Source organism: Arachis hypogaea, chromosome 3 (genome assembly GCF_003086295.3).
Source record: "Arachis hypogaea cultivar Tifrunner chromosome 3, arahy.Tifrunner.gnm2.J5K5, whole genome shotgun sequence".
NCBI classification, from domain to species: domain Eukaryota; kingdom Viridiplantae; phylum Streptophyta; class Magnoliopsida; order Fabales; family Fabaceae; genus Arachis; species Arachis hypogaea.
The window spans coordinates 10,847,909-10,992,087 of record NC_092038.1 but is presented as its reverse complement, the minus strand read 5'-3'; the positions used below and the strand labels follow the sequence as shown (position 1 = coordinate 10,992,087).

Here is a 144,179-nt window from a genome sequence, read left to right as displayed (position 1 = left end):
CTCCAGTAACAGTACCGCAATGCGGACTATAACTCGAACAATCTCAACCTTCTAACAGAGTTCAACTCCCAAATTAATGTATAAAATTGGCCTAAAGGTGCATTTTAGCTAATCTCACAAGTTAAAATACGGTGATGTTTTATTCTTTCATTAATAAAACATCTTTACTCTTCTATTTTTAATTTTTTCTATTAATTTCATTTATCACTATCCTTAATTGATCTATTAGCCATCCAATATGATCAAATCAAAACCGAACTATACTCTGATTTTCAGACGCACAAGATACCAAGTTATTTATCATGTTCTATTGTTCCTAATGATCGACCATAAAGATCAGATACTCAAGCTCGAGTACAACTCACACAAGTGATACTTTGATACAATCATTCAACTTCAAAATCAATCGATCAAATCAAGAATAAATTCGGGTATCAATCACTCCAAGAATAAACTCAGCTATCAATCAATCCGAAAATAAATCTTGGCTTTCTATCAATTCGAGAACAAACTCAGTTATCAATTAGTTTGTGAACAATTATATGCTCTACTAATCATTATCTTTCTATATTTTATAATTTTCATGAGACCATGACTAATAATCCTCTATTCTGTTATTGCTATATCGATTCTTAAAAGCAAATAGAACTTTTATCTCAGAGAAACTACGACAAACCAATATTAATGTTTACATACAAAAATAAACCGACATTATAAGTCAGTATCAATCTAACAAACCGCAACTATAAGTCAGAACCAATCCAAACAAATTGGCGATTATAAGTCCGAATCACTCCAAACAAACCGACACCTATAAGTTAGAATCATTTTAAACAAATCGATAATTATAAGTTCGAATCACTCCAAACAAACTGACACCTATAAGTCAGAATCATTTTAAACAAATCGACAGTTATAAACTAGCATCAATCCAAACAAACGGAACCACTCCATACAAAACAACATTTATAAGTCGGAACCAGTCAAAGCAAAACGACACATCTAAGTCGGAATCAATCCAACAAACAATCAACTATGAGTTCATTCGAAAGGACATTAATGCAAGCAACACCAAATCTCATTCTCAAGATTATCAAGTTAATCTTCGGGCTAATCCTTATCTCATTATTTAACCATTATTCCTAATCATTCTCAAATTTATTTTATTTTACTATTCACCATAAGCTATTCCCAAGCATGACTATCATTTTTCAACATACAACAAGTTGAGTTTGGGGCTACTACTATTATTATCACTATTTCGAACTATTATTACTATCACCATTCCAATTCATAGGTCCACAAAAAACCGAGAAGCTCAACCCGTCGTATTGAAAATACCACAGATCAAGCTTGGGGGCTATAATCCGATGGTTATAATTCGGTCCAACTATGTCTATAAGTCAAAATTCAAATACAATAATAAATGTGGCTTATCTTCAATTAGAGAGAATTTCACTGAGAACAACCCACTCAGAAACACACTAAGGTGGTTATCAAAAGATCAGGCAAATATCTCAACCCCTCTCCAGAGGATTACACCTATAAATACCAAACCCTACTTATGTAAAAGGGATGCTACTCGATCACTTTGAGTATAAGTGTCGAAGTGTCTTTGTAAGTGTCCACCGCCGCCGTTTTTCTTAAGCCGACGTATACCTCTCCCACTTAGGCGAAGGAGAGCTCAATCCTTGAACAGAACAAGTTATACCTCAAGCTCGGCTTACTACGCAGGAACACTAACTAACTTAGGCAACTCGAGGCAGCACAAACTGTTCAAGCCTAACCCTCAAAGTCTAACTAACTAGCTTAAATTTTATCCCTACTAATTAGATTATTTGTCTATATATATAAAAAATTAAATTTTAAAAACTTAAAATTTATTATAGGGTAAAGTACTAAATTGGTCTCTTACGTTTAGGTGCAATTCTGTTTTGGTCCTTAAGGTTTAAAGTGATCTATTTGAATCCAAAAAAGTTTCATTTAGCTTCAATTTAGTCCCACCGGAAGTCAAAAATAAATAATTAACAAAATGTTCTACATAACAGCAATACAACAACAAGGTCGATAATCTATAGAGTAAGTACAAGCTCCAGAGGCACAAAATCAACCGTGGATGCATCAATACATTTAATTATCATTTTTTTATAATTAAAATAAAATATTTTCTATAAAACTCTATAATCCTCCTAATATAATCATACTAAGATAATCCACACACACACACACACATATATATATATATATATATATATATATATATATATATATATATATATATATATATATACTCACACACACCCGTGTTTTGAGATTCAAAGATGCGGACAAAATCTCGTAATCAGTCAAGAACAGATGAGAATATTCACTGTTATTGTATAGTAGTAGTGCATGTGTATATAGAGACCTCACAAAAGAATCCAAAATTTGATATATACCTAGCGTCGGTTGCTGATCATGTCGGACACATGACTACGTTAATTAGTTTGATTTTTTGTGTTGAATGTGAGATTATCAAGTTGACAACTCGAAACTACTTAACATGCATTTGTAATTGTAACTGGTAACTGCAACTAACATGGTCCCAGTGATGATGAGCCATATATATCTAGAATGAGAATGCTAAATACACCTCCCCAAGTTGAGAAAGAAAACAGAATAAAGATGACCACATACATAACATGACAAACATGATGATTATTAGGTTCCAATCATTATTATTTTAACTTGCTCAAATTGCTATCTATCCTCATTCTCTTCCTCTATTATTAGTTCTATAGATTACGTCTAATAATTTGAGAGTTGTTCTAAGCCAAGTCCCTGTGGGGAGCTTTAGATCACAAGACAAAATTTCAAAAAGAAATCAAGTGAGATAACATAAGATGAGAATATACTACATCTAACTCAAAAACTTAAAATGTCAAGTTAATGGGTCTCTTATCTTATAAATTCCTCACTCTTTCTTACTTTATTTGCTGTGAGACTAACTTTAACACTCCTCACAATTGCAATACTAACAGTCCCTAACTTCACCTTCTGCTTTAAATTTTTCATCTTTTATTATAACATTTTTCAATATACAATTTATGTAATTACATAATTGAGTATACTGCAAATGATCATGTTTTATTTGATTATTTATTTACATCTATATTACCCAAACAACAATTATTGAACGAGGGAATAGGTGTATGTACAAGTACAAAATATGAATCACTCATTTATTTGTACATAATTCACCACAAAAGAATTAGGGAGCAATTCAGATAAAAATGTTTAAAACATCTTTTTTAAAGATATTTTTTAGTAATTAAAATTTAATATATATAATCGATTAAATCGTGTTATTTTTGTTAAAATTAGACCAAACAAATTAATTTGACTAAAAAAATAGTGAATCAAATCTTAAACTGATCTAAACTAATACTATTTTTTTATAAAAATGACTACAATACTCTTATTAAAAAAAGATTAAAATACTTCTATTATATATATTAATTTTGAGAATCCTAAATTATTCTCCTTTACTTTTTTGTCGTCATAAAATTAAGATTTAGAGTTTTCAAATATATATATATATATATATATATATATATATATAAAATAGGGATATTTTAGTTATTTTTTATAATAGAGATAGATATTGTAGTTACTTTTTACAAAAAAATATTAATTTAGACCGATCCAAACTTTAATTTATTAATTTTTTGGCTAAACTAATTTGTCTGGTTAAATTTTAATAAAAATAATATAGTTTAATCGATTATATGTGTTAAATTTTAATTATTAAAAAACATCTTTAAAAAAAGATATTTTAAATATTTTTATGTAAGTGGCTCCCAAAGAATTAACACATAAAAAATATTCAAAAATAAAAATGTTTAGTAGCTAAATTTAAAAAAACAAAGAAAATCATAACTTGTCTTTTTAATTTTTTATTTGTACTCAATAACTATCACTGAAATAAATTTATAATTGTACAAGATGTCTCTGGTACGGGTTGAGAGATGGATCGAGAACTTGCGGGTTGAGGCAGATGCCGAATCACTTGACTGGAGCAATGGGGGAGGTACCTGCAAAGACACTCCGACGCTCAAGTCAAAATGGATCTAAGAGGTATAAGGTGTGGGGAATGAATGAATACCTGGAGGGACCTGGGTCCTCTATTTATAGGTGATGGTGAATATCTTATCTTATCTTATCTGTTTAAGATAAGGGAGACGTTTGAATTCGAAAGTTGGTTATGGCCGGTTTTTGGGCCTTCCGGATGGGGCGCGGGTTGAACCCGGGAATCTGGGTAAGAGGCTGTTCTGGGTTTAGGATCCGTGGCCCGGATCCGTAACAGTTGCCCCCGCAGCGGGAGAGCGAGCAAGGTCGGTTTGTCGCTGGGAGATACTGTTTTTATCGTGGGACTTTCCGTTTTTCTCGGGTAGCCGCTTGATTCTTTCGGGATGAGGTCGGTGTCTCGGTTTTCGTGTCGTGGAAGATTCGTCTGACCGCTTAGGTCTGACGTGACCCTTCCGTGTCTGCTCTATCCGTTGCATTCTTCGAGGCATGATTTATTAGTTACCTTTTTTCGAGGGGGACATTTATTGCTAGGGAGCGTTTCCCTCTTTTGTCCCTGTGTTTGTGTTGCTTTTCGGGGGTGTTTGTGTCATTTTTTGTTTTTCAAAACCATTTTGGTTCTCCTTCAGTTCCCTCGTTTGCTTCATTTCTCTATTGCTTTCTTCTCCAAAAGAGCATTTTCCTGCTTTCCTTTCGTATTCTGTGGTTTCTGTTGATCTTCTGCCGTGGCACTTTCTTTCCTTGGACTTTATTTTCTCCGAATCGTCAGGTTAGTATTCCTCTTGTTTCTTTTTGCTTCTTTTGTTTCATCTTCCGCTGCATTTTGTGTTGTTTTTGCTAAGTATAGATTTAGAATAGTTTTTAGGGTGTATGATGGTATTGTATGGTGGTGGATAGTCCTGTTGGGCCCCATAAGGGGGGGGGGGGGCGAGCGCCACCGTTTGTTTTTGGCGGTTGGTGGTGATGTTTGTTTTTGGTTTCATCCGTCGTTTTTCTGCCGTGGGGTTTTGGCTGACGGTGGTGCTCGTCGATATTTTAGGTATGGCTTGTCGAAGGGCGGAGGGTGTGAGGGCTCCGGTGGCCCCGGCGGGGGGTGTCCCCGGTCTTTTCTCTTGGGTCACTAGTGATGTCTGGGGGACGCCGTCGCGGATGACGGAGGCGGACCTCCAACGGCTCCGTGATGAAGGGGCTGTTTGTGGGGGTGGTGATATTGAGCGCCACTATGAGCTTTCCCTTCCTGGGGCTGACGAGAGGGTTTGCTACACCAATCTCGACTCCCCGACTATGCCGGATTGGATGTGGGTGTACGAGGCGATGTTTACCCGTCTCGGCGTTCGGCTTCCCTTTTCCCCTTTTGTCCAGCAGTTATTGAACCGGTGCTCCGTTGCGCCGTCCCAGTTACACCTGAACAGCTGGGCGGCGATACGGTCTTTTGAGCTTGTCTATGACTTTTTGGAGCTTCCTGCCTCAATAAACGTTTTCCTTTTCCTCTTCTTGTGTACCCTTTCGACTAAGGAGGGGAAGCATAAGAAGGGGTATGTCTCTTTTAGAGCTCAGCCTCACCGTCGGGTCTTCGGGTTGTACGAAGATTCTTTTCATGGTTTTAAGAGTGGATATTTTAAAGTTCGCCCCGCGAGGGGGCATCATCCTTTCTGGTTGACACTGGAGGGTGAGCGGCGGTTTCCAACCTATTGGAATTTTAAGGCGGGGCCGTCGGTTTTTACTCGGGTTTCGCAAGAATTCCTGACTTCGGAGGAACGGGATATCGCCCTTGTCCTGTGGCAGTTGTTTGGGGAGCATCCTCTTAATCCCCGGGATGTGATGGGTGATCCAGTTGCTTGCCGGTCATATGTTGGTGTGTGTCTGCCTTTTTCTTGGTTTTTATTTTTGTTTTTCTGTTTTCGTAACTTGGAATTTTTTGTTTTCTTTCAGTTGAGATGGCTGGTGGTTTGACTTTGTTGGCACGACTGAAGGCAGCGATGGCCCGGGAGGAGGGGTCCTCGTCTCCGGCTACTCCTGCTTCGCATCCCGCCGTGGATTCTCAGGCCGTTTCACAGGAGGTGGTATCTTCAGGTGCGCGGGCCGATGCTCAGGTTTCTCCTGGGCCTGTGAACTCGCCTGAAGTTGTTGTGGTGACGGCTGCTGAGGCTTCTCAGAAAAGAAAGAGGTCCGCGGAGCCGAGTAGTGAGACTTTCGAGGAGGAGGGCGTGGTGCCGAGTGTGATGGACCGACGTTTCGATGCTTCTGGGTTTATTGATCAGCATTTGATGCCTGGGACGGAGCCGTTTTTTGATGACTGTGATGTTTCGTTCCGGGCTAAATCGGTGTATCGCGCCCTCCTTCGGTCTCTTGTTGTTGTTCGGAAGGCCGAACCTATGATGGCTCAGGTCGGCTTGTTGGACAAAAAACTCCGTCTTTCTCAGGCTGAGGTGGTCGAGTTGAAGGAGAAGCTTGAGGCTGTTGAGGCTGCGAGGGAGAAAGCGGTGAAGTCTTCCGAGGAAGCCGGGGCGAAGATTCTCCGTCTTTCTGAGGTTGAGAGTTCACTTCTTTCTCAGTTGTCAGGGGAGTGAAAGCGGGCTTCTGATGCAAGTTCTCAAGCGGCTGTGCTTCTCAGTGAGTTGGAGACTTTGAAGGCCGAGGTCGCTACCTTGAAGAAGGAGAAGATGGAGCTGTTGAGTGATGCTAAGGGTGCTATTGCTGCTACCGAGGAGATGATGAGGGCTCAGGCTTTGGTGTTGGCTCCGGGAGTGGATGTGTCTGTGATGGAAGCCTTCAAGACTGTCCGTGATGGCCAGATCGTCGACCTCGAGTAGCTTCTATTTTGTCTTTTTTGTATTTTGAGCTGTTTTTTCCTTTGAGTATTTTGGCTGGCCAAGGGCCGTGTAATTGAGACTTCGTAACATCGTACTTCTGCTTAATGGTATTTGTCGGCCGTCCGGGCCTTTTGTATATTCCGTTTTTGTGGTGTTTTTGGCCGTCCGGGCCTTTTGTATGTTCCGCTTTAAGCTATTCCGTGTGTTTTATTTGTTCCCTCGGACTGCCGTTTGGTCGGGGTTTTCGTGGATATCCGATTACAGCCTTGATTCTATATGGTCCCTCCCAGTTGGGAGTGAGTTTCCCTTCTCCTGGGGTCGGAGGACCGATATCGTTTCGTCATAGGACGAGGTCGTCGGTCTCAAACTCTCGTCGAATGACTTCGTGGTTGTATCTTAGGCTGATTTTCTATTTTAGAGCTAGCTCTCTAAGATGGGCTATGCTTCTTATTTCGTCGGTGAGGTCCCGTTCTGCTTCTTCGTCGTTACCCCCGATCGTTCTACGTGGACTTGAGTCTCCGATTTCAACTGGGATAATAGCTTCTGTGCCGTAGGTTAACCGGAAGGGGGTTTCCCCGGTGGCTGTCTGGGGGGTCGTGCGGTACGACCATAAGACCGACCCGAGTTCATTGGCCCACAGTCCTTTGGCTTCGTCGAGCCGTTTTTTGAGTCCTTTGATGATTATTTTGTTTGCGGATTCCACCTGCCCATTTGTTTGGGGGTGTTCCACCGAGCTGAAGCGATGGGATATGTGTAGCCCTTCTAAAAATTCTCTAAACTTTTTGTCGGTAAACTGGGTTCCGTTGTCCGAGATAACGATCTCGGGGATTCCGAACCGGGTGATTATCTGTCGCCAGAGGAATTTTCGACACTGGGTTGCCGTGATAGAGGCCAGTGGCTCGGCCTCGATCCACTTAGTGAAGTAGTCTATGGCGACAATGAGATGACGGAGCTGGCCAGGTGCCGTGGGAAAAGGTCCGACAAGGTCGATCCCCCAAGTACCGAATGGCCGTTCTGCTGATATAATACTGAGCTGGTGTGGAGCGGTTTGGTGGATGTTGGCGTGCCTTTGGCATTTGTCGCAACTTTTTACTAATTGCATGGAATCCCGTATAATCGTGGGCCAGAAGTAGCCGGCACGGATGACTTTTTGGGCAAGGGTCATACCTCCGACGTGGTGGCCGCAACAGCCTTCGTGGATTTCGCGGAGTATGTATTTCGTGTTTTCGGGCTCGACGCATTTGAGCAGGGGTTGCGAGAATCCACGTTCGTATAGTTGTCCCGCGACAATCGTGTAGCTGGTGGCTTCCCTTTTTGTTCGTCTCTCCTGTTTGGGGTCTTTGGGCAGTGTTCCATTGAGGAGGTACTGTAGGATGGGGTAGGTCCATGATTCGTGGTGGGAGAGTGTCAGGTGGGCGTCAACCGTTAGGGATATGGATGGCGTTTTGACGATCTCCTGAATTAGCGACTTGTTGCCGTGTCCCGGTTTATTGCTGGCTAGTTTAGAGAGGAGGTCGGCCCTGGCGTTTCGTTCCCTGGGGACGTGCCGTATGGTTACCTGGTCGAATTCTTCTTTTAGTTTGTTAACTTTGGCGAGGTATTGTTGTAGCAGGGGATCTCGCGTTTGGTAGTCTCCGTTAATTTGGGAACTGACCACTTGCGAGTCCGTGTTTATTTCTAGGATTTTCGCCCCGACTTCTTTGGCTAGGGTTAAGCCTGCCAGGAGGGCCTCATATTCTGCTTGGTTATTTGAGACCGGGAATTTGTATTGCCCCGACTGTTCAATCGTGACGCCGTTTTGACTTTCGAGAATGACTCCGGCGCCTCCGGAAGTTACATTCGAAGCGTCGTCGACGTGTAATCTCCATGTCTCGGGAGGGGGTTTCCTGGGGTCATTTCGGCGATGAAGTCAGCCATGGCCTGTGCTTTAATTGCGTATCGGGGTTTGAACTTGATGTCAAATTGGGATAGTTCGATGGACCATGCTAGCATTCTTCCCGCTAGGTCGGGTTTCTGTAGGACCTGCTTGACCGCCTGGTCGGTTCATACTGTCACAGGATGAGCTTGGAAGTATTGTCGTAGTCGCCGGGAGGCTGTAAGGAGTGCGAAAGCTAGCTTTTCTAAGCGTGAGTAGCGGGCTTCCGCGTCTTGTAAGACTTTGCTTATGAAATATATGGGTTTTTGTTCTTTCTTCTCAGTTTCTCGGATGAGCGCCGCCGTGAGTGTTTCTTCCGTTATGGAAAGGTATAAGTATAGAGTTTCCCCTGTTTGGGGTTTGGCGAGGATTGGTGGTTCCGCCAGGACTTTCTTGAAATGTTGGAAAGCCGCTTCGCATTCAGTTTCCCATTTGAAAGGGGTTCCTTTTTTCATCAGCTTGAAGAAGGGGATCGCTTTTTGAGCCGATGCCCCGAGGAAGCGTGATAACGCCGTTAATCGGCCGGTGAGCTTTTGGATGTCTTTAAGATTTTTTGGGCTTGTCATCTCGAGGACGGCGCAACATTTTTCTAGGTTTGCTTCGACTCCGCGTTGCGTGATCATGAAGCCAAGGAATTTCCCTGCCTCCATTCCGAAGGCACATTTTGTTGGGTTGAGTCGCATCTGGTGTTTCCGTAGGGTGCTCATTATGAGGTTGAGGTCGCTGACGAGTTGTTCGCCTGACTCAGTTTTGACGAGCATGTCATCTATGTATACTTCTAGTTTGCTTCCTGATAGATCCTGGAACATTTTGTTGACGAGTCTTTGGTAAGTGGCTCCGGCGTTTTTTAGGCCGAAGGGCATTACCGTGTAACAATATGTTCCTTCAGGGGTGATGAATGCTGTTTTTTCTTCGTCAGGCCGATGCATCGGAATCTGGTTGTAGCCGGAGTATGCGTCCATGAAGCTGAGGTATCGATGTCCGGACGCGGCGTCTACTAATCCGTCAATGCTTGGTAGAGAAAAGGCGTCTTTTGGACAGGCTTTATTGAGGTCCGTGTAATCGACGCACATTCGCCATTTTCCGTTAGATTTCTTCACCAGTACGACGTTGGCTAACCAGGTCGTGTACGGGAGTTCCCTGACGAAGTTGGCTTCGAGGAGGGCTTTGACTTGCTTCTTGACTTCGGCAGCTCGGTCTGGTGACATTTTTCGTCTTCTCTGTGCTATTGGTTTAGCTTTGGGGTCCACGGCTAATCGGTGGGACATTAAGTCAGGGTTTATTCCTGGCATGTCGGCTGGTGTGAATGCGAATAGGTCTTTGTTCTGCTTCAGGAGCGGGAGAGATCCTCTTTAAGGTCGTATGGGAGGTTCCTGTTGATGAAGGTGTACTCTTCTTTGGTTGGCCCTATTTGTACTTTTTCCATGTCGCCTTCTGGTTCTGGCCTGGGTTGGCCGTCTTGTCGGGCGTCTAGGTCGGCTAGGAATATTCCGGCCGCATCTCGGGATTTCTTCCGTAGGGCTAGGCTGGTATTGTCGCACTCTGCTGCGACTTCTCGGTCTCCGTGGATAGTGCCTATGGAGCCGTCGTCGGTTGTGAACTTCATGAGGAGGTATTTGGTAAAGATGACAGTGGAGAAGTCATTGATTGTTTTTCTTCCGAGAATGACGTTGTAGGCGGTGGAGTCTTTGAGGACCACGAATTCGGATAGAATTGTCTTCCTTTGGTTACCTGTTCCTATGGTGATGGGGAGGGTGATTGAGCCGTCTGGTTTAAGGAAGTTATCTCCGAGTCCCGTTACGCCGTTGCGGTGTGTTTGGAGGTTGCCGTTGTGTAGTCTGAGCTTGTCAAAGGCTCCTCGAAAAAGGATGTTTGAGTCTGCCCCGGTGTTCACTAGTATCCTTCGTACTAGTCCTGTTCCAATCCTTGCAGAGATGACAAAGGGGGCGTCTTCAGTTGAGGTGTCGTGCTGATAATCCTCGGGTAGGATGGTTATCGTGTTGTCGGCCGAAGTGGTAGGGGCTTGGCTTCTAACAGCCATGACCTTGAGATCTTTTTTCAGTGTTGATTTTGACTTGCCTGATATGTCTTTTCCCGTGATGACGTTTACTATGATGGTTGGGTCTTCTTCTGGGTTTTTCCTAGGGGGTTGTTTTTGTGCTCTTGGGTTGCGTCTTTCTCTTTCCGGCGACATGTCTCTCTCTGTAACACGTTTCAGTTCTCTGATGATTTTGGCAAACTCTTGGAGCTTGCCGTCTCGTATGGCTTGTTCGAGAGCGTCCTTGAGGTCGAAACAATCTTGTGTTCTGTGACCGTAACCTCGGTGGTAGTCGCAGTAGAGGGTTTTGTTGCCCCCCGTCCTTTCTTTGAGTTGCCGGGCTTTTGGTATGATGCCTCGATCTGCGATTTGGTGGTATATCTTGGTAATTGGTGCGGTTAGAGGTGTGTAATTAGAGAACTTGCCGATTCTAGGTGGTCGGCTTGTATTTGTTGGTCTGGGATGGTCCCTTTGATTTTCTCTAGGTGGTGGGTTATGGCGAGGAGCCGAATTGCCGTGTTGGATGTTGCCGTGCTACCGTTTATTGGCGGCGACGACCTGGCTGACTTCTTCGTCGTTGATGTAATCTTTCGCAACGTTCTGGATCTCGTGCATGGTACATACTGGTTTGGTGGTGAGGTGTTTGCGAAAATCTTCGTTCATGAGTCCGTTGGTTAAGCAAAGGCTCGCGACGGAATCCGTGAGTCCGTCGACCGTTAGGCATTCTTCGTTGAAGTGGTCGAGGTATTTTCGTGTGGATTCTTCTTGCTTTTGCGTGACCCCTAGTAAGCTGATGGGGTGTTTGGCTTTGGTGATTCTAGTTGTGAACTGGGCCATGAACTTTCGTGTTATGTCGTGAAAGCTGGTTATGGATCCGTTTGGGAGGGCGTTGAACCATTTGATCGCCGGTCCGGCAAGGGTTACTAGGAAAGCTCTGCATTGGACTGCGTCGGCCGCTCCTCTAGGTTCATTCTGGCCTCGAAGGCCGTCAGATGTTCCTGGGGGTCTTTGGTCCCATCGTACTTCATGTCGGTAGGTTTGTCGAAACCTTTTGGGAGCTTCGCTCTTAATATTCTTTCTGTGAAGGGTGTAGCTCCCATTATCGTGTGGTCATTCCTTGTGCGCTTGGTGTTCCGGTATCTCCGATCCTCGTCTGAGTCGTGTTGACGACTTAGATCTCGAGAAGCGCTGCGCTTGTGTTTCTTGTTGTATTGCCGTTCCGGCGATCTCTCGTGACCATGGTCGCGTGAGGCGCTGCGGCCGCTTCTTTTATTGTGTCGTTGGGTTGGCGTCCTACCACGGCGAGATCTTGATCTGGAAGTTGCGTGGCTTCCGCGTTCGTTGTGTTTTTCTCTGGTTAGTTTGTCTTCGAGTTCCTAGACCCGGAGGCAGAGATCCTGGATGATCTGTGCCGCTTTGTCGCTAGCTTTTTCGGGATGTCGATGATCCGTGACGACGCGGTCGTTCACATGGTGGACAGCACTTGTTATTTTTGTTTGATTTGCGATTTCTTGGTGTTCTGGGTTTGGATGAGGTGATCGGGAATAATCCTGACTTGAAGGGGTTTCCTCCAGAACGTCCCCCATCTGGCTCGGCCTGGCGCAAGTCCCCACAGACGGCGCCAATGTACAAGATGTCTCTGGTACGGGTTGAGAGATGGATCGAGAACTTGCGGGTTGAGGCAGATGCCGGATCACTTGACTGGAGTAATGGGGGGAGGTACCTGCAAAGACACTCCGACGCTCAAGTCAGAATGGATCTGAGAGGTATAAGGTGTGGGAAATGAATGAATACCTGGAGGGACCTGGGTCCTCTATTTATAGGTGATGGTGAATATCTTATCTTATCTTATCTGTTTAAGATAAGGGAGACGTTTGAATTCGAAAGTTGGTTATGGCCGGTTTTTGAGCCTTTCGAATGGGGCGTGGGTTGAATCCCGGAATCCGGGTAAGAGGCCGTTCCGGGTTTAGGATCCGTGACCCGAATCCATAACAATAATATTAAATATAATATATATATATATATATATATATATATATATATATATATATATATATATATATATAACTAAATGACATAACTTTAAATTATTATTTCCTAAATATTATTCATTCAAAAAATTCTCTGCCTCAATAAATTAAACTAGCATTATTCATTCAAAACTTCTCCGCCTCAATAAAATAAACTAATTAAAAATGGAATAAATAAGAGTAATGCATTATTGTCGTCTACTTTGAAGGACAGAGAATTAGATATTAAAGGTGTTCTACCGACAAAAAATCAATTCCTACTAGTAGTATAGGACCCGAGTCTCATTGGATAAGATCTAAGTTTATGAAAACCGTTTTCATACAAGTTGGTTTATAGTATTTATTCACTCAATTATCTAAAAATGTGTTTCATTTTGTTTGTCTTCATAGCTGGTCTGTATTTAAGTTATATAGCAGGCTATAAACTACGACAATTATTCTTCACATATAAGTTATTTTTTCATATAAATCTATATAAGTTTTTATTTAAATTTTGAGTATTATAATTTTAATTGAAAAAAAAGAACAGTTTGCATTATTCAAAAATTAAGGAAGTGCATATTTATACGCAATCTAAACTGAAGATCATTTTTATTGAGTTTAGACTAATTTATATAAATTTGTATACCAACAAAATTTATATGCATAACAAACCTTTAACTATATCTTTTCTTTTGCTTTCACTCCATTTGTTTTCTTAAAAGAGAAAAGAATAATCTAAAACGAAAAAACAAAAATATACATAAAAAAAGTTAAAATAAATAAAAATATATTAAAGTTTGTAAATATTAAAATATACTCAAAAAATTAATTTTAATAAATAAAAATATATTTAAATTTTAGAAATTTATTAACTGTATAATATTTTTATTCACCAAAAATAAATTTTTTTGATATATTTTGATATTTATTATCTTTTATATGTATTTTTGTTTATCCCAAATTTTTTATGTGTATTTTGGTCTATTATTAGTCAAAATTTAATTAACCCAAGTAGCTGCTATTGACTGACATTACAGTTTGGTAACTTGTATAGCAACTTTTCTTGTTGAAAAGCTAAGCACATTAAACTATGTGAAATCGATAAAAAGAAGTATTTTTTTTAATAGAGTTAAGAATAAATCATAATGAAACAGTAATTTTAAACTAAAAAATAATTTGTAATTGAAAATAATATTTTAAAACTTATTATTATAAATATTTTTTTATTTTAATGATTTTATCATTTTAACTTTAGTTATAAAATACTAAATAATAATATAAATAATTATTATATACCTATTTTTGTAATCATACTGCTTAAGATAACTTTCTTTTTTATATATTTTAAAATCATACTTTTAAGTTAAAATATTCAAACATAAATTAATTATCACATGATTAATTATTAGAATAAATTATATTTTTTATCTTTAATATTTATAATTTTTTTAATTACTATTTAATTATATTTAATTTTGTCCCTGATTTTTTAATTTCTATCAAAATTATTCTTAAACGTTGATTTCATCTAAAGCTTTTAGGGTGAAAATAAAAAATATCTAGGAATAATTTGACACAAATCAATAACGTTAAGAATAAAATTAAATAAAATTAAACTTCAGAAATATTTAAAAAAAAAATCGCAAACACAGAACAAATACAAATCTTATTCAAATAATTATTAAAATAAATTTAATTTACAAGTATTTTCATAAACAACTTAGATTGACTCACCCAATCTCGCAGGCCAAAGCAAATTAATGACCTAAGAAAAAAGACATAAAAAATTATTTTACTTATCACCATTCATATTTATCATATATGAGTATCAGCGTTGTAATTAGTAGATAATTAACTTAAAGAAAAACAAATGAACTACCTAATTAAGCAGCTTCAACTTTGTGAGAAAAAAGAAAGTAAAATTAGAATTATTGACTACATACGTATTAGATAAAAAATAAATACTCACCTAAATTTTTTTCTTTGCCAAATAATTGAACATTGCTTACATTCTAACAACGTAGAGTTGGACTTAAGCGATGAGGTGGAGCCCAAAATTGGTGACAAATTAATAAATTATTAAGTTGAAAATTATATAATAGTTTTTCCTGAACAGAGAGCAATCATATATGTATATTAGATTTTATACATAAAGATATTATTGTTAATATGATTAGAATTTTAGTTGTGAGTTATAAGTCTCAATTGTGTTATTAAAATTTTAAAAGACCCATTAACTAATCCATTGTTACAAATTTCTAGATTACATTAATATGTGGTATCCAACCAACTATTGTATGTGGTTTTTCACTATTCAAGAATTGACGATTTGACGTATAATTCTCATATTCCTGGTCACCACAAAACAAAACAAAACAAGTCTAGAAGTTAGGATGCAGTAGTCCCTTATTGATCAGCAAAAGAGAACATATTAGGAATTACTTTCTAAAGAAGATGACCAACAAAATTTAATTTGTGCGTACTTTGCAAATACAATACATTATGTAGGAGTAGGGCACCATTAATTGAATTGTAATTAATTTAGCGGGTATAATAACAAACCAGCCAGAAGAAGCTTTACTAAAATAAGCCACAAGTCCATAACGCCAACGAAAGATAAGCATTAATTGATATACGTGGTAGACTCTAATTAGAGAATATTAGAAGAGGAGTGCTACGAGACAACGGAATTTATAATGTATAATCGTCAATTAATCATCAATTGATATTTTTAATGATATTTTTAATGATGTGAAATGACATTTAATGTTATAGAATTACTTATTTTTTTTTTGGAAAGTTAAGTGCTGATCAAATTCCAATAAAAATGTTAGTCCCTTCTGGGGTGTTTAAATTCAAACCAATTTAAATTAAAGCGCTCATCCAATCCAATCCAATCCAAACCGAAACTGATTAAAACAACAATAATTCGGATTTAATTGGATTCTATTTTTTACAAACCACTAGATCGGATCGGATTTCGGATTTACTTTTCACAACCGATCCTTATTTAATAAATATTTTATGTTCAAAATATTATTTATTTGTTTATTTTAACAAACCTATAATTTTATTTCTATTGTTCTGTTATCGTTGGATTTTTAAGATATTGTTGAGACTTGTTACGTTATTGTTAATTATTTAAAATTTGATGTTGAGACTTGTTATATGTATTATTTTTTTTAATTTACAAAACCGCAAATCCAATCCAATCCAAACCACTTGAAATTGGATCAGATCGGATCGGATTTTTTTTAAATACCATCCAATCCAAATCGCACCGCAAGTAAATTAATGTTCGCATCGAATAAATTTTTGATTCAAAACCAATCCAAACCACACCGCAAACACCTCTAGTCCCTTCGACTTTCTCATATTAGAATTTAAAATATGAATCAAGTCACCTATTTGTTAAGATGGTGTGGCTAAGTGAAAATTTAAGATAAGTTATTATATAAAATTAATAATTAAAAATTGTTAAATTATTTAACATATTTGATTAAATTATCGTTTAACAATTTTTAACATGCATGTGAGTCTACTGCATACTTCTACCCTTGAAAACACGCAATGTGTTGTGGGTGTGAATCTGCTAAAGCCATTGTTGAGCCTCCATATATGGTGTATATTCTCTTAGAAGTTGGCTCCATACCCCACCATGTGTATGACATCCCTATCGGATTCTCTCATAATATGTAATCCATCTATAACAATTAAACATTACTTAATTTAATGAATTTCCATACATATGCACATAGATACCTACCTGGGTTTTTACCAGATAATGATGAGAGTGTATAGTGGAGAATCCGGGACAAGATTTCCTCCAATAGGGCAACACATAAATTGCGTGTATAAACCACGCAGTACAAAAAAAGAGAATGCTATCACATGTGGTAAGTTGCTTGATCCAGGTTTAAATAAAAGCTCACCCAATAGGCACCATCAATACCTAGCTATATTGTGGAGGTGGTTCAAGGGAGTGGGGTGGTTGTTGTCATTGTCATTGAGAGTGGTCGTGGCGAGGGATCACGGTGGAACGACAGATGTTGGAGAAGGTGTGGGTGGTGGCAGCCGCGGCAGTTGTTTTTCAAGACAGGGAAAGGAGACTGATGATTAAGCACCAAATTTAAAATAAAATATATAACTAAAAAATTTACTTTATTTAGATTCATTCTCGATCTCGTTACGTTATCAACAGTATTTTTGCTAACTTTTGTCAATTCTTATTTATAATTATTTTTAATGAAAGTATCTTTATGAATGTGTCCAATAAAAATATCTTTTTTATAACTGTATTTAATAAAAATGTCTTTGTAGATATATTTTTTAGATGTATTTCTTTATATATGTATTTAAAATATAATAATTAATTATTATTGACAATAAAATAGTAGTACCTTATACTTTTCCATTCTTTAAATTCCAAACTCTCATCTAAGTTCTTTAAATTTCAAACTCTGATATTTGCCTTCAAATTCTAAAACTCAAAACTTAATCCTAGTTTTCAGTTATAAATTCTAAATCCTAAAATTTAGTCTAAAACTCTTAATTTCTACATTTTAATTCTAAATTCAAACCCTAGCTCTTATTACTTACTCTCAAACTTTAAGCACCAAAATTTAAATTCTAAACTCTAATCATCAATCTTAAATCCAAATTCAAACTCTAAACTTTAATATTTAACCTTTAACTTCAAATCATAAATCCTCACTTTTAATATTAAATCTAACCTTAAGTTTAATCCTAAATCAAAGGTACATAAATTTTAAAATCTAACGATAAATACTTATATTTAAATTTTAAACCCTTAACCACGACAATATTTATTATTTATGATCATATTTTAAAATTGTGGCTATATATCAATGGTCATCATTTCTACTTTAGGTCATATTTTTCTACCATAAGCTAATCCAGTATAACCATAGCTCTATCATCACTTTTTTTTATCTAAGGTGAGAATTTTTTTATTTCAGCTGTTATTTTTTTATCATATACTTTAGGTTATGATCTTAAACCAGTATATACTTTTTTTTTAGGTTATGAATTTTGGATGTGACCGATAAACTTTTCTTTTGTCAATAATCTATACTTAGAATTTTTAACTGTATTTTTATGTTTACAATTTAATAATTTGATAAATTTTTATGTTTGTATTATTTTAGTTAATAAATAAAAATAAATAACTTTTTATATATAAATAAAATAATTTTTTTATTCACTAGTATACATCATTTTTGCTTGGAATACTTATGAATTTAAATTTTAAAAACATTGTGAGTACAAGATAATTATGTATATATTTCAGATGAAAAAAATTTAAATGCATTGATTTCACTGAATCTTAGAAATGAAAAATTTTGTATAATTATTAACTTGATTTTTTTCATTTAATCTAGTATTTTTAAATAATTTAAAATTATAAAATTTTTAACTTAAAATTTAATTTGATATAATTTAAATTAAAAAATTATTTAATCCAATAAAAAATGTACTCATATTATTGTACTCATATGATTAATTATGTTTATTTAGTTCTAAAAAAATTAACAATTTAATTTTTTAAATTAATTTTTTTATAATTTTAAATATGAATATTGTCAATTTAAATTTAGTTTAATTGACTCCATCCTTATTGAATCAATTAAACTGAATTTAAAATAGCTTGTTATTCATATTTAAAATTTTAAAATTATGAAGTGATTCATGGATATTAAACATTAATTATTCTTTGTAAAGTTTGATTATTTCATTCACTGTTTACATATATGGTTTTTCTCATACTCATAATCATAATCGACTCAAGAAACTTATTGGCCGAAATTGAGATTTATTTTTGTGAAAAAGAAAAATTATTTTGGCAGTGCCACTTAAAGATTGATAAAATTTTTTATTGGAAAAAGAATATCCTACAATAATTAATATATTCATAGAATGATGAATTATATTATATATTTATCTAAAAAAGATTTAGATGGACTAAATATATAATTAATCAAAATTATTTTTTATATACCAAAATTATACTTTTTTTTTCTAATAATGTAACAGTAATCATATGCATATACATAATAATAATAATAAAAATCATTAATAAATAAATTATAAGGTAATATATATATATATATATTGAATTTTCATCTAATATTTTTCCACTGTGTTTAAGCAAATTAAGCTAACAGCGACTAAACTAAATTATGGGACTTTTTCATGCCAATTTCAAACACTTTTTATAAATTTAGTTATTTTACTTGATAATTATATACTCCTTTTGGAAAAGGATTTTATTTTAGTTCTTAAATAAAATTAAAACTATTTTTAAATAAAAGAAAAATTATGTTGACATTAAATTTTCTAAGTTTTTTTCAAATTTTTATGTCTGAAACAGAAAATATTTTAGAATTTTTTGATAGAAACAAATAAGTTTTTATGTTCATGTGTACGTTACTTCATTTTAACCCTCTTATTTAAAAGAGAATTTCTACAGAGATCTCTTACTTTAAATTTCTAGGATTTTTTTAGATTTAATTCCATTCTTTGTGAACTTAAAAGAAAGACAAAAGAAATGTATTTTGTTGGAATTTAGTGTTTGTGATGAATTTTTTTTGTGACAAATGTGAGAATTTTGGTTTAAATTAGTATCAACTTGTTTAAGTCCGAATAGATTTTTATTTTTTTTGAATTATTTTTGTTTTTGGTACTAATGGATATAATTTTTTGCTCAGATTAAAACCTGTTTTGTATCTTTTTTTTATTATTAGATTAGACTGTTTTTGAATAAAAATTGAATTTGTTCTACTTCTATATTTTAGATTTTTTTTTATATAAAATTCTTTCTCATTCTAGATTTTTAATTATAAATTATAAATTTTAAAATTTAGATTAAAATTTTTAATTTTTATATTTTAATTCTAAATTTCAAATTTTAAATTTATAATCTCTTCGTCTTCAATTATAAATCCAAACTCTAATTACTTGCTCTGGAACCTTTATAAACAAAATTTAAATCTTAATACAAGACATACTATTTCTTATAAAAAAATATATGGAATATTACACTATATAATGTTTTATTTATAAAATATATTAAATAATAATATAAGATTTATTAAGAGTACGTAACATAACATGTACAAATAGGTGTGATTCATTTTTTTTCATGCACATCTATTTTTAATTAAAAAATATAAATATAAAAAATATAATACATATTTTATTTTTAAATAATTTTTTTTTATGTTATAATACAATATTACAGTATACCAATTCAAATTAATATTATTCAAAAGTTGATGCAATATTACTATATCAATTAAAATTAAAATTATTAAAAAATTTATGTACTACTTCTTATTAATAGATAATTCACGAAAAACATAAACAATACACTTTCAATTATTAACTTTTAATATAGACTAGTATTTATTTATGTAGGCCAATGACTGAGAAAATTAAAGCAGCAGTCTTCTTCGTCACCCCTTTTTCGGTTGGCTTCGAAAGATGATGGATTCAAGCATAATTTTTTTCATTCTTTTGGAGCACAATAGAAGAATATGATAGTAGCTAGTAGAAATTTTTTTACGGAGATAAAATTTTAAGAGTCTTTAACAATACTCACATATATTTTATGTCTAAGGTGTCAGCCACTAATTTTATGAAACAAGTTAGTTAGACAAATTAATCTTAACTCTATTTTCTATAAGATTATATCTAAAATTTGGGTGGATAGACTTCAATCAGTTATAAATAAACTAATTAGTGACTCTTAAAGTACTTTTATAAAGGACAGATTAATTAATAATAATGTCCTAGTTGCACACAAATTCATGATTTTTTTAAAAATGAAAAACATGGAGATTAAGATCTGGCATTAAAGCTGGATATGAGTAAGGTTTATGATGGGGTAGAATGAAATTTTGTTTAGAAGCTTAAGTTAGGTTTATTGATCGATGGATGAGGTGGAATGAAAAACTTGTGACGACGGTATCTTATTCTGTTATTTTGAATGGACAACCTCATGGTTATTTTAAACCATGTAGAGGATTACGACAAGGTGATACTCTGTCTCCCTACCTATTTTTATTTTGTGCAGAGAGACTCTTCCATATGCTCCACAGAGAAGAACGATCAATCATCTTTTTTTCACAGACGATTCAATTATTTTTAGCAAAGTTTCAGGAGTAAAGTGCCAGAAATTGCTATAGATTCTACAGACTTACGAAGAAATTAGTAGCCAAAAGGTAAACTTGGACAAATCATCAATCTTCTTTAGTAAGAACGTACCAGTCCGAGACCATTTAGCAGAGATTCTCCTTGTCCCTCGTGTTGGCAATCAAACAAATATTTGAATTTACGGGCAGTGATTCAAAGATTAAAGAAAGCGACATTTAACTACGTTAAAGATAGCGTGTGTCAGAAGTTAAGTTACTGGAAGATGACTCTATTATCTTCTAGTGGACGCTAATTGCTTATTAAGGCGGTGGTAACCACGATACCCATGTACACACTAAGTTGCTTTAAGTTACTAGATACACTAATGGAAGAGATTCAGAGAGCCACACTCCAATTTTAGTAGGGGTAGAAAAGATAAAAAAAGAACAGGATACAATTGATCGAATGGATGATTTCTTGGAATGCGTTTGTTTAGGACAGAACATAATATTGAGACAGAGACAATAGAATGGAGACACTAAAAATTATTCTTTGTATATTGCGTTTGGATACGATGTACACACTAATGTAATGTCCAATAGTATGTTTGGATACAAATAGACAAAACTAAAATATTATATGAAATTACTAAAATAGTCATATAATTCTAAATTTTCTGTATCAAATACAAACTAATTTAATAAAGATGAGAGTACGTAAGAATACAGACAGTGGCAATCGAAACTTAAAAAAAAGTTTGAAGGGGCCAAAAATTTTAATAAAAAAATTATATAATAGTAATTATATTAAAATAAAATTTACAAATATAATTATTTTATTTTTAAATTTATTATTAATATGTAGGAATATATATGATTTAAGATTAAAAAAAATAAATCTGAACGAAATTTTTTATTAATCAAACTCAGATTTATTTTTAATAAGTCAAATTAATTTTAAATAAAAAATTAATTTAAAAAAATCCATTTTACATGAAAAAAATTAGCTTTGCACATAAAAATTTATTTTTATTTAGAATATTAATTTTTTATCTAAAAACTAATTTTTCTTTAAATTATATAAAATCCATTACAACTTATAAATTATTTTTTAACATTTTAAAAGATTAATTTTACCTTTCATAATATTTATCTTTCAAAAATTTCAAGACTAATTATTTTTTTATTATTTTTGTTGCAAATCAAATAATATAATACAAGGTTAAAATGATATTGAAGCAAGAACGATAAGAAGAAATTACCCGATCTAATAAAAAATTCTAAAAAAAGAGAGAATACCTGAAAAAAAGAAGAACGAGAACGCATAGATAGAGAAAGAGCAGGAGAACAAAGTACCTCTTTGAGAACAACGCAAATTAGGAAAAATAAGAAGGGGTAATAGTGGAATAATAAAAAAATATCTATGAACAAAAAGAAAAAAATCATAAAAAAGTCGGTGTTCACTCTTTCAAATTCTGTGTTTATCATTGTTCTTCGTAAAAGAGTGGACACAAAAGTATAAAAAATTGTCTCTGAGACAATGGGTTCAATATTCATGTCTCTGCTTCCAAATACTTTTGAAACATGTGTTGTCCATGTCTCTGTGTTCTGTCTCCAAAAACAAATGCTACCTTGCAGACCAAAAATACAAGGGCGACTAAACTTTAAAGATTTGAAAGCTTTTAATCTTGTCATACTCGCAAAAGTAAGGTTGAAGGTTAATTTTCAGACCTAATTCTCTCATTAGTAAAGTGTTACAGAGCAAATATTATAGATATTCAAGCTTCCTAAGAGCAGAGATTGATAATAAACCATCATAAAGTTGGAGGAGTATTATCCAGGGCTGAAAGGTGTTAGAAAAAAGTATACTATGAGAACTAGGAAGGAGATTTAACATTAGAATCCAAAAAGACTCATGAATGAAGGATTATATTTTAATTACTCCTATTACTGTCACTGCAATGACTGCTAATCTAGAATGAGTTTCACAATTACAACATTCAAAGAGAACATGGAACCAGAACTTAATTCAGTCCAGTTTCAATCCAGAAATAGCTACAACAATAATCAACACTTCAATTCATGAGAAAGAGGATAGAGTTACTTGGATGCTGGAGAAAGGGGACGGCTTCACTGTTGCTTCAGGATACAAAAGAATAATGCAAAAGAAAAGACTTATGAAGGAGCATATCAAAAATTAATTATCAACAGATTATAAAAAAATTGTTCTGAAAACTGATGCATGAAGGACTCTCTGTAAAAGAAATGTTGAACGCCCGAACACAATCCATCGAACCCTGGTGCCCAAAATGTCGATCATAAGAAAGTATTTTTCATTATTTCTGAAAATGCCCAGATGTGATTGAAGCTTGGAAATGCTCAAATCTGCCATGGCCGATTCAAGCTTGAGAACCATGGAAGTGGTGGATTCAGCTGGAAGAAGAACTGAGAATGAAGAAAAATCCCAACGAAAAAAGAGTAGTAGCAGCAAACCTCTTATGACAAATCTAGTTAGCAAGAAACGTCTGGAGATGACTAGGAGAAGTGTGCGTGAGAGAATATGAGATCCTTGAGCTTTTACTTTACTTTTTTAGTTTTCTTATATTTAAGTCATTTTATTAAAGTTAAAACTTTCTATTCTCTTCATTATAATTCCTACCTGTAGTCCAAATTGGACCAATTTTCAATAATAAAATTGCATAACTTTGACAAAAAAAGAAAGAAAGATTTTGCAAACATGGCTAAATTATTTGTTCAAATTATACATTAAAAATTAGCCAAAACACTGGTCAATGACTATGAAAAACCAAAGATTTTACTATTTTCAAATTGCATTGAAGGCTCTAATTAGTCAAGTTAAATTAAATAAATATCACCTTATTAGTATTTATTTTATGACTTAATTAATCACTTGAATGAATTGGAGGAATGGAGGTAGGAGGTGTTACAGACATTGTCCAAAAATACTAAACATGAAGCTTTTAGGAATTAGCATCAAAATCATGTAAATTCTGATGAGGACTCTAATGGGGCTCCAACACCTCGATACAAAAGTCACGATAACAATATCAATGCTATTAAAATGCAAATACCACCTTTCAAATGGAGAAATGATCCTAAAGTTTATTTGGAGTGTGAACATATGGTAGAAAGAATTTTTGCTTGTCATAATTACTTAGAGAAAAAGAAGGTTTGCTTGGCAGTAGTTGCATTTTTTATTATGTCTTGTTTTAGTGGGGTGGACTAGTGAAGATAAGACGGCAGAATGACAGTCACTCTATAGAGACTTGGAATCATATAAAGTGCCTCATGAAGAAGAGATTTGTGCCTTTGTACTACTACAGAAAAGTACATTAGAAGTTATATAAGTTGACTCAAAACTCCAAGTCCGTGGAAGACTGCCATAAAAAAATGGAGATTTATGATCACTTCTAACATAGAAGAGGATACTGAAGTTACTATGACACAATTTATAAGTGGTTTGAATAGGGTGATTGATGATGTGGTGGAGTTACATCATTATTTGAAGATGGAGGATTTAGTCAATATGGCAATGAAAGTTGAGAGGCAATAACAAAGAATAACATCAAAGGAATTGTCTTATGCTAATCCAAAGTGGGTTCACACAGAGTCTTGTAATGATGACGCAACAAAGCCTAAATGTGTCGAATCCAAGGAGAATTTATTTGATGCTACAAAGAAAAAAGGTAATTCTAACTCTTCTTCATCTGCTATCTCTAGGCATAGTGATATTAAATGTTCAAGTATCATGATTTAAGTCATTATGCTAGTGATTATCCGAACAGGAGAATGGTGGTTATTAGAGGAGGTGATATTGTGTCTAATTTTGATCAAGGTGATAACTATAATCATGATAGTATGTCACTTTTGGGAGATTGTTCTGATACTGATGTTGAGTATGCAGTCCATGGTGAATTTTTTGTTGTTAGATGTGCTTTGAATTTGCAGGTGAAAGAAAATCGATAGTTTAGAGCAATGTCAAATTTTTTTTACACTAGATGTTTGGTGGGTGAAAAGGTGTGTAGTTTGATTATTGATGAAACCTGAAGGGAATTAGACTAATGTGGCCAATATATTTATGGTGGAGAAATTGAGTTTGACATATGTTGCCATCATAAACCTTATACATTGCAGTGATCAGGGACGGATGTACATACATAGTTGTGGGGGCAAGCGCTCCCACTACAATTTGAAATTTTTTTGAATAGTATATGACAATAATATTTATTCGTCCCCACTAAATTATTAAATTTGAGCCCACAATAATTTTTTATTCAATTTTTGGTACTTCATAATCAATTTAAAAATTTTATATTAGATGTCATCAGAATGATCAATTCTCAATTTAAATAAAATTTGTGTTTTCTTTTAGAAATCGACTTGAAAGAGTATTATTTATCTTTTTTGTTATTAGTTTTAATTTTTTTCGTAACAACTACATTAATTGAAAGAACTTTCTCAACTATGAATCTCAATAAGAGTTGGCTTCTAATTGTATGAAAAATAAATTTTTAAATAAGTTTTTACTGATATATATATATATATATATATATATATATATATATATATATATATATATATATATATATATATATATATATATATATATAAGAGTAATACTACACATTCAAGGCTTTTTATGAACTAAGTCTAACCAAGTTAAATAATAAGGCTTAGAATAATGCTAGTCATAACTGATTTTTGTTATTTTAGATTAATTTGGTTGGGCTTATTTAACAAAAAAAACCTTAAATGTGTAGCATTATTCTATATAAAAAGAGAGATATTTCGATTGTATTGTTAAAAAAAAGATTACTTAATTTTTTAAAAATATAAAATAAATAATAAAATTCTAAATTATTTGTTATTATTTAAATTATTATTTAGTGTTTTAATTTGTAAATTAGATATTTTAAAGACTAATCATGTTATATGTACATAAAAAATAACCACTTATATAATATTGAACTGAAAGATATACATTAAAAATAAATTAAACAATACATATAATGATTAATGAATATTTTAACAACTGATTTTTATGTATATATAATATTTTTATTATAAAAATTATTATTATATTATATATTTTGCCCCCACTATCAAAATTTTCTAGATCCTTCACTGTCAGTGATTGAATGACAATCGTGAAATAAAGGTTTACAAGCAGGTAACAGTTGCGTTCTCTGTGAAAAAGTATGTTGATGAGGTACTGCGTGGTGTGGTGCCAATACAAGCTTGTCATTTATTATTGAGGAGACCTTTGCAGTTCGATCGTCGAGCAATCAATGATGGTTACACTAGGTTCTCTTTTGATTTTAATGGTTGCAAGCATAATTCTGAAAATCGAACCGAATCGACCGGTTCAACCAAAAACTGATCATCCGACCGGTTCGGTTGAGCCTAAAAATTTCTTGGCAAAAACCGGTCTGTAAATCAGCCAAACCGACGGTTAATCGGTGAACTGCCGAAACCGGCCGGGTTTTTTTAAAATTACCGGTTTGGTGATAGCCTTCCAAAAAGGCACTATTTTGGGTTTTAAAGAAAAAAAAAACTAAAAAAGCCCAATGGGCAATGCCAAATACGCAGCCATCCCGCCCTTTTCTTTCTCTCTGAATAATGAAGAACCTTAATCTCCATCCTACCCCTCTCTTTCTCTGTTCTTTCTGAATTCTGAACTTACTATAAAGAAGAGACTATTAAGGAACCCTAATCCCCAAACCTCAGCCCGCAGCCACCAATCCATCCCTCTTCAAGGTCATCGCTAAAATTTTCTCCTCCAGGATAGACCGTGGGTGCCGCGTAAAGTGTGGAAGCTCTGTTCGGCGGTCCATCCCTCTTCTCATTGTTCCACCTCTCATCGCCGTCGCAGAAAGGTGTCCTTTCGTCTCTTCTCCTCTCATCGTTCTTCGGTTGTCGTCTCTTCGATCTCTCTCTCTCTCTCTGTGTGTCTTTGTCCGAACTTGACGTCCCTTTTTGAGTTCTCTCTCTCGATCTCTGTCTGAGCTCGTCTCTGTCCGAGCTCCTCCTTGCCGGCTGTTCCCATTCCTCCATCGCCGTCAGTTCCCTTCCTTTAAACGGAATTTTGGTTATATGGTATAGTGATGTACTACATTGTTTATACTGGAATCTCTGATTCTGAGTTGTTTATGCAATGATTTTGATTCTGGGTTGTTTATGGTGATTTTTTCTGATTTTGGGTTGTTGATTCTGTTTGCTGGGTTTTTGATTCTGAATTGTTGATGGTGCTATGGTGCATGCTTCATTGCATTGTGCTTGACTGCTGGAATTTTCTAGTTTTGAGATGTTTAGGCTTCATTGCTATGTTTATATTTATATTTAGTTGTTGATTATTTGTGAAATTTGAATCATACTTCAAAAAAATTATAAAATTTTAAAATTTATCTGCTTAAAAATTATTAAATTTAAATCTTTAAAATTATATTAATTTTTTAATAATTTTTTCATATATTTAATTATTCCGGTTGAACTTCTAAACCATTAAACCAGTCACTTCATCGGTTTATTGACCGGTTCGATTCTCGCAACCTTGGTTGTAAGATCACTCTTGCTCTATTATTACCTAAAGAGGTTTACCTTGATCAATCGAAACTTCAACAGAATACTAAAGAAAAAATGGGATGCGAGGTAAAAGAAAAATCTAAGTAAAAAGAGGTCATGTGAAAAAAGAATTTACCAAAAGGCCCAAAAGTGAGTGGAAAAAAAGAAGAGTGCATGTCATGAGAACAATGTGCATACAGAGAGAGGTTTAAAGAGTGTTTTAGTAGGTAAGAGAGCTATGATTTTAGTTCGATTTCCAGCCACTTTATTATCTGACACTAAATTTAACCTAAAATAGGCAAATAGTTTTGTTTATTTGTTGCAGAAATTTACAGATGTCTTTCCTACTAACGCGCCAAGTGCACTATGAGGGATTGAATACCAAATTAATTTTATTCCTGGAGCTAGTATTTCTAATAGACCAGTCTATAGTAGTGACTCTGACGAGACAAAGAAGCTTCAAAGGCAAATGGAGGAATTACAAGCCAAAGATCACATCCGGAAAAGTATGAGCATTTCTCAAGAAGGATGGTATTTGGAGGATGTGTATGGATTGTCATACAGTCAATAAGATTATGGTAAAGTATTGTTATCCTATTCTTAGTTTAGATGACTGATACGGATTTTACAATCCAAATTACTGGCAAGTGTATTGGGTCGTATCAAGTAATAAATTCACAGTGAGTGAGTATTGATCCTACGAGAATTAATGGACAAAGCAAGTAACGGTTAACCAATTATTCTAGTTAAACAAGTGAAATTAAGAGTTTTGAATATCAAATAGTATAAAAGAAAATGAATTAAAGAATGCAAACAATAAACGGGTGAAAAAATAAATAACATAATAAGCAAATTTTATAATTTTTTTTATAAAAGTTGCATTTTCTTATAATATATGCTGTCAATAAATAAATAAAATTAAAGGAACCAAGTAATAATACACCGAATGAAATAATTACATTATTCTATAACTTTCTATTGGCAGAAGTGCTATATACAATCTACCATAATTGTAGCTAGTTACATTTACATTCTTAATACAATAATCCTATGTATGCTTATAGGAAAAAATTTAATTTGGTTTTGAGGATGAATGTGATTTGAAATATGCCAAAGCACCAACAAAAGGTGCATTTATATAGGTTGTAGGTTCTGAGTGCACAAAATCGGATCGAGAATCAGCATATTGATCATTGATATCAGGTCCCCCAACTAGAGCTCCAAGAAGGACATTGGGATTAGGGTTCTGGCTTTGAAAATAAGAGGATCCTCCTTTGCAATCGATGTGGCCACGCTGCATATCTATGGAAGGTAATGAAGATGCACGGTGATGTATTCTTTTTGGATACTTTTCTCCGTACCCTACCATGTATGACATCTTCAATGGGTTGCTTCCTAATATGTAATCCACCTATATATGCATTTCCACCATCACTTCAACTTATTACCAATATCTTTTTTTTTTTTTTTTTCCCATTGTTAGGGTTGTTTAGTTAGTAAAAAATTGAATTCTTACAAATTCCTATAATGATTATTGCTTTTTGATATATTAATCAAATTTATCTAGAAAAAATGCAAAATAAAGAAAAAGAAATAGAATGAGTAGTATCAACTATGTTAAGTGAATATTAAAATCAGCTATTAAACTTAATTATTAATATAAAATACACATTAAAAATGAATTAAATTATATATTTTATACATAAATATATAATAATTAATTTTGATGTGCAAATAATATTTTTAGAGTAGTATATACACTCTCTCTTCTCTTTGTGCTATTAATACTTGTACGTTTTACATGTTTCTTAAATTTTAAAATATTTATCACATTTCTAGTATTTAGGTAATAAACATTAAGTATTTAGGTAATTCTTTTGATAAACATTACTTCTAATAATAATATACATTTTAAAAATTAAGTAAATATATCATTAATTTTATTAATTGAAATCTATCTTTTTATGTAAAAATAATTTTGTGATACTTTTTTACTATTATTTAAATATTTACTTTTATGTTTTTAATCTGCATAATTTTTTTTTAATACAGTTATTGTAAAGCAAATGAAGAAAAAAGAATGAAATAAGTTCAAAAACTAATAGAATTTATTTTTTTTATTATTATTTTAATTATTAATTTAATTTTTTTAATCTAGCAATTTAAATAATATTTTTTATTTTATATTTTTAAACATTACTAATTAATAAAAATAAATAAATTCTTCTGACCTTTTATCATTTTTCATAAAAAATAGCTAATAATTAATAGTGAAAGGCTATTTGTTTTAACTAATATTAATTTAATATGAAAAATTTATGCCATTAATTAAGTATACCTGGCTTCTGGCAAATTGTATAAGTCGCGTTGGGGATATTGTAGAAGCTTTACCCCCACAGTCAACTTGTCTGTTAACTTTGTTCAAATAATCAGCATAAACCAGGAAAAGAAATGAAAATGCCGTTGCATGCTGCAAGTTACTCCCTCCTTGTTTGAACATAAGTCCTCCTACTCTCAAAAACACCATATATTAATTAACTTAATTAACCCACAATATATATTACTTGGTTTATTAATTAATTTGATTACCTGGAGAGTATGAAACTGATAGGGAAGGTGATTCAGGTAGCACAGAACAGATAAACTTGTCCGCATTAGAGTTACTACTATTATTAATCATAAGCTGTGGTTAATAATAAACAAAAACATATTAATTAAATAATATTTAGAATAATTAAAGGAAGATTAAGACTTAGTTAATTATTATATACTGCAGTACCGTAGAAAGAAGCACATTGATGCCAGCATCCTTGGAGTCCCATCCAAATTCAGCGAAGGTTTTGAGATTGTGAATGTTTTCGTCAATGTATTTCCGGTAATAAGAGTTTTTAGTAGCCTTAAACAACCATGCTGCTCCCCACACCAATTCATCCTGTATAGATTTCAAATATTATAATGAATATAAATGAAGCTGGAATAATATACGGAAAAAGTCTAGGGTCAGCAACTTTATTAAATTATGATCAGCATGTAACTAGCAAAAGAAAAGTGAGTAATTTCACGTCATTAGATAAAATCTCACACCATTAAAAACATTATTAATGGCTACTTCATAGCTACAAATCACAAAAATTGCTGCCCCTAACACTCCTCTAATATACTCTCATAATATGGATGTAAAATTACACACCTGGTAGCCACTATAATCACAATAGAATGGGCATACCCAGTGTCCAAGGCCGTCATTGTAAGATCCTCTATACTTATCTGCAAACTCAAACACCTAAATTGCAAATTAATTAGACAAAGAATAACAAAAAATCAGCTATATATACAGTATATTGGAATAATTGATGTTCAAATACCATTCTAGCTCTTCGGAGAAGCCTAGCAGAATAAGCAAGTTGATATCGTTTAAAGACAATGGAAGAGGCTGCAAGCGCAGCTGCAATCTCCGCGGAAACCTCAGAACCAGGGTACTCCTTGCTAACCGCATAGAAGGTTCTAGAAGTGTCCATGTCTTCAGGCCTCTGCCAACAATTGTGGTCACTGTACGGATCACCAACCTGTACAACCACATAGCCAGGGACGCTAGTTGCTTTCATCAAGTACTCCGCGCCCCAACGAATAGCCTCTAAAGCGTGCTTTCGTTCTGCTCCCATGGAACTCCCGAACTGTATCACACTCCATGCTAGCATGCTTGTTGAGAATGCCATTGGAAAGTTGAACTTCACGTTGTCGCCGGCGTCGTAGTAACCGCCAACCAAGTCAACTTTGCGGTACAAGTGGGACACGCCTTCCTGAAATTGATCGCCGTCGTGGACGGCGGAATCCTTCCTCCAAGTAACCCTCTGTGTTGGTGGCAACTTCCCTGACCTCTGAGCTTCAAAGAACAATATACTCTTCGATAATGCATCTCCATAATCGTGACCCCTGCTTCTCTCTGTCACCGTTAATAACATTAATGCACCAACCACTATCATAATCAAATCCATTATTCTCAGATCTCCCAGTTTCAACTTTAATTTCTGCTATTACTTTTATTCTTCGAACATATATATAACGAAAAGGTATAAGAAATTTAATTGTTATGGTTGTCTTAAGAAGCTAAGCAAGGATTATTTATACGCAAGAGAAAGAAGTTACATACATAAAAACGCGCGCATGCGTATCAAGTTAGTGAACTAGTAATGTTTGTTCCAAATAAAGCATTAATACGGATACTAATCATTATATTATCAAACACACTCATATGGCGGATTCTACTACTAGTACATATATTTCTTTTTTTTTAATCTTTTTTTTAAGTATTTTTTATTTAATTATTTAATAATTAAAATAATATTAGTTGTCAATAATTCTTCTAATCATCCTAATTTATATCGCTATTATATTAATTTAACGATTAAATGTCAACTCTCATCCATTCATTAAATCATTTTCACACAAATATATAAAATAGGTTTTTAATATATATTTTTAATGATTAAATCATGACTAAAATAGACAATTTTAGTAATTATTATAATTTATTTTGTATTTTCATTAATCAATAATTCTAATATAGATGTTATTTTTAGAAAAAATTATGTATTAAATAATTATATTTGTTAATATTTAAATAAAAAAATAATTAGGTGATATAATTTAAATATAATAAATTAATAAAAAATCAAAATTATTCATAATGAGATTTAATATATTATTTTATTTAGAAAAAATTAATCACATGATATAAAATAAAAATATAATAAATTAGAGATTTTATTCATAAAAAAGAATCAATTATGGAAATAACTAGGATATAATAGAGTATTAATATTAGATATAGAGAATTTAATAGGTGGAATTAAAAAAGAGTCTTAATAACATCAGTTATCTCTATACATCTATTTAAAGAAAGAATAATTTATGATATATAATTGAAAAGTTTTAATATAATCAATTTGTTTGATATAATTTAAAAATTAGAATATAATAAATTAAAGATTTTATTTATAAAAAAATCAATTAAAAAATATACTACATAAATATAGTTTGAATAAATCAATCATAAGTATAGATATTTGAATCTGTAAATTGAGTGAAAATTTGATGTTGAGGTGTGCTCTCGTGTGAGTATTTGAATCACTTTTCCCCTACACATAATCAATCATAAAATAAAATTAGAAAAATGAGAATGTAACCAATTAGAGATTTTAATTATAAGAAAAAAAATCAGTTAAGAGATGTAACCAATATATAATAGGAATCAAATTGTCGACATGAATGTTTGACTAGAAAAAAATAAGTCTAAATTTGGTGATATTGCACATATATTTTATTTGATTTATGTTTTTGAATTAATTTCCTTCTATATATCCTTTAGAGGAAAAACCAATCCTTATTCTTGGATATGTAATAAAAAAATAAAAAAATAATAAATTAGATTTTTTATAGAAAAAACAATTAAAAAAATATAATAAGATATAATATAATTATATGAATAAGATTAGGTGTGAAATATGATAATATAACATATTATGATGAGTGTTTAATTTTTAAAATACTTGATTTTAAAATAAATATTGGTGGATGAATATACATAAAGGAAAGAGAATTGATGTTGAAACAGTACTACGAAAATAATTTGAGTAAAGAAGAAAAATTTCAAATGGTGAAAAGGAAACAAAAATAAAAAAGTCAATATAAACTAGATCAATTAGTAATTATTATGGAATTTGATGCTAGTTGAGAAGAAATTAATGTAAAAAGTGGATATATAAAATAATTAAGAAGAAAATTTAATCGAAATATAATGAAAATTGAATAATGATAATTGAGATTTTCAATAATAATAATATATAGGGTTGAAAAAGAATTTAATTCGATGGTGATTTCGAATTAATTTTTTTATATTTATCCATTTAAAGAAATAATAATATAGATATCTATCTTATTTACTTTATAATATCTCTATTTTAGACATTTCGTTTATAATTATACTGTTGCATTGTAATATGTTAATTTTTATTTATCATACATGAATATGTAACATAAATTTATATTTTTTAGTAATTATTGAACAATATTTAGACAAAAAAATATAAGAATAATAAAATATGAATAATAATTAGATTATTAGAAGGTCTAATAATTTATCCTCCTAATACTTAAATGAGTAAAAATACAAAAATTTATCTATTTATAAATTAAGAAAATAGTTAAAAAATAAGTTAAGACTCTTAATCATTTTTATATAAATTAATAAAAATAAACTTAAATAATAATAATAATAATATAAATTAAATAGATATTTTTCGTATATTTCAAAGGTACCTACGCTAACAAGTATTGATACTCGTTGTACTTGTGTTGCACTTCATTCCTTGCATTTGACCAATACAAAAAGGTGGTAAAATACTTGACATCAACGAAGGCATCCTATATTCGATGTTTGTCTTTTATTCAAGGGACGGCTTCTCAAAAAATAATAAAGAAAAAACAACGTCCAAAACCAACTAACAAATAATGTTCTACTTTCCTTTAGCTTTCTTATTTAATATTTTAATAATATTGTTCCTTTGATTCCACTAACAGCTCTTGTAATTAGAGGAGTTTGGGTAAAAATTACATTATATGTGATTGCGCTACTCATAACAAATTAATCAATATTTTCTGGTCAAATAAAAGTTCAATCAATATCGATTTTCGGTAAATTTCACCTTCATAGTTAGTTGCATGTAATATTTTATTTTGTAAAGGCCTAATAGTGATTTTGTAACCCTCTACATTTTTTTGCTTTAGAAACGGATTTAGGGATTTAATATCAACAACTTTAATTTATAATTGAAGTAATTAGTAGGCTTTGAACCTTACCTAAATAATGTGGATTTAAATATACATTTTTTCTTGTTTTCGACATGTGGGTCAAATTAGTTTTTAAAAAATAATTCGTTCTTTAAATCTGTCTTTAAAAATTTTATTAATAATAATAATCAAATTTATCTTTAAAAAATATTATAAATTAATTATTTTTATTATTTTATCATTCTATTAATAATTTTTGTCAATAATTAATAATATAAAATATTAATTAATAATATACATTATATCTAATATATCTAATTAGATGTTGAATAAATATATTTATAAAAATTTATCAATTTAGTCACTAAATTATATTGGAATTAAGATTTATATAATTAAAAAAAAGAGTCAAATTGATAAATTTTCATTAATATATTTGACTAACGTCTAATTAAATATGCTAGATATTATATATATTGTTAGTTAATATTTCAATATTATTTCATATCATCAACTATTGATGAAAATCATTAATAGAATGATAAAAAGACGAAAATGATTAATTTGTAGTCTTTGAAGGATTATTTTGATTTATACATTTTGTCATCAGCAAATTTAAAAAATAATCCATTTTTACGAGATTAATTTGATAATTAATTTTTAGTTAATTATTTTGTTAGTTATTGTAGTTTTATCAAATTTTTAATTAGGCTTTTATATATTTTTTTAATTAAATCGTTAGACTATTTTTAATTTTGTAATTAAGTTTTTTTCATATTAAAAACGTTAAAATTAATTGAATATTTTTTTTTAAAAATATGTTGGCAAAGATATAATTAAATTCTTAATCGTAGATACCTTCGATTTATAAAAAAATATTTAATAAATTTTAATATTTTTTATATTAAAAAATTTTAATTACAAAATTAAAAATAATATAAAAATTTAATTAAAAATAATATAAAAATTTAATTAAAAAATATTAAAATTTAATTATAAATTTAATAAAAATATATAAGTCTAACAGAATAATTAAATTTTAATTTTTTATAAAAAAAAAAATTTTTTGGACTTGGACCTGGACCTTACAGGCTTTTGGTTGAAATGGATTGGATATAGTAGGCTCAAATAGAAATACATTTTCAAAGTCAAAGTAGTTCTTCCAGTGTTTTCGATCAATCTAAATATCTGTGAACGGAGCTTGCCATGCCCAATTTTTTTTGTAATACTTGTAATAATATAATAGACCAACCAAGTGTGTGTTTAGAAAGGATATTACCGGACCCGGAAAAGACATATACTAAAGGGAACATTTAGGGTCAATACCAAAAAAAAATAAAACATTTAGCATAAAATATATTTTTTTTATCTCTAAGATTTAAATTTATTTTAAAAAATATTCTTAATTTTTTGTTATATTCAGTTTTATTTCTAACGTTTTTAATTTATTTAATTTTATTTCAAATATTTTTTATTTATAATAAAATTATCTTTAAATATTTGTCTTTAACATATTAGATAGAATTAATATTTAGAGATAATTTTAATATAAATTAAAAATATGAGAGACACAATTAAATAAAATTAAATATTTAAAATATTTAAAAAAATTATAAATATTAAAAATAAAAATATATTTTATCTGATTATATATTTATAGCAAAATAAAGATATATAAATAATTATATATATGATATGCTCAAATAATATGATTGTGTATAGATTTATTTTTGTCTTATATAAAAATATTTTAAGGACAACAAGAAATGAACTCCAGGCATTTTTGCTCATTAAAAGTTTAGTGGTTTTTTTTTTCGTCAATACTTGTTTCGAAAACTTATTACCTAAATGATATTATTTCAAACTATTTACTCAGACAAATTATGTGAGCAATTTGATTTCACTAAAAGGGATTAGATTTGGATTAGAGTTCGAGAAAGAAGGCACTTTTTCACTGAATAAATAGTTTAAAAATTATGCCATTTTGATAATAAAATTTTCAAACCGTAACATTGTGGTAATAAAGTTTTCAAATCGTAATGTGTGTGTGAAAATGTTTCATTTTTTTGGATAGTCGGCTTCAAGGTATACTCATTCTGCTCACAGTGCTGAACTCGTTTTTTTTTTACTAGATGAGGTATACGTCAGTTCCTTTGAAAACGACGGCAGTGAACACCTGTAAAAGTACTTCACTGCTCAAGTTAGAGAGAGAATGGAATGAATACAATGCAATTCAAAGTGAATGAAGAGCATATCTTTTCTTCCTTTCTATCCGTTTGTTTATAAAGCTATTATACTTATAAGGCGGTTATGTTGTTGACCTAGGATCTTACTTATCCACGTTCAATTATTTTTCGAGATAATTCTGTTTTAGTTCAAATTTTGTGCGGTTTGTTGTACACGTTTATTGCAGTTCTGATTTATAGGTAGGCTCAGTTCAGATTTTGTCTAGGTTTTTGTCCATTATTTTGCAATCTGAAGGATTGAACGTTATTTATGGGTCATTCGTGTTGGTGGTTGAGGTTGGCTTGGAGCTAATTACCGACATCATGATCGTATAGGACCTCTTCCTGGCCAAGCTTTAACATCATCTACCTGCGAAATCACCGGAAAAATACAATTAAAAATGCCGCGAGATTAGTTAGGATTTTCATTTACTTTTTTTTTCTTTGTCTTTATGATTGTCCTTTGATTTAGAATGTTGACCGAGATCCTCTGTATTTCGTCTTTGTCCTTGGTTGTCAATATACTTGTCAATATACTTCCGGGTTGAGGTTAGGTATCTCCGTGGTTGTCTTGGCAAACCTCGCCATATAGTCTTTAAGACTTTCATGTTGTTCTTACTTTATGGTGCTGAGATAGTCTGAATCGTGCACATAAATTTTTGATGCCGAAAAATTGTTGATGAAGAGATAGACTAGTTTGTCAAAACTTGATATAGAACCTGCAGGTAAATTAGAAAACCAGATCAAGGCAGCACCATCTAAAAAGGCAGAAAATGTACGATAGAGTATTAGATTGTATGCACCGTTCATGAACATCATTGTGTAAAACTTGATGACATGTATGTTGGGATCGCCATTCATGAGGTTTCAGTGTTGTTGGTAAGGTGAAGTTTTTGGGCATTTGAAAGTTCATGATGTCTTTTGAAAATGGATTAGTCCTCTTCACCTGTTATCTTTGTGGAGGTTGTTATTATAGGCTTAGCTTCTAATGTGTGTTCGTCTTGATCATCTTTGTTCTCAGTGTTTTTGTGCTCCTCTCCCTTACTTTGGTTGTTTTGCTTCTGACGTAATAGGTCGGCCATTCGTTGATTTTTCCCTCGTAGAGACCCGTGGATGGCCAATAGTTCAACTTGAGTGGGGGGAGGAAGGGGGTTGCTAGGCTCGTCCGCCATGGATTATGACCTACAAAAAAGTGGCGACAATAGGATAGGAGAGATGAAGGTAAGGTTAGTTTAGAACTTGGACCTCACGATGGGCATCAAATGTTCCTGTGTGGATGGCCGGCTTTAAGGTAAAGTGTAAGGTACCACATCGGTTGGGGAGGGGAACGAAACATGCCTTATAAGGGTGAGGATACCTCTCCCTACATGACGCGTTTTGACGAGTGAGTGTGGGGGGCTTCGACTAGCATCCCTATCGTCAAAGGCAAAACAGTGAGGTCTTGTGTGCCAAAGTGGACAATATCGTGCTAGCGGGTGGTCTGGGCTGTTACATATGGTATCAGAGCTGGAGCCCGAATTGATGTGCCAGCGAGGGCGTTGGGCTCCCTTAGGAGGGTGGATTATAAGGTACCACATCGATTGGGGAGGGGAACGAAGCATGCTTTATAAGGGTGTGGATACATTTCCCTAGCATGACGCGTTTTGACGAGTGAATGTGGGGGGGGGGGGGGGGGCTTCGACTAGCATCCCTATCATCAAAGGTAAAACCGTGAGGCCTTGTGTGCCAAAGCGGACAATATCGTGTTAGCGGGTGGTTTGGGCTGTTACATAAAGCTCGTCCTGCTCAATGCTGAACTCGTTTTTTCCTGAGTTGGATGAGGTATACGTCGGCTCCTTTAAGAACGGCGACATTAGACACCTACAAAGGTACTCTAACGCTCAAAATAGAGAAAGATAATAAAATGAATGCAATGCAATTAAGTGAAGAGCGTACCTCCTCTTCCTTTCCATCCGTTTATTTTTTATAAAATTATTATGCTTATAAGGTTGTTATGTTATTGATCTGGGATCTTGTTTTTTTATGTTCAACTATTTTTGAAAATAATTCCATTTTAGTTCAAATTTCGTGCAGTTTGTTGTGCACGTTTATTGTAGTTTTGATTTATAGGTAGGCTCAGTTTAAATTTATAAGTAACGGATCATGTTTAATTTATATAAATTGATTCAGAGCAAAAATGGCATTATAAATTGATTTTATCTGCTCTCGTAAATAATCTAGCTGCTCCAACTTCTTTGTTAGGTCCGAGTTGATGGCAACGACTCCTTCCACACATGTAAAAAGTCTGTTCTACCTCCGTTTAGACTGCTCTGCTTGTTGGTGAAGCTCCGGTATCAGCTTCTGCACCTCCTCCCTCAACACTACAACAAAAGCGACACTTAGCGGCAGTTGCTGGAGTCATTTAGCGGCAATTTTGAACCGTCGCAAAATATTTCGCGGCGGTTTAATGAAACGACGGAAGATGGGGCGCTGCTAAATGGATAGCGGCGGTTTTAGTTAACCACTGGAATAACTGCCGTTAAACGTCTATAAATTTTGCGGCGGTTCTAAACCGCCGCCAAATTTTAGTATTTTTGTTCATAGTTATTAGAATTGTACCAGACCGTCCGGTGGTCCAACCGACTCAATCGTTAAACCCGCGCTTCCACCATTAGACCCACAACGTGTGGATCACTATAGAATATCAGTTATGTAAAGCCTTCCACAAACGAAGAAGGCAGGGCTCGAACCTGCTGGAAGAAGGAAAAGCTTTAACAATGTCATGTTACCACCAAGCCAAATGTCTCTTCTAAACCGCCGCCAAATTTTAGTATTTCCGTTCATAGTTATTAGAATCAGACCGGACCGTTCGGTGGTCCATCCGACTGGGCTTGAACCTGGAACCTGGAAGAAGGAAAAAGTTTAACAATATCATGTTACCACCAAGCCAAAGGTGTCTTCTAAACCGCCGCCAAATTTTGGTATTTCTGTTCATAGTTATTAGAACCGGACCGGACCGTCCGGTGGTCTAACCGACTCAATCGTTAAACCTGTGCTTCCATCATTAGACCCACAATGTGTGGATCACTATATAATATCAGTTATGTAAAGCCTTCCACAAACGAAGAAGGTAGGGCTCGAACTTGGAACCTTGAAGAAGGAAAAGCTTTAACAATGTCATGTTACGACCAAGCCAAATGTCTCTTCGATGTATATAGCGCTAATAATTATATATATCATATGAACACATTTGATTTCCACACAGATTTTTGTTGTATACTTTATAGATCTGATCATAGTTATTATAAGCACCTTATATATTGAGTAAAATGCATAATTAAATCAAATGTAGGACCAAATTACATAATTCTACCAAATTGAAAAACATTACCAAGATCTCCCAAAAGCACATTCTTATGTAATTCGAATCAATCTCATTTGAATTAATAGTAATGCTTGTAATTCGAATTTGTCCAATTTAAATTATGCTTGCATGTAGTCTTAGGGTAGTTCAAATCAGGGTGATTCGAATTATGCAGCTAGGACGTCCCTAGTAATTCAAATGGGTCTGCTTCAAATTAATTTTGGACCATAGTAGATCGAATTAATTTACATCTATTTATATATGATCCAAGCGTATATAAAGAGTACAATAAAGAGTACATATAATAATATCCATAATGAATTCAATAAAGAATATAATCAATCATAAATAAAAAATAATAATTATAAATATTTTTTATAAATTATTAAAAATCAAATATTTTCTAAAATATTTATTAAGATTTAGAATTTATTCTTTAATATTTAAAATTAGTGAAATATTTGCCAAAAGCATTATATTTTGTTGGTCAATTAGCATTATTGAATCTATTTAACCGCGATAATATGCAGATGATTGATTGATTTTCATATGAAAATATTTTTATTCTATTTAGTATTTTATTTTGATAAAACATTAATTAATTTTGAATTTAGTTATTATGAATTCTTATATCTAAAAATACAAGTTAAGATTGTTATTAAAAAAATTTAAATTTTTTATTTTAATAAATGCTTAACAAATCATTAAAATAAAAAAAATTATAATTTAAAATTATAATTTTGGTAAAATTATAACGTTTTGAATTAATGACTTGTAGAAAATATTTTTAATTATTACTTTTAATATTTTATAGAAAATATTTATAATTATTATTTTTAAAAAATATTTGATTTTTAATTAGTTCAGAGTATGATTTTATTTTCTTCTTTTACATCCATGTTTGAATATAAATTTAAATGGCAATAAAGTAAACAAGAAAATCTTATTGGTAAATTTGTTCACCAGAGTTAACATATATAGCTTATTTAACTTGTGAATTTTTTTACGTAAAACGAATGTAGAAAGTGTTATGCGTTTAAGTAACAATGATTTAAACATATGTAGCTTAAGATAGTAGTGTTTACTTAACTAAATTATACTCAGATGATCATTACTATAGAAAACATTGCAATATGTGATAATACGCATTTTGCGGCGGTTTAAACAAAACCGCCGCAAAATGTGAAACAATAACTCACCCGACGGTACATATAACGGCGGTTTTCAAAAAGACACCGCTAAATGCAAGCCTGATTGAAATATAGCGGCGGTTCGTGAAAAACCGCCGCTCAATATGGTCCTGATTGCAACCCCAACCAATAATCGCCACTATATGTGCCGCGGGTTGCTGTTTTGCGGTGGTTTTATAAAATCGCCGCAAAATTTCCGCCGCTATCTGCCAGAATTATTGTAGTGCTAGTCGATAACTTCTTGGGAATCGGCAGGGCTGGTGGCAGAGGCAGAGGAAGCCATCAACGCGGAGGAGTTGAGGCCACTGGTAAAGAACGATCCCAATCCAAAGCAATGATTCTTGTGGGGTTCAAAGGCGGTCATGCCAAACCTATCAGGATCTATCACTGAGGTCTCGGAGCCTGTTTCGTCCTTTTTACTAGGTGGTTGAGACGGTTAGGTCACGGTCTCCAACCTCTGCGTGTAATCTTCCTATGTCACACACGTTGTGATTAAGATAAAAGTTAATCAAATTTAAAAGCAAATAAATTTGAAACTTAGGATTAATTTAAACTCACAGACCCCTCGTCAACAAATCTCTCCTTGTTAGCTTTCAAAGTATGGGTATACTATTTGAAGGTCTCTGCTAGTGTCGCCTCACGATCCAACGACTTAGACTACAATTATATCAACCAATAAAATAAATCAACAAATAAACAACTAATTCAAGTAACTACTAAAAACTTAAATATTACCAAACTACTTACCAGTTTGCTCTTCGTCTTCATGAAAGTTGCCGATCCACCTGTATACTTCGATGACCTGAGCAAAGCCCTGTTGGCAACGTTCATCAGACAGCGACGCTTGAACCCCTCATCATTTCTAAAATGGGACTCCAATTCCTTCTTGATGGATGGATGGATCTATCTCGTTAGGTGGTCGCGCCCCTGACGAATGCTGCTCATCATCTGCTGAATCCGTTTAGCTGTCCGGTGATCGTAAAACTTTCTGATCATGAGATTATGTTCTACATCCCATATGAATTTCAACTACACAAAGTGATTCAACAATATTATTTAGTCGGGATAAAATACAGTTCAAATACTGTTAATTAATTTAATGTTATTGGGTTCTTACCACCCACTTCTGAAACCACCGCTCTCTGGTCTCAGCCGAAATCGTCGTGTACCTTGGTCATGGATAGTCATACATTGACTTAATAACCTCGTAGATTTCCTGTGTGCAAGTATTATTGTTTGGTACAAACCTATTAGAGAAAAAAAATCTAACATTAACAAGCACATAAAGACATAAACTTAAGATAAACAAATATAAAATTTAAAAAGTATATGTACTTACGCCTGCATGGCATCGGGCCAAATCCTCGGTCGAATGACAGGCAGTGATGGAGGAGCATCCTGCTGGGAGCACTGGAGGAATCATCCACCACGGTATCCATTGCTGGATCTGTAGGGGGAGTAGGCGCGTAGGAGAGGGAGGCACGTAATTCGGATTTGGGACCATGATAAACTGCTGGTCCACTGGACCCGCCTGTGACATCACAGAAGTCGACGGGATAGTCGGGGTAGTGGAAGATTATTGAATAGTCCCTGGGAATTTGGTGGAAACCCTCCCTCTACCACGATCACAAGACCCACTCGATTTACCTCTGCTACCAATCGTCATGTCTGCAAATAAAATATATTATTAACATATATATATATATATATATATATATATATATATATATATATATATATATATGCTACACAAATCATTCAAAATTTAGATTATTTCAAAAACAATTTGGCATAATCTCTCCTAAAATTTGACATATATTCACCTTTACAGTTTTCATAAATCCAACAAATCTCAATCCATAGCATCATCAGTGAAAACACAATTAAATTCATAATATTTCTAGCAGAATATTTTAACTTTTTTCATACTTGAATTCAAATTATATACACTACAAGAAAAACGTTGAGTATCGTCGAAAACAATCGAACGGTATAAATCTCGCTGGTAAATGTTTATCTTCAGATTTATTCCGTTCGACGGTAATTACTGTCTGATTCTCCAGCAAATTACTTGCTCAAAAAACCACTGGTTTTCGACGGATTTTTCTGACGGTAATGTTGGCACCAAAAAATATTGTTTTGCGCCATATTACCGTCGGATTATTCCAACGGTAATGTCAATTTTTTTAAAACTTGAAATAAATTGTCAGTTTTAATTTCAAATTTAATTTTTTCACACAATTAGTGATCAATTCATAAATAATGAAGAATTTTTCTTTAAAATAAATAATACAATGTTCAAATAAATTAAAAATCAAGTGCATTAAATAAATACAATGAAACAATAAAACAAAAAACTACAGATCCAGGTAGTCGTCGTCGTCGTCAATCTCATGGCCCTGAGTTGGCGGCATAGAAGGCGGTGATGGAATTATGTGAGCAATTTGATTTCACTAGAAGGGATAGATTTGGGTTGAGGTTTGTGGAAAAAGGTGCTTTCTCACTGAATAATAAATGGTTTGAAAATTATGCTATTTTGGTAATAAATTTTTAAAACCGTAACGTATTGAGAAAAAAAACATAATATATATATATACACACTGTATGTATGAAAAATGTTTGATTTATATGAATTGATTGAGAGCAAAAATGGCATTATAATATGGATGGATGGCATAGGCTATAGTCGTGCAGATTGGTGGGAACATGAACTGCTATATATATGGGACGAGTTTAATTAGTAAATTATAGGGGAACCAATTCTTGGAGGGAATTAAAAACAACTATTTGTTAGAGTGGACTTCATCCAGGTGATAAAGTCAGACTCTAGATCTTGTATTTTATTTCCTTTTCTTCCTAATACCAAAAATAATTAAGAGCTCTCTGGCATATTAATAAATCAAAAACTCTTGTCATTAGCTTACTTGACTAATATACAGATAAAAAAAAGTTCACGAAAAGAATGAGATCAGATGCATAACTGTGTTTATACAGTTGTAATCCTAAAATGTTTTTGTTTTGATGAAACAAGAAACTATAGCAAGTTATTCATTGTATGTATGTGTAAGGATATATGGATCATAAAGTTAAAATCGATTACCGAATCACACGTTGGACTCAAACATTTTTTTACTACAATATAACCATTGATTGATACGAGAAAACAAAAGGAAGGATTCTAGAACACATTTCTATCTTGGACTATAACAATGTATACATTATTTAATTCTTTTTTCACGGACCAAGTTATAAATTGACTTAGTTTTAAACTTGTATGATGAGAAACATTTTTTTTTTAACATGTAGAGCAGACATTCAGGGATTGCTTCGAAGTTCTCAAGTAGACCAAGGTAGTAACAACTAAAACCAAATCTTCATCTTAAAAAGAAATGATAGCAGCGATATAATCGCGTTGGTGAATGATGGTTGTGTTAGAAGATGTTGAAAATATAGTAATATAGTTGTTCACTTACTCCACAAACAAGAGCACATGGAAGGTTACCCTGCCTTACGCATCCCAGTGAAAATTTCATTCATTCATTCTAACACCCTTTTAAAAAACTGTTGCTTCCCACATACTCCAACACAAAGTCTTATTATTCACTCAATCAAAAGTGTACATACAAATATAATTTTCATACCTGCGTCCATGTGTACGGAACAAGTATAACAACCTCAATCATCATCTTCCTCGAATCCTCGTGAGGTGTTTCTTTAAATAAATATTCTAATAATCATATCTCTCATCCAATACGTTGACAAATTACAGCAAGCTTAATTTATTTAGATTTAATTATTATTAATTATTACTTAGCTGACCGTGCCAACATGACAAGATACTTTTGTTTTGTTCTTCAATCTGCAATTAGCAGAGTTGATCCGCTGCCTCTGCCGATAAGCAAGCACCGCACACATGCTAATTCAAGCAAATATTTCCCACCTCATTCTTATTATTTTAGTTTATACATAGTTCTTTCTCAGAAAGCCTCTATTATATATTCACTAAATAAATAGACTAAGTAAGATAAAATGTTATATATTATATATGTATAGACTAATTCATTCACTACACTAGTTAATATGTAAGTTTTACAACCCATATTAGATATATAATAAAATTAATCATCAAAATTAGTTATTATTATAAAATACATATTAAAATATAAAATATATATTAAAAATAAATTAAAATTATACATATATTTATATATAAATATATATACTAATTAATTTTAGTGTATGAATAATATTTTAAAAATTTTTATATTAAATTTTTCATAATTATATAAAAACATTGTTATATGCTCCGAGAATAAGTGCTATCAATTAATTGTTTTCTGCATTAGTATTATAAATTCACTATTATTTTAAAATTCTAAATCTTAAATTTTAAAATTTTAAAATAAAAATTAACATTAAACTGACAAAATAAATTATACAGAGCAGGAATATTCATTTACTCGCATACCATGTAAGACATTTTAGAGTAATTCCAATATTAACTTTTATTTTAATTTTATTTAAATTTTATTTTTAAAAAAATATTAAAAAATTATTAAAATTTATTTTTTTTGTCATTATTTAATTATTAGTTTAATTTTTTTAGTCTAATTTTTTTAGTTTAATAATACAATAATATATTTTATTCTATATTTTTAAACATTGATGATTAACTAATAGTAAAAAATAATAAATTATAATGATTCTCTAATTTTTTTTATAAAATGCTATATTTATATTTGTGAAATCATGTTATAAATAGTAATTTGAGATTAAATATAAAATTTATTATTTTAATATTTAATTTTAATTTATTTTAACTTTTATATTATTTTTAATTATTCTATCAAGATAATTATATAAGTGACAAGATTTGGTTCAGTTTACCATAATATTGTTTCATCCATTTGAGTTGGTCTTAAAAATATAGGGAGAGGATGAGAATACTAATTAAACAATATGAACAACAGAATAAAAAAAGAAATTAAAATTAAAATAATAAATCTGATTATGAGTTAATTATTTTTAATTTCGAATTTTGAAATTTAAAAAATAAAAATTTGCAATTAAACCAAATCACAATTAGCACGGTTACTCCTAGTATCACGCTAACCTCCCATTCTTCATTTGCGATTTCTGGTCCGCAGAGTCACTCTGACGCCGCTGCACTTTCCCACTATTCGGTCCGACATCGCCCATCCTCCTGCTGACGCCGCCCAGCCTTTCCGCGTTCTGCTTGCGCGCTGTAGCAACTGGAGATCGCGCCGCAAAAGTCCTGTGCGTCCTTGTTACCTCTGTCCATCCACCGCCAGCCGTGCAGGTCCCACCGCCGCCTCCCGTCACGCTATTCGAGACGCACGTTATTTCCGTCGTCTCTCCTTCCCATTGCGCCGTTGTTACTGCTCTGCTGCACTTCATCGACGCCGCCCTTCCTCCCACCGATTCAACCCTTCTTCCTTTTCTATCTCTGGCCGCTGTGTGTTTGGGTTCAAAGTCCACGGAGCAGATTCGCAACCTTCCCTAGCCTTCATGTATCGTCGTCGACTCTCTCCACCCCCGCAAATATGTTGGATGTTCAATTCACTAGGTATGTAAATGGTTATTTAAATTCTTAATTGGATGGTTATTTTGTTCGATTTAGTTTAATTATATACTATTAACAAATAATGGATGGTCATTTCATTAGGTAGTCAGATGATTATTTTAATAACTATATGGATAGTTATTTGATGATGATCCCACGACGGTAATTAAAGAAAAGTGCTACAGGGATGGACGATGATGACTGGTGAAAAAATTTCTAGTGCCGGAGAAGTGAAATAATTGATAAAGGTGGAATAGTGACAGACGATTTAGAGAAAAGGTGTTTGAAAGAATTCTTTTAGTAAATTAAGGTTGAAATGATTAATTTTTTAAAATAACTGTTTAAATTTTATGATTTAAGTTGAGAGTTTTCTTTTTTTTTTTTTCCCTTGTATTTAGTTATATTAGGAATCCATTATTCACATTGTTTAAATTCCTCCTCATCTCCCTGAGACAATTGTTTTAAAAAATAATATATTGCTGCCTAACGGATTCCATAGCCATGCAGGTATATATAGAATGGAGTAATAATAACCATTCCCTGAATTACATGAGCAGAGGTACAAGCAAAGGCAGAACCTTGAAATTGCATTCACATATAATGTAATATAATATTTGCGTAAATTCATCATTTTTCTTTTTGAATAATTGCCGACAACTCAATATAATTCAGATATCCTTAGCTTTCATTTGCCACACTCATATTCCTGGATTCCATGTAGGAAACTCCCACTCTAAGCTAGTTAATAATAACCGTTTCATTGGGAGTATATAATAACTGCCACACCACCCAAACCCAAGAAGAAAAAGAAAACAATAACAACAGCACACAAAATGATGAATATGAGGAAAATATTCTTGACACTATTATTGCTATCATCAATCTTCACAATTGCAGCATCAAGTAAGAGATCATCATCTCATCAAAAATCAAACGTGGATTGGTGGTGCAACCGAACACCACACCCTGCACCATGCAAGTACTACATGAGGCAAAGCCACTACAACCATTATCACAGGTTCAAGCACAGAACCGAGTTCCGTTCCGTTCTACTCAACGTGGCTCTAGACAAAGCACTCTTCATGCAAAAACAAGCACACTCTTTGCCAATCCAGAACACCACTATGAAGCAGAAAACCGTGTTCGGCGATTGCTTGAAGCTCTACGACAACACCGTCTTCCACCTCAACCGCACCATTCAAGGCCTCAAATACCATCAAACAAGAAACTGTACGGCTTTCGATGCACAAACATGGCTCAGCACTGCACTCACCAACATCGAAACCTGCAAGAAATGGGCCAATGCAATGAAGATCTCGGCCCTCACTGATCCGAGTTCATGCCCCAGCATCAACGTGTCTGAGATTATAAGCAACACTCTGGCTGTGAATTCAGTGTTCTTGAAATATCAGAGAGATCATTTAACGGAGGACTACACGGAGGACGCGTTTCCGAGTTGGTTTTCGGTGACGGACAGAAGGCTGCTGCAGGATTCAGGCGTGAAGGCTAACCTTGTGGTGGCCAAAGACGGTTCGGGACACTTTAGGAGCGTGCAGGCGGCGATTGATGCGGCTGCGAAGAGGAGGTTGAAGACGAGGTTCGTGATTCACGTGAAGAGAGGGGTTTATAGAGAGAATATTGAGGTTGATAAGACGAACGATAATATCATGCTGGTTGGTGATGGCACGAGAAATACCATTATTGCCAGTGGAAGAAGCGTTCAACAAGGCTATACCACCTATAGCTCCGCCACTGCAGGTAACTAATTAATTACTGTCATGTCAAAATTCAGTAACATTTCCTATCTAATTAATTGCATTCATCTTCATTATGCATTATCTGCAAAAATGATATTCAAATAACTCATCATTACTAGATCCAGCTAGTTGACTTCATTTTACAACAAGATCTAGTTTAGGAGGGAATTAAAGGAAGTGCTATGCACTTTCGGACACTTAATTAAATCGTTAGAGTTGCCTTAGATTATTGAATAAGCAAGGCCACGTCATCAAATCAAACTTAAAAATGATTGGCAAAAGATGCCAAACTGGCTAGCTAGCTTGCATGAATATACAAGAGTAATGCCATCATTGATGCTTGCAATTTGTGTATACTTGATAAAAATAATTGGCTAACTTCCCGGGGACATAAAGAAACCATAGTCATGATTATTAACTCATTAATTTTCTTGACTAGGAATTGATGGACTTCACTTCATTGCACGTGACATCACCTTCATGAACACGGCGGGCCCACTCAAGGGTCAAGCCGTGGCGCTCCGATCCGCCTCCGATCTCTCCGTCTTCTACCGCTGCTCCATAATTGGATACCAAGACACCCTCATGGCTCACGCCCAGCGACAATTCTACCGAGCTTGTTACATCTACGGCACAGTTGACTTCATCTTTGGCAACGCCGCCGTTGTTTTCCAAAACTGCGTCATCCTCGCAAGAAAGCCCAATAATGGCCAGGCCAACATGATCACGGCCCAAGGTCGCGGTGACCCATTCCAAAACACAGGTATCTCATTCCACAATTGTCAGATACGGGCCGCACCCGACCTCAAGCCCCTTGTCAACCAATATAAGACATTCTTGGGCCGGCCCTGGCAGCAATACTCAAGAGTTGTCGTTATGAAAAGTTACATAGATAGCTTGGTAAGCCCAACGGGCTGGTCTCCATGGGGCAACACTAATTTTGCTCAGAGTACGTTGTTCTACGGAGAATATAAGAATTTTGGGCCTGGATCTTCTACAAAGAACAGGGTTCGGTGGCCTGGTTATCATGTTTTGACAAGCCCGGCCCAGGCTTCACCCTTTACGGTTAATAGCCTCCTTGCTGGCGGCACGTGGTTACCGGCTACTGGCGTGCCATTTACGTCTGGCCTTTGATTCATTTTTAGTCATATGATACGATTTCATGTTATTATATCACATTGTTTCGAATTAATTAAGTTGTAACACAATATTCTTTTGTACATTATTCCATGAGCAAAAAATAATGAATAATAAGTTATTTGTGTTTGATCGAAACTAAACTAAACTATATATATAGTTCTATACTCATGTATACCTTGCTTAAATTTTAAAGAAACTAAGTACTTACACATATGCAACACGTTTGTCGCTTAAATCAAAGAGAGGAGGAACCATTGTCAACATTCTGAGATGATAATAATTTCAGGAAATTAACTTGATAGTAATTAGGGTTAATGGTCAAATTAATTAGTTTTTAAAAAATAATTATTTTTTAAATTTATTTTTAAAAAAATTTATCAATTAAATTAGTCTTTTAAAGATTACAAATGAATTATTTTTGTTATTCTACTACTTAATTAATAGTTTTTGTCAATAATTAATGATATAAAATATTAATTAATAATATATATGACACATAATATATTCAATTGGATGTTAACCCATGAGTTGACCCATAGGGTTTTTTCTGTGCTCTGCTAGGGTTTTTGGGAAGTAATCCTAATTTCACAATTGGACGTGTTCAACTATCAAGTGTGTCACATAAGATCACAATCATGGCAGCGAATGCTACTTTCTCAGATTCAGGTCAACGCACAAAACAGGATGATGAAGACTCAATCATAGTCATCGAGAAGAAAGATATTCAAGTAGGGGTAGAGAGATGTTCCAGAAGCTTGGTGGGGAGACTTTGGGCAGACAAGCAGTTTTCAGTAGGAACAATAGAACCAGCAATGCAAGCAATTTGGCGACAACCAGAAGGATTCAAGGTAATTGATCATGGCGGGAATGTGTTTCAATTCTTCTTTCAAGATGAAAGAGATGTCATAAGGATCGAACGGGGTGCACCATGGCTCTTCAAGAATTATATTTTAAACTTAAAATGGTGGAAGGAGGACGAACATATTGGAGATCTAGATTTCACCCAAGTCCCGATGTGGATTCAATTTTGGGGGCTGCCAGAGCACTACAAAACAAAGGACTTAGGATGGAAGCTCGGATGCTCTTTTGGGGATGTTCTAGATGTGGATATCTTCCAAGTTCGAGGCAAAGAACACAGCATAGTTAAGGTACAAGTCAGTTTAGCTATCACTAGACCGATTAAAAGATCCCTGCGTATAGTCGGCCCAAATAACAAGGTGCTGGAAGTTGGTTTGAAGTATGAACGGATAGGGAACTTTTGCAACTATTGTGGCTATGTGGGACATGAGGCAAGGATGTGCAGTTTTTAACTTGATGATTCTTTAAAAGGAGAGGTTAAAGAAGAAAGATGGGGCGAATGGCTGAAATCAAATCAATCCGGTAAAAGAGAGAATCACACAGAAGACAATTTTGACTCTAAGGTGCCGATAAATAAGAAGAGCAGACAGAACAAGATTACAAAGCCTATTCCAGTAAATCTGATAAGGAGTTTGGCTAGCTTGTCAATGCTGTCACAGCAACAATAGAAGGAAAACGAAGGAGAAGAAGTAATGAGTAAAGACCGAACTTTGCAAAATGAACACATACCAAAACTCCAACTATTCCAAGGGATGCAGGCAACGAAAGAAAAACAAATGTTGGAAAACTACGGAGAAGAATGTGGAGACTTGGGAATGGGGAGAGAAGAGGAAGGGTTTGTGTTCGGAAGCACCACGAATGGGGAGAAGGGACAAAATCTGAAACAACTAGCCCGAAGAAAATTCTTGAAGGTGACCGGAAGCAAAAGAGGGCCCCAGGGAGAAAGCATGACTGCCAGAAAAAAGAAGATATTCTCAGCAGAGGATGAAGCTAGCATTGCTGAAGAGGGAGAGGGTGCTACCCTACAGTTGGCACCCAAGGATCCATGAAGATGATGACGTGGAACTGTCGGGGTATGGGGAATCCCGTGACAGTTCACAACATACAAGGGATCTGTAGATCCCATTCTCCCGAGTTAGTGTTTTTATGCGAAACAAAAAATATTACCCTAAATGTAAATAGCCATTGTAACAAAGTTGGATATCCGCAGGTTTATTGTGTCGATCCAAGAGGAGGTTCTGGAGGTTTGGCACTAGCTTGGAAGGAGGATAGTAGAATTTCAGTACGATCCAGTGAGGACTTTTTCATCCACTTCGAATGGATAGACATTGCCAATAAAAAACGATGGGAAATAATGGCAGTTCACTTACATTGTGACGAGAGCATTCGTTCAACCCAGTATCAAGGAATCCTGGATATTAAGAGATCAGCAAGCCCCTATTTTCTTGTGATAGGAGATTTTAATGCCATATTCGCTTCTCATGAAAAAGAAGGGGGACGCAGGAAATCAGCTGCATCAATTGAAGCATTTAATAATTTTATTAATGATGGGGAGTTAGTGGATTTGGGATATGAAGGAAGGAAGTTCACCTGGAGTAATCGACAATACGGAGAAAATCTTATCCAGGAAAGGATAGACAGATGCCTTTCTTCTCTCCAGTTTCGAACAGATTATTCGAGAGCAGCAATTCTTCACTTAGAAGACTCGGGTTCTGACCACCGTCTGCTTTTATTAATGGCAGATAGAGAGGTACATAAAACTAAGAGAAGGTTTCGGTTCCAAGAAAGGTGGTGTGATAGTGAAGAGGTTCGGCATATGATGCGTGAGCATCTTATCTATCTTTTTCTAGTGAATTTGCATCTAAATTGTTGAGTTTAATTGAGAATTAATTATATTTTAGCCACTATGGATGCTATTTTTAGTTTTGTGCAATTTTATTTATTTTAGGTAGCATTCGGATGGATTTTATGAAATTTCTGCAGAAAAGAAGAACAAACCAAAGAGATGCCCAGCGAAGACCGATGCGGACGCATGGCCTACGCGACCGCGCGGAATGGAGAAATTGCAATGACGCGATCGCGTGCCTGACGCAAACACGTGGACTGGAATCTGCACAAATGACGCGAACGCGTGGATGACGCGGACGCGTCACATGCGCGATCTGAAAAAATACAAATGACGCTGGGGGCAAATTCTGGGCTGTTTTAACCCAGTTTCCAACCCAGAAAATACAGATTAAAAGCTGCAGAATGGACAAATCAAGTGGTCCCCACCCATCAATTGAAGATCTGTTAATTAATTCAAATTTAAATTCAAATCTTATCTTTTAGGAAAAGATATTATTTTTATTTTTAGATAATTAGATTTTAAATTAATTAGGATTAGTTATAAAAAGGGGAGACTTCTCTTCTATTAGGACAACAGATTAGATTAGAGGGATTCCAATAGGAAATTCTATACAAATTTACATTCTACATCCATGAGCAACTAAACCTCCATTGTTAAGGTTAGGAGCTCTGTCTATTTGTATGGATTGATTTTATTACTTTTTCTATTTTAATTTATGTTTTGGATTTATATTTAAGAATTGTTTTTGTTCTTTATCTTATGAATTTGGGTGGAACGGAAGTATGATCCTCTTTCTATTTGAGTTCTTGTATAACTTGGAAAAGCTCTATACTTGAACAACAGCTTGAAAACATATTCTCCTAAATTCTAATTATCTGAATTTAACGGGATACGTGATATATAATCCTTTTATTCTTTGGGTAATTAGAGTTTTTGTGGCATGCAAACTGGAATTTGATCATGTACCCTTTAATTGGAATTAATTGACCAAGGAATTGGCAGTTAATGAATTTTAAAGGAGACTAGGAAGGTCTAAGGAATTAGGGTCTAGTTACATATAGTTTTTCATAAATTAAATCCTACATAATTAAAATAGTTAGTAAGAAAAAGTTAATCCGGAAAAATCGATAACTCTGAAGCCTTAACTGTTTATCCATATTTTATTCCCAATTTATTTAATTGTCTATACTTTTGATATTTTGAATTCAAACTTAAACCTTTTAAACATCTCAAAACCAATTTTTGCTTGCCTAACTAAGCCAATCAATCAATTATTGTTGCTTGATCTATCAATCCTCGTGGGATCGACCCTTACTCACATAAGGTATTACTTGGTACGACCCGGTGCACTTGCCGGTTAGTAAGTGTGGGTTAAAAATACCGCACCAGCATATTGTGGAAGAAGCTTGGCACTCACAATTTGAAGGCTCTCCAATGTTCAAGTTCTTTTCCAAACTGAAGAAATGTAGACATGGACTAGTGGAATGGCAAAAATCAAGTTCAAACAACTCTCAAAAGGAAATTTCAGAATTAAGAATCAAAATAGAACAAGAAAAACTCAAAGGCACAGGAGCAGACAGAATAAAGATTCTTCAATTAGAGGAGGAGTTATCCGAGGCCTATTTAAAAGAGGAGAGATATTGGAGAGAAAAATCCAGAATTCAATGGTTGAAATGAGGTGATCAAAATACCAAATTTTTTCATGCCAAGGCTCAAACTCGGAACCGAAAAAATAAAATTTATAGGCTGCAAGACGGTAATGGAAATTTCAGATCAAACACGGCGGGTATAGCTCAAATTGCTACTGAGTACTTCCAGAAATTGTTCACATCTTCAAACCCCAGACCAGCCACGGGCGAACTAGAGGACTTGGAGGCTAAGGTGGATGAAGAAACAAATCAAAGACTTACTAGACGAGTAATAGATGAAGAAATAAAAAAAGCAACATTTTCTATCAATGCATTCTCCGCCCCAGGTGATGATGGATTCACTGTTAAATTTTACCAACACTTCTAGGAGATAATTAAAGAGGATCTAAATGCTGCCATAAGGAGTTTTTTTGCAGGGGGAAGGATGCTGCGAGCAATGAATCATACTCATATATGTCTAATCCCAAAGGTGCCAAATACAGAATCCATGACCCAGGTTCGTCCGATTAGCCTTAGCAGTGTCTTCTACAAGATTATTTCCAAGATTTTTGTTTATAGAATGCAGGGTCTGTTGGATAAAATTATTAGTAATAATCAGAGTGCCTTTATTAAAGGGCGCCTGATTAGTGATAACATCCTAATTGCACATGAATTTATGCATTTTCTGAAAAACAAAAATTATGGAGACTATGAGATGGCAGCAAAACTCGATATGAGTAAGGCTTACGACAGAGTTGAATGGTCTTTTGTTTGGGAGATTATGAAGAAGCTTGGTTTTTGCAATAAATGGATGGACTGGATTAAGGAGTGTGTTACCACAGTGTCCTACTCTGTTACTGTGGATGGACAACCACATGGTTTTTTCAAACCATGTAGGGGATTGCGACAAGGTGATCCCCTCTCCCCCTACCTTTTTCTACTTTGTGCAGAAGGACTTTCCCATCTGCTCCACAGAGGAGAATAGAGGAGAGAAATCTCAAGTTTAAGACTCAACGGTAGATGCCCTATAGTCAGCCACCTATTCTTTGCAGATGATTCCATTCTCTTTTGCAAGGCAAACGAGGTAGAATGCAACAAGCTGACGGAGATACTGGAGTGCTATGGTGATATTAGTGGGCAGACAATTAATTTTTCTAAGTCATCTATTTTCTATAGCAAGAACACCCCTAGTTCGAACAGAGAACTCTTATCTCAACTACTTCAGATTCCACACGTAGGCAGACAAAATAAGTATTTGGGACTGTCGGCAGTGATTAATAGATCAAAAACTCAAACCTTTAACTTTATTAAGAAGAAAGTTGATAAGAAACTACAGGCTTGGAAGCGATCATTATTGTCGGTCAGTGGGAGAGAGGTTTTAATTAAAGCAGTAGCTACGACTGTTCCGACCTACACTTTGAGTTGTTTCAAGCTCCCGGACATATTATTAGACGAGATTCAGAGAAAGATGATAAATTTTTTGTGGGGGCAAAGGGGGTCGGAAAGAAGATTACAATGGATCAGGTGGGATATAATTTGCAGAGAAAAGAAGTATGGAGGATTAGGCTTTAAAGGCCTGAAAGCGTTTAATCTAGCCATGTTGGCTAAACAAGGCTGGAGAATCATCACGAAACCTAATTCTCTAATCAGCAGAATTTACAAAAGCAAATATTTTAAATTTTCTTCTTTCTTACGGGCGGATACAGGGCGAAATCCTTCTTGGGCCTGGAGAAGCTTACTAGAAGGAAGAAAAATTATCAAACAAGGTACTCGTTGGCAAGTGGGACGAGGCAGTCAGATTAGAATTATGGAGGATTGGTGGCTTAAAAATGTAAAGTCAATATCCGAACAACAGCAAACAGTTACAGACCCTAATTTAATTTGGGTTAATCAACTTATTCATAATAGACAGTGGAAGGAGGATATAATCAGGAATAATTTCAATCTAGAAATTGCATCAGAAATCTTACAAACTTCTATTATGGAAGTTGGAGAAGATCGGATTACCTGGGAAAATGAGAGGGACGACAGGTTCACATTGGCTTCAGGCTATAATACAGCTTTTCAAATGGTGCATTCTCCAATCAGCCAATTACTCGATTTGTGCAGGAAAAAGAGACTGTGGAATTCATTGTGGGAACTTCAATGTCCGCCAAAGATTAAGGTATTCCTGTGAAAAGCCCTGCATGACGGCATCCTAGTTCGTACTCGACTTCACAAAAGGATACCAACAGTCCCAGAAATCTGCCCTAGATGCAACAATTTGGGGGAAAATATAAATCACTACTTAATTGATTGCCCAAGGTCACAAGAAGTTTGGCAGAAGTCAGATTTAGGAGCTTACCTGATGCAAAACAGTTCAGGAAAATTTTGGGAGCGATGGAGCCAGTTTATGGAAGGAGCAAGACGAAGACACCATTGGAGGAATAACTCAGCACTGGCAGCCGTGATTCTATGGAAGATTTGGATTGCGAGAAACCTTTTGGTCTTTGAAAATAAAAGCACTTCACCAGATTCAATTGTCACTTCAGCGCATGAAGCCATGGAGGAGATGCAGAAGACAAATGAGTCATAATATGTGGTCTTAGTTGTGTTTAGTCATGCTTTAGTTAAAGAAATGTTAATTACTTGGAATTCCTCTATTACATTGCTATATGGTTGTCCAAGGTGAACCCATATCTCTTATTTATTTTATTTTAATAAATAAAATATCACGTTACCTTTGAAAAAAATGGATGTTAAACAAATATATTTACGAAAATATATTAATTTAGTCTATTTTTTTAATTATATATACCTAAACCTAATATAATCTAACAACACTAAAAACAAATTTAAAAAATAATTTTTTTAGGAATTAATTTGACTATTAACTTATAGTAGTTATATTGTTGAACAAACTAAAAAGAATGTAAGCTTTATATTTTTTTAAGGTGGTTGAGCCTTGTGCTGCATATTGAGAATGACAATGTTTAATTATTATTGCCACCAGATTGTAATTGACAATACTGAGTGATAATTGGCTGGTCAGAACTCAGAACTTGCTGAGTAAGGAACAAGAAGCTAAGCATATGGATATTTCATACTTCTATGCTTGCTTAATTAAATCATGCCATAATTTGTTCCAAATCTCACTAATATGTGTTTTACCTAGTTATGGAGGAATTCCTTTATATATCTAGAAATCTGCTATTTCTAGACATGGTAATAATAATAACTACACAAACTATAGTATATCATTGTTACATATTATTCATACCTTGGGTCAAGCTGTCCGACCCGGGACGTTCTATAGACAAAGCGACCGACCTCTTCAGGTCAGGACAACCTGACCTCTTCTCAAAGAGTTCGGCCAAGTCACAGGAAGGCCCAAAAGGGCCCAAACAGAGGAACACATCCCTAATCCAAGGGCAGCCCAAGCCCGTAGAGATAAAGGCGGTTCCCTTAAAAGATAAGAGGACCCCAGTCAAAGATAAGATAAGATAAGATAACTAACTTATCTCATCCAAAGAGGTCACTCTACACCATTATAAATACACTGGAGCACCTAGGTATAACTCATACTCTGATTCTACTCAATACTTGCTTAATACCCTTGCTAACTTAAGCATCGGAGTCCCTTGTAGGTACCTCCCACCCTCCGGGGATGAAGGATCAGCACCACCATCAAGTCCAACAAAGTCGGACACAACAGCTCCGACCAGCACAGAAGATCTCGTCCGAGATCGACCTACAGTTTCAGGTAACCCTCGGAACATTGGCGCCTTTGCTGGGGACCTGGAAGTCATCCCATTACCATGGCGGACGACCATGACAACGATCATACCTCAGATCTAGAAGAAAGAACGCCGCACAAAAATGTGGGCACAACACCAAAGGATATTCCTCAAGTCAATGATAAAAACTCCCCAAACGAGGGAGCCCTGGAGGCATTCCAAAGTCGGTTAAAACAACTCGAGGAAGACGCTCTACGTCAACGAGAGGCCGAAAAGGATCTACAAAGAGAAATAAGATGACGCCGGAAATTGGAGAACAAACTCCTAAAACTTGAAGCCGATGTCAAGACCAAAGCCAGCCAACCCACCCCCGAAGATAGCACCCGCAAGGAACCAAATCCATTCACCAGGAAAATCATGAAAACAAGAATCCCAAAAGACTTCAAACTCCCAGACATGACCTTGTACGACGGCACAACGGATTCCAGCCATCATCTCAGCAACTTCAGAAGCAGAATGTACCTCACCGATGCCTCAGATGCTATTCATTGCAAAGCCTTTCCAACCACTTTAACAAAAACAGCAATTAGATGGTTCGACAGTCTCCTTCCTGGGTCCATCTCAAGTTTCGACGACTTGGCTAAAAAATTCCTGGCCAAATTCTCCATCCAAAAGGACAAAGCAAAACATGCTCCGAGCTTACTAGGGATCAGACAAGGGGAGCGGGAAACCCTGCGAAACTACATGGAGAAATTCAACAAAACATGCATGGATATACAAAACCTTCCAACAGAAGCTGCCATCATGGGTCTCATTAACGGTCTGCGAGAAGGGCCTTTTAGTCATCCATATCAAAGAAGTATCCTACATCTCTGAACGAGGTGCAGGAGCGAGCAGAAAAATACATCAACATGGAGGAAAACTCTCGATTAGGAGAGACTTCAAAACCAGGATTCACCCCTTGAGATAAAGACAAAGATTCCAGAAAAAAGGAAGATCGACATGGAGAAAAAATAAAAAAGTACCACAATTACACCCCTCTTCGGGTGTCTCTTGTGGATGTCTACAGAGAAGTTTGCAACACAGAAAAAATACCACCAGCTCGACCACCTAAAGGCAAAAAAGGAGGAGGAAACCGGGCTGAATACTGTGAATATCATCGGATCCGCGGACACTCCACCAATGAGTGTTTTGACTTAAAAAACGTCATAGAAAAGCTCGTACGAGAAGGAAGGTTAGATCGATACCTGGCCACCCACGAAGATGAACAAAGAAAAAGAAAAAGAGCAAAAGATGTCGGACCAACTATGCGGTCATCCCAGACACCAGAAAGACACGTCCACATGATATCCCGGCAATCACTTTTACCAAAGAAGACGCATCCGGCATCACATCAGGATATGACGATCCCATGGTCATCACAATCATATTGGCAAACGCGAATCTCCATCGCACACTGATAGACCAGGGGAGCTCTGCCGATATCTTATTCAAAATCGTCTTCGACAAACTCAGCTTAGAAGAAAAGGAACTCAGAGCATATCCGGACAGCCTGTTCGGGTTAGGAGATACCCCGGTTTAACCAATGGGATACATTCCGCTCCACACAACTTTTGGAAAGGAAAGTCAGTCAAGAACACACAAAATAGACTACATCGTCGTTGACTTAAGTTCAGCCTACAATGTTCTAATAGGTCGAACAACGTTAAATCAACTCGGAGCAATAGTCTCGACTCCGCATCTATGCATGAAATTCCCAACCGCAGAAGGAATAGCCACAGTAAAGGCAGACCAGAAAATGGCACGCCGCTGTTATAACGAAAGTCTAAACCTCAGAGGCAGAGGTGAAGAATTCCGCACAATCGAGCTTGGTGGAGCTCGGAGGCGAGAGGAGCTTCGCCCACAACCTGAAGGAGAAATAGAGAAAATCCAAATCGGGAACACCCCGGACCAAATAACCAACATCGGCACACTCCTAAAAGGGGGCACAAGAGAATCACTCATACAGTTCCTACGCGACAATGCCGACCTCTTTGCGTGGAAGGCCGCTGACATGCCAGGTATAGATCCCAAACTAATGTGCCATAAGCTAGCAGTCTACCCAGGATCTCGGCCGATACAACAAAGGCGCAGAAAGCTAGGACTAGAACGCTCTCAAGCGGTGGAAGAACAGGTACGAGCTCTACTGGAGGCAGGCTTCATAAGAGAAGTCAAATACCCACTATGGCTTGCTAATATCGTTTTGGTAAAAAAGTCAAATGGAAAGTGGAGAATGTGCACCGACTATACCGACCTCAACAAAGCTTGCCCGAAAGATCCTTATCCACTCCCAAACATCGACGCACTGGTAGATGCCTCCTCCGGATACAAATACCTCTCCTTTATGGATGCATACTCGGGATATAACCAAATCCCAATGTACCCACCCGACCAAGAAAAAACCTCTTTCTTAACCCCAAAGGCAAATTACTGTTACATTGTTATGCCTTTCGGTCTCAAAAATGCGGGAGCCACTTACCAAAGATTAATGAACAAAGTTTTTTCGGATCACATCGGAAAAATCATGGAGGTCTATGTAGACGACATGCTAGTGAAGACGCAAAATGAAGAGATGTTATTAGCCGACCTGACACAAGTATTCGACACCATAAGACGACATGGCATGCCACTCAATCCCACAAAATGTACCTTCGCAGTAGAAGTCGGTAAATTCTTGGGTTTTATGATCACACAGAGAGGAATCGAAGCAAACCCGGACAAGTGCAGGGTCGTACTCGACATGAAAAGCTCGACTTGTATCAAAGAGGTGCAACAACTCAACGGGCGGCTGGCTGCCTTGTCCAGATTCCTGGCGGGATCCGCAATAAGATCTCTCCCCTTCTACGCCACCCTAAGGAAGGGAAATGAATTTGAATGGACAGTCGAATGCGAGCAAGTCTTCCAAGACTTCAATAAATTTCTGGGACAACCACCTATATTAAGTCAGCCTCAGAAGGGGGAACCACTCATCTTGTACCTCGCAGTGGGAAATCGGGCAATAGCTTCAGCACTGGTCCGAGAGGACAACAGCGGACAACAACCCATATACTTTATCAGCAAAGCATTACAGGGATCCGAGCTAAACTACCAGAAAATAGAAAAATTCGCTTACGCTCTCATAATAACATCTCGCCGACTTTGCCCATATTTCCAGTCTCACACCATTAAAGTTCGGACCAACCAGCCCATAAAAGGGATCTTACAGAAAATAGACTTGGCAGGCAGAATCTTGCAATGGGCAGTCGAGTTGTCCGAATTCAACCTTCAATACGAAGCTCGGACGACCATCAAATCTCAATACCTGGCCGACTTCATTACGGAATTTACGGACACACTGGAAGTCCCCACAGAATGGAATCTATACATGGACGGATCCTCAAATAAAATAGGAAGCGGTGCATGCGTAATAATCGAAAGAGACCAGGGGACCCAGATCGAACTCTCCCTCAAATTTGGGTTCCCCGCCTCAAATAATCAAGTGGAATATGAGGCACTATTAGCAGGTTTGAAGATGGCTAGGGAGGTCGGAGGTCAAAAACTTATCATCTTTATCGATTCACAGGTTGTCACTTCACAAATAACAGGCAGCTACCAAGCCAAGGATCCCACTATGAAAAAGTACCTGGACAAAACCAGGGAACAGCTCGGACAACTCGGAGAGTATGAGATTCGACACATACCCCGAGAACAGAATGCCCGGGCCGATGCACTCTCAAAACTAGCCAGCACCAAACCAGGAGGTAACAATAGAAGCCTTATCCAAGAAATTCTATAGAAGCCATCAATCTCGGAAGAAGAAAAGGTCCTAGCCATAACAGGTCGCGATCAGGGATGGATGACCCCATAATTAATTACCTCACAACAGAGGCCCTCCCTACAGATGAGAAAGAGGCAAAGAAGTTGAAACGGGAAGCACAATACTATACCATCATAAATAACACTTTATACAAAAGAGGGGTTTCAACACCATTGCTAAAATGCGTGCCGACTTACAATACTAAGGACATCTTAGAAGAAGTACACAGTGGCATTTGTGGCAATCACCTCGGAGCACAAGCACTCGCAAAAAAAGTACTACGGGCCGGATTCTATTGGCCAACCTTACAAAAAGAAGCCACAGACTTCGTAAGGACATGTTCGCCATGTCAGAAGCATGCCAACTTCCACACCGCTCCGCCCGAGGAACTCATCAGCGTAACCTCACCGTGGCCATTCGCAAAATGGGGACTCGATCTCCTCGGACCCTTTCCCCAAGGATCCGGACAGGTCAAATTTCTCATAATAGGAATAGACTACTTCATAAAATGGATCGAGGCAGAACCCCTAGCCAATGCCACAGCTCAAAGAAGTCAGAAATTCTTGTATCGAAATATCGTCACAAGTTTCGGAGTTCCATACTCTATCACTACAGACAATGGTACCCAGTTCACAGACGCAGGCTTCAGAAAACTAGCGGCCGACCTGAATATAAAACAACAATTCACCTCTGTTGAGCATTCCCAAGCCAATGGGCAAGCCGAAGCTGCTAACAAAGTTATATTAGCAGGGATAAAATGGAGATTACAGGATGTAAAGGGAGCCTGGGCTAAGGAGCTCCCACAAGTCCTATGGGCATATCAAACGACTCCGCATTCCATGACAAGGGAATCACCTTTCCGATCAGCTTATGGAATGGAGGCAATGATCCCAGTAGAGATCGAAGAAAGATCCCCTAGAGTGATCTACTATAGTGAAGAAGCCAATTCCCAACTTCAAAGGGAAGAGCTCGAATTACTCCCAGAAGTCCAAGAAAGAGCTCGGATAAGGGAAGAAGCATTGAAGCGACGAATGGCTTCCAGATACAATCAAAAAGTACTACAGCGGACCTTCATGGAGAATAACCTCATTCTAATCCGAAATGACATTGGAACAACTCGACTTGGAGAAGGAAAGTTGGCTGCAAATTGGAAAGGATCCTACCGAGTCATAGAAGTGCTAGGGAAGGGCTACTACAGGCTTTCCGAACTCGACGGGCGAGAGCTGCCAAGGTCATGGCACGCCTACAACTTAAGAAGGTACTATAGTTAGGGAGGATAAGGGATCTTGGGACAAGGCACACTCTTTTTCCTAAAAAGGTTTTTTAACGAGGTGTCAGGCCCAAGACATACAAACTAAACCCCGCGTGTATATATTTGCATTTCTCTTAATAAAATTTTTTCAGATTTTCTACAAACGTTCAAGTCGTATTATTCTAAAAACAATCATCGCCTGATTATAAAGCTACAGATCAACAGAAAGTGAAAACCAAATTCACTGTGTGATCACGATGAAAACGAGGATTAAAACCCAAAATTCTACAAAATCGGCAAAGATGAAAATAGAATAATACAAGAAGCTATAGAAAGTGATCCATAGAAAGGACCTGACGAGGTCCTAATAAAATGGATTGCTATAAAATAGCTTAAAGGCTGGCCGACACCTAAAGTCGGCCAGCCCCAACAAACCAAGTTATAAGTAAAGCCCTGGAAAGAGGTCTGGCCAACCCTATAAAAGAGGATTACTATAACTTCGAAGAGCCCGACGTGACGAAGTCAGACTCCTACAAAAAGTTACAAAAGATAATCCCTGAAAGAGACCTAAGCAAGCTCCAAGAAAGAGGATTATCAAGTAACTCGACAGAGCCCGACGTGACAAAGTCGGCCCGGGAAAGATAAAAGTTACAAAAGACAATCCCTGAAAGAGACCTAAACAAAGGTCCAAGAAAGAGGATTATCAAGTAACTCGACAGAGCCCGACGTGACAAAGTCGGCCCGGGAAAGATAAAAGTTACAAAAGACAATCCCTGAAAGAGACCTAAACAAAGGTCCAAGAAAGAGGATTATCAAGTAACTCGATAGAGCCCGACGTGATAAAGTCGGCCTAGAAAGATAAAAGTTACAAAAGACAATCCCTGAAAGAGACCTGAACAAGGTCCAAGACAGAGGATTATCAAGTAACTCGACGAGGCCCGACATGACAAAGTCGGACCCAGAAAGATAAAGTTACAAAGATAATCCCTGAAAGAGACCTGAACGAGGTCCAAAAGGAGGATTATCAAGTAACTCGACCTAAAGTCCGACATGACAAAGTCGGCCCGAAAAGATAAAGCTACAGAGATAAATCCCTGAAAGAGACCTGAACGAGGTCCAAAAAGAGGATTATTAAGTAACTCGACCAAAAGTCCGACATGACAAAGTCGGCCCAAGACACAAAACCACAAAGGTAATCCTTGAAAGAAAGGGCTTATTACGATAAATGATAGTTTAAGATCGATGAGAGCAATGTCTGGCCAAAGGATCAAGTTAATCGTGTCAGATAGAAACTTACGAAGGCGCCAAGACAAGTGCAAACAGACATAATATAGAAACTACCGAGTTACGGTAATAAGCTCCATAGGCCATCAAGGACCAGCCTAGGAAGCTCAAAAGCCACTTTTTTTTTCAAAATAAGTTGCTAAACAAGCAACGGAAGTATCAACAGTCAAAATACCCTTTACAAAATAAAAGAGTTCAAAGGCCACAAGCCGGGCTATACACAAATACATAAAAAATCAGAGAGAATCCAAAGGTTTCCCAGTAGCAGCATCTCGGGGTGAAAGAGGACGAGTCTGAAGAGGCACTGCATCTACCGTCCCATCATCCTGGTTCAGGATCTGGACATCAGGATCAGACTCAGGCTGAACGACTTCAGCTGCCTGAGAAGAAGAGGGCGGCACAACTGAGACGTTGGTAGAAGGAACAGAATGAGGCTCAACATCATCATCATCAGGGTCCTCGGGAACGATTTTGCCATCTTTTACAACATTATCCAAACTAAACAAGGCAAGATCAGCCTCTGGGGCAATAACCCGAACCTGTTCCTTCAGGTTCTCATAAGCAGCAGTTACGCTGCCCACAAGATGACCCTGGAGATCGGAATAATCAACCCGGGCCGACTCCAACTCTTCCCGAAGACGCATCACGTCCCGGTAGGAGGTGACATAGCTCTCTTTGTGCCTCAGAGCCGTGTCTTCAGCCAACCGCACAGAAGCTGCCAAGGCAACTGAACTAGCCTTCTCCGCCTCCAATTGTTTCTTCAGCTTAGCCACCTCCGCCTTAAACTCCTCCTTCAGACTCTTCATCCGATCAAACTCTTGCTTAGCCTCCTCCACAAAAGCCTTAGTAGCATGCAGGGGCAGATTTTGGGCAGTCTGATACAAAGCAGCTCCTATATGAGCCATCTTAACACTATTCCGAGTTATGAAATCCAAGTGATGAAGGAGAGATACATCATCCATAGAAAGGGAACCATAAGGGACAATCTGCTGATCCATGAAGCCAATGGGATCAAAATCTGGGGCATCCAGATTGAAAGGTTCGACGGTTTAAGGTCTTTTAGGAGGAGGAGCAGCCGAGGAAGAAACCACAGCAGCAGTAGAAGATTGAGGGGGATCTACTAAACGGACCCAAGGAGTAGGGATCATTCTCCGAGGACCAGGAGAGCTCGGCACGGGTGGCTTCGAATGAGCTTGAGAAGTTCCCTCCCCCTCGGCCCGAGCCGAGTTGTTTTGGGCTGCAGTAGCTTTTCTCGCCTTCTTGAAAGCCTTCATTGCATCATTGTTCTTTGCCATCTCTGAAAAATGGAAAACAACAAATCATCACGCCAGGAAGAAAGCAGGAGAAAGAAGTCAAAATATATCAAGACAAATACCCAAGGCAGTTCGAATAAGGGACGGGTCTCCCAAAGATCTTTTAGTATCCAAGTGAGGAGGTTCCCCCCAAATATCCTCCAGGACATTTACCAAGGCCTGCTCGACCTCATCTAGCATCTTCCACGTATATCGGATACCACTATGTTTCTCTGCCACTCTAAGGGAAAGCAGGGCTCGTTATTTTCCTCCAGAAAAAAAAGCCGGGCTCCTTCAACAGCCATGACCTTAAAAAAGTAGTTCTTAAAATCCCGGAAAGACTCGTCATACATGGAAAAAACTGTATGCCCTTGGGCAGACCTAAAAGAAACCCAAGAAGCCTTCTTCTTGGTAGTCCCAGGCTTGGTCAACACAAAAAGATACAAAAAAAGAGTTTGGCTCGGCATAACACCAAATTCCTGACAAACAAGTTGAAAAATCTTGATGAAGCCCCATGAATTTGGATGGAGTTGCAAAGGAGCTACGTTACAAGACCATAACAGTTCGGTTTCAAAAGAAGTAAAAGGGAAGGTGATGTTCATTTGGCTAAAAAAGAAGCCATAAGCATAGAAGAAGGGACGCTCCCCCTGGACCAGAACGGGGAAGCAAACTCTATCATCAGAATTAGGTGCTACCAACTCATAATTTCCCTCCTGATCCTCGCTGCTACAGACACAATAATGCTTTCTTAGCGTCACACAAAATTCCAAATCAGCCAAAGAAACACACAGCAAAAAAAGAGAGTCCAGCCAATCGGACATCCCTTCGGGAACCTTAGAAGATGCCTCGACAACATTTTTTCAGGAAGACATGGCCAACTAATCCTACAAACAAGAAAAAAGATTGGATTACTAGAAAGGTAAAAGCATCCCAGAAGACACCAAAACAACTCGGACAGCATAAAAAGGAAAACCCCAGGACACAGCCCAAGGTCCAGGGGCATCCTTTGGAGGCAATGGCAGAGTAAAAACTCAGAAAAAGAAAATAATCTACCCTCTTCCAACAGACAATGTCCCGAGAAGAAAAAACGGAAGTCAAAAGAAAATCATCATTCTCATCAAAGAAAAACCATCAACCATCAACAGAGCAAACTAAAGGAGCAACCTTTTTTCAAGCAGCTACAAACATGCAAAACCCTAGAGACACTAAAACGGAAGGGCGAAAAGAAGACCAGAACACGTACATCACAGTGGCAGTCAAGCATGGCAATATGAAAAAGATTCAAGCTTTCCAACATAGATGCAGGCAAAAACAAAACTTTATTGAAGAATCACATTCCAAAGCAAGTAAAGGAGCAGGGAAAAAGAACCAACCTGAGAAAAGGAGGAAGCGCTGAGGAAAGTGAAGAAAGAAGGAAACCAGAATCGCACTCCAAAAGCAACACCGAACGATCGCCGAACAAACGTTGCAAGAAGAAACACTAAGAAACGTAAGTTTTCAAAAGAAAATAGAAGGAGAGGAGAAAAAGAGAAGTCACAGCAAAAGCAAGAGAGGAGAAAAACGTTTTTTGAGAGTAAATTTCGAAATAAAAGCCAAGAGAAACGGAGCATCAAAAGCCAATTAATGGGGCATTAAAAGCCATCGCACATTCCCAAGGCTAGGACGCTAATCCAAAAGCGCGTGTTTTCAAAAGAAGCGAAACATTCTGCATTCAAAAAGGAGCTCTACAAAGATAAAGCAACGAAATGCTCGAGTTCGGCTTTACCCGAGCGGGCTCAAAGTCTAGGAATCGACCTCCAGAGGAAGACCAAGCTCGAGCAGGGGCACTGTTCATACCCTGGGTCAAGCTGTCCGACCCGGGACGTTCTACAGACAAAGCGACCGACCTCTTCAGGTCAGGACAACCCGACCTCTTCTCAAAGAGCTCGGCCAATTCACATGAAGGCCCAAACAAAGGGCCCAAACAGAGGAACACGTCCCTAATCCAAGGCAGCCCAAGCCCGTAGAGATAAAGGCAGTTCCCTTAAAAGATAAGAGGACCCCAGTCAAAGATAAGATAAGATAAGATAAGATAAGATAACTAACTTATCTCATCCAAATAGGTCACTCTACACCATTATAAATACACTGGAGCACCCAGGTATAATTCATACTCTGATTCTACTCAATACCTGCTTAATACCCTTGCTAACTTAAGTATCGGAGTTCCTTGCAGGTACCCCCCACCCTCCGGGGACGAAGGATCAGCACCACCATCAAGTCCAACAAAGTCGGACACAACAGCTCTGACCAGCACAGAAGATCTCGTCCGAGATCGACCTACAGTTTCAGGTAACCCTCGAAACACATATGTTGTTTATTTTGATTCTGAAACTCATGGAAGAATTATGTGATGATTTGAATTTTTACAATCTTATATGACTAATAAAATTTATAATTTTGATTAATATTTAACTAATATTCTATATTTTAAATATTAAATTATAAATTTTAAATATTAAATTTTAACTTTTAATAGTATAACAATAATAGAACAAAATATATTTTTTATTTTTAATATTTATCAAAAATTTTAAAAATATCTCTAACTTCTATTTTATTTTAATTTTATCGTAAGAGTTTTTACTTAAATCAATTGTATTTTCGGATAATTAAATTTTCAACAAGCTTAAAACTAATTCAACTATAATGTTTAATAACTAATAGTCGATCACACAACTTTGTGTCTAAATTGTTTGTATTAAAAGTTCTTATAAATTTGTTACTCAATTAATTTTAAGGTTTTTGAAAAATTAGTTGTCAGGAATATATTTAATTTAAACTGAAAACTTTGAGATAAAATTAAAGCGAAATAAGATTTATGAGTATTTTTAAAATTTTTGACAAATTTTAAAAAATATATACTATATCCAAAAGAAAAACTCTCGGAAATAATCAATTTTTAGTATTTTTTGTCATTATTTAACCAGCGTAAATACTAAATTATTTTTAACCAATAAATTTTACTAATTTATATGTGAAAATTAAAACTCTAAAAAATGAGTAAAAACTATATTCATTAATCATGTTTATAAATTCAGGTAAATATATGTATAAATTATATTCTTTTTGTATGCAAAATTCTTATAAATACTAGTACAAATTATTGCTAACAAAATACTTGACAAAAACAATAATATTTATTGATCAGTAATATTGTTTTATTCAAAATAATGTATTAATTAAAAATATTGACTAATATTAATAATAAAGTGCGTTGATCTTCCAATATTTTTCTTTTGAATTTGGTTTTACTTTCATCCACACTATGTAATGAATAGTTCAATACGATGCGAACAACTTATTATATTAAACTCTCTCTGTGAGTTCACATGGAGATCATACGTATGATGAGTACGTGATTAATAATCTAATAAGTCCAATTTTTCTACTCTGTTTAATTACTATAATCAAGTAAGAATATGCATATGTGAATCCATTGACCAAGCTGCCGTATACAGATGGTACTTGATGAATAGTTTAAGTGTACCTTATTCTTAGAGTCCATGAAGTGCAACTATTTTTACCTGCTGTCGGTTGGAGTGGAAACAATAACTACTCAAATATTCAACTTCAACACCTCTATAAATAAATTAAAGCTAAGCTTCTCTGGCTTTGGATTCAATAGTGCCACTTCCCACTTGTTTGCATATCGCTATATATGAACCACAAGGTATACCATATTATAGATTAAGCTGAAACAAATTAAATGTAATTAAGTATTTGAAACAAAATGGTTTATTAAACTCTATATGCACATTGTGAACAAAATTAATAAAAGGTTAGTTCTAGCTACCAGCCTACCACCATGTATATTTTTCATGTGTAATTTTATTACGAAAGCATGACATAATGAAGATGTCATCCATATCTAAACATGGGTTTGCCATGTGAAAATAACCAATAGTGGGTACGTAATTAAGTACCCTACTAGAAGCAGTTTATAGCATAATTAACTGCGAGTCACAACAAAAGTTAATTAAGTGAATATGATTTCATAAAAGACACTACTTCTCCTTCTGGTTTTCTTCTTTTGTTTCCATTTTCTTATGGCATTATTATGGTTATAATTGGTAGTATCATTTTTTAAGGCCGCATAAACCAAAATGTAATCATGTACGCCCCCCGGTTTTTCTAATATAGTAACGTCTAACTTTATAAGGCATGAATTACCATTTTGTGAAAACAAGGTGATCGATGACACAATGGAAAACTAGAAAAATAGCACAATTATTAACATCATTAATCTCCAAAAATGTTGTTTCCACGAGCTTTTGTTTCATTGATGAAGAAATCCGCTGACAAATCCTCCATACTATGTATTAATAATCATGTTTTTATTATTGTTAACATCTTTTGACATTCCACTTATATATTAATATATATCACTCTTATCTCATTTTGACGGAGTTAAATTTTAAAGTGGTTTTTAAAATTGACGTCGTATATTAAAATCATTACAATTTTAATTGCACCAATTATATATTTGAGATTGGCAAAAATACACTACATTAGTTCCAAAGCCATGTTCTATATTAATGGCGTATTGATGATATAGTTTGATGACGTAGACTATTAGTGACACGTGTCACTTCATTGTTTGACCTCGTATAATGATATAATGACGGGTCGATTAGTGATACATGGCATGGCAACATGGACGAGTGTGCCATGCGTTACAATACTATTCGACCATGTGTCAGCTTGAGTCATGTGTCGCAACATTATTCATTCACGTATCATCCACTATGTCATTATTGTAGATGCACCAAATTGGTCCTTAACTTTGCATTAAGTAACTCATTTTAGTTCCTAAAATTAAATGTTGTACACCAAATTAGTCCATTCACCAGTTTTGTGACACATTGTCAAATAGTATTGTGACACATGGCATACCTGTCCATGTCAGCATGCCGCGTCACTACAAGAAAAATGTTGAGTACCATTGAATTTACTGTCGGATTTAGCATCGCACATTAGCGTCAACTTTACCAGCAGATTTACCTACGGTTTTGATGTGGACTTCATTTAGTCAAATCGTTACCAACAGTTTTTTGTTTTCAACGATAAATTTGCCGGTAATACTTGGAAGGAAAATGGGGAAAATATGCGCCAAATTTAGTGCAGAATTTACCGTCAGAACAATCCACTGGTAATCCCATTCTAGTGAAACACTGCGTTTTGATAGTCCGTAAATCCTCTCCCCCTTCAATTCGAAACTACTCTCTCTCTCTCTCTAACATCTCTTTTCTCTTTCTCTCTTTAGCTAGCCACCTTTGAACCTCGCCGCACCGTCAGCCCCCCATCACTTGCCCTTCCAATCGCTGCCTCCCTCCTCTTCTTGCACTGAACGTTCTCCGCGACGTCTCCATTGCAGTCGCTATTGCAAACTCCAGCATCCGTTGCAGCCACGTTTTTCTCACTACCGACGAAAGTCGTTTTTCGCATCAGCACTTTCTTTCCCTAGTCCATCACGCTTCATCCGCCGCTAGGTATAGCTTCGTCATTGTCCGCTAGGTATAGGTTAGTTAATTTTTCGTAGCTTGCTTTTTTTTAACCTGTTTTTCATAAAAAAAATGTAATTTGGTTAATTTAGTTTTTAAATGTGGTCAGATTGATTAGCTAAAAATAATTAGTTGATTTGCTATCATACAATTTATTTGATTTGTTTGGAATTCTTCTGAATTGTTGATTGAATTGCTAAAAATTACTACTCAGATTGGTTGAAACTTGTTTAATTGATTGTATAAAAATTCACTGTTTTACTACCGATTTTGATAAATTGTAATGCTGAAATTGTCTGGATAATGTTTAACTCTTACCTATTTGATTGTTGGAACTGTTTTGATTGTTTAGATAATTGTGAACTCCCTGCGTTAAGGTTGATGTGCTTATGATTTTTTGTCGTTCTTGATAATCTAATGTTGAAAGCATGCTTGTTTTATTGAAAAATTGATGAGAATTAGATTGAATGACGTTAATCTAAATTTGGTCATCATTTACTTCTTGCTTGTATTGATTGTGCATGTTTGTGTTTGTGCATGCCATGTGTTGTCTATATGTCTCAAAGAGCTTTTTATTACAAATTTTGGTCAATTTCTTGAAATTAATGCTTGTTTTTATCATTCTTATTATTCTTATGCTAAACTTAACAAAAATACTTATTCATTCTAATGTAATTATTTTGAATTAAAACACTATGTAATTTCTCTTTTTTTTTAAAAAAAAAAATACTAAACTAGAACACTTTTAGAATTAGTTTTTATTTCTTGAGTTTTCTCTTATATTATTATTTGTTTGTGTTTGTTATGGTATTAATATGTTACTAATATGTTCACTTTATAGACATGACGACAGGTAGTAAAGATAGATTGAGTGGGTCATCACGTGGTCGTGGTAGAGAGCGGGATTCTGTCGAATCCCCAAGGCTGCCAGTCATCGCCCTCTACCCCAACTACCCCGTTGACCCCTTGACGTCACAAGCAGGTTCATCGGACCAACAATTTATCATGGTCCCAAACTCGAATTGGGTGCTTCCTACTGCTACGCTTCCTGTAGATGCAGCGACCCCGTTAACAGAGCTTGTAGTGGGTGATTCCTCCAATGTCTCCGAGCAGGATGCCCTTGCACCACCGCCCATCATCAGGCTAAGGATTTCGCCTGATGGCATGCAGTCGTAAATTCAAGTTTTCAATATTAAGTTTGTTTATCTTAATTTTTTTATCTTCGGTTTATTTATGTTAAGTTTGTTTATCTTATGTGATTGTTAATGTGCGATTTGTTCTCTGACAAGTTTTCACGAACCCCAATACTTACACATAGGAGATATTCGAGGTCATTAAGTCCATGTACAACCACCCGTGGCCGACATATACATAGATCCTGACTGAGACTAGAGAACGCTGGTTTCAGAAGTGGGCGGTAAGATCCCAATTTAGTTAGAATTGAGTTGCTGTATTTGAATTGTATTTTATTCTAATTAACTAATGTTGTTGGCAAATCACAGTGTGCAGTTGAAATTCATATGAGATGCAGAGCATAACCTCATTATCCAGAAGATCTACAACCACCGGACAACGAAACATTTTCAGCAGATGATGAGCGATGTTCGTCAGGGGAAAGGCCACCTGACCTCATGGATCCATCCAAATATCAAGCGTGATTTGGAGGCTCACTTTAGAGATATCGAGGGGTTCAAGCATCGACGTCTGACGAACATCGTCAATAGAGCTTCGCCCAAGTCGTCGAGGTATACAGGTAGGTCGGCGACCTTTATAAAGATGAAGACGAGACTGGTAAGAATTTTGGCATTGTTTTATGTTATAGTAGTTACTTGAATTAGTTAGTAGAGTTTACAGTGTTTAATTTCATTTTATTCATTATCAAGTTACTTAAGTAGTTAGTAGAATTTAGAGTGTTTAATTTTCAGTTTTAGTAGATTTAAGTGATTAAGATAGGTTAGATTAGACTCTGAAGCTGCTGCAAAAATGTTGGATATTTAACTGTTTGCTTATTTCTGCTACTAAAATTGTTTAGAAAATGTTTGACTGTGAAAATAATGATGTTAATTTGGTTTGGATGGAACCCTTTAAGGGTGGCTAAATCTAAATTTCAGGGGGAGACTCTATTAAAATTTTTATAAGATTTTTATTTAAATCGAAAAAATCAAAATTATTTTTTCAAAATTAGAATTAAAATTTTCTGCTTCATATATATTTGTCTGTCATTGTTTAATTTGTTCATTTATTTTATTATTTAGTTGATATATTTAATTTGTAGTCTAAGTTGTTGCATCGTGAGGCAACACTAGTGGAGACCTTCAAATATACCCATACTTTAAAGGCAAATAAGGAGACATTTGCTGACGAGCAGTCGGCGACCCATTATGTGAGTTTAAATTAATCCTAAATTTCAGTTTTATTTGGTTTAAAGTCAATTATTTAACTATTATCCTAATCACAACTAACGTGTGACACAAAAGGAGTATCAGCAGAGGTTGGATGCCGCGACCCAGCAATCTCAACCGCTTAGTGGAGCCGACGAAACCGGCTCCGAGACCTCAGTCGTGGATCCCGATAGGATTTGGCGCAAGATCACCTTTGAACCCCACAAGAATTGCTCTACCGGTAAGTGATTTCTGGCGACGTTTATACCGTCAACTACAGGACGAAGGTAAATCTGATGATAAGCTACTTGGTGACAGTTTTATTTGATTAATATGATTGTAACTGGTGTTTTTCTTATAGTGCATATCACTGATCGATCTATCATCATGTTATTATGTTATTACACGTGACCAACTCATAAAGTAACATACACATGTCACTAATGATTTACTTATCGAATTACATTAGTACATTATTAACGAAAAATAAGTTAAAGATTAACATAATACACTTTTACCAACCTTAAAAACATAATTGATATAATTAAATTCTCAAAAACAATTTTAACATTAATCTCAAAACTACTTTGAGATCAGACTTATCTCCATTTGAATGCAAGACTCATTATTTATTCAACAAGAGTAAAAGTCATGTGAAACAAAACGTGTTGAATTTGCATACACGGCTTAATTAATTACTTAACGAAGAATGGCATATGTATTACTTTTGTGTACATTTTCATCTTTTATATTGAAAATGATTGATAAGAAGTGAGAAAAAATTTTAAAAAATATATATCTTTTATACTACGAAAAGAATGTGTACACAAAAAATACATAAAAAAGTGATGTATGTAAAAGTGAGAATTTGTGAGAATTGTGAAAGAGAGAAATCTAAATTAACTTGTTATGAGAGAAAATTAAACCACAGAAAGAGTTGAATGGACCAGTAACTGTACAATGCACTAAAGCTACCTAGAATTTCTCCTATAAATATTTAAGGAAAAGTCTAGAGTAATTTTATTAAATTCTGACTAGTATGTAACTAACAAAAAAAAGTAAGTTATTGGATGAAATTTCACACAAATCTCACACTATTAAAATTATTATTAATGACTATTTGATGGTTACAAATCATAAAAGTAGTACTGCCCTAACATTGCTCAATATTTATTGCAAAACTTGGTGCCAATTTTGAGATTTTGTTGGTATCTTTGAAAAATGGTGATACAGAATCTACAATAAAAAGAATAGAAAAGAAAATTGTGCAACCATGACTAGTTGGAATATAATTACAGCCTAGTAACTAAACCCTAAATCTCTAATTGCCAACTTTCTATTCATATATGTACACTTCTTTAACTAGCTATCCAACTAATTAACTAACCTATAATCTAACCTTCAACTCGATTACCTAGTGTTAATTAGTAGTGTAATTATGGTGAGTTTTTAGCCACTCGAATCGGATTTACCAATATCTCATACATGAACGAGATGTCTGATCTCTCTCTTCACATTAGATTTAAAAAATCAATAATTATAAGAAAAATGTGAAGTAACCAATATTTTCAACATTAATTGATTATCTAATTTCAAGTTAAAAGTTTTGACTGCTAGAATTTCCTAATTATAATACCGACCAAGCTAGAAAACGATACATGTTTGAATAAATTGGCGTGATCTGAAATTCTTATTTAAATTTTGTTGAGTACTTGCTTAATTCAGCGGTGGCTAATTTTGAATGGAGAATAAAGTAAAAGTGGATAGAATGTCCATTCATCCATTCATTAGTTTTCTGTACAAAAAATGATTACATACCACATTTTGACAACACACATGCCATACCTGTATTGATACTCACAATACAGCTAGAACATTATTCCATACTCATCGTAGGTGTTACATTATATATACTCTTTCGCTCAGATATCCCTATTTATGAAAATCTCAAATATTGAAGGGCAAGATTGTCTTTTGGGAAGGAATAAAAGGTGTATAGGAGAAGGAAGAGCAATAGAAAGAGAACTGGGGAATGGAATGGAGTAAGAGAAGAACATCCATGATGGGAATGAGATATGGGGATATCAGCTGTGGGGCCCCTTTTGTATTATAGAAGCCGCATCCCCATTGCTTTCATTGCCACATCACTCACCATTCATCATTCATCATTTATCAATCCCACTTTCTAAGGTCAACTCATCTTTCAACCTTTTCCCATTATTTATCTCCATTCAATTTATATATATAATTTAGTTTGATAAGTGCTAAAAAATTATTAGAATATATTATTTTTTGTTATTAATTAATTATTAATATTTAAAAGTATATTATTAAATTATTAGACTAAATAAATTAAGTTAATAGTTAAATAATGACAAAAAATAATCAATTCTAATAATTTTTTAATATTTTTTATTTAATTTAGTTCATTTTTAAATGTTTTTATTAAATAGAAAATATTTTATTTTTTATTAATTAAATAAATTTTAAATTTTTATTTATTATTTTTTATATTACTTACTCAAATTTAAGATTTACAATGAATTTAAAATTTAAAGTTTAAGATATAGAATTTAAAATGAGTAGTGCTACACATTCAAGTCTTTTTATGAACTAAATTTAACTAAGTTAAATAATAAAATTTAGAGTAATGTTACCTATAATTAATTTTTGTTAATATTAAACTAACTTAGTTGGACTTAATTAACAAAAACATTTGAACGTATAACATTATTTATTTAGAATTTAGGTTTTAAAATTTAAAATTTACACTTTTAATTTAAAAAAATATTATACTTTTTATTTTTTCTAAAACGTATTAGTATTTTTCTTTATTTTTTATACAAATTTAAATAATTTTACAAAATTATTTTATCGCATCATTTTTTAATGATCATTTATAGGATATTTATAAAAAATTAATTATTTTTATTAATGTAATAATATATAATTAAATGTATATAATATAGAATTTATTAACATTCTACTTTAAATTAAATTAAATATATTGCAGATGTAGACAAATTATTATTTTAAACCCTATTATTCAGATCAAATTTTAATTTTATTTCTAGTATTTGAAATGTCATATTTTTATTAAAAAAATTAAAGCTTTTTTTATAGCTGGACATAGTGATAAATAAGGTTTTTTTATATTTAAATTAAATAAATATAATATTTACGAAAATGAATAAATAATGAGATAATTACAAAAATATATTTTGGGACATATCATTATAGGCATATCTTGAATACTGTGTGATCTCATATTGTGATTGGGTCACGACGACTTCGGAGAGAAATTAAGTGAGAGAACATAAAATGAAAAGACACCACATTCAACTCAAAACCTTAAGATGTCAAGTTAATGAGTCTCTCATTTTATAAACTCCTCACTCTTCCATACTTTTTTTAATGTGGGACTAACTTCAATACTCCTCACACTTGCAACACTAACAATAACTGTGGATTAATCAAGAAAACATTAAAATAAATATCAATGGTAAATTATAAAAATATGTTCAAAGAACATACATGTAGCGAGATTCACATATTATATTATATAGAATAATGTAGATGCAAATAATATCCGATCCATACTTCGAAAAATACCCCGTTATATAGCCCAACCTACTTTCCTCCACAAAATTGAAGCCTCTTGTACAAACCATATTTCGCAAGTATCATTGCATGTCTAGTACTTTAAATTTCACATATTTATATTGTCCTACAACTAACTAGTATTTTCTTGCCACAAAGAAAACGCACAATAAATTGGTTATTAAAGGAGGAAAAAATGGAAAACACTTACCTTAACAATTAGGTTGTGAGTAATAACTAATAAGCTTGTAATTATAATTATTAGGAGCTGCCCGTGCCCAACTCCGACAATATTTTGCACGTGTTGTTGAAAAACAAAAAAGAGAAAAAAAAAAAACAGAGCAAGGTGTGTGGAAGGTGGAAGGAGGAGGATAAATAACCTAATTTCCAAACAAGTAGGAGAAGACTGACCACACTAAGGACCCACCAAGATGAGTGGGCTCCCACAAAACTGAGCCCAACTTGCAATTCTAATGATGTTGGGTAGCCCACGCCGGACAGCGAGCCGCTACATACACTTCTCAGCAATTGGGTCCCACATTAGCAGTGTCTTAGTGGCTACTGGCTTACTGCAGTTTCATTCTAGCCGGCTAGCTTCACAAGCTTAGCCTGTCAGTAAATGGCTTCTGAACTGGGCCCAGCTATATTCTATTAAAATTTATAGAGCGTATATTTCGAGCTCATTTACACTGTATGTATTATAATTATTTGGTACTAATAAAAAGTATGAAAATATCTAATCCCTAAAAACTTTTAGAAAGTTACTAAAAGTTTAGGAGTTAGGAGCTTAATAATACAAGTTTGGTACTACAATCATTAAAAAACTTTTTGTTTTTCATTTATAGGGGTAAAAGTTACGGTATATATATATATAACGGGAAGGGGAGAGGAATTAGGTAAACACTACTTTTTTAAATTATCATATAAAGTATTTTATTATTTTAACAAATTTCATATTTTTATATATTTATACATATATTAATAAATATAAAAAATAAATTAATAGAGACATTAGTCAACGAACTATAACTCAAATAACATAATCTTCTCATACTCAACTAAAAATTGCAGGTTCGAGTCTCCAAATTTAAAAAAAAAATTAATAGACATTTAATTCATCAATAGTTATGAATTAAACTACGCATTGAACTGTTATAATTTCTGCTTGTGTTGGTAAAAAAAAAAAACAATGCAAGAAACCAGTGTAAATAAATTAAAGAGCAGTGCATTTTTAATTTTTTAATAATATATAAGATATTGATGAATTAGAGTACATGTGAAGTGTGAAAACAGGACGGAATAAATTTTGTGGTGTTGGGACGGAGCCTGAGTTCCGTAATGAGTTCACCGCACTCTGTGACAGCGAGACGTGCAAATATATATGCCTTCAATTATGACTCTCTAGAGCATTGTTCAATGTTCATGCTGCACAACAAAATTATGTTAATAATACAAATTATTTAAAGATATAAATCATGCCATAAATAAATAACTAAGGCATCTTGGGATTGGATAAATATATAGACTAATTAAGTTTTTAAATTTTTTTATCTAAATAAAGGTGCACAAGTGGTTAATAATGGATATATGTAATCTTCTCCAAAGCCTTCTCAATTGTATCCCTATTTCATGTTATAGTTTATTTTTCCCGTAAAGAGTGATTAAGAATGATTTCATTTCTAACTAATTATGATCGGTTATATACCTAGAGCTTAGGTGGAGATCATGACTATGGACCTTTTTGTTATTCTTAAACAAGTTAAGGCTACTCATCAATTAGTCACATTGAATGTCCCAAAATAATTTCTCTAGGATAAATCAATATACGGGAAGTACTATACATAGCATAGTTTGGCTAAGTAATTAGTTTACTTATTCGAGTATTGAAAGTTTAAATTCTATTATATATATATAATATATATTAATTTATTGATCAATAATATATTTTTAAATAAAATTTAGATTTACAGTTGATTAATTCTTAATCTATTAAATTAAAAAATACAATAGATCACCAAAGCAGCTAACACTAATCCTGTTTATTTATTTATTTGTATGGAGTTTATTCTCACTAGCGGCTCACCAAGCACTATCGTGCCTGTTGAGCCGCTTTTCTATTGAGTTTTAAAAACTAATTTTATATTTTTATTTTAAAATTATAAATTTAATAATAATTAAAAATAAATTATAAAAAAATAAAATATCTTAAATTATTTAACATGTAAAATATTAAAAAAATAAATTTAAATTAAAAAATAAGATTAAAAAATATTAATTTGCTATTATGTATAATAAAATTAATATAAAAATTTATTGATATTATTTAAAGATTAGTTATTTATAAATATTATTAAATTTATTTATTTTTTCAATCCTATTTAATTAGAAGCAAATTTAAAAATTTATATCTAAAATATTTTTTATTTCCATCCATAATTCTAATAGATAAAAAAATATATTTTTTCAATTTAATATTAAAATAATAGTACTTTTATCTGACATTTAAGTAAAAATTATTTTTTATAAATAACTAATATGTATTTTGGTTTATATATACTCTTTTTGAATCAGAAAAATGTTATTATCATTATTTTTTGAATTATATTTTGGTTTATAGTAATTTTAATTTTAATAAAATATGATATAAATAAAGTCACATCAACATTAAAATAAAAAATACTTATCTAATAAATTTGAAGAATGAATGATATATTAACAAAAAAATAAAATTAATTTCTTAAAAATAATAGAAAAGCTGCTGAAAGTGCCTGTTCAGCCGCTTTTTTATTTTTTTGTTTTTAAAATTATAAATTTGATATCAATAAATAAAAATTAATTATAAAAAAATTAAATATTTTAAATTATTTAAGATATGTAAAAAATATAAAATAATTTAATTTAAATTAAAAAATTTAAAAAGTTATATTATTATTATGTATACTAAAATTAAGATAAAGATTTACTAATATGGTTTACAAATTAGTTATTTATATATTAAATTTATTTATTTTCTCAATCTTATTTAATTTGAAATAAATTTAAAATTTTATATTCAAAATACTCGTTATCTTTATGTATAATTCGAATAGATAAATTTTTTTTTTAATCTTATATTAAACATCTTTAATTATTTTTAATTTTATTATTATTTTAAAATTATTAATTTTTATTTTGATTATATCATCTCATCATATTATACACTATCATTTTTTCTTATCATTCTTTTTACATGGATAACTATTATCGTCTCACCGTCACTATTATGTTGTCTTATTTTATTTTTTTCCGCAATCAATTACCATAATACCATTATGGCAGCTCTCATTTTTTTTTCATCACTTTGTATGTGAAAGACAGATTAAAAATATATAAGAATGAGTTAACAAAATAATTTATGAGAGTTCTTCGGTTCATTATTGATAGGTATATACATGTCAAAAAAAATTAAAAAATAAATATCAGATAAAAAAAATAATCATTTTTTTAAATTAAATTGATGAGAGAAATTTTGTATGTGAAAGATAAATTAAAAATATATAAGAATGAATACAGTTTGGTAAGTAAACTGAAAAGAAAGGAAAATGAAGGTGAAAGTTATGCGTGAAATTAATATCAACAATAAAATGTTATAAAATTTGCAATTGTAGTAAATGAAAGCGAGGAAAAGATGGAAGCGATACAATCACGATATTCAGGGAATGAGAATGATGGCAACAGTAATAATATAGAAGAGTGCACCTAATGGCAAGAGGAGAAGCACTAAAAATTGAATAATGAGATCAAACATGGTATAAAGTACTCACATAAAGAATATACCCAAAATAAAACGATAAGATCTATAAAAAATTATTTATCACCCCTAATTATTTTTTTCCTCCTTTCATACATGGCGTCGAAAATCAACATTTGGCATAGTCATTATCTAGTTCAGAAAATTACAAAAATTCATCCAAATAATTGTTACATACAGAGAAACACATTCAGACTTGGAAAGAGAAGTAAGAAAAATTAAAAACGGATAAAATTAATTAAATGGATAAATTATTGGAATAAAGAATTGAAGAAGAGGTTACGGTTCCTACAACTATTAGTGAAACAGAATGAAAATAAGATAGAATAACATGTGTTGCTGTTAACGGTGAAAGTTCTTTTATTTAAAGTAAAAGACGCATGTACGGGAGAATCTCTATCATTAAGGGCAACATTAGAAAGCACATTATATATTGTTATAGATTTCTGTTACTTGTGCCTGTTCCATTGTCATACGCTTCCATCCCTGTATGTTTCAAAAGTAAAATATAATTATTAAAAACTAATTGAATTCATAACAAAGAAAATTAGTTATCGTGTTACCTGTATCAAATTGATGATGGGTGGTAGCTCTGGTCATTTGTTTAATTGTAGTCAATTGGGCTACTCCTATGTTTGTAGTTAATCGAGTACCTCTACTTGCGTTTGGCATTGGAGTTGGAATTGGAGTCAGTTGATATGGCAACTTGTTTTCCTTGTCGAATCATCTACGGATAAGTTGCACGTCTTCTAGCTAGGTGTTGTTGTCTTTGTTCTTCGATCATGTTGTCTTCTTCGCCTAGCATATTCTGTTCAAGTGGGTCGACGTTGATTGTTGATTTTGTGAAGTTTCCAGTTCTATTTGTCAAAAAGATAGCAAAATGTAGAGAATAAAAAAAGGTTTGGGAGACCAAAATTGAAAGTGAAAAAGTATTTAATTCTGTTGGGGTTTCAGTTTTTAAATTGAGTACGTAGTGGGAGCAGTTTTTTATTGGAAGTAAATCAGTTTTAAAATATGTCGTGGGTTGAAAATGAATCAATTTAATACTCTGTCGTGAGATAAATTCTTTTATAAAAAAATAAAAAATTGAGGACGTGGTAACAGTTTGTTATATTAAATTCAATGTGTAACAAAAATAAAAAAGAAATAGGGATAAAATAGGAAGAAGGAATTGGATACCAAACTTTTCTATCCCATTATATATTGGTATAGATAAAAAAAGTTATTATGACAAAAATAAAAAAAATAGTAAATAGAAAATAATAGAAAAAATAGTTATTATAATAGAAATCAAAGTTGTCAATCATGCAATGGAACTATTTCAATTCGAAAAGAATAAAAGAAAATTCAAATCTAAATTTATTTGATACTAAATAAAATAAAATTACATAAAATATTATTATTTACCGTATAAATTAAATAAAAAATTACTAATATTTTTAAATAAATATTTTATACAACAACTGTCAAGTAGAACTCACTGAATAAAAAAAATTGAACATCAAACTCCCATATTTTCTTTGTATATTGTTATTTTGTTATAGTATAAATAATAGTTTTGGAATTATCTAAATATTTTAATATAAATTAGTTAATATTGTCAAAGTAAAAAATTTAAGAGATAAAATTAATATTTCTTCTAATGATTATTTTTAAAATTATAAATACACAATAAAAAATTAGAGTACATTAAAATAGTACAATAATAAAAAATAATTCAAAAGATAAAATTAACAAACTAATGGAATATATATACACAACCAACCAATGTTATTTGGACCAATTCTAATACTTGAATATCTAAAAACAGATTTTTAACATATAAATAATATTTTTTGAATTTCGTAAATTTTTTAATATAAATAATTTAATATTATCTGGATAAAAAAAATTAAAAAATAAGATTAATATTTCTTTTAAGAATGATTTTTATCAAAATTATAAATACATAATAAAAATTTAGAGTACATTAAAATAGTACCATAATAAAAGAATTCAAATATTAAATTAATAGTGTAAATTTTTTAAGTAAAGAATTAACAACAATAAAAAAAATTCAAATATTAAATTAATAGCGTAAATTTTTTAAGGGAACAATTAACAACCATAATACACTGTCTAGAGGTGACAGGTATGTCAAGTGGCCAAGTGGAGTAATAGGAGTTTTTCAGAGATAACTGACATTAAGTGAAGAAGTTAATTAGAGAGGATAATACTGGAAAAAAATTTGGACACCAAATCCATGTATTGCCATTATATATTGTTATAGATAATATTTAAACCAGGAGGCTAATTACAGAAAAATAATAAGTATTATTGAAGTCCAATAAAAATAGTTATTTTGATAGGATTTTTTACGGTTATTAGTTGTCAAAAAATATTTAACATTGTTAGAAAAGGATTTAAAAATATTTAAAAATATCATTAACAATATTTTTATTCAAAAATTCATGTGCATGCTAATTAAAAATTATTCACTATATATTTATATATAAATATATATTATTTAATTTATTTTTAATATTTATTTTATATTTAAATATATATTTTATATCAGTAATTAATTTAATTTAATAGTTAATTTTTTGTGTATATACATAATATGATTGACTTTTATTAACATTTATTTTTGACGATCAATAATAACGTAACTAATTGTTAATAAAGATATTGTTAATGAAGATTTTTTTTACGATTAAGTGACTGTTAAATATATCTTTGAATATTTTTTAAAATAATTATCATTTATCGTATTAAACATTTTAAATATTTTTTTATTATTGACGATGGACGAATGAATTGAATATTTGACCAACCAAATTAATCGTTTCAAATATATGTTTATTTATCTTGTTTCTTTTGTATCGCTGAAGACAAATGAAATAATTAACATTGAGGACATACATACGTACTTTTGCTTTTTACTACCCTTTGATGATTATTAGAGCTACATTATTGTCATTTCCTAGTGCTGTATAGTGAACAAACAACTACTATAGAATTATAGGTGTCTAAATATATGTGGTCTAATTAGCTAGGTTGGTTAAGATGATGAGATCATTTTTTACATTAACACACAGATACAAAGCCTGCAAGGATTGTATCATTAGCTTAATAATAATAAGCTGAACAACCATCACTTAGCTTATGAATCTCAGAGAATTAATTAGAAAGGGACAAGAATAAGAGAGAAGAAGGAGCTTATCAAGATTTGGCACATGTATGTCTAGTGTCTCAATAGAACATCCATAGTGTCACTTCATGATTGATGATCACAAAATTTCATTCATCAATTACAGTAGCAAGTAAGAAGGGGATAGATGGTGAAAAATGGTAGGGACTAAGAATTGGAATGGGGCCAAATAGGGGCCACCATGCCTCATACATAGCGTAGTAACTTTTCCTTTTTCTTTTAGGGCGTTGGCTGTTCCATTACGTCACCACCAACATACACACCCTTTTTATACATTTCTTTACTCTCATTTTTAAGAATAGAAAAAAAAATTAAATTGAGTAATGTTATGAATTTCGTGGGGCTAATATTTAGAAAAGATTTCATCTCGAAGGCAACACTTGAAAAAGAGTTTTACAATGCTTTTAACTCTTCGTTCATATAAATTAACTTTTGTAATGATAATAATTTTCTTAAGGTCTTGTAACATTGAGAACTAACCAATTAAAAAGGACAATTTGCATAGAGTTCTAATTAGCAAAAGGCCAAATGAAGTATCAAAAAATAGAATTGTTGAAGTACTGGCTCTTAAAAGAATATTATGTTATGAGTATTATTGTGGGATAGATTAACATCTAAAAAAGAGTTTTATATCAAGCTAAGGATAAAAAAAATCTTATAAAATTTCAAACTCTTTCACTATATAAACTAGTTATTATTGTAGTAATAGTTCTCGTAAAATTTTATAGCTTATCATAAATAATTGCAATAGCAAATAGTATATTATGTATTAACAAAAGAATTAATACAATAAATTTAGAAGTTCCATGATAATATATATATATATTACAAAGAACAATGATATGTAACTAATAAAATTTATTATTTTTAGTTAATTAATATTTCATTAACAAAAATAATTTTAAATTGATATGAGATATTATATATATATATATATATATATATATATCATATTAAAATTAATTATTAGTATAAGATATATATTAAATTATAAAATATATATTATAAAAAATTAAATAATACATATATGTATATATAAATAATGAATAACTGATTTTAATGTATAAATAATATTTAAAAGAAATGTTAATTTTAGGAACTCCTGAAATCCCTTTAAGATTCTTCATGTGTCTGTCCTCTTAGTTAGTTCCTCTCACATTCAACCCTTTAACTTCCTCTCTCTCTCTCTCTCTCTCTCAAAAGCTTCTACACAAGACAGATATGGATTTAGAAAGAGACTCTTAGCTTATTGAGTGAGAGAGAGGGAGAGCAAAATCTGGCATTGTCCTCTGTTGGTTTATGGTTAGGTGATGGTGGTAGAGGTGGCAGCTGAGAGATCCAACCATTTGGCTCTATCTGCCATCTTCAATTCCTTCTCTTCAAAACTTTTGCACCAATTCAGTGACATATTCTTATTCTTTGCCACATAACAAACACAACCAAACTGCATCCACTCATTAGGGTTTCTATTTTATTCCTCATCACACCTTGCTTTCTGTGCCTTCTTCACTTCTTGTGTTTTCTTTCTCCTCGGGATCTGAAACGACTTGTCTTTGCTACTATCTTTTCATCTCATTCTCAAACTCAAACTCAAGCACTACTCACCATTTCCGGAGCAAGATTATCGATTTCTGTGAGCTCTCATACATACACTTTCTCTCATTTCATTACTTTTTTTAGTTTTTCTTTTTTACACATTCATGATATCTTCAGTTATAAATTAAATATACAGAGTCTCTAATATATGTATGACATGTATTGTGGCACTAATTAAATAGAGCATGCTTACTTATGAATTTTGTTAATAACCGATGTTCTTAAAATAATGACTAACATTTTCAATGAGAGAAAATAGCATATCTTTTGATATTTTGATTCTTATTTTTATTTCAAATATTTAATTTTAGTAACCTTGGCTTCGTAATTAGTACTCTCTTAAAATACTGACTAATTAATAATACCTTAAAGTCATTATTATGTGCAGTTTGTTCTATAAGATGGAGGTATTGAAACTTTTCTTTAGATTAATTTGGAGATGTTAAAAACAAGAAATACTTAAAAGTGATCAAAATTAATTTAAAAAGCTAAAGGGCAGATTTGATTTCCATATTCATATTTTGAATGGTTGATGATCTCGGATGTTGTGTCTTATTTGGCTAAACATACTGTGACACATAATAAGAAGGTTCATGAACTTTATTCTTTAGAAGCATGGGTCACATAAATCAGTGGGAATCACAATGAGTGACACGCACTATATTGTGTGTATATATATGTTGATCTAGTAACATACTTAGTTAGTATTGTGTGTGTGCATGTCCATTATCACATGTGTGTTGACTATGTGAACATTTTCACACGCATAATCATATCATCATGGTCTTGCTTTTTTCTCCATCTACACTTTATAACGACAAACCACATTGGATATCAATTCTTATTCTTCTTTTACAACATTTTTCACTTCCATGGTTCTTATATGTTATAGGCCACATGTGCACATTTTGATGAGACACTTGGGGGGATATACAATATAATTTTTGTTATATTTCCGTCTTCCAATATCTGAAATTAGGTTAATTAAGCATTATTATTGGCTTTCCTGTAACAAATTAAATCCCTACGCTTATAATTGGATTAATCATGTTGTCATTATATATACTACTACATACTGTAGAAGGTGTAATTAATTTGGTATTGTTTTTCATTATTGTTGGCACTTCTTGATATAATCAAAAGTAAATATTAGATGGTGTAAGTTTATAGCTTAAAAGACGCTACTCTGTAAATATTTGGAAAATGTTCAAATTGGCCTTATTATGAAAGAAAAAGTATATAAAATCAACTTTTAACCAGCTAAGAATTGAACAATTCATTTAACTATAATGATTTTAATTAATTTGATTTATTTTTAATTTAGATTATTTAAAATTAATTACTTTTTACTCCAAATTATGTTTTTGAATGATACCTTCAACAATTAGCTACGGAAATCATGGAAGTTTGTGCGTTAATAATTTTTTTTTGTTGTGCACAATATTTCCCAACCAATAAATTAAGGTGGGATGCAAATCTCCGACAATTCGATATTTGCTTAAGTGGACGAATGTGCTGACGACTCGACCAACACAAGTTGGTTAGCGCCGCCAATAGTTAGGGATTGAAAGAGCAGGGGATAAAAAGTAAATTGTAGAGAAATTATTATAAAGGTGTTCTTGCATTGTCACTAATAAATTGGGCAAGCCATAATGCATTAAGATGGAAGTATCTTACTATACATTTTTTGCAGGAGTGAAAAATTGCATGGAGAATATGAATAGTTTTTGTCATGTTCCCCCGGGTTTTAGATTCCACCCCACGGATGAAGAACTTGTTGATTACTACCTTAGGAAGAAGGTTAGTTCAAGGAAGATTGAGCTTGATGTAATCAAAGATGTTGACCTCTACAAAATTGAGCCATGGGACCTTCAAGGTACATACACATGCATGCATATACTATATGATTGTGAGGATATATATTGTTAATTAATGAATAAGTTAGTTGTTCAAATTTTGAAGAGATATGCAGGATAGGAAGAGAAGAGGAGAATGAATGGTACTTCTTTAGCCACAAGGATAAGAAGTATCCAACAGGAACAAGAACAAATAGGGCAACAGCAGCTGGGTTTTGGAAAGCAACGGGAAGAGACAAAGCTATATATTCAAAGCATGATCTCATAGGGATGAGGAAGACATTAGTCTTTTATAAAGGTAGAGCTCCTAATGGACAAAAATCCGATTGGATCATGCACGAATATCGCCTTGAAACCGATGAAAATGCCGCACCACAGGCAAGTTTAATTCTATATTTTTCGGTCATAGAAATATTTGCATACATACATAATTAAAGACATGAATGCATGCATGCATGGATGCAGGAAGAAGGATGGGTGGTGTGTAGAGTATTCAAGAAGAGAGTAACAACGATGCGTAAAGTGATGATGAGAGAGCATGATGAGTCTCCTAATTCTTCTTGTTGGTACGATGAGCAAGAATTGATGATGATGGAATCGCCAACAAAGCAACAATCCTCTATTCTTCTTCATCAATCCACCAATAATAACCATTCCAATTTGATGCAGCTACCACCATATCCTCTCATCAAGAAAGAGCTTCATCACCCATCATCATCATACCCCTTCCTTCAGCTTCCACTCTTAGAGTCTCATCAACAATCTGCTGCTGCACCTTCCTCCATTTCTGAACAACTCATCATGCCACCACCAATTGGAGGAGGAGAACAAGTCCCAAGTTTTCAGTCATTCTTCAATAATGAACAACAAGAAGTAGGAGTTCTTGATTGGAGAGTTCTTGACAAGTTTGTTGCTTCACAACTTAGTCAAGATGATAATCATGCATCCTCTAATAGTATTGTACAAGATCTCACACAGGAAATTGTTATGGTGCCTCACAATGATGCTGCATCAACATCAAACTCCCTCACCTGCCCAATTGATTTGTGGAAATAGCATCATGGATTCCACCATATTATAAATTCCTCATTTTGGGTACTTACTAATTACATTATTTTACATATATATATATATATATATATATTAGATACAATTAAATCTTCAACTGCAACTACTCTTTAAATTCATGTACATATATAAACCTGCTAATATATAATGGGATGGAGGGCATGCATGAATTTAACTATTAGCTTCATTCTGATGCCTCCACCTTTTTTAATTATTAGGACAGTTAAATAGTTAGTAACAAGACATATTCACCTTACTTAGTTTTAATTTGCGGGGTTTGAATTAAGTTGTATTGTTTGCTACGGATTATTATGATGGGCACTACTTAAATTTGTTTTTATCATTGTGCTAAGTCAAAACTACGCAAGCAGCAACAGCTGCTGTTTTTATTTGATTACTGTTGACCTGAGTTTGTATCGTATTTGTGTTTGTATGTTACAATTAAGAGAAATAAATTGTTCTATATATTCTTTGTTTGTTGCAAATTAACTTTTTAATAGTTGTAATAAAACTACTTCTTTTACAAATTTTTTTGTTGATAAGAAGAGATATATATCTTTTATATAAGATTTTTTTAAATTTACGCAAATTTTATATATTTTTTTCATAGTAAAAGTTTTTTTTTGAGTCAACAAATATTAAATCAAAATTTTTTAGTTATCAAAATTTTGATATTATATTATAAAATTATTTTTTCTAAAAAATTAAATTAATAAAAAATACCTAAATAATTATATCTCTAATAATATTTAACATTTCATCCTATACAAGAGACTGACTAATCCAATTTATTTAACGCATATTCATGGTTAAAGATTTTCAATTCGTCCTTAAACTCTTATTATCTATATATCCACCAACCTAAACTATTGTCAAATTGAGTTACACCATATTAGTAAAACCTGTGTTTAATAATATATAACTTATTGTTTCTTCATTGAATATGGTTTGGCTTTCTTCGTAAGTGGTAGAATAATTAAAATATTATCTTTTGGCTAAGGATTATATATTAAATAAAAAGTCCAGGAGATGAAAATGTTAATTAACCTTGATTGATAATATTTGAATCCATAATTACTCTTGATCTTCACTATCATATATATAGCCGCATATTTGTCGCATGGTTCCTTTCCTTGGAAACAAAGATTAAAAAGTATAATGATGATTGATAGATGGTCCCTCAGCTCTCGAGCATCGAGACTCTAGATCTTATATGCTAATTAAGACAAAAGGTTAACGAGACCTTAATTATATAATATATATATATAAAAAATATTATTTACACATAAAAAATAATCACTAAAATAATAAAATTAGTCTATTTATTTGTATATAATAAATACATATGTAATTTATTTTATTTTTAATATATATTTTATATTTTAATATTTTTTTACATTCGTAACTAATTTAGGTGATTAATTTTAATATATATTTAGTATGATTATATATATTCTCAAAAAGTTGGAATTGAAGAATCACATATCTAAACCGTAGAATGTTGCATTGTCCCCACATTAGGGACCTAAGATCCTTATCAATATGCCTTGTGTGCTAATATTTGATGATGAAGCAAAATAATAATAATAATAATAATAAACGACAGTGAATTACATTAGATAGATCAGACAAGATAATGAGAGGGAGCTCGGTACCACACTTATTCTTTGCTGCCAAGTCTCGCATGTGCCTTCAATTAAATCTTTGAGGTTTGATTTAGAAGGCAAGCAATATCGAAGATATTATATATATATAACCTAAGCTTGAAATTGGTTTATATATATTATATTATATAAGAAGTTAGCTTTATAGTTATTCCAATTGGCAATATATCATCAAAAAGAAATTATTAGAGTCATGATATTTAGGGTTTGAAAAAGTACAGAGAACAATGTTTTTTTTAATAATTTAAATAATAAGTTAAAAATAAATAAATTTTAATTTTAAAAATTAAATTTTAAATTAATTAAATATATTCTTATTTTAAATGATTAATAAATTTAAAATACAGCTTGTTATTTACGTTATTCGTATCTCTTATTATTTACCTACTTTTTAATATTCGTAAAAATCTTGAATTTTAACAAATAAAAATTATTAAATGGCAATAATATCAGAGTAGAAATGTATGTGTATATATTATGCATGTAATTATTTGAAGAAATTAAGATATATATGGTAGTTGGTTCAGAAAACATGAAATCTTATTACTAGGCCTGGTAAATTAAGGCAACAATATGAAAACAATGAATCAGGTGCGACAAAATTAGTTATCTGTAAAAACATATAAAGAAGAAGCTAAGAGCGGTGATGAAAAAAACACCAAACATATGGTTTAGTAGTTATAGTATACTAAGAGTAATAAGTATAATACAGAAAAGATGACATAGAGATTTTCGGCATAGAAGACAACAGAAGCATTGAATGGAGATATATGGATAGCTCTAAAAATATGAATGACAATTGAACTATATAAGGTAGCTAGAGATGAGAGTAGTGTATATATATGTGCAATAGAGAAGAAGCATCGCAGAGATAGAGATAGAGATAAGAGTTTATTGATTTAGTTTTTTAATTATATATATGGTATTAGTTGTTGTGAAGTGAAGTTACATGAGCACCAACACACTCATGAATCATGTTCCAGGTGGCTGCAACAACGCTAAATAAAGAAAAGTAATAACCAGCCATAGAAATGGAGGAAACCGCTGATCATTAAGTTGTGGATTCCAAGGTATCAAAAGTAGTAGTATAGTTCTAAGTCAGAGAGAGATTTTTTTATTTTTGACCGTATAAACTAAACTTGTTCGCGTGACAATTTCCTTCATGTTATTATTATTGCAATAATTAGGGTTTACAGAGTGTGAATTTATTTAATAAGTATATATATGTTATTGTTGTTTGTAATGGAAGCTAAGGAATCATAAACATATATAATTATATTGACAGATTCACATTCATTCATTCACACCCAGAAGAGAGATTAAGCAGCTCCATGTGAGTGCTATTATGTTCGCCCCATCAAACGTAATATATGTCCCACCATGCATGAAATTAAAGCAATCCTTATATTATTCCTCTGCGCCGCGTGCTATTCTATTCTCATGCTAATTAATTATTTTATTACTTTCATAAAAAATATTTATAGAAAATTTTTTTTATCACAAGTTAATTTTAATTTTTTCATGATCAAATTTATTAGTATCATAATTTTTTATGGTCCTTTTTTTGTATTTTACTTAGCCAAAAAATCTCTTGGATCATGAAAGGTAAAAGGTAAAAGAGCAAAGCTAAAATTCTGAGTAAATCGATGGAAATAAAGTGAGCACAAACCTAACTCTGAGGGCAAGAAAAATTGGAGGATCTTCCTCTTCGTAATATGCCACCTCTTTTTCTTTGACCACCAAGATTTCTACCGTAACCATGAATAAATTGAAAGCTTGTTTGAGTGAAATCGGCTTTGATGGCAGGTAACTCAGTTTTCTTGCAAATTTGTCCATCGTTGCTTCATGCTCAAGTGATATCTCTTCAATAAGAGTTCATTTTTATCATATTTATAACAAATAATTATTTTAGATTTCAAGATTTTTTAATAAAGCACTTGTTTTTTGTTTTATTTTATTCACTTTTATTACATCACTTTCTTTTCTTATCTTTAGGTATAATAAAGTTTAAAAAAAAAATTCTATCAACTCATTTTATCATAGTTTATTATCCATCAAGAATCTCATCATTCTTTTAATCGGACTATTTTTAAAATATTTTTCATTAAAAATTAAAAAAATATTAACCAATAAACAAGGAATGGAACTTCATAACGAATTAATGTGCCGAAAATTTGAGTATAAGAGAGCCACATAAAAAAAGAAAGAAAAAGAAAAGAGTCTCGCTAGGGAGTCAATGAGATATTTATATAACGTGTACAATAGACTATTTATTTAGTCTAATATGAGTTAAAAATAAAAATTACCTACGAAATAATAAATTTAAAAATTCTTATTCAATTATTTCATATCAAATTTTAAATTTTTCGATTTTAAATTTCAAATTTTTAAAAAATTCCGTTAGTTATTTTTTTAAAATAACCATATGAAATCCTCCAATATTCTCTTCTTTTTTAACCGGTGGCCACCCCACCTTCATCAATAATCATCCCATTTTACCGTTGCTACTTGACTTGTCACACGCCACCCACCCTTAATAAAAATAACCATCTACTTAAAGATAAAAATAATCATCTGCATACCTAATGAATTGAACATCTAACATATTTTAATTATATATAACTAAACTCAATCTAATCAAAATGATCATCTACGTAAAAATAAAATAACCATCCCCATACCTACTAAAATGGCCATCCTAAATTGACCATTAAAATAGAAGAAGATGATGAATAAACAGAAGAAACTATTATTGTGGTGAAACATAATTTTGAAGGACTAGTCATGATAAAAGTGGCACTGTTGTGAAGCATAGGGCTCAAATCATGAAAGAAGCTAACCATGTTTGGATCCGAAAAAGAAGAAGAGCATGGTGGTATCATCAGTGACGAGGCTTGAAGGAATGGGAGAAAGCAAAGCCGATTCGGAATAGAGGCACGAAAATAGCGGCAGCAAGCGTCGGCGGGCGAAGAGCATCGAGCTGACCGGCGGAGGTGCGGACGGTGTCGGTAGGAGGATGCGGCGGCCTCGGTATGGTCGGCGAGAAATTCAATGACGCGATGTTAGAATTGGAGAAGATGACGGTGAGTTTTGGACGTGTATTGGAGGATACGGTAAGATTAGAAATAATCGTACATAGTGCGAATGGATTTAAATACTAATGAATGGATTTAAATACTAATCTTAATTTTAAAATTTTAAAATTTAAAATTAAATAATTAATTACTGATCTAATTTTTTATTTTAATTTTACTTTTTTTTTAATTCATTGTACACATTATACACAATTAATATTGGTTTCCAATACTTTTTCAAAAGAAATTCCGCTAGGGAGCCAATAAGGAATCTTGACAATATGTACAATGGGTTGGTTATTTAGTCCAATAAAAATAAATAATAAATTTAAAAACTTTCATTCAGTTATTTCACATCAAATTTTAAATTTCAAATTTTAAATTTTTGAAAAATTCAGTTAGTTATTTCAAAAAATTACCATATAAAATCCTAATTTATTAAAGCATTTCACTCTAATACTCTCTTTTTTTTTTCAACCGGCGGTCACCCCACCTTCATCAATAATTATCTCATTTCACCATCGTTACTTGACTTGCCACACGCCACTCACTCTTAGTAAAAATAACTATTCATTTAAGGATAAAAATAATCATCTGCATACCTAATGAATTGAACATCTAACATATTTTAATTATATATAACTAAATCCATTCCAATCAAAATAATCATCTATATAAAAATTAAAATAACCATCCGCATACATACTAAAATGACCATCCTAAATTGACTATTAAAATAGAAGAAGAAGAAGATGAATAAACAGAAGAAACTATTATTGTGGTGAAATATAATTTTGAAGGACTAGGCATGATGAAGCGGCACTGTTGTGAAGCATAGGGCTCAAATCTGAAAGAAGCTAACCATGTTTGGATCTGAAGAAGAAGAGCATGGTAGTATCATCGATGAGAAGAGGTTTGAAGGAATGGGAGAAAGTGAAACCGGTTCGAAAGAGCGGCACGCGAAAAAACGGCAGCAACGTTAGGTTGAGTGTCGGAGGACGAGGCGCATCGGACTGGCTGGCGAAAGTGAGAACGGCATCGGTGGGAGGATGCGGCGGCGTCGGTATGGCCAACGAAGAATTCGTGATACAAGGGGAGGATCGGAGAAGATGACGGTGAGTTTTGAATGTGTATTACAGGTTACGATAAGATTAGAAATAACTTATATGTAATGTGAATGAGTTTAAATACTAATCCTAATTTTTTAAATTTTTAAATTTAAAATTAAATAATTAATTAATAATTTAATTTTTAATTGTATTTTTTTTAATTCATTGTACATATTATACATAACTAATATTGGTCCCAATATTTTTCAATAGGTAATTATATTTCCACGTGAAAAAATTTTACTCATCTAATTTGTTTTTAATAGGTATTAATTTTTTAGTGTTATTTATAAAAAAAATCATGACAGTCATAAAATTAGAATTTTTCTCTGATGTCATGAAATGTATCAAAAATTAAAGGTGATTTGAGAGAATAGTAAGAAAAGTTGAGAAGAAAGTGAAGCAAACTAAAACTGAATTGGATTAGTTACATCAAAGGTTGTGCTTATTAAGATATTTATAAATACACAATAATTAACAACCACAACTAACTAATGGCTATATAAGGAAAGGATTAAAAGAAATAGAATAAGATTGAGTAACCAAATTTTGTTATGTACGGAAAGAAATTTTGCAGCAGTAACTTTGATCGCAGAAGAATAAAAAGAAAGAAGGAGTAGAAATCGAAAAATTAAAGAATAGAAGATATTGAATTTAATTTCAGTAAAATAAATGATTTATTATCTCAATAGAATTTTTTCTTCTCTACTTATATAGCCTTCTTAAAATTAAGACTACTTTTCTAATTATCATAATTAATCATCTTTAATCTCTAATACCCTTTTCAAACTCGAGATTGATTTTGGGACAACTTGCAGTTTGAACTTCAGTCTTTTAAATGTGGAGGCTATTAAAAGTTTAGTAAAAAGATCAGCAACCTGATCTGTCCTTGGAATATGTATAACGTGTAACTGTTTTTGATTTATCTTGTTCTTGATTAATTGTACTTCAAGCTGAAAATGTTTAGTCTTGTCATAAAATACAGGATTTGCCATTAATAACAAAACAGCGCTTAAATTGTCGCAATATATCGTTGGAGCAGTTTGAAACTTGACATCCAGTTCTTTTAACAAATGCTTGAGCCATTGTATCTCAGCTTCACAAGCTGCTACACTCCTAAATTCTACTTCTGCAGAGGAATGACTTATAGTTGGTTGTTTCCTGCACATCTAAGAAATTAAATTAGCCCCAAAATACACACAATACTCTGACACCGACTTTCTATCTTCTAGATCAACAGCCCAATCTGAGTCTGCAAATCCATATAATCTCATATCATCGCTTTTGTGTAGGACGACTAAACCATGATACTGTGTGCCTCTCAAATATCTGAACACCCGTTTTGCTGCCTTCCAATGAGCTAAGAGGGGAGAATGCATAAATTAACTAATTTTTGTCACAGCAAAAGAGATATTTAGTCTTGTGATGCATAAATATTGTAGAGGTCCTACAACAGTTCGATAAAATTTTGGATCTTCAAAACTCTCTGAACCTGCCAACAACAATTGTAACGAAGAAATCATAGGGGTTGGCATAAAGCTAGCTTGAGTCATCCCCAATTTTGACAATAAATCTGTAATATATTTAGTTTGTGAGAGATGCAAAGTTTCATTTTTAGTTTTGTGAATCTCAATCTCTAAAAAATAGCTTAAGTCACCTAAATCTTTTAATGAAAAAATAGTGTCCAATTTCTTAATTATGTCAGCTACACAATGTGAATTATTGCTAGTAATTATAATGTCATCCACATAGCAAAGAATATAAATAATTGAATTAGTATGTTTCTTGATAAATAAAGAATTATCAGACTTGGCATTATTGACACCAAAAGAGTGCAAAGTGGTGCTTAACTTAATGAACCACTCTCTAGGAGCTTATTTCAAGCCGTAGAGAGATTTATTCAACCTACAAACATGTGTGTCATACTTTTCTTCAAAACCAATCGGATGTGACATGTAAATTATTTGATGTAAGTTTTCATTCAAAAAGGCATTATATTGTTGAAATCAAATTGCCTACTTATCACCCAATTTCGAGAAAGAGTTAAGTTTAAGAACAGTCTAATTGTTGTCGGTCTAATTACCGGACTAAAAACTTATTCAAAGCCAAAACCTTCTTCTTGGTGAAAGCCTTGAGCCACTAACCTAGTTTTATACTTGTGAATGGATCTATTAAGGTGTCTTTTAATGGTAAAAACTCATTTACAACCTATAATTTTGTATTTTCTGGCTTATACACTAAAGACCAAGTATTGATTTTTTGTAGAGCTTGAAACTCTTCTATCATCGCCTCTTTCCAACAAGGAATACTGAGGACAACATGAGCTATCTTAGGAGGTTGTTCATCATTAGTTTTGGACCGAATAAAAGAAAAAAATACTTTTGGTTTAGACAAATCTATTTTAGATCTTGTCATCATAGCATAAATATTGTGAGGAGTAATTGGTTGTGAATGGTGTGATGTTGTAGAGGGTTGAGTGTTAGAAGATTCTAAAGGTGGAAGAGCAATGTCTATACCAGAACCGGGTTGTATTGGGCCTTGTAGCTGTGTTGGAGTAGGATTGTGGCTAGGACCAAAAGTATCCTCTAATTGATGGCTTGGATAGTCATTAGTTATGACAGAAGGAACACCTTTAATTGTATGTGAATTAAGTAGAGTATCTTGTTCATTTAAAGTGTATGAATTTTGAGGAGTGGTTGAAGTGACATGTGAAACAATAGTAGAAATAGGGTACTTTGAAAAATAAAAAGAACTATCTGCATCCTTCTTAATTAAGTCAAGCTTATTAGTAACAGATTTAGAGAGAAATAAGTCAGAATAAAAAAAATTGAGATTCATCAAATTTAACATTCCTAGTGATATATGTTCGTTCACTGGGTGATAGACAATTTATAGCTTTTGTAATTAGGGGCATATCTAAGAAACACACACTTATGTGATCTATAGTCTAATTTATTCTGATTAAAAGATGTAAGAAGAGAAAAACGTGTGCTACCAAAGATTTTGAGAGATTGATAATCAGCTAGGTTTCTATTTAAATAAGACCTCAAAAGGTAATTTTTGTGACAAAATTGGAGTGGGTAACCTATTTATCAAATAAGTAGCTGTAATAACAGCATCATCCCAAAAAATCTTTAGCATTTGAGCAGTGGATAACATGGCTAAACTCATCATTTCTATTAAGTGCCGATGTTTTCTCTCAGCTCTTCTATTTTGTTGGGAGATATATGGACATGAAAAATAACATTGAATATCTTTTTGTGTAAGATATGTAGAGAAAGTTTTGAAAGTGTACTCACCTCCATTATTTGACTGTAAAGCCTTTAATTTGCAATCAGTTTGGTTTTCTATAAAGTTTTTATATTGAATGAAAGCTGTAAAAACTTGAGATTTATGAGAAAGTAAAAAAATACATGTATATCTGGATAGTGCATCAATAAATGTAACATAATACTTATAACCAAGATGAAAAATAATGGGAGAGAGTTCCAAACATCCGTATAAACTAATTGCAATGGTGAAGTGTAAACAGTTAAAGAATCACTATATGGAATAGAATGCATTTTAGCTTGAACACAATTTTCACAAAGACTAGACTTCTTATTATCAACACTATTATCTGGGTCTGTCACTGGATGCGAGCATCCCTGAGCTAAGATTATAGTCGTCCTGCTTCCATTGTTTGAATTGTTGAGATTCAATTCCAACTTGCTGATTTTTCGTGGAATCAAATTGAGGAGGAATTCGTGTTGGATGGAGATGATCTTCAAGATCTTGTCCTCGAATTGCAAAGAGAGCTTGCTGTTGCCAAGTCTTGTAATTATTCTCACTAAGTTTGTCACTAATCAGGTGAAAGAATTTCTGATTGAAGAAATTTAGAAGAAAATTGTTGATAACAGAAGAAGAAGAAAGAGTGCTATTAAAATTGGAATTAGCAGAATCTTTATTGAGAGAACTCATGGATCAAACACTTGTGATCCTTGATATTATAAAAAAATTTTTACAGTAGTAGCTTTGATCGCAGAAGAATAAAAAAAAAAAAGAAAAATCGAAAAACTAAAACATAGAAAATATTAAATTTAGTTTTAGTAAAACAAATGAATTATCATCTCAATAGAATTTTTTTTTCTCTACTTATATAATCCTCTTCAAATCAAAACTAATTCTCTAATTATCATAATTATTAATCATTCTTAATCTCAACATGTATATCGTACTAAGTAATACCCAAATACTTGTTAGTGCTCACAGAAACTAAAAACTAGTAACAAAACGTAGATATAATATTTAAATAAATTAAAACTTAAATATTTGCTTTTTTTTTAATTGTTAAGGGATATCAACATTTTTAGTGAAAAATATAGAATTGGCTAGTATTGACTCAAATACAAAATAAATATAAAAAAAAATATTGATAGCTTAACATTTCTCATAAAGATCATATAAAATTGGTGCAATTCTTCAAAGCATATATTACACACACTTTTCTAAGTTTAATTAACCCTATCCATCCAAATTTATAGGCACAAAAGGCTTAATGGCAAATTTGTTAGTAATACAATGAAAATCATTTTATTTTTTTAATCATAAATACAATTAAATCCTTACACAGATAGACTAATCATTCTTTATTTTATAAGATAATATTCTCTATCTTTCATTTTTCTTACAAAAAGTGTAGAGATAAAAAAAAACAAAATTGTATAAATTTCTTATTTTAGAGAATTGTTAGAGATATATATCACTACAACAAAAATTATTTTTGTTGAAAAATCTTTAGTAAAAATAACATCATTACTATTATATGTTTTATTTCATTTATATTTTTGTAGTAAAGATATTTTTTTGTTAGTACTATATATATTTTATAATAGTAATTCTATATTTTTTGCTGCTATTAAAAAATTTTTTATTGGTAATTATATATATTTATCATTAGCCGATAAATATATTAGTGATTATTTTATTGTCGTTAAAAATAAAATAAATAACTAGTAAAAATAATTTTTCTAGTAATGTATAACAATTTATGTAATTTTCTTGTCAATTTAATTTTTTTTAAAAAATAATTTAGTAATATATTATCAAAATATCTATAATGACTTAGAAATATAAAATTTAATTATTGTTGGCCCAAAAAAATCTAACATAAGATAAATAAAAAATTATATAAAAGTCCCTGAAAACAAAAACAAAAATTCTTACATAAGTGAGCGTCATAGAAATATAAGGTTCCCGAAAATATAAAACTCTTTTGATGAGATGAAACTGATAAAATACAACTTTTAAAAATATATAAACTCAATTTAAAAAGTATAACTCTTGAACACGATTTTTCACCATTCTTATAAATATATCTCTCACATATACGGATAGACTTGGTCGCTTAGCTTGGACCTAAAGTGAAACTTTTATAAGCAATGATACATTCATAGAATTTTGTGCTCAAACTTGCTATGCAGAAATCATGGTGCTGGGCTGCAAGGTATCTAATGCACCAAAACTTGCATGGCCTTCCACTAAGCTCTATCACCATAACCATATAATATATAATGTCCCTCAAACACAAACTCCCTTAGTTATTCTCTTTTCTTTTCTTAACCTTTTTTTTTTCATCTTTTATTAACGAAAAATACTCACATACATGTTCAAACACCGTATAAAAAAACAATGTTACGTAGCCAATAAATATAATTATTTTTTATTAATATTATATTAGTAATAATTTATATTTATATTTATCAAAATTTTATACACATGAATCAATATAATTTATATTTATATTTTAAAAAAATTTATACATATAAATTAATAAAATTTATTTATTAAAAATAATTTGATATTTATATTAATCAAATAATAATAAAATAATACTGAAAAATTTTTGCTTTCAAGGATTTCTCAATATAAAAGTGTGTTCATTTCAAAGGAGAAAAAAAAGGGAGGAATCTTCTACATGTTGGATTTCTCTCACCTCTATATTTTATGTATGCTTACAATATTTATGCAAGTAATCACCTTATTAAAACTTCCAAACACAGCCTAAAGCCTAAGGGAATTCTAGGATATAGACTATACAGTAAAGTTATCGGCTGAAGATTGTTGACCATCAAGCACTGTATTTCTACTTTCTAGACAACAATATATAAAATTACTTGTCCTAAAATTATCATTTGATAGGGAAAAATATACGAATATTTGTTATTATATATTTAATATATTTTTTCATATAAATTTTTATTTTGGAATTTACATAAAATTTGTATAATATTTTTTAGAATAAAATAGAAAAAATTAAATTCCAAATTTTTAAATTATAAAAATTTTAATACTATATATATATTATAAATGATTTATTTTTAAAATTTAAATTGATGGGAAAAATACTTATTAAATAGTTAGATCCCTGTCAATCTAAAAATAGGTACTGATAAGAAAATATTATTGGTATCTATCAAATGTGAAATATACATATATAAAAAAGCGAAATTAAACGATAAAAAAATTTGTAAAATATAAAATAAGTACATCGTACGTGTATAAGGCTAAAAAACTACATGTATATATATATCCCCATTTTTTTATTTCTTTTGATCTCTCATATACCACGCAAAATATTTTACACTACAGTCAAGGACATTATTGAAGAAATTATACAAGGTGTAAAATAATAGAAACCATACTTATTTTTCACATGATAATCTTATTCTAGATATATAGTATTGCAACAACACAATGTTGCACATACATACACCACTGGGCAAATCTTATATATTGTTCATACAACATTATTCAATAATGTCTAAGTAATTATACACCACATTAATATTCATCTAGTTCTTTAATAAGTCACTAAAACATATATGACATAACAATTTTGATTAACCAAGTACATTTCCTAGAGCTGGAAAAATCCCATCTTGTATAGTTAGTGGGTAAGTTGAGTCAGTAGCAAATGGAGCAAAGTTAGTAAATGCAGTTGTATTCTCCAAAATCTGTAAAATAATAATGTAATATATTATGCGTATTAGATTTCTCTGACCAAATCATATATATATATAATTAACAGTGAAAACTTATATACATGGATCTTAAATAATTTAATATGTTTAATTAAATTATTATTTAACAATTTTCAACTATCAAATTTATATTAAGACAGTTGCATATGAGTCTTCACTTTAATTAATTATTCATCACATGCTTTTCAATTTAAAGAAAAGTTGTGCTTAATGAATAGAAAAACGCGTTATTAATTAATTACCTTATCATGGAGAAACTTGTTTGCTGCTTTGAGTGTACCCTCCTTCAAATGCAAAAGAGAGAAAAAAAAATTGATTCAGCAAATCAAGTTAACAAAATACATATACTATTAATAATACACATACATTCACGTTTCTTTAATTTTTCTCTTTTGTTTAAATTTTTATTTTCAAAATAATATAAAAAGGAAGAAATGTTGAAATTGAATGATTTTACACTAACCTTGTCTCTCAAATCTTGAATTTCTTGTAACATGAGGTTCATCTGAAGTGAATATATATGCAAACTGGGGATTACTACTCATTTCATACCAAGTCTCGAGATTCTTCTCTAAGATTTGTAAATCATCGATTGTCATTGTCCCAGTTCCTCCTCCAAACAAATAACTACGACAACAGACATGAAAATATCGTTCATTTTTTTATCTAATGAAATTTACATGCACATATAAATATCATGAAGGATAAATAATATTATTAACTTGGTATTCTTTGGTACCTGATTCCCTTTTGCAATGTGTCAATTTCCTGTTTTAGAACATCCGCTTCCTCTTTAGCATCCTACACAATTAAATCATTAATTACGGGAACCATGTTAATTAATTAGCGAACACATTAATTCTGAGCTCAAATAATTAACATTAGTGTTATGAATCTGTTACACTAGCCAGTGCAGTGTGAGAATAGGTCATCATATAGAGGTAGAAACTCATTGGTAATGTAATTGAGATTAGTATCAATACTTTTCATTCATTCTTGAATTACAAGTTTTCTTTCATTGTTCTTCTTTTTCAAACTTTTCTCTTTCAATTACAATCCTTTCAATATATGGAGCCTAGTTCATTCTAAGTTCTAACTAATTATATTCATCTATCAATGCCAAATGAAAATGATAAGTAGTACATACCATCTAAATAGAGAAAAGGCTCTCGTTTCTTTATATAGTGAATAGTATATCCACCTATTATATTGGAAAAATATGAGATTACTTGTATAAATGATACTGGCGATGAAGGATGAAAGATATATATTTGGTATGGATAGTTTTTTTTTATAAGTGCAAACTTACTTGTAATTAATTTTATGTATAATTAATAATTAAAATTTGTTATATTATAATTTAGTCAAATATATTGTATGTGAATCTTCACATTTTTTTTATCTATGCTAAGACAAAAAAAAAATACCTATATTAAATACATATAAATTCAAAAAAACTCTTACTCGATGAGACATGATTAAAATATAAAAACATTCTATAAAATTTAGAAAACATGATAAAATTATTTTTTTTTTATAAGCGATAAATAAATTTTATATTTAATAAATAACTTGTTTTATTTTTTGAAAATATACGGACAATGATTTAGAAGATGCATATAAACGAAACTCATTTCTAAACATCTTTTTTTATTGTTTTAAAAAAAATTGGCTATTAAAATAAAGCAAAAAAAATTCACTTGGCTCAAAACTATAAAATTTAAAGATGAAAACATTTTATTGGTTTGGTTATGCTTATATCGAAATTCGATCTTTAAAATTCCTTTTTAAAATATATATCAAGTATTTGATTATTTTGATCACATACATTTTCATATCTTTTGTGAATATTTTTGTTATTTTAATCTTTTAAAAATAATTTTATAAACATCTAAATCTTTGCTGGGATATTTTTAGTAGTTTAGTTAATCTCAATATTATTTAAAAGATCCAGCTACATATACACAAGCAACAGTCTAATTTAATATATAATAATGAATATGAAACTTTTCTTCCTTTTTAGTACTACGTGCAACTCTCTTCATAATGTATAAAAGTGCACTACTTGCAATAATAAATTGAAACTAAAGATTGTTTTAAAGTTGAATTAGGAACTATTATTCTAGGCATTAAAAAAATAAAATAATATTCAATGACATAGTATATCATCAAATCATGCATATTTTCCTTGGTTGTATTAACTCTAGGTTTGCAAACTAGATTGGTAGACTCAAATAAATTAATTAATAAACTGTAAGAACTGGTTTGAGACCCTAACATAAATACTTCTGTTATTGATTTTAGCTGTAATTATTGGTTTTTGTTGTTGATTATGATTCATGGAAGCTGTTAATTTAGCAGTAATATATATACTCAAAAAATGAGTGACAAATAAAATGTGTGTGTATAGCACTAAAGATCACATTATATAGTGGATGCATGAGAAAATGACATATCATAAACATGATCTCTTCTTTATTTCCCATTATATTGTTATTTGTTAATATCTTTTTATATCATGAATTCGTTACAACATAATTAGAAACCACCTTAACTTAATTGGTAAGCAAGAGAAGTCCTTATATATGGCAGGTCTCATAGAATTACAAGGTTGTATGGTTATTATAGAATAATATATAATTAGGCCCTATGTGTCAAAAGGGTAATGGAGAGTGCAGACAAGAAAACATTCCATGATCACAACTTTTACTACATATGTATTTATTATTATTTTAGTGCAATCACATATCACTATACTCATTATTATATATTTTTATTTTTATTCCGTGACTTAATGCACCAAGCCGCATCTAATACCACACCACTCCTCATAATACTAAACAAAATTAAAGGACAACATCAATAAATTGCTATATTCCCATATTCTTTTCCCTCTTTAATTAACAGCATATTTGCTTTATTGCCTTTAATTAATTTCCTTAATTCTCCTTTGGTCTATGCAGCTAGCAATAATAACATGACACTTAGTAACTACTTAATTAACATAAAAGAGAAAGAGAGAGAGAGAGAGAGATGAGACATACAAGAGGATGATGATGCGGTTCAGTTGGTGGTTCTTCAGGCTGAGCCGCCCCAGTAAACTTCATGTACCTCTCTATCACTCCTTGCATGGTTCTTATTTTTCCACATATAAACATGTACGTACACATTATTATCATTATTGTTGTTATTCTTATCACACAAGTTAAATGTACAAACCATAATATTAATACAGTGGAAACTCAGGTGCAGTCGATTTTACGTGAAGTCGACTTTAAACCATCTAACGACTTCAACTATCAATTTCACGTGAAGTCGACTACACTTGAATTTCCACTTATTAATACATGCATGCAAGAATCTTATGGATGTACACACATACTTCTAAATAGACAATAATACATAATAAAAACTCACAGTGCAATTATTTTCATATAAAGTTGATAGTTGAGAATTGTTAAATAATAATTTAATTAAATCTATCAAATCGTTTAACAAATCTCAACTATTAACAGACAACTGCACGTGAGTCTTCAAAGCAGTAATAGTAATACCCTTTAGTGGCGAGTTCATAGAGCTTGCCATGTGCGGAGAAAATGACAAGGCCAATTTCAGCGTCGCAAAGGACAGAGAGCTCCTTAGCCTTCTTGAGAAGCCCAGCTCGGCGCTTGCAGAAGGTGACTTGCCTGTGAACCGGGTTCTCTATTCTCTTCAACTGAATTCTTCCACGAGCCATTGATGTGCGCTTTTTCTGCACACAACCTCCCACTAGTTTGAACTAGCTTCGAGGTTGCTGCAACCAGGTACGTAGTACCTCTTTATCTATTCAAACTTTTTCTAACGAAATTGCTTCAATCTTGCTTTCTTCCAACCCCTTATATATAACCACACCTTATGATCAACAAGGGAATCATCACTTACATTATATTGCTAATATTATTACTTTACACCTCACTAACCTTTCTTTAATGTTTAGTCATCAATTGGTTCCAATTTTATTTCATAATGGATCACATCACTCAAAGCATGTGATACCAAAGTTGATCTGGTCATTTCAACCATAGAATATGGTTCATTTCATTTTTCAACTTAAATAATTTATGTGCAGCCTTTATTCCTGTATTATATTGCCAACAAAATAAAAATCTCCCTCTGCATACCAACTACCAAGCCCACAATTTCAATTTTTCATAGTATATATGCTCTTCCATAATTATAATAATCATAATCATAATACTACACTCTGTTCTGTTTTTGTTCTGTTCTGTTTTGCACTTAGAACCCTATTATTATTAGAAACTGCTTTTTCCATGTTACTAACATTAGATTAAAAATTATAAATTGCCAAACCGTGGTGGAATATAATCAAGAATCTAGTAAAGTAGAACCTTGTAAAGCGTGAAACGGGTTTAATTTAAGCTCAATTGTTGTAATATCTTAACCTGATACATCTTTTTATTTTTTATTTTTTACTTTGATGAGATTAGTTCTGGCGCACTCTAAGCTGAACTACAGGACGAGGAATCAAATCATATTATATAGTATTAATATCATTGTTGCATATAGTCAAAATCCGAATTTTTAATTTTCTTTCTTGCCATTGGAATTCGGTCCTGTCATTCATTCCAACTGAATATTAGAATTATATTAGTCACAAAAAAGAAAAGGAAAAAAAAAAGTAGCTTTTATTGCTTCTGAAGAAAGCTGAGTGCCACCAAGTGTATATATAATAAAGTATTTGACAAAAATCTTTTTCCAAAAATGTTATTCGCAAATCACAATCAGCAACTATTGTATTTATATATAAATACAGATGTAGTTTAATTTATTTTTGATGTATATTTATATTTTAACATGTATTTTATACTAATGACTGACTTTGATAGCTGATTTTGATATACACGCAGCATTGTCGATCTTTTTCTCACTTATTGGTTCTTGTTGAGTTACATATATTTCACTACTGTTTAGGATATATAACTTACCCCTAAAGAAACTATTATGACTTATGAGGATCAAGGAATATAAAAATTAATAGGATACTGATTAATTAACTGATAACTAAGAAACAGTGAAACAATAATAGCATGGAACTGAATTTGATACATGGTTTTTAAACTTTTTACCACATGATTTTTTCAGTGGTTATTTTATGGGATGCAATTATGTATATATATAGTTTTGGCATTTAATTTCATTGAGTGTCGTGAAAGGGAAATGGGCGTATAAAAGCAGAGTTCAATTGCCAAATCTTAAGGGAGGCCTTGATGTTAATGTCTGTTGCATTGTTGAACAGGAACAATCTTGCAGCTCCATAGATTGCTTCTGTTGGATAAACTCTAGAACTGATCACAGTTCTCCCTCCTTGTGCAAAACTCTCGATGATTGAATGATCAACCTAATCATATAAATAGACATTCAATTGTCATGAAAATTAGGTTAATATTCCACCACACACTTGTTAATTTGGTCTTTGAAAAAATTAATATAATTTAGTTTCTAAAAATATTAATGTGCATAAAGTTAATTCTTCTATTAATTTTTTATTACTGATATGTCTCCATTAAGTACTATGTGGCACCTTCATTAACATGTCATGTGACAGCCTCATATGTCAGTGATCATTAGTGACACATTAGTAAAAGTTAACATACCAACTCACAGTAATATCTTTCAAGAACTAAATTGAAAATATTGAATCTTTTATCAGTTTAAACCATATTGATTTATGTGTGATTTTTGAGAATCCAATTTAAATATTATCTTGTAAATTAAACCACACAAGACCAAATAGATTAATTGACACTACTTACCAATACCCTCAGTGATAGTTTTTCATCATTTAGAACAGGCACTTTGCTTCCAAAAACTTGCTTTGATACATCAGGTGCCTTTGATGACCTGCATTATTATCCAACAACAACTCATATATATTTTGTCACTTTCTCCTAATAAAGGAAGAGGCAAATATGAATGATGATGATTCATTAGTTAATAGTACCTAGTTTCATCAACACAGAAGGAAGTAGAAGTAGTAGTAGTTGTTGTAGTAGTTGAGGTTCCATTTCCATAATTTGAAAGACGGAAATAAATTGGTGTTAGTTCAGAAAGTTGATCATTTGCAATAGCCAAAATGCCAAATGGTCCAAAAGCACTTCTCTCAACAGCACCAACTCCACACCCTTCAACATTATTCACAATCCCTTCTGATCCCAACAATTCTATTTCAAATTCAGCAATTATGTCCAACTGAACAACAAAAAATAAATAAATAAATAAAAATCAGGAAAATGTAAAGTAAAACCATGATTAATGTGAGATACAAGTTGTAACAATGCAACCAATAACTATGGACAAACCTGTGTTGCAGGACCAATGTGTAATGGCACTACTGTGCCAGGTTTAACCAATAATTCCTTAAATTCATGACTGCTAAGTCTCAAGCTCTCTATTTCTTCCACTGGCCATTGAAGCAAATTAGTTCCAGTCTTCTTGTCATACAATACTGTTCTCGGAATAGTCTGATTCCGGCACCCAAAACACAAACATTTGTGGATCAGAAATCTTTACTAATTAAATTAATTTACCCATCAATCTATAAGATTAAGTTACAATGTGTCAAATTTTTAAAGTTGACTCTTTGTGCTACTAAAGTTCTTTGTTTTTATTTTTTTTTCTTTTTTTTTTTGAATTTATCATATTGAAATTGGTACAGTAGGTCAGTAGCACATGTTTAAAAGTGCCACATGTTCCAATCGAAGATCTACGCATCAAATATTAGTGTTTAAAGTTTGGACCAAATATTTTTGTATAGACACAAATATAATATTTTATACTTAAAATTAAGTGCTTTCATATGACCTTAAAAGTAAAGAGTATCCACTATCTAGAGTAAAATAGTGGGGTCTAAATTGATCATTAAAAGAAAAAAGCTAATTTTTTTAAAAGAAAAAAGTGATTAATTTACCTGAAGAGATGCCCAACCCTTTGTGATATCAGCAACCTCACTATCCGATTCATTAATCCAACCCCAAAGGACCCTTCTTTGTTTATTTTGGTCATAAAATGACTTTGAAGCATAGTATTTTCCATAATCCAATCTCAACCCGATACCCACATCCAAATCCGGGTCATCGGGTATCCACGTGTCATTCTCAATAAAATATGTCCCAATTGCATAATAGTCCAGCTTTGTATCATCCAAACTCGCCTTTAACACGTGCTTGACACCTGGACCATTTGCTGACGTGTCCAACCCAACCGACCCGTTTATTGAAACCGGGTAAAAGTCAACACACTCCCACATTCCCGTACCCGGAACGACATGCAGGAAGTGGTCATTAAGCTCATAGTTAATAAAATCAGTTGTCTTATAAACCAAGGAAAGGCCAGAATCATTGAGCATTGAGCCAAGCGTGAGCGTCCACTTGTTATCTGGGCCGAACCAGGCCGTTGTTGGGTCACGAAAATCGTTTGGGCCGATGCCGGGTGGGGGAACCATGACGGGGTTTTTGGCGTATTTGACCCAATTGAGGAGGAGCGGATCAGATGCGTCGGCGGGGTATGCGAGATTTTGAACCTGCACTTGTTGGTGGGTGTAGCCGGTGTAGAGCATCACGATTTCGCCACCTGGCAAGAGCGTTGCTGAGCCTGACCATGCACCGTTGATGTCGAACCACATGTCTCTGACAATGGCTTCTGGAAGGTAGAGCCAGTGAATGAGGTCCCTTGATACTGCGTGGCCCCATGTGATGTTACCCCACACCGCTGAAAAGGGATTGTATTGGTAGAATAGATGGTACCAACCCTTGTGAAACAATGGACCTACATAGTTATTTTTATATAAAATTAATAGTTAAAAATAATTATATAACAATTTAGTTAAAAAAATATTATGAGTATATTAAAAATTAATTATTATATAAATATATGTGTGATTTTATTAATTTTTAATATATATTTTATATTAGTAATTAATTTGGTTTATATTTAGTTTGTTGTTTAGTTAAATATATCCAATTATATATTTTTAGATATTAATTTTATATAAAAATAAAAAATAATTGGACGTAAATCTTTAATAATTTTTTATTATAAAATTGATTTTTAACCTTTATTTTTTTGAATAATTTAAGTTTGGAATTATGATTCAAGATAAAAAATAATTTCAAAATATTGATTAATATTAACCCAAAAAAAGATTTCTTAGTTGAATTCTAAGGAAAAATGAGTAAAAAAAATGTAAGGAAATTCACATGGAGAATGTTTTTCAAAGTAAAACTCTTATAGGGTCCTGAATTTTCTCAACAAAAAAGTCAATTCTTATGGGTGATTTTTTAAAGATTTTATTATACATTTATACCCAAAACAAAACATTTCATGTGGTGAATTGATAATCCAATACTAGACTTGACCTTGGTGTTTGTTTATTTTGGCTATATTTTATATATGACTATAAAGATAAAACGAACTAAATTAAATTTTTTAAATTAGAATTTAATTTTAATATATTTTCAGAGTAAAACAATTATACACTTACATTTAATCACGTAATGTTAAATTACATAAACAAAAATAATTAATTTTTATATTAATTATATAATTAATTATCTAAAAAAATAAATATAATTGAATAAATTTTACCCTATTAAATATATCAAAACTAAACTCTTCTAAATTATAATTAAAAATTAATGTCCGTGCGCGTATGAAATATGGAACGCAATTCACTGAACATAGCTTCGGTACGCAAACATGAAGTGTTGGGCATATATACCATACAGCATAAGTGGTAACTAAATGCCAAACATATATTTTATGGTCTAAATAGAATTTGTTTCATTTGTTATCTGATCACCTAAGCTAAACAAATCTTCAACGTTAAGAAGTTTCGCTATGATTTGAAAGCCTTTGCCAAATTCAAGAGTTATCAAATACAAATTCAAATTCCATCTCCTGTTTTTAATCTTAAAAGTACAAGCATAATAATTTGACCAATTATTAATCAAGATAGGTACAATAATGATAAATACGGGAAACAAGTAGTTAATGAAATGACCACGGCTAATTAAGTTGCGTTATTTAATATGATATAATAATCTATTAAAATCTTACAAAATTTTCACGTGTACACAAGTGAACAATACGACAAGAAACATGCATGGATTCGTATGGTACAAGAAGTACCCTACTATACGACCATTGCATTATAAGAATTAGGAAGTCGTATATATTTAAATTAGAGAGTTTGACAAAATTTCGTTGTTTTTTATTATATTATTTCGAGATCTATGTATGCATATCCATTGCTCTACATAATTTCTAAACGTGATCCAGCTATAAGTTTTAACATTCTATAATAAGAAGGCCAAAAAGATTCGAGACTTGGAAGTAGCTAGTTAATGAAATTAAACCAAAAATAAAAGGAAAAATCTAGGGCACCAGCAGTTTTGTTGAATTTTGGCCAGCATGTAACCAGCAGAGGAAGGTGAGCCATTGGATGAAATCTCACACCAATCTCATACCATCAAATCATCATTGATGACTAATTGATGGCTAACAATCACAAAAATTGCTGATCCCCTAGCATTGCTCAAAATAAAAAACAGTAGATCAATGGATTTAATTATTAGATAATAATATCTTTATTGAAGTTTGAAAAAAGTTTAGGGAAAAAGGGAATTGTATTGGTTAATTAAATTTTTTAATTAGCTTATTCTAATAATAAAATTGGAGTAAATGTTATTCTAATAATAAAAAATATTAATTATCTTAGTTGCATTATTTAGAAAAATAAGAAAATAGAAGATAAGGCAAACCATAATATTATTGAAATATGTTGGTTAAAATGGCCGAGAGAATTTATACCCGACCAAAAAAAATATCTTTAAAATTTAAGGATAAATTTATCACACTGTCATTAAATTAGTTATATTGCATGAAATAGAATGTTAGTTGAACAATAAAAAATGTGACTGAGAGATATTTCGCCATTATATGTGGACATAATAATGAGTGTAGATATAGAAAAAAAAATTGAAAATATATAGCATCTATTGTTGAAAAAGTTATTGCTTGATTTTTGTTATTTATGTATAATTGATATAATTAAAATATTTAGATATGTAGGTATAATTATAATAGAATAAGCGTGTATTTATATATTCCATATTATTTTGTAATTATTAATATAGTTTGTTGATAAGATTTAAGTTAATATAATTATTGATGAATAATATGGCCATTATTATTTTCCGGGTAAACCCTTAAAAATATATCTAAATTATTTTGTGGCTGATAAAAATATTTTTAAATTTTATTACTAAAAAAAATATTTTCAAATTAGTTTAAAATATGATAAAAATACATATTTATGAACAAAATTGTTCTAATGAAAAAGAATAATGTGACAAACCTAATTTTTTATATAAAAAATAAGAGTCTGAAATTAGTAAGTGAATTGTGTCACGTTTTTTGGTTAATATTTTTTTGACACATTTATAAATTATTTGAGAATATTTTTGTCTCTAAAAAAATTTGAGATAATTTTTGTGAGTGCCAAGATATTTCAAGTGTATTTTTTGTCCTTATTTATCCAATAATAAAATTTCAACTTTGGCCAATTAGCAACTTTTTCTTTTTGAATTTTCTCTTTGAAAAGTACATTAATTTAAATTATCATAAGAAACATTAAAAACCAAATAAAAATAAACATTCAAAATCATTAAAACAAGAATATCCAAAACCTAATAAAAAAAAAAAGTATAGGTAGATAATAAGAATACTAAACAATGTGAATAATAGATATGTCGGATGTTTAATTTAATAGGTATACAGATAATAGGTGGATGATTATGTTCATTATTTTTAATTGGATGGTTATTCATTTTGATTCGGGTTACTCATGCACAGTTAATAATAGGTGGATGTTCAATTCACTAAATGTATTTTAAGGGATAATTTGAAAGTGAAGTATTTTTTACTTTATTGGGCCAATTCTAAAACTCATTGTTCACAAAAATCATTGTTTACTGACAAAACCCTAAAAAGAAACATTTGAAACATAACAAAAAGGAACATTCAACATCTAACAAAAAAGATATATCCAAAATTATTTTAAAAAATTTAAAACTTGACAAATAAAAACATCTAAAAATATTAGAAAAAAATTCGAAAACTAAGAAAAAATTATCTAAAATTATTAAAAAAATTCAAAATTAAAAAAAGACACATATAAAAACATCCAAAACATACAAAAAAGACACATTCAAAACCTAGAAAAAAAATATCCAAAACAAATAAAAAGAATTATTCAAAACTTACAAATACAAAAAAAATACCATAATAAAAAGAATATTCAAAACCTAATAAAAAAACATTCCAAACGTAACAAAAACATTCAAAACCTAAAAAATATGAGGTAGTTAAAATTATTTTAAAAAATTTAAAACTTAATAAAACGAGACATTCAAAATTATTAAATAAAAAATATTCTAAGATTAAAAAAATATATATTTAAAATTATTAAAAATATTAGGCAAAATCTAAAAAAAAATATACAAAATATAAAAAAAAATTTAACCTTAATGGAAAGAAACCTCTAAAACTAGTAAAATAAATCATTTAAAACTAAGAAGATCTTGCGCGAGGAATTGAGTGGTTGGCCGCGCTGTTCTTGCGCGAGGTAATGGACGCCGCGATGAGAAGCGTTTGGAAGGTGGTGTGGGTGTACGGAGGCGCGAAGAATGAGGGGGAGGCGACGTCAGGAGAGGGGTATCGAGGTGAGAAGCGTTTCGAAAAGGAGGCAGGAGTGTGTGGCGCCGTGACGATCGGCGGAGGACCAGGAGAGACCGATGGCATGGAGAGAGGGGACGGCGACGTCACAGCAGCAGAAGAGAAAAAGATCGCAATTTCGAAATGCTATGGATTTGAGTAATAAAGTGTGTGTTTTCGTGAGCGTAAAAATATATATTTTTTAATTTAAAATTAAATTTACTATTAATTGCTTGCAGTTGGCATCCTAATTAGTTACCTATACTTTTCCGCAATATTTTGAAGTGAGTATTGTATGTGCCACATCCAAAACACAAGAGGGCTTCTGGGGACCCAAAATCAAAAGTTAGGAAGGGTCTAGTCATTGAGACAATTAAATGATCCCTTTTGTTCAACTAACATCTATGGTTGGTCCACATCTTTAGAAGTACCATCACCTTTACATTATTGCCATTCTTTGTCTTTGTTTTCATTAGCTTCACTCGGTTAGCATTATTAGTATTCAATATTTAATTATTCACATTAACAGCATCGTGAGGTCAATACTCAATACCAGCTGTATCTGGATAAGTAGTAGTATTCAACTTCTCAACATGTCATCCTCATTAATCCATTCTCTTTCTATTTTTTATTTTCTTAGCTACTTCATATGTAAAAGGGATAGAAATAACGTACCGTTTGGATCTGAAGAAGACTCAACCAATTTGAACATCAACAACAGCAACCCCAGTACACCAAGAAGGAGAGAAATTTTTAATTAATCACCCGGCCTTTCCATAAGGTAATTAAATAAAATAAAGTTTAAAAAGCATAGTTCACACGTAGAATATATATGATAATAATTTTGTGCATGGCAACAAGCATATATTAATATGTATAAAATATTATTACCGTTCATCCAATTCCTTTCAGGTTGAAAATGAAAAGCTGTTCTTTGCCAAGATAACATAGCATTGGTCCAATTATAAGGAGTAGTCTCCGAAAGAAAAGAGTTTGACTTTGCTGAAACGCCCTCAGCTACTCCTCTAGGGACTTTGTTGTAATTATTGTTGTTGTTACCCTTGTTTTCTATTTTGGCTTCATCATAATAATCATGGCCTTGGTATATGATGAGTGCAGCCATTGAAACTAGGAAAACGGTAGAGCCAAATATGCCAAGGTAACTACCCCTTAACCTTAAGGGTCTCCTTCCTTCTTCTTCTTCTTCTTCAGCTTCTAGCAAAGGAACATGTCCTACATCATCTTCGATACCCTCCATTTATGATCGACTCTTTTAGCTTGCTAGCTAGTGCAAATGATCATGTATATGTAAAGTAAAATGACTAGTAGTGATGAATAGAGAGAAGTAGAAGAAGAAGATATTATATAAGAAAGGGAAGTATTGAAATGTAGGTAACAAAATAATGAATAATAAAATAATAATATAAAATAGCACATGTTGAATTTTGTTGGATTGGTAGTTGGATGATTGGATCCAACATAATTGGAGGCCACACAAAAGAACATGGAAATCTATGGATATATTTGTGGCTAATATGGAAGGACAGATAGGATTTTAATTGGGATCCAAATTTGAAAATTCAAACATATATATAATATAAAAAATTAATATTAGGTTTACACTCACATACATATTACAATTTTACATAGTATCCAGAGACATGTTTTGTTTTCAATAAAAATATATATATATATATATATATATATATATATATATATATATATATATATATATATATATATATATATATCATTGCTTTTTTCTCTGTACACTCTCACTATTTATATGACTAAGTACCTTAATATTATATATTTATGGTTCTCATGGTGTGTGAATATATATGTTAATAATTATAGAGAAATAATTTTTAATTAGTTATTTTTTATGATATTTTTTATTTTATGCTTTTTTTTTAAATTTAAAATTTATGATTCAAAATTCAAAATTTAAATTTAGGATTTAAAATTTAAAATAAAAAATAGTTGACTTAAAATAAATTAATTTTCTAATTAAACTTCATTAATAATTATTGAAGGGGGTTTAAATTATATCATTTTAAAGTCTAAGAATTTAAGAAGTTGTGAAGTCAATCATTTATATAAGTATTAAATTAAATCAATAAATTATAGTTTAAATGACATAATTTTTTCATATTCATTTAAGAATTTACGAGTTCGAATCTTGGTGATCATATTTTTAATTTTGTATTAACACAGAATGCTTTTAATTTGTATAATAATTACAATATTGGACGTGTAAGCATGGGTTGCACACAATCGGAATTCATCATGTTGACCGTCAATCAAACAGGGGCTGCACGCAATCTGGGAACAAGCCTATGCTTGCATTGATTTCTTCATTGTTAATTAATCAATAATTATAATACTATTATATATAAGGATCTTCTTTGACGTGGTTCAATTAATTATATTGTTAATAATTAGATTACCTAGTTAGCTGCCGGTCAACCAATTTAAAAAGAGGTTATTTACGTGAAAGTACCCAAAAGCCTATAGTAGGGGTGTTTAAAACTAAATGACTAAATCTATCCAAATTAAACTGTTTATCTAATCTAATTTAAATCAAAAATTGATTAAAACCGTATTAATTTGAATTTGATTGGATTTTATTTTTTAAAAATTAGGATTGGATCAAATTTTAGATTTATTTTTCACAACTGATCCAGTCTAATCTAAACCGCACAATGTGTTATAATATTATTATTTTATTATTATGTTTACAATTATACTTATAACATATTCAATTTGTTATACATTTTTATAATTTTCATGTATTATTATTATTTAATAGATGTTTTATGTTCAAAATGTGATTTATTTATTTATTTTAAATAACCTATAATTTATTTCTATTGTTATGTTATTGTTGGTTTTTTAAGATATTGTTAAGACTTGTTATATTATTGTTAGTTATTTGAAATTTGATGTTGAGACTTGTTATATAAATAATTTTTTTAATTTACAAAACTGCAAATCAAATCCAAACTGCTCGAAATTGGATCGGATCGGATCGAATTTTTTTTAAAAAAATCATCAAATCCAAACCGCACCGCAAGTAAACATAGTATTTGGATTGGATGAATTTTTTACTCAAAATCGATCCAAATCGCACCGCAGCCCTTGTCTATAGAGAGCCAAATCAAACTCACATGCTAGAGAACTCCTTTATTTATGTCAATTTTCATGTATTTACTAATAATGATTTTATATAATCTATCCTCATTTTTTAAAAGAAAAAGTCATTTGTAATGCAAAATCTGATTATCTGAATAATAGGAATTTCAATAATTCCAATTCATTCAAAAAAGAAAAAAAGTACCAAGTTGTACTGAAAATAAATTTTATTTAAATTTTTTATTCAACTCACATACAGAATAAAAACGTACAGAGCATATAGAGTGTAAATAACAAAAAAAAGAAAGAAAAAAAAGAGAAATCCATGCATTTTAATTCAAAATACAAGCCAATAAGCAGGAGAAAATGCCTTATTTTTCATGTATGGACGATAGAGATTTTGATTGAATATGTCTGTGGAGTTTGGACCACCTCTTTTCATAGCAACAAATGAGTAGGGTCAACATTATTTAAAATATGAATATGAAAGTTTATAAAATATGATATGGTAGTTAAAGCTATAGTGGTAGCTTGTAATTGACAAGAAAATAAAAATAAAAAATAAAAAATAAAGGTTTTAAAAAGTAATAATTAGTTAATATAAACATGAATTGTGTGGATTTCATGATGACAAAAGTGAAAATTGATATGTACAAGGGAGGAAAGTGATTAAATGGCGAGATTCATGCCACTCACCCAACCCTTGTGATTCATTAACTTTTACAGGTATATTCAAGCAGCTTCTTAATAAAAAGTTTAGCATTATGTACATAAATTTTCAATTAAGATATATACACTAAATTATGAATCCAAGTTAAAAGGGTCTATTTTAAAATTATAAACCTTTTTTTAAATAAAATATTTATAAATTAAACCGAATTCAACTCTAAATCTAATCTAAATTTAATTTCAAAGGAAAATAATCAAGGGTTATAAAATTTGAAAACGAAAATTTGGATCAAGCTAATTTTTTAAGTTCAACCACAATATAGGTTTTTTGAGATTGGAGATTTTTTTATTCTGTCTCAAAAATAATTTAAACTAAAAAAAACACATAAATAGAAAAAGGAAGAATGTGACACCAATATATATTCTTATTCAACCTCCAATTGTAAATATATATTTATATCTAGTGTCTACTTTAATAATGGTGAAATTTTTACTAAATATATATCTAGAATACATTAACCAATTAAAAAAAAAAAAAAAAAAAAAAACAATGGAACCAAAACCTGATTTCCACGCCAAGAGAAATGAAGCTCTTCCCACGCCAAGAGAAATGAAGCTCTTTACTTGAGCTTCCTAAAACGCTGAGTTAACTCTAAACCAATGTTGTACTAAAAACCAGGATATAACGGAAAATAAATCCGTGACTTTTCTTCCTAATCTCTTAATTTCTCTCATATGATATACTAGTTTCATTCTTTTACAAAAATGAGAAAGAACCAAATAATCTAAGATATGACTCAAGAATAATCAATGACATAATAGTCAGATATGCAATAATAACTTAATTGTGAGAAAGAGGAAGAATGACTCCCACAAAACACGTGTTTGTTCAATGTTTTATCTCTTTCTCTCAATTTTTGTTGATAAGTATGCTTGCTCATATAACTTCTAGAAGCTTTCTTTCCAATTCAAATCCGTTGCACTACTCTTTTCTTGTCTGTCCGCCGCTGTCATTTTGCTAGTTGTTAAATCACATATTTTATTTCATTTTATTAGTATCACCATGTTATTTTTTATTGTAAGAAATCTTAGAGAACATTTATTTTTTTATTATTTTTAATTATTAATTTAATTTTTTTAATTTAATAATATACTCATATTTTTAAATATTAATCACTAATTAATAATAAAAAATAATAAATTTTAATAACTTTCTAATAATCTTTTCTTTTTATTTCTCATAAATCAAGATTATATAATTTAATATTAATTTAAGTATAATTAACCTTCATTTTATTGCTTTACTAACTTCATAAGAATTTAAATTCTAACCTATTGCTCTTAGTCCTTTTTTTTTATTCGTTACTACACTATTCACGCCCCCAAGTACACACACTTAGAATTCTCAAATCACAAAGTAGTCTTAGCTGAAAGAGTGTGACATGTGTTTTTTATTTTTTTTTTGGACTAGGAGTGCAACGTTTTAAGAAACAATTAATTTGCCATCTGATATGGGCCTCTGCATTACTCTTCGTGTATAGTTCTATACAATTCACATGGTTCTGACACCTCAAATGAAAGTTTGATCCAAAGGTCCAAAATCCTTTCATTCGAGAAGAGGGAGAATGAATATTTTCCATTGGGCTCTACTCCAAATGTATTGGGTCCTTGATCCTACAGTCAGAAATGAATCTGTGTATGTATGAACTGCACGACAACTAAATTAAATTGGTTTAATAGTTAACTCACTAGTCTATTTACTCATTAGTCAGATTAAGAGATATTGTGAAAAATAAAAAAAATTACACAACCAAAAAAACCTGGGCTCAGACCCAGAAAAGAAAAAAAAACTGAACTTTGAATTTTAAAAAATCCTATTGAGAAAACAACTAAAAGTTGAATCAATGATTTGAACTTTGAACTCTCTCGTCTTGGGTTGTAATAAGAGCTTTTGGATTTACTTAGGCGTTTGTGTTTTTCACTATTATCATTTATCAAAGTATGTGCAGCAAGCATCGAGTTGATTGTTTATGCTTCAATTGTTTTGATCAACACTCCACATTCCACAATATTTATGAACCAAGCTAGCATTTGTAGCTTATATTAAATATTGATAGTGATAAATGCTTCCTGTTGGGTTTTACCAATCATATCATATTTATGTGACGGGAAATAGCCATACAGACAACGACAAATACCAGAAAGCTTTATTGCTTGCTTTCTATTTCTATCACAAGTTTGAATTATTGGACCTCAAAAGACATCGACCCATGATGGAATTCGCTTCCAGATTTTTGGACACCGGAAAAATAACATTCATAATCAATGATATAGTATTGGCAAATGGCGAAGGCCATGACAGCCATAAATACATGTATATTCCGTTCCAAAATAATAATGAACATTAAAAAAAAAAAGAATAAATTAATAATAATTGCATATGTAACTCCCTTTTAAGTGGTTAAGATACAGTAACCAAAACTGGAGGCACCAGTGAGTAAAAACTAAAAATATAAACACTCTTTGGACTTAAAAGAAAGAAAGAATAACAAAGAAAGAAAAAATTTCTCTGCATATTTTTCTTTAATCCTTTTGAGAGACATAAACATGAGTGGCTAATTTACAATTGCCAAAGGAGATTTGAAGTTTGAACAAAACAACAAGGTAGCGACAAGGTTGTAGCTACCATAAGAGGTCTTCTGTGCGCAAACCTGCTGCAGGAAACCTCTTGGCATGTTTCCTAGAAAACCCAAAATCGAAAACATAAGGCTGTCTTTATTATCACTACCATGATGATGATATTATATAGTTTATAGTATATATTAAGAGTATAATTCAACTCTATACACTATATAAGGCTTTTTAGGGGGCTTGACTTCCATACCACAAGAGACTTGAGAAACTCCATCACCTGCAAACACACAACAAATGAAATCACAACTCAAGATCCAAGACAGCATTTGCAAGCAAAACAAGTGCAGCAGCAGAACATCACGAAGAATATAAGAAGTACCTCTGATGGATCACGGAGAGAGTAAACTGCATTGCTTTCTTTTGGCGCTGAGGACACTAAGATCCCATAACCTTTATTTCCCTCCCTCAGAACCTGTTAGAACAAAAATGAATTCATTTGAGATCACTATTCAACCAAACCACCAGAGTAAATGGAAAAGAAAGGTGGACATGAAAGCGCTCATTATTACCTTAAATGCATCTTCATCTGTTCTGTCATCTCCAATATATATAGGAAGCACATCATCACAATTGCTAAGCCCTGAAAAATGATAAATTTTTATCAGTCATTAATGCGAAAACAAAGAACTCTGATTTTCAAGAAAGGGGATAGAACTCACCAAGTGACTCGAGCAAAAACGTGACTGCTTTTCCCTTATCCCAGTCAATCACTGGGCGGACCTCTAAGACCTGAAAAATAGTGAAGCAGAGATTACGACAAAGAAAACTCCATGCCAAAGATCCGTCACAGTTAAATCCCCCTAAGCAAGAGTAGAAAGATTCACCCAAAGATATACCTTGCGCCCATGAGTTAGTCGCAAACGTGGATAGCCCTTCAGAATATCATGGACAATCTGCCCCACCAAATCCCAACTCTGCATATTAAATTGAGAGAAGAAAATTATTAACAACTCTCTGGAAGAGCAAAATAATTAAGCAGAAAAGCTACTCCATTATCATGTAATGATACTGCTAACTGTGGTTTATCTCATTAGAGGACGAGAGACTGTACCTTATCATCTACATTGCGGTAATGTACAGACACACAAAATTTATTGTTTTCAACTTTTGCTCCTTTAATATCTTTCGTACTCTCAACAAGAGACTCAAAGACCTGTCAAAACAAAATCCAATCAGGATATGGCATCCTAACAAAGTGAAAAAAAAAACAAAAAAAAACAAAATGCACATAATGATGGTATTTTTGAAATATGCCTACCTCATCAATCAGGGGCAAGAACTCAGCAGCAGGTTGGAATAAATTAACTTCCTTACCCTGTCATGTTAAAGATAATCATGAAAACTGTTTAGAAGAAAGCTTGAGAAGAAAAATGAGATTATACATATGGACTACAAACCCCCATTACCTGCTTGTCAGTAGACCTAATGGTGCAATTAGGGTGGTTATCAGGTACAGCCTGCCTGACAGGACCAATGATGTCCATACCATGACTACCAGCATAATAGAGTTCTGTTAGTCCTATAAATTCATATACCTGAGCCAATAGGGTGAAATAAAAGTTAGAATCAATACCAACATATCAAGAAATAAAGCTAATTTGATGAGGAAGAAAATCTTTTCTTATATTTCAGCTGTTAAGCTACCTTGTCACGACTTCTTCCACTGATAATAGCAGTAGGGAAATATTCAGCCACCTTTTTAACAGCATCTCGCATCTGCAGAATTTGTATGATCAGAAATCAGAAAGTGACGAATGAGAAAAGGATAACTTTTCGATTCAAGTTCCAGATAACATTACATACATTGTCAGACATGAAAGCACAGTCAGGATTATCGACGATCGGGGAAAGAGTTCCATCATAATCCAGAAACAAGGCTATTCTCTTCCCTTTTGCATAGTTTGTAATTTGCTCAAAAGATGTAAGAGCTGAGGGATACTTTAGCTGTGAAATTAACAAAATGAAAGAGAGAAATAGCATAAGTACCCTCCACAATTTGTAATGTCTGGAATTTAACTTCTAGGAAAGTATGCAATACCAGCCAGTTAAAATAAGCAGCATCAGATTCATGTGACGCAAAGCCATGACTAACATCCTTCGTTATCTTCCTGGGGGGAGGAGAAGATGATTTCATGGCATCCAACCAACTACTAGAACGAACATCCTCAAGAAGTCCAGTTTTCTTCCTTGGGATAGTCAAAAGCATACCATGTGGAAAGGTCGCCCCGGTTGGGGAGTAAGGCAATAAACTTGAATGCACACCCAGTCTTGACTTTGTTATGGGTGCAGCATCAGCAAGAACAGGGGTGTGATTTGATTTCAAGTCCATGGGATCCAGGTTTGTGAACCACTTGATATGACGGCAACAATGTGTGAAAATTTAAGGAGTATCGAGCACCAATTGAACTATTATTATCTATGTATCAGATTTCCACTTTACCCAACTCTCTTATCAATGAAAAACCACCTCTTCAATGTTATCTTGTCACTGCTCTTGGGGTAACAGTCCATCAACTGCTGAGCTCCTGAAAATAATGATAATATGAATTGCCTTAGATTGATGTCATTATCAAGTGACAGATAAATTGAAATAAACGGCACCCATGTTTGAGCCCACCTTTTCACTATCAACCCTTTAAAAGAAAGTGAAGGAGATTTTTCCATTTGAAACAGCAAACATGGGTTCCAAAAATGGTAAATGTGTAAACTCAAAACAGTGTGCAGCCTACAAGAGAAATGGAAAAACTACTTGCAGGTCTGACATCTATGAGGTAAAACAGTGCACGTGAAAACGCTTTGGTCAATGCCAAATCAATAAATAACAAAGATCTTGAGATGTCTAGAATATTAAACAGTCACATGAAGCAACCAGCAAGCAAAGCAGGGGAGGAGGGAGGTTGAGGTAAAGGAGACAGTTTTAGAAACTATTTTTAGCACTAGCCTAATTATATAGCTTTAACTTTTACAATCCGTGTAAAGAAGAAATAAAATCTTTAGAATAAAAAGGAAAAAAAAAACAAAGAAGAAAGCGAAAAACAATGAATTGACGCTGATTCTTCCTTTTCATTTATTTATTCATATTTAGAAGGACTCTTCCAATTAATGATTGGCCCAAAATTGCAGTTCACAAAAATCCAAAGACAGTAAAGACCCCATCCTCCTTTTAGTGAACTAATGATGTGAAATACACAAGGCACAACTTGGCATTAGTTGCCAAATTTGCATTATTGACCGCTGAGGCTGACCATGAGTCATGGCGAAGTAATTCAATAGGATCATATAAATTCATGTATTTATATCATAAGAAAAAGCATCTATTGCAAGTTCATCAAAGTCAAACATTCTAGCATGATTTTGTAATAGAAGATAAAGGGATGAGGAAAAGTTAACAACTTGTGGGTTTATTCTCAATTATTGCTTACAACAGGAGCTGCTGACAAAAACCCAAGTATTAGTGCAGTTTTCTCATCATGCCTCATTGACTATCAACAGTTCCATCTTTAAAAATTAAAAAGAAAACAAAAAATTCATTCTAACAAAAAGATGCTACATATCAAACACAGGGCAGACTCATACAGAGTGAAGTATTACCCAAAAAAAATCAGTTTTACCAATTTTCAGAGATAAAAAACTTAGTTTAGAAGAATTAAAACATGAAAAGCAATTCGATGGTTAGTGACATAAGATGCTGCTTTAAAGATATTGACCAAAGGGAATTCAACACAACAATTCTTGATATTGATTTCAGAAGAACAAGCTAATAACAATAACTGCTATGGTTTCATAACATAATCATCAAGAAACTTACTGAGCACAGCAAAAATCACCAGGAAGAATGACTAGTACACGATGCAGAGAAAAATATCAGAACAAATGAGAACTGCACTAAATATCAGGAGAAAAAACAAATACAAGAAAGAAAAGGAAAAGAAAATCCAACCACCAATATGAAGCGGAGGAAAATAGAAAGTATAAACAGGTGAACTGTGCTAATAGAAACAAATTAATCAGATGCTGATTTGTGCATAATGTAGTGCCCTACTACCCCACCAAGTGGATGGGAAAGAAAACATCAAAACAATACCATATGCAACCACACATAATGGCCCTACAAAGCATGGCAGTCAATAATACAAAGGGTCCCAATAAATAAAGATTCTGCAAAGAAATAGACAAACTGACATGGAATATAAATAAAAATTGCTAACTAACAATAATAATTAAAAAAAAAGTCCACAAACTGTGTGTAAATTCTGGTGTACAAGTAATTTCCTCACTGTGCAAAAGAAAAATACTCAGAAGGAACGAAACAACCCAGAATATGGACCGGCATCTACTTCAAATTTTGACTTTTTGCTTAAATTTTTTCCATCATATTTAATATCCATTTTAAAATAGTTCATAACAGTTTAAATGAGAAGCACAACAAAGCAATTAGAAAAAATAGAGAGGAAAAAAAAAGGTGGAAACAAATAACATCACATCAGCTTAATCAAGAACAGCTCTAAAGGCAGAGACAAATCAGAATTAATAGTCGACAGTACCCATCTCCCGGTCGGGAGAAAACCGAAAAAAACTGAATTAACCAATCATGCAACGATCAGTCAAAGTAAACGATGGTTTGCTGGAAGAAATTAATAGGGGAGGAAGAAAAGTTTCTTCTAACAATATTAAATATATTAATAAAAAAAGAGGGGCGTCGTAGATTTTGACTAGCTCCCAAATCTTCTAAATATTAGATTATTATTATTAATAATAATAATCATTAAAAGCGAAGGTAACGCGAAACAATCACGAGTCAAAATGCCACCGACCCTCTTGAATGTCAAGCAACTACCCCCAATCACCATTTTTAAAATATATATATATATATACATTAATAAAAAAAACAGAGGAAACTTTCTCACAAAAAGGAGCCAACTTTCAGAATCTGGGTTTCGGAAAGAGCTTTGTTAAAAAAGTTAGACCCTTTTGTTTTCCTTCAGAAAGCTAAAACCCTTTTCTCTTGAATATAGAGTGAAGAAGAAGATGAAGATGACGAAGAAGAAGCTTACCTAATAAACGAGCTCCAACCACGCGAACAACGAAACAAGGTTTCTCATTAATCTTCTTTCATAATAATGCAGATATTTAGCTGGAAGAAGAAAAAAAAAGGAAAAATAATTTTAAAAAGGAACAAAAAAAAATGAACCACCAGTATTCAGAGTTTGGCAGCCAACAAAACAGAGCGAATATAAATCAGAAAGAACACCCCCCCCCCCCGCGAAAACCCACACAAACCACAAAACCCACACCTTTGTTCGGCGCAAAAAAATATCAGCTAGAATCCCCCTTTTTGGAGATAAATTCTCGGCAGCCAAACAAAGAGACAGTGGGGAAGGCAATGTGTTAAGCAGAATAAAGAGAAATTTACCTGAAAATACGATTAATGATTATAACAGACCGAAACCAAACAAACCCTAGACAAGAACGAAGAATTAGGGTTCAAGAACGAAGCTATATAATGGAGTGGTACTGAAAAACGGTGTGCTTTTAAGCGGCGAGAGAAGCGAAAGTGTTAAATTAAAAAAGAGAGAACGTAACAGAATGAGAGAGAGAGATAGAAAAGAAAAGAAGAGAGAGAGGAGAGAAAAACACTGCTAAATCAGAAAGGCGTATTTATAGCGTTTCGACCCTCACGAAACGTGCTTTACAAGGAAACCTTCGTCGGTTGTTGAATTAGGAAACACCACCACCCCACCAATAAAATTACAATAAAACGATACAGAAACTCAATCTCGATTTCCAGCGCGTGAGCTTCAATTCCGAAGAACGAAGGCGACGGCGCGTGTTGTATCGCACGGCGCGTGGGAGAGGGATAGTGGTAACCGTGTAACTGATAACTGAATATCCGAAGGGCAAAGATTTGATTTCATTGGTTTGCGCATTGAATCAACGACCGAAGGCACATTGGAAAGGGAGTGGGGCCAGAGAGACACGTGGCGGAGCGAGTTGGCGGCGAAGCGCGTAGGGACACGTGTAAGTGAGGCGATGTCGACGTGGCCACGTTGTGGGATGGGGCCCACCACGTATGTCGTTTTATTAGGGTGGAAGGAAGAGAACGGGAGCGAACGAGTGGTAGTCGTCGGTGACGGTGGCGATTGTCGTGGAGGGCCTGTAGGATGGTCCCACGTTTCAGGGAGTGTGGGGTCCACTGTAACGAATGATGGCCTCATGATGAGGTGAAGTGGCATGGGGATGGGCCTTCATGCATGACCATGACCCCATATTGTCCCGGCCAACCAACAAACAGACACGTAGATCTGCGTAGAGTAACAGGTACAGTAGAAATTTTGAGGTTCAATAATCTTGTTAAACTTCACATCCAATCCATGTAGCTTTCATAGCATTTTATTTATGTTTTTATTAATGTATAAACTAGTAATTAAGGAAAGATTAATCAAGATGTTAAATTCTTTTATATGAACTAGGGATGAAACATACTAATTGAAGTACCTAAAAGCTATTTTTTTTTAACCAACTATCAACCGATTAAAAAAGTAGAGCAAATATTAAAAGGAGAGAAATTGTTCTTTATGGTTTCTCACTATTTTTCGAAGAACAATTTTTTTTATGATTTAAATAATTGATCTAAGTAATCTCTATAACCTATTGATATGTTGGCAGCCCATTTTTTTGGTTGTAACTTAAATAAGTTAAACATAAGAAAAAAACAAAAAAATAAAAAAACGATATAAATAAAGGACAGTTTTATTTAAAACTATTTTTAAATTTTTTTTTAAAAAAAAATTTTACTTGATAAAGTTGTAACACCATCATTATTTTTAATAATTGAAAATCAATAAAAAATCGTGAATTATGAGAGAAAATTTTGTCATTTAGATTAAAAAAAAGTATAGACAAGCAACTCCTAACAAAAAAATTTAAACAATTGTAATTAATAATTATTAATTTTATATTTAAAAAGTTTTAAATAATTATTAATTAATAATAATTAACTAATATAGAGTACAGTTTAAAAATATTTATTGACTTATTGTTGGCTAAATCTTTATTGGTTACCTGGCGAAATTTTTGGATAAATGATCAAAATCGAAAAAAGTATTATTTTTAAAAGAAAATATTAAAAAAAATTAATTAAAATTATTTTATACGTGTATTCAATCACATATCGTTATATTAGTAAAAATTATTATCTTTTATATTGACTGCATGAATAATCTTTTAAAAAAATAATTATAATTATATAATTGTGTAAAATATTTTATACTATTAATACATCAAAATTAAACTCTTTCTGTATTAACAAATAATTTTTAATTTTTTTTAAATAAAAAAAATGAAAAGAAAACTGGTTATGGAGATTGATCGGTTGCATTAAATGTATTACGATGTAGATACGCCTAACTCTATTAATACTACCTAGTTCAATAAGGCCTAGTTTGCCATCTCCCATCTGTAACTGTAAGTCCATAATGAGTCAAGGTTCGAACCTAGATCTTGCCAACGTGAACAAGGTTTAAATTTATCCTTCGTTTAATTACTTCAATTTAAAGTTAATTTAGACATTAGAAATTTGGAGTCTTAGAAGTACCACCACTTCTCTAATAGACCCCAATATGAAGGGTCCAACTTAGGACGCTTTTTTATTTATATAAATATTAAAAATGTTTTAATTCTCTAAATACCTATCATGGAAAAATATTATCAATGTACGCATGGTCAATTCACGTAAAATATTTACAAAATAGATTTTGTTATTATTTCATATGTAAGTATCTGTGAAATAGATCTAGACGTGTCAGAATTATTTTTTATTAGGTCTAATCTAATTTAATATATGACAACTCATTATATTATGTGTTGTCTTAGTTTTTTTTTCTCCTTCTTTTTCATCTAGCGCTGATTATTCTTCATTTCTTTTTCAAGATGCATCTTTTTTCTCTTTAAATTAAGATTCATGTTATACATGTTGGTCATAAAAATAAAAAATTAATCTCATTTATTCTATTCTTCTTTATTTTATTTTTTATTTTTTATTTTTTTACTCTATCTTTTTTTCATATTTTTATTCTCTGATTATTATGCTCTTTTGCTTCACCTATTTTGCAGGTGATGAAACAAAAATAGCATTCTCTATTTCGCGGACAACAAAACAGAAATGTGACCCTCCTATTTTGTGGACGAAACATCAAAAATGGCTCTGACACGTCTGGATCTATTTTGCGAGCGCTACGTATGAAATGATAGCAAAATCCATTTTGCAAATGTTTTTACGTAAATTGACTATGCATACTTTGACAATATTTTTCTATTGTGCATATTTAGTGTAACACCCTACCACACTAAGCTTTACGCTTAAGTCGTAAAACAGATGTGGTGTGGTATTACGATCTCTAAAATAAAATGAGTACATTTAATAGCAGAAGAATTATAATATGCTAGGAACCTTGAAGAATAGGGAAATAAAAATCGCGAAATAAAACCGCAACGCTCAAGGAACGAGTTAACTTGCGTGCTAAGAAAAATCATAACCATTAAACATAAGATAACAGAAGTAGTAATAAAGTGCCAAAGATACAAAATAACAAGTTCCTAACTCAGCTTGCGAAGTCAAGACTGGCCGGAGAATATTTACACATATATACATACATATCCAAAACCCAAAAGTACATATACACTATCCTGCCTCTCCATAAACCTCTAAGAGGATAAAAAAGAAGTTTTGCGGAGAGAATGCCAAGTACATATATATATATATATATATATATATATATATATATATATATATATATATATACACATCATAGCATAACAAAACAATCCAGTAACCACTCCGCTTCAAGAGTTCAGACGCCTAACGAGATGCCTCTCGACCTGCATCTGAAAAAAATAACAAGAATGAGAACCGGAGGTTCTCAGTATGGTAAAGGTGCCACACACATAATATGTAAGGTCCTGGGAATGCCAGAGGAAATCCTAGAACGCCGACACTCAGATTATACAGCTTAAAGTATTAAACAGAAGCCATTAAAGGTGGTCTTCTAGGAATATTTAAACCTAACTTAACGTAACCTTAAATCTAAGTCTCATACTACCATTCCTCCATACTTCCAACTCCATCACGCATTTTCACAGACAAATAGACAGATAAAGGCAAGCACAAGAAGGTTACAATTACTGCAGGTAACAAATACACATTTAACATGGCAAGTACATATAGGCACACCCAATTAAAGCACAAGAAAGTAGTTCAAGTAATATGCATATGATGCATGCCTGTCCTATGGATGATAAGGCTCATCTGTCGGTTATCCAGCCAACCCGACAAGTCTGAATTGTACTTAGACTGTCCCCTGACGTGCATCCCCAAGAGTCTATGCATAGCTTTATCTCAAATAATCAATATTGCTCAGTTGGGGTAACATTCCCGGGAATTTATATAGTGCCCGGTCACACTTACGTCGTAGGGTCAACAAAGTATCGAGTTTTCAACTCGGTACACGTGGTGGCAAGCCACGGCACTTTATCCATGAAACCTCGTATCTCAGATCATCAAATCATTCAAGCCAAATTTCATACATAATCTTTTATTAGAACATCCAATCAAGTATCATATATGACTCATCCATAACATCTCATAATCAATTCATCACTTTTCAACTTTACTTCACCTCTAAGTTATCCTTATTTTCTAGCTTCATCTGATTATCAAGTTTAACACTAATATTCATGACTAAATGAATGAAAATAGAGGTTTAGAGGTTTGAAATTTAGTTTAAAACGTTAAAAATCATGCTTGTTGAAATGGGATCCACGCGTACGCGTGACTCACGCGTACGCGTGACTCACGCGTGCGCATGGAAATGTAAAACTATAGCTCGCGCGCACGTCCCTTTGTCATGCGTACCCGTGAGTGTAAACTCCATGTCACGCGTGCGCGTGAGTCATGCATACGCGAGAACAAACTTTTTAACTCCTTACGCGCACGCAAGGGATTCGTCGCGTATGCATCGCCGAAAATCCATGCCACGCGTGCGCGTGGGTGTGCGTTCTTTTAAAAAACCAGAGGTAGATGCAGTAGTGGTAGGAACATGAAAACAGAACAGTTTATAGATATAACCTTCCAATCCTTATAACTTCTTTGTTTTACAATATTTTTCATCCGTTCTTCGAGTGGCATAACCATTACGAACCAAATTTTCATTTTAAAACAAATTGGAAGCAAATTGAAGGTCCGGAAACCAAGTTATGCCTCGCTGAAGTTCAGCCAAAACCAACTTTTACACAGAATATTCAAACCTCAATTTTTCAATCAAACCCCATTCCATTCCTTACTAATTATGTCAAATCTAACAGCATATATCAATAACACAACTCAACACAACATTACTCCATTTATCAACCATCAACCATCAATAATATATAAATCAACAAAACCATCAAGCCTTCAATCATTAAGCATATAACCTATAAAATCATCAACTTAGCCATATCTAATTACTCATACCTCATAAGAATGTCCACATAACAACCATCTCTATTCCACAATCAAACCATATCAAATATACTAAGCATTGTACCATTTCGTGCAATTCAGCTTATCCTATGGTCATCTAGCCTAAATTTTCACCGAACATTATATATTAAATGTAAGAAACCTAAACCATACCTTTGCCGATTCTCACGTAGCGACCAAATCAATTCTCTCACAACAAACACAGCTCCAAACCCAACAAAATACTAAGCCCAGCCTCCATCAAAAATTCCAAAGTCCACAATTTTAAGCTCCAATTATTTATTTTCAACATAATACACATTCATAACACACATATATCCAATTTAATACTCAAATCTCAAATTCAATGAAATTAAAATAGGATTATCGTATCCTCACCTTACCCAAACTTCACGTAAGCAAGAGTGAACGTTTTTCTCAAGCTAATTGGATCCTAAAACATCAGAAATCAACGAAATTCAACATCCCTTCTCAAATTTTGAAAATTGGAAAAAAGAAGAGACTGAGGTAAAATAACAAGTTACCTATGAAATTGTTCTGGTAGAAACATAAAGCTCGACACGGTGAACGCGTGGCCGCAAACGGTGCGGCGATTGAAGCTCGAACGGAGAAGTTACAGGGATCAGAAGGTTACCGTAAGGGTTTCGGTAAAGTTCGTTTCTCTTTGCCCGTAAATGCACTTCAGTTTCGTTTCTGTTGGAATGAAGGGGATGAAGGCTTGGGTTCACTTAAAAGGGCTGGTCCGGTTGGACCGACAGTCCGATTTAGATCCGATTCAATCGGTTCGATCCGTTCGGTTCAATTTTGAACCGTTTTTTTGAAATTAGCGTCAAAATTCTCGTTTCCATGAGTTCTATCCTAATTTAATATAATATTCACATTTCTAATTTTTCTTATTAAAAATTAATTTATTAACTAATTATCTACTAATTAATCGAAATTTACATTTAGGAAATTAAAATATTTTTAATATTTATATAAATAAAAAAGCCCAACTTAGGGCATTTCACCATTCATAAATAAAAGCACTGGCTTATTTCAATTTTTGCTATCTACCGACACTGTTGCCTATAGATTAAAAGAAAAGTCGTCAACATAAACACAAATACAAATTATAGCTACTTTATAATCAAACATATTTCTTAGCATGATTGAAAATCTTTCACTAATGTTCATATTATAGTATAATAGAAAAATTTTCTCATAAACAACACTAGAATAGCGAATTATTGATATTCAATATCGCCAAAAATAAATATATAAATAAATAAAGATAGAAAGTAAGAAGAAGAAAATAAATGAAATCATAATATAACCCCATATTCATAAATAAGTAAATAACTCTGGATATTAAACACATTGATGAAAAGTGAATGTTAATCAAATAAAAGATAAAGATAAATAGATTAACTATAAAAAATTATAATGACATTTTCATTTTACATGTAACTTATAAAAAATTCAAAGCCTTAAAATCAAAGAAAATATGATCACTACATCAAAATAGGTTCATTTGAGCTCTATATGATATTAACATGCAGGGTAATTATGAAACCGTAAAATAGAAGAATTTAAGGAGAAAGAAATGAAAGAGCCCAACAACAAAAATAATACAAATATTCGACACAAGAATAATATAAAAGTATTTATAACACAATATGACAGTAATTGTGAACAAACAAATATAGTAAGTAAAACAATAACAAAAACACATTGAAATTTTAATGTGAGAGATTCAGAACAATGAAATAGTTTTACTATAATCAAATAAGGTACAAGAAAGTCTTAAACAAAGCACAAAAACGTACATATAACCAGCAAAAACATCAAAATATCAAAGCTTACAAATAAAAAGTAAGATGAAAAATACCCAAAAATAGAACTGTTGTTCGAAGCCTATTTCTCTCTCTTCAGATCTTTAATTAAAATCTTCACCATTTAGAATGAAGAAAAAGATGAGAAGAATCTGTATTCCAAATTTCATGTCTATCCAACGGTGAAATAAGAAGAAACTGTTGTTCAAAGATTGATGCTCTGTGTAAAAACGAAAAACCTATTTTCTCTCTTGAGAAACCAATTTCTCATCCTGCAAACTTCCAATCAACATCTCCACCATCCATAATGAAGAACAAAATGAGAGAAACATGCAGTTCAAATTTCACACCGATCCAATGATGAACAAATGAGAAACTGCTATTTGAAATTTGATGTTTTGCATGCAAATGAGAATTTTGTTTTTCCTCTTTTCTCTCACTTTGTGGCTACTCTCTCATACTCTCAAAAGACTCTAAAAAAATTTGATTAGAATAGAGATATAAGGGTGCAAGAATATACCTCCAAAAAATTAAACTTAAACCTCAAAAAAGAGAAAAAAATCCAACAAAAAAGTTAGTAACTTGACAAACATTTGTTTGTTTTTTCTCCAATTATTTTTTTATATAGAAGAACAATAAACAAAAGACTTAAATATTTGTGTCTAATCTCACAATTTCAGACATAGAGTTCATTCTCAAGACTTTTTCCCTATTTTTGAGTTTTAACACTTAATCCTTCACCATTCTGTTTTCTTCTTGTTTTCAAGTACAGGCAATTAGAATGCATAATAACAAGTAAAGGAGAAAAAATCTATATTTCAAAGAAACTAAAAATTGTATGTTGTATATTAAAATTTTTGTATTATGTATTAAAATTTTTGTGATATATTTTTTTAAATATTTATAGAAGAAAAAAAGAAGAAGACGACAAAGACAATAATAATAATAAAAGAGGATGAAAAACGAAAAAAAAAAAAGAAGAAATTAAACAATAACAATAATGTCAAATAAATGGCAACAATAACGATAATGCCAGTAGCAATGACAATAACAATATTGAAAAAATGCAAAAAAATAGATAATGATGATGAAGATCATAATTAAAAAAAAAGAAAAATATAAAAAATAATTGAAGAAGCAGCAGAAGAATTAAAAAAAATACATGTAAACTTGGTTAAAAATTTAATTTAAAAAAATGCTTGTACTTCTAGTATTTCTAAATAATTCTATTCATTGATGGAGACTTTCATTATTTTAATACATAATCTTTTTAAAATAATTTGAGTACATTTCCGCATGCGTCAAACGTAAATCAACATTAAATGAAACTACTATTCCGTTTTTTATTATGTTATACAGAACCATCTACGTATTTTCCATCATTTTCGTCATAGCATGTTTAATATTTCTTCTTACGTAGCTATGTTTACTTAACTGAGTTTAGTTTAATTTGGTAGTTAATGCCATTAAGAAACAGTTAAATTGGTGATTTGTAATTATATTTTCTGGTAAGTAAAACCAAAAAGTCTGGTGATTTATAATTATATTTCCTGGTAAGTAAAACCAAAAAGTCAGTTACAAAGTAATTAGCGTGTATAATTCTGCTTTTCTTTTTATTATTATTTTTATTTCATATTTTTTAATATGGGTTTTCTCTATTTTAAAACTAAGGGAATAATATTATTAATTTCTTAAGAGTAATAGTGCAATATTTGGAAAGTTTGAATGAGAGGGACATGCAAACCTTTACCATTTATGTAAGGATTGAAAATTCAAGTTTGAACTTAAGGATTTGAGAATCTTTATGATATGGAAAGTTCAACTTTACCTCATTATATTATGTTTAATGTCAGAGAAAATGATATTTTTCTATAAATATATAAATGAAGTTTTTCTTTTTAATTTATAAAATGTATATATTTTTTAAATCGACAAACATAAATTTTAGTCTATTAGACTAAAATATCTTTTTATAACCAAAATTTATTTTAATAATATATTATTATTTTAATCAATTAAATAATTATCATTTAATATATATTATAATAATTATTGAAAGATATTTTGATTAAATAGGCTAAAATAATGTATATTTTAATCTTAGAGAATAATATATGAGTACAGAGTATACATGGTATATTATATAAACAAAAAAGAAGAGAGTACCATTTAAATATTTCATACATTTAATTTATTTTTAATTTTAATTACCTAGACTAAATATACAAGAAAATATACATAGATATAAAATGATATGACAAATAGAATATTGCGAAATGGGTGAAAATAGTAAATATTTTAATTCTATGGTTGAAAGTAACATATCATGATTCTTTAAAATAAAAATATTTATAAAATAATAAAAAGAATAGTTAATCACTCTTAAGTTAAGATAATATAATATATATTTTATAAAAATTATAAAATTAATGATAATTAATATCTTGTTTTATCAATTTTTTATTTTAAAAAATTTAAATTTCATAAGTAATATGTAAGATACTTATACCAGAGTGGGAGAGATGTTTTATATTGAGTGGTTGATGAAAAATTTTAGGATAAAATATATTGTACATTTTCTTAAAGGTTTAAACACACTCCTAATCATTTTCGTTGCTCCATAGGCTTCAATTTAGTGTACGGTCTCCATCAATGAATCTAAAATCTGGTCAAAGTGAAAAAAATTAATGAAATTTTTTTTTATTTATCATAAAAATGTATAAATTAAATTAAATTAATTCAATGTGTTTGACATATTTGTAGATTTAAGTAAATTATGCGTACACGAAAATGGTTGTATCTTGTAAACAAAAATACTACTTAACAATGTTTTGAAAACTTTAATAAGAAGAAATGTACTTTTTAATTAAATTCTATAATAATTAATTAAATTACAGAAGAAAAAAAATATGCAACTTTTTTTATTAAATATTAGAATAAATTATTATTTTTACTCTAAAAGATTACAATACTAACATAAAATTACTCAAAATAAAGTTAATAAACTTATTTATATCTATAAAAGATGAATTTATTTGACAAAAATAAACATAAACATTAAATTTATGTTAATTTTATAAAAAAATTAGCCAGTATAACTAGATAAATTTTAAAATTATTCCTTTTATCATCTTTAATTTTTTTTTTCTCTCTTAAAAAGGTATAACAAGTTAATGTATGTTAGAAAAGTTAGTTATGATTAATTACATATTAGTTATAGTTAGCTGACGTGTATAACAGAAACGGTTAGAGCAATAGCTTAGTCACACATCTATATAAACACTCTAATTTGCTGCACATTAACCATAATCTCATTCTCTCTTATTTCTCTTTCTACTCATTTTCACTTGGGAGTCTAATACCTTTCATGGTATCAGATCACAAGATTCTAAATCATGACAAATACATCTGCTAAATCAAATGCTGGAGCTGGAATTCGTAGCTTTTCGAATCCAATTGGAATCAAACTATCTACCCTGGAGAGATCAAGCAGAATTTACTATCAAAGGTCATGAATTAATGGAGCATGTTCTTTAAGTTAATATACCAACTCAATTCAGATGAAGATCGAATGAATAGAATAATCACATTTAAATACAAGATCTGAAAAAGGTAAGATGCACTCCTCAAATCCTGGCTTATAGCTTCAATGTCAGATTCTTTCACCACAAGTATAGTTGGTTGCACATTCTCTTGTCAGATATAGAAGAGGAATAGGTTAAAAACTTTATTTGCTTCACAAACAAGAGCTAAAGAGAATCAATTGAAAAACAAGCTAAACAATACAAAGAAAGAGGGAAGCCGGGTTTGATGTGACTCAGACCCGACCTGAAATATACACCGGGTCGATTTATTAGATCCGAACCCAGCCCTAGACCCGATGAAACCAATACACTTTCGGGCCACAATTATACCGGGTGAAAACCGGGTGAAAATCGGGCCGTTAACATTACATTACGCTGATACCTTCTTGTAAACTAGCATGTAAAAATATTCAAATTTCCAAGGCTCCAACCATTAGTTAACATGGTAAAATTCACTTAGAAAAATATAATAAGAACCAACCATTCTTCAAAATTAAAGCATAACCACAATCAATATTAAAGCATAACCACAATCAATACTAATATTGTCTAATAATACCAAATATTTAAATCAATACAAATAACACAATCTTATGTATTAGTCTAAAATCTTATGCATTCTAAACATAAAACATTAACTTATAGTCTTATAATGACTAATAACACAAAATATTAAGGTTTACAATACTTAAATTCCACGTAAGAATAGTCATGATCCATCACTAATAACACAAAATATTAATTGTGTATGATGACCGGGCCACCGGGCCGACTTCGGGTGACCCGAGCTATAGCCCAGACCCGACCCGAAATAATGACCAGGTCTATTTTTGAGACCCGTATCCGACCCTAAACCCGATGAAATCACTCCAAATTAGTTTCTAAAGTGTTCGGGACTGGGCCGAGCCTTCGGGCCGGGCCGGGTCTGTGCACCCCAAGAGGGAACTATGACAGACTACTTACTTGAAATCAACAAAACCCTAATTTTGATAGGAGTTGAAATGAATGAAGCTGCAAATGTCAATGTAATCTTAGGAGGTTTATCAGAAGATTATGGTTCTTTCATTGCTGTAATTAATGCTAGAGAGACACCAATTTCAGTAGCAACACTAGAGTCTTTACTTTTAGTACTAGAATATTGGATTGAGAAATTCTCAAAGTCAGACTCCCAAATTATACAAGAGAATATAACTCAGAGAAGGCACAATAATGACAAAAGTCTAGAAAGGCACCAGTATGAAAGCTACAACAGATGTGGCAGCAATTTCTTCGGACGAGGAAATGGGAATTTTGCAAGAAATTGAGGTCGTGGATATAGTCTGTCAAGAGGGAGAGGCAAGAATGACCTGTCAAGTTTGCAACAAATATGGTTATTCTGCATTAGATTGTTGGCACAGTTTCAATAAAGAGTTATCAGGTTTTGCTAGTCCTAGCAATTCGTAGTACAGATCTCAAGCCAACTTAACTACCACTGAAGCATTTGTAGCACCTGCAACATTTTATGACCCGAATTGATACCTCAATTTGGGTGCAACTCATCATATGACGCCAGGTGCATCTCAATTTTCAGAGTATGCACCATATCATGGAACTGAAAAAGTCCAAATATTGGTAATGGTAACTCCCTCTACATTTGTAACACCTTACCACACTGAGCTTTATGCTTAAGCCGTAAAACAAAGGTGGTGTGGTATTACGACCTCTACAATATAATATATACATATAATAGCAGAAAGATTATAATATACTAGGAGCCTTAAAGAATAGATGAAATAAAAATCGCAAAATAAAAGCGCAACGCTCACGAGTTAACCTGCGTGATAAGAAAACTATAACTCTCAAACATAAGATAATAACAGTAGGAATAGAGTGCCAAAGATACAAAATAACAAGTTCCTAACTCAGCCCGCGAAGTCAAGGCTGGCCAGAGAATATTTACACGTATATATATACATATCCAAAACGCAAATGTACATAAACAAAATCATGTATCTCCATAAACCTCTAAGAGGATAAAAAAGAACAAGTTATGCGAAGAGAAAGCTAAGTACATATATATACATCATTGTATAACAAGATAACTCAGTAACTACTTCGCTTCAGGAGTCCAGACACCTAACGAGATGCCTCTCGACCTGCATCTGAAAAACAACAACATAGTATGGGGTGAAAACCAGAGGTTCTCAGTATGCTAAAGGTGCCACACACATAAGATATAAGGTTCTGGGAATGTCAGAGGCAATCCTAGAACGCCGACACTCAGATTATAAAGTTTAAAGTATTAAACAGAAGCCATAAAAGGTGGTTTACTAAGAGTATCTAAACCTAACTTAACTTAATCTTAAATCTAAGTCCTGCACTGTCATTCCTCCATACGTCCATCTCCGTCAGCATTTCACAGACAAATAAATAGATAAAGGCAAGCACAAGAAGGTTACAAGTACTACAGGTAGAAGGTATACACTTAACACAGTAAATGCACTTAGGCAAACCCAATTAGAGCACAAACAAGTAATTCAAGTAATATGCACATGATGCATGCCTGTCCTATGGCTAATGAGCTCATCTATCGGTTATACAGCAAACCCGACAAATCCGGTTTGCTAAACTATTGGACTGTCCCCCAACGTGCATCCCTATGAGTCTATGCATAGCTTTTTCTCATATATATATATCAAATCGCTCAATGGGGGTACCATTCCTGGGAATTTATAAGTGCCCAGTCACCTTTACGTCGTAGGGTCAACAAAGTATCGAGTTTTCAACCTGGTACACGTGGTGGCAAACCACGGTACTCTATCCAGGGAATATCATATCTCAGAACATTTTAATCATTCAGGCCAAGTATCAAACATGATCATTCATTTAATTATCAAGCCAAGTGTCATACATGATCATCCATAACATTTCATAATCAATTCATCACTTTTCAGCTTTACTTCATCCCAAAGTTATCCCATTTCCTAACTTCATCTGATTATCAAGTTTAATACTATTATTAATGACTAAAGGAATGAAAATAGAGGTTTAGAAGCTTGAAGTGTGGTTAAAAATTCTGAAAACCATGTTTGCTAAAATAGGGGCCACGCGTACGCGTGAGCACGCGTGGGAATGTAAAAATGCAGCTCGCGCGCGTGTCCCCTTGTCACGCGTACGCGTAAGTGAGTATCTCATGTCACGCGTACGTGTGGGTCATGTGTACGCGTGGACATGCTTGCTAACTCCTTACGCGTACGCGTAGAACCAGTCGCGTACGCTTCGCCATGAAAAATCCATGCCACGCGTACGCGTGGATGTACATTCTTTAAAAAAAACAGATTTAGTAGCAAGCTGTAGAATTGAGAGAAGGAAAATCAGTTTTGAGTCCAAATCTTTTAACACCCATAACTTCTTCGATTTAAAATATTTTTCGTCCGTTCTTCGAATGGCATAAACATCACGAACCCAATTTTCATTTTAAAACAAATTGGAAACAAATTGAGGGTCTAGAAGCCAAGTTATAGTCCGCCAAAGTTCGGCCAAAAATTAACTTTTGTAAACTTTTAAACTTCATTTCCAATCAAACAAATCTTATGCCATTAATTATTCAACCTACACTTTTCAACACAACATGTCCTCCTTCATTAACACATCAATCACTATAGCAATTATGTCTCATATAAGCAATAATTACACAAACACTTCTCAAATTCAACAACCAAAACCATAGTTTACAAATCCTAAACTTATGTGTTTATGGCCTCAACTAATCAATAATTCACTAATTCATCAACCAACCAACAAAACCAATCAAACATATTTATTATCTAGATACTTAATAATATACATGCACATACATTCCAACCTATCCTATGGTCATCTAACCTAAGTTTTCACAGAACATTATATATTAAATGCAAGAAAGCTAAACCATACCTTGGCCAATTCCCACATAGCGACCAAAGCAATTCTCCCAACGCAAACATAACCCCAAAACTCAATAAAATACTAATGTCCAGCCTCCACAAAAAATTTTAACGTCCACAATTTCAAGCTCCAATTATATTTTTACAACCTAATTCACATTCATTACACACATATACCCAATTTAATACTCAAAACATAAATTCAATAATTTAAATCAAATTTATGGTATCCTCACCTTACCCAAGCTTCATATAAGCAAGAGTGAACATTTTTCTCAAGCTAATTGGATCCTAAAACATCAAAGAGCAAAGAAATTTAATACCTCCACTCAATTTTTGAAAATTGGGGGAAGAAGTGGCTGAGAACAATAAAGTGAGTTACCTGTGAAATTGTTCTGGTAGAAACGTAGAGCTCGACGCGATAGTCGCGTGGTCTCAAACGGTGTGGAGATCGGAGCTCGGACGGAGGAGTTACGGCGAGTTGAATTTTGCCGTAAGGGTTTCGGCATTCTTTTCTTTCATGGAGCTTTCAGCGTTGCTACAGCTGAAATGAGGATGAGAAGGGGCTTTGGTTCATTTAAAGGTTGGTCCGGTTGGACCCATGGGCCCTGTTTGGGTCCGATTTGTCCCGTTCAGTCTAATCTTGGACCCTTTTTTTTGAAATTAGTGTCAAAATTCTCGTTTCGATGAGCTCTATCCTAATTTGATATAATATTCACATTTCTAATCTTCTTTATTAGAAATTAATTTACTGATTAATTATTTACTAATTTAACAGGATTTACAATATCTATAATATTGATAGCTCACTTTTTAAACTATTTTCATGTGTAAACTCTTTTAAAATGCAAAATCTTATGCATGTCCATGAAGTTACAAATAAGATAAGTATACACATCTTTATGTGTGATAATCGCGTCTGGATTGAATTTCATGCTGACAGATGTCTTGTTAAATGTCAAGATACCAAAAAGACTCTTCTCTAAGGGTCAGTTAAACATGGGCTGTATTCCTTTGGCCCCAACAATAAAAGTAAAGATTCTCCAACTGGACTGACCTCCTCAGACAAAATTGTTGTAACCAGGAACGTTATTTTTGTTGAGAGCACATTTCTCTTTAAGGAATGCAAGTTTGGCTTTGTCATAGCTGGATCCCAAGATCCCTCCGCATTACTAGCACCTCAACTTTCAATGGCAACTATCCCATTATTTCCAAAACCACCCCAACCTCAAAATCTCACACTCACCAATCACGACAGCAACTTCCCCTATAAGAACCTATTCAATTCATCACCCAGCCATCCTCTACTAATAGCACTCCTGAAAATCACCAGGCCCCTATCGAACCTCATTCCATACAGCCCCATATCCCTCACAATAACCACCAAATGACAACTAGGGCCAAGAATGGCATTAGAAAGCCAAAACTCTTTTCAACAGAAACAAAACCATTAAAACCCAAATCAACAAAAGAATCTTTGATCATCCCTCATTGGAAGCAAGCCACGGATAAAGAATATACTGCACTAATGCAAAATCACACATGGGAAATTGTTGAATTACCACCAAACAGAACTACCATAGGAAATAAGAGGGTTTTTCAACTCAAATATCATCCTAACGGCTCTATCAACAAGTACAAAGCTCGCTTAATTGCACAAGATTTTTACCAACGATCTGGTTTTGATTATAAAGAAACCTGCAGCCTAGTGGTAAGGCCAGCCATCAGAATTCTCCTCACTCTTGCCCTCTCCAAGGGATGGCCAATCAAGCAACGTGATGTGAACAACGCTTTTCTTAACAGTGACCACAAAGAAAAATATGCATGAGACAACCTAGTTTTGAAACTAATAGCAACACCAGCATGGTTTGCAAACTAACTAGGTCTCTATATGGCCTTAAACAGGCCCCAAGGACTTGGTTCATGAATATCACTAGCATTCTAGCAAAAATGGGATTCGCAGCAACTAAATCTGATGTATCTCTACTCTATAGATCAAATGTTTCTGCCACAGTGTTTCTACTTATCTATGTTGATGACATCATTGTGACTGGTACCTCAATAGCTGCTATCTCTGAAGTTGTGAATAGTTTGAATGATAACTTTGCTCTCAAGGACTTGGGTGGCTTGCATTTCTTTTTAGGAATTAAAGTCAGACCAGTTTCAAATAATTTGTTACTCACTCAAACCTAATATATCATGGATTTACTGAAGAAAGCAGGCCTTGACAATTGCAAATCCCTACCCACACCAATGACTTCCAACCCCAGGCTCTATTGCTCTATTGTTGGAAGTTTGCAGTACCTGACTGTGACTCGACCTGAGTTGGCTTATTCAGTGAACAAGGTATGCCAATTTATGCAAGCCCCACGAGAGCATCACTGGAAAGCTATCAAATGAATTCTTTGTTACCTTCAGGGGAGCAGCACCCTTAGGTTACATCTCCAGAAATCATCCAATTTAAAGATAACTGGATATAGTGATTCTGGTTGGGCATCTGACCCCGATGATAGGAAGTCCACTGCTAGTTTTTGTGTCTACATGGGTCCTAGCCTCATCTCTTGGTCCTCAAAAAAATAGACACATGTCTCTAGATCGAGTATAGAAGCTAAATACAGAGGGGTTTGCAACCTTTCAACAGAGTTGCTTGTTATCAAACAACTGTTACTTGAGCTTTCCATTATTTTAACAGTGCTATATTGTATTGTGATAATCAAGGGGCTGTCTTCATGTCTACCAATCCAGTTCAACATGCTAGGTCTAAGCACTATGAGACTGATCTACATTTTTTTGAGACCACATTGCTAAAGGAGGTTACAAATCAGTCATATTCCAGGTGATGTTCAACTAACTGATATAATGACCAAAGCCATTTCTTCATCAAAGTTTTTTGCATTTAAAGACAAACTCATGCTGAGAAGACAACACCACCCTGAGTTTGAAGGGGAATGAAAGGGCCTAACAAAATCAATGTATGTTAGAGAAGTTAGTTATAATTAATTATAAATTAGTTATAGTTAGCTGACATGTGTAACAGAAGTTGTTAGAGCAATAGCTTAATCACACACCTATATAAACATCCACATTAATCGTACTCTCTCTCTCTCCTTATCTTCACTTGAGAATCTAATATCTTTCATCTCTCTTTTTCAATAATATCATTGAGGGATACATTTTAGGATGTATTTGTTTTTTTTTAGCTATAATGACAATGAAGATGTCAATTACAAAAGATAGGGAAAAAAATAAAAAGTTAAACATGGTAGAAAGAAAAATTTAAAAATTTAACATATTACATTAATTAATATGTGCTATCTTCATCTTCACTTAAAAATTTGATACTTTTCATCTCTCTTTTTTAATAATATCATTGGGGCCGGAGATACATTTTAAAATGCATTTGTTTTTTTTTTCGGCCATAGTGACAATGTCGATATTAATTACAAAAGGTAGGAAAAAAAGAAAATAAAAGATTAAACATGCTAGAAAAAAATTGGAAATTTAATATATTACATTAGTTAATTTATTAACAAAGTTAACACAATTTTAATGTTTGAATATTTTTGTTAAATAAAATTAATATTTTATGAATATAAATTAAGTTAAATTCTTTGTGAATAATTGTGTTAAAAAAATATTAAATAAATAAATTATTTTGTAACTAAATCTTTTTTTGGTTAGAGAATCATTAGAATCAATTTAGATCAATTAGTATCGTTTATATTTATATAACATATTTGTATATTAATTATAGGATTCTATGCCTTTATTACTTTGATTCATTTAGCACCTATAAATACCCCTTGTATATTGTACTTTTGATTAGACTGAATATAGACAAAACACTTTCTTTAGTTTGGTCTCTTGTGTCTAACATGGTATCAGAGCTTAGGTTATATTATTTTTTTTTCAGCCACAATTGGTCCATAATCCTTTTGTTTTCTCTTCCGGCAGCCTTCTTTGTCCTTGATTTTTCGTTTCTTTTCGACGCTTTGGTTCGTCACCACCCATACCATCGTTTTCGTCTCGTTGTCACAAGTTCAACGAGTCCCGAAACATCGCCGGAAGCCTCCACATGCGCTGCCAGAAGTTGCTACCATCACCAGCTTCTTCTCCTCTCCATATTCTTTTCAAACCGTTGGATTGTGCATTTGATTAACGGTTTCGCCGCTCCCACGTGTCGCTGACAAACCCCATTTTGACGGTTTATCTTGTATTGATTTTAGGGGATTTTATAACCTTTTACCCTCATTTATCCATTGAAATAGCATGGTTTTGTGATTGTCTCCTTATTTGTGCTTAGATGTGAAAACATGCTTTTAGACCCTTAATTTGATGGTTTTAATCTCCCTTTGATTCCACTAGATGCCTTGATATGTTTGTCAGTGATTTCAGATTGAAAAGGGCTAGGAATGGATCAAAGGAGTGAAGAGGGAAAGCATGCAAAGTAGAGAAATCATGAAAAGTCAAAGAAGTTGAACTCGCCCATGGACGCGCGCGCGCACCTGGCGCTTGCGCGCACCTGCGAATTACCCCATGGACGCGTACGCGTGATGTGCGCGTACGCGTCGGTGTTGGTTTATGATTTTTTAATGAAAACGTGGCCAACGAATTCTGAAGGGTTGTGGGGCCCAATCCTAACCAACTTTGGCGCCAAAGATGCTATTTAAAGCCAAGGGTTGAAGAGCAAAGGGGGATTCCAACTCATTAATTCATTTTTACACACATTAGGATTAGTTAGTTTCTAGAGAGAGAAGCTCTCACTTCTCTCTAGAATTAGGATTAGGATTAGGATTAGTTCTTAGATCTAGGTTTTAATCTTTGCTTTCTTCTACTTCTACCTTTCAATTCTTTGTTGGTACATTCATCTT

General features: G+C 32.5%; 8 protein-coding genes and 1 long non-coding RNA gene across 13 annotated transcripts; 5 read left to right on the top strand and 4 right to left on the bottom strand.

Annotated features, from left to right (window-relative positions):
• Positions 1-28,513: 28,513 nt before the first annotated feature.
• Positions 28,514-31,625, bottom strand: LOC112789467 (endoglucanase 8). Its single transcript, XM_025831377.3, has 6 exons — positions 30,944-31,625; positions 30,769-30,861; positions 30,358-30,510; positions 30,168-30,261; positions 29,917-30,086; positions 28,514-28,989 (listed from the first exon to the last, which is right to left on the bottom strand). Exons 1-6 carry the CDS (start codon positions 31,571-31,573, stop codon positions 28,651-28,653), a joined length of 1,479 nt encoding a protein of 492 aa, XP_025687162.1. The 5' UTR covers positions 31,574-31,625; the 3' UTR covers positions 28,514-28,650.
• A 15,767-nt stretch (positions 31,626-47,392) lies between these two features.
• On the top strand, positions 47,393-49,735 carry LOC112789466 (probable pectinesterase/pectinesterase inhibitor 33). Its single transcript, XM_025831376.2, has 2 exons — positions 47,393-48,467; positions 48,906-49,735. Exons 1-2 carry the CDS (start codon positions 47,543-47,545, stop codon positions 49,598-49,600), a joined length of 1,620 nt encoding a protein of 539 aa, XP_025687161.1. The 5' UTR covers positions 47,393-47,542; the 3' UTR covers positions 49,601-49,735.
• Positions 49,736-50,241: 506 nt separating this feature from the next.
• Positions 50,242-50,916, top strand: LOC112772875 (uncharacterized). The gene has a single exon (XM_025817887.1). The coding sequence runs from the start codon at positions 50,242-50,244 to the stop codon at positions 50,914-50,916; it is 675 nt and encodes a 224-aa protein (XP_025673672.1).
• A 34,052-nt stretch (positions 50,917-84,968) lies between these two features.
• LOC112789465 (NAC domain-containing protein 26) lies at positions 84,969-88,814 on the top strand. Its single transcript, XM_029296023.2, has 4 exons — positions 84,969-85,460; positions 87,117-87,299; positions 87,386-87,657; positions 87,745-88,814. Exons 2-4 carry the CDS (start codon positions 87,131-87,133, stop codon positions 88,333-88,335), a joined length of 1,032 nt encoding a protein of 343 aa, XP_029151856.2. The 5' UTR covers positions 84,969-85,460; positions 87,117-87,130; the 3' UTR covers positions 88,336-88,814.
• Positions 88,815-100,862: 12,048 nt separating this feature from the next.
• LOC112789464 (agamous-like MADS-box protein AGL12) lies at positions 100,863-105,911 on the bottom strand. Its single transcript, XM_025831373.3, has 6 exons — positions 104,771-105,911; positions 104,261-104,351; positions 101,956-102,017; positions 101,680-101,843; positions 101,459-101,500; positions 100,863-101,189 (listed from the first exon to the last, which is right to left on the bottom strand). The coding sequence occupies exons 1-5, from the start codon at positions 104,950-104,952 to the stop codon at positions 101,463-101,465; spliced, it is 537 nt and encodes a 178-aa protein (XP_025687158.1). The 5' UTR covers positions 104,953-105,911; the 3' UTR covers positions 100,863-101,189; positions 101,459-101,462.
• A 330-nt stretch (positions 105,912-106,241) lies between these two features.
• On the bottom strand, positions 106,242-114,651 carry LOC112789463 (beta-fructofuranosidase, soluble isoenzyme I). Of its 3 annotated transcripts, none has more exons than XM_072232364.1 (7): positions 113,880-114,405; positions 113,664-113,758; positions 108,184-109,040; positions 107,576-107,737; positions 107,218-107,465; positions 107,030-107,117; positions 106,242-106,614 (listed from the first exon to the last, which is right to left on the bottom strand). In XM_072232364.1, exons 2-7 carry the CDS (start codon positions 113,698-113,700, stop codon positions 106,411-106,413), a joined length of 1,596 nt encoding a protein of 531 aa, XP_072088465.1. In that variant the 5' UTR covers positions 113,701-113,758; positions 113,880-114,405; the 3' UTR covers positions 106,242-106,410. The 3 variants fall into 3 exon arrangements, with proteins under 3 accessions (XP_072088465.1, XP_025687157.1, XP_072088464.1); XM_025831372.3 differs by having other exon boundaries at positions 113,664-113,672; positions 113,880-114,351; XM_072232363.1 differs by lacking the exon at positions 113,664-113,758 and having other exon boundaries at positions 113,880-114,651.
• A 4,432-nt stretch (positions 114,652-119,083) lies between these two features.
• On the bottom strand, positions 119,084-125,050 carry LOC112789461 (trehalose-phosphate phosphatase A). Of its 3 annotated transcripts, XM_025831366.3 has the most exons (14): positions 124,900-125,050; positions 124,541-124,620; positions 121,525-122,011; positions 121,290-121,430; positions 121,131-121,202; positions 120,893-121,021; positions 120,745-120,801; positions 120,538-120,639; positions 120,323-120,400; positions 120,146-120,215; positions 119,996-120,066; positions 119,806-119,898; positions 119,677-119,703; positions 119,084-119,532 (listed from the first exon to the last, which is right to left on the bottom strand). In XM_025831366.3, exons 3-14 carry the CDS (start codon positions 121,813-121,815, stop codon positions 119,413-119,415), a joined length of 1,251 nt encoding a protein of 416 aa, XP_025687151.1. In that variant the 5' UTR covers positions 121,816-122,011; positions 124,541-124,620; positions 124,900-125,050; the 3' UTR covers positions 119,084-119,412. The 3 variants fall into 3 exon arrangements, with proteins under 3 accessions (XP_025687151.1, XP_025687152.1, XP_025687153.1); XM_025831367.3 differs by lacking the exons at positions 124,541-124,620; positions 124,900-125,050 and adding an exon at positions 122,104-124,393; XM_025831368.3 differs by lacking the exons at positions 124,541-124,620; positions 124,900-125,050 and adding an exon at positions 123,295-124,393.
• A 209-nt stretch (positions 125,051-125,259) lies between these two features.
• Positions 125,260-127,925, top strand: LOC140183716 (uncharacterized). Its single transcript, XR_011879532.1, has 2 exons — positions 125,260-125,804; positions 127,599-127,925. It is a non-coding gene; the product is annotated as an uncharacterized lncRNA (long non-coding RNA).
• Positions 127,926-141,258: 13,333 nt separating this feature from the next.
• On the top strand, positions 141,259-142,148 carry LOC140183067 (uncharacterized mitochondrial protein AtMg00810-like). The gene is made up of 4 exons (XM_072231067.1): positions 141,259-141,459; positions 141,523-141,654; positions 141,727-141,872; positions 142,001-142,148. The coding sequence occupies exons 1-4, from the start codon at positions 141,259-141,261 to the stop codon at positions 142,146-142,148; spliced, it is 627 nt and encodes a 208-aa protein (XP_072087168.1).
• The last annotated feature ends 2,031 nt before the right edge of the window (positions 142,149-144,179 follow it).

Bases quoted from the DNA above. Each gene is read 5' to 3' on its own strand.
- LOC112789467 (XM_025831377.3), bottom strand. From the start codon at position 31,573: ATGGATTTGATTATGATAGTGGTTGGTGCATTAATGTTATTAACGGTG. The intron at 30,262-30,357 runs GTACTGCAGTAT...TATTAACCACAG, and splicing joins TCAATGTGCTTCTTTCTACG to CTTATGATTAATAATAGTAG. The intron at 28,990-29,916 runs GTATACTTAATT...ATGCATATATAG, and splicing joins TACAATTTGCCAGAAGCCAG to GTGGATTACATATTAGGAAG.
- LOC112789466 (XM_025831376.2), top strand. From the start codon at position 47,543: ATGATGAATATGAGGAAAATATTCTTGACACTATTATTGCTATCATCA. The intron at 48,468-48,905 runs GTAACTAATTAA...TTTCTTGACTAG, and splicing joins CTATAGCTCCGCCACTGCAG to GAATTGATGGACTTCACTTC.
- LOC112772875 (XM_025817887.1), top strand. From the start codon at position 50,242: ATGGCAGCGAATGCTACTTTCTCAGATTCAGGTCAACGCACAAAACAG.
- LOC112789465 (XM_029296023.2), top strand. From the start codon at position 87,131: ATGGAGAATATGAATAGTTTTTGTCATGTTCCCCCGGGTTTTAGATTC. The intron at 87,300-87,385 runs GTACATACACAT...CAAATTTTGAAG, and splicing joins TGAGCCATGGGACCTTCAAG to AGATATGCAGGATAGGAAGA. The intron at 87,658-87,744 runs GCAAGTTTAATT...GCATGGATGCAG, and splicing joins ATGAAAATGCCGCACCACAG to GAAGAAGGATGGGTGGTGTG.
- LOC112789464 (XM_025831373.3), bottom strand. From the start codon at position 104,952: ATGGCTCGTGGAAGAATTCAGTTGAAGAGAATAGAGAACCCGGTTCAC. The intron at 104,352-104,770 runs GTATTACTATTA...TGGAAAAATAAG, and splicing joins TATGAACTCGCCACTAAAGG to AACCATGCAAGGAGTGATAG. The intron at 101,501-101,679 runs GTTAGTGTAAAA...TTGCATTTGAAG, and splicing joins TTCAAGATTTGAGAGACAAG to GAGGGTACACTCAAAGCAGC.
- LOC112789463 (XM_025831372.3), bottom strand. From the start codon at position 114,246: ATGGAGGGTATCGAAGATGATGTAGGACATGTTCCTTTGCTAGAAGCT. The intron at 107,466-107,575 runs GTTTGTCCATAG...TTTGTTGTTCAG, and splicing joins ACATTGGTCCTGCAACACAG to TTGGACATAATTGCTGAATT. The intron at 107,118-107,217 runs GTACTATTAACT...ATAATAATGCAG, and splicing joins TTCTGTGTTGATGAAACTAG to GTCATCAAAGGCACCTGATG.
- LOC112789461 (XM_025831366.3), bottom strand. From the start codon at position 121,815: ATGGACTTGAAATCAAATCACACCCCTGTTCTTGCTGATGCTGCACCC. The intron at 120,067-120,145 runs GTGAGTTCTATC...ATCATTTTTCAG, and splicing joins GTTTTTGCTCGAGTCACTTG to GGCTTAGCAATTGTGATGAT. The intron at 119,704-119,805 runs GTACTTCTTATA...GTGTGTTTGCAG, and splicing joins CTCTCCGTGATCCATCAGAG to GTGATGGAGTTTCTCAAGTC.
- LOC140183067 (XM_072231067.1), top strand. From the start codon at position 141,259: ATGGGATTCGCAGCAACTAAATCTGATGTATCTCTACTCTATAGATCA. The intron at 141,655-141,726 runs GTATGCCAATTT...TGTTACCTTCAG, and splicing joins TGGCTTATTCAGTGAACAAG to GGGAGCAGCACCCTTAGGTT. The intron at 141,873-142,000 runs GTCCTCAAAAAA...TTATTTTAACAG, and splicing joins GGTCCTAGCCTCATCTCTTG to TGCTATATTGTATTGTGATA.